General features: G+C 48.6%; 2 protein-coding genes across 7 annotated transcripts; both read right to left on the reverse strand.

Moving 5' to 3' along the window:
- Nucleotides 1-5,164: 5,164 nt before the first annotated feature.
- Nucleotides 5,165-63,808, reverse strand: C1QB (complement C1q B chain). The gene is made up of 4 exons (XM_077260509.1): nucleotides 63,679-63,808; nucleotides 61,812-61,871; nucleotides 6,840-7,010; nucleotides 5,165-6,770 (listed from the first exon to the last, which is right to left on the reverse strand). Exons 1-4 carry the CDS (start codon nucleotides 63,797-63,799, stop codon nucleotides 6,181-6,183), a joined length of 942 nt encoding a protein of 313 aa, XP_077116624.1. The 5' UTR covers nucleotides 63,800-63,808; the 3' UTR covers nucleotides 5,165-6,180.
- Nucleotides 63,809-87,759: 23,951 nt separating this feature from the next.
- Nucleotides 87,760-143,100, reverse strand: C1QC (complement C1q C chain). 6 transcript variants are annotated; one of them, XM_077260513.1, is made up of 4 exons: nucleotides 138,652-138,672; nucleotides 138,057-138,130; nucleotides 101,783-101,951; nucleotides 87,760-90,517 (listed from the first exon to the last, which is right to left on the reverse strand). In XM_077260513.1, exons 3-4 carry the CDS (start codon nucleotides 101,937-101,939, stop codon nucleotides 89,961-89,963), a joined length of 714 nt encoding a protein of 237 aa, XP_077116628.1. In that variant the 5' UTR covers nucleotides 101,940-101,951; nucleotides 138,057-138,130; nucleotides 138,652-138,672; the 3' UTR covers nucleotides 87,760-89,960. The 6 variants fall into 6 exon arrangements, with proteins under 6 accessions (XP_077116628.1, XP_077116627.1, XP_077116625.1 ...); XM_077260512.1 differs by lacking the exons at nucleotides 138,057-138,130; nucleotides 138,652-138,672 and adding exons at nucleotides 133,419-133,471; nucleotides 133,555-133,675; XM_077260510.1 differs by lacking the exons at nucleotides 138,057-138,130; nucleotides 138,652-138,672 and adding an exon at nucleotides 142,767-143,100.
- Nucleotides 143,101-144,179: the final 1,079 nt, after the last annotated feature.

Below are 144,179 nucleotides of genomic sequence, written 5' to 3' on the forward strand. Positions count from 1 at the left end.
TCACATAAGCATCAGTTGAGTGCTAGGTTTTTTCTTTATTTGGAGGGGTTATGGTCCTGAGGATCGATCTTGGGTCCTGGCACGATCTGTCCATGCTGATCGACTGGTCCGGGCATTTCATGCACGTTATCCTGGGAAACCTGGGGGTCCGGTGGCCCCCCCTTGAGGAGGGTACTGTCATGATCCAGTCCGGAGTTTAGTCCTGTCTGCTCATTCTCTGAGTGGATCATGTCTAGGGTTAACTTTGTTCTGCTTCATTTTGGTCTCAGGTTTGCTATTTAGCTCCCAGGTATCCTGAGGGTGGTGTCAGCTATAGCTCTGTCTTTGGCGTGTGTACCTGACTCTGGAAGCTCTTAATTTGTCCTGTTGTGAACCCTGACTTTTCCTGTGTATGTTATCTCCCCCTGCCTGCCCTTTCCCAGTGTCTCTTTGTTTGTCTGTAGATCTGCTTGACTCCCTGTTACTGACCTCCTGGCTTGGCGTTTTGACTCTGTTTCAGCTTGTCCCTATTGTACCGTATTTTGCCCGTCCTAGTTTACTGATCCCTCGCTATGTCTTGACTATTCATTCTGTCTAATCATTTTGTACTGTAGTGCTATCTTGTGTTCTGACTTGGCTATCCTGACCTCACTCTCTCTCGCCACTAGGTGGCGTTTGTTCAGCTGCTCTGTGAGTGCAGTCTCGCTTCTCTACCAAGCTCCCCCTGGTGGAGGTTGCGCTGTACTGCACTGCAGCTGCATGACACATAGGAGGAAAGATGGGATAGAGGAAGAAATAAGGATGGGGCAGAGGAAGAAGGAAGGGGCCACAGGAGGAACTATGGGGGACAGAGGAAGAAAGATGGGATAGAGGAAGAAATAAAGATGGGGCAGAGGAGTAAGAAAAAAAGGACAAGGGGCAGAGGAAGAAGGACGGGGCCACAGGAGGAACTATGGGGGACAGAGGAAGAAAGATGGGATAGAGGAAGAAATAAAGATGGGGCAGAGGAGTAAGAAAAAAAGGACAGGGGGCAGAGGAAGAAGGATGGGGCCACAGGAGGAAGTAACGATAGGCTAGAGGAGTAAGAAAGAGAGGACAGAGGAAGGACGGGGCCACAGGAGGAACTATGGGGGACAGAGGAAGAAAGATGGGATAGGGGAGAAAATAAGGACGAGGCAGAGTAGTAAGAAAGAAAGGACAGAGGAAGAAGGAAGGGGCCACAGGAGGAAGTAAGGATGGGCTAGAGGAGTAAGAGAGGACAGAGGAAGAAGGATGGGGCCACAGGAGGAACTATGGGGGACAGAGAAAGAAAGATGGGATAGGGGAGGAAATAAGGACGGGCAGAGGAGTAAGAAAGAAAGGACAGAGGAAGAAGGAAGGGGCCACAGGAGGAAGTAAGGATGGGCTAGAGGAGTAAGAGAGGACAGAGGAAGAAGGACAGGGCCACAGGAGGAACTATGGGGACATAGGAGGAAAGATGGGATGGGGAGGAAATAAGGACAGGGCAGAGGAGCAAGAAAGAAAGGACAGGGGACAGAGGAAGAAGGAAGGGGCCACAGGGGGAAGTAAAGATTGGCTAGAGGAGTAAGAAAGAGGACAGAGGAAGAAGAACGCGGCCACAGGAGGAACTATGGGGACATAGGAGGAAAGATTGGATGGGGAGGAAATAAGGACGGGGCAGAGGAGTAAGAAAGAAAGGACAGGGGACAGAGGAAGAAGGATGGGGCCACAGGAGGAAGTAACAATAGGCTAGAGGAGTAAGAAAGAGAGGACAGAGGAAGGACGGGGCCACAGGAGGAACTATGGGGGACAGAGGAAGAAAGATGGGATAGGGGAGGAAATAAGGACAAGGCAGAGTAGTAAGAAAGAAAGGACAGGGGACAGAGGAAGAAGGAAGGGGCCACAGGAGGAAGTAAGGATGGGCTAGAAGAGTAAGAGAGGACAGAGGAAGAAGGATGGGGCCACAGGAGGAACTATGGGAACATAGGAGGAAAGATGGGATGGGGAGGAAATAAGGACGGGGCAGAGTAGTAAGAAAGAAAGAAAGGACAGGGGACAGAGGAAGAAGGAAGGGGCCACAGGAGGAACTATGGGGACATAGGAGGAAAGATGGGATGGGGAGGAAATAAGGACAGGGCAGAGGAGTAAGAAAGAAAGGACAGGGGACAGAGGAAGAAGGGGCCATAGGAGGAAGTAAGGATGGGCTAGAGGAGTAAGATAGGACAGAGGAAGAAGGACGGGGCCACAGGAGGAACTATGGGGACATAGGAGGAAAGATGGGATGGGGAGGAAATAAGGACAGGGCAGAGAAGTAAGAAAGAAAGGACAGAGGAAGAAGGAAGGGGCCACAGGAGGAAGTAAAGATTGGCTAGAGGAGTAAGAAAGAGAAGACAGAGGAAGAAGAACGGGGCCACAGGAGGAACTATGGCGGACAGAGGAAGAAAGATGGGATAGGGGAGGAAATAAGGACAGGGCAGAGGAGTAAGAAAGAAAGGACAGGGGAAAGAGGAAGTAGGAAGGGGCCACAGGAGGAAGTAAGGATGGGCTAGAGGAGTAAGAGAGGACAGAGGAAGAAGGACGGGGCCACAGGAGGAACTATGGGGACATAGGAGGAAAGATGGGATGGGGAGGAAGTAAGGACAGGGCAGAGGAGTAAGAAAGAAAGGACAGGGGACAGAGGAAGAAGGAAGGGGCCACAGGAGGAAGCAATGATGGGCTAGAGGAGTAAGAAAGGGAGGACACAGTAAGAAGGACGGGGCCACAGGAGGAGCTATGGGGGACAGAGGAAGAAAGATGGGATGGGGAGGAAGTAAGGACAGGGCAGAGGAGTAAGAAAGGAAGGACAGGGGACAGAGGAAGAAGGAAGGGGCCACAGGAGGAAGTAATGATGAGCTAGAGGAGTAAGAGGATAGAGGAAGAAGGACGGGACCACAGGAGGAACTATGGGAACATAGGAGGAAAGATGAGATAGGGAGGAAATAAGGACGGGCAGAGGAGTAAGAAAGAAAGGACAGGGGGCAGAGGAAGAAGGATGGGGCCACAGGAGGAAGTAAAGATTGGCTAGAGGAGTAAGAAAGAGAGGACAGAGGAAGAACGATGGGGCCACAGAAGGAACTATGGGGGACAGAGGAAGAAAGATGGGATAGGGGAGGAAATAAGGACGGGGCAGAGGAGTAAGAAAGAAAGGACAGGGGACAGAGGAAGAAGGAAGGGGCCACAGGAGGAAGTAAGGATGTGCTTGAGGAGTAAGAGAGGACAGAGGAAGAAGGATGGGGCCACAGGAGGAACTATGGGGATATAGGAGGAAAGATGGGATGGGGAGGAAATAAGGACAGGGCAGAGGAGTAAGAAAGAAAGGACAGGGGACAGAGGAAGAAGGAAGGGGCCACGGGAGGAACGATGGTGGACAGAGGAGGAGGCAAAGGAGGAAGGAAAGATGGGGCAAAAGTAGAAGGACAGGGCCACTTGAGGAAGTAAGGATGGGATAGAGGAGTAATAATGAAAGGACAGAGGCAGAGGAAGAATGGCAGGGCCAGAGGGGGGACTATGGGAGGCCAAGGAGGAAAGATTGGGTAGATAAGGAAGGATAGGAGGCAAAGGAAGAAGGAAGGACGGGGGCAGAGGAGGAAGGACAGGGCCACAGGAGGAAGTAAGGATGCAATAGAGTAGTAAGAAAGAAAGGACAGGGGCAGATGTAGACTGGTGCCACCGGACACGGGGCCACAAAAGAAAGCATGGGGCCACAGGAGGAAGTAAGGATGGGTTGCAGCAAAGAGAGAAAGTATTGGGGACAGAGAAGGAAAGACGGGGTAGAGGAGGAAGAAAGGATGGAGAAAAGAGGTAGAAGGAAGGATGGAGAACAGGGGGAGAAGGAAGAAAGGGCGGGCAGAGAAAGAAGGATGGACGAGGGGCAGAAGGAGAATGAAGGACGGGCAGAGCATTAAGGATTTGGGAAGGAACGGAGGAGGAAAAATAGATGATGGGCACAGGAGGCAGGAAGAATGGGGCAGAGGAGTAAGGAGGAATGGGGTGGAGGAAGCACAGACAGCGCAGACTATGAAAATGGGGGACAAAGGAAGAAAGATGGGAAGGAAGGACAGGAGGTAGAAGGAAAGAAGGGGCATAATAGAAGGAAAGGAAAGATGTCAGATGACTAAGGTTGGGAGGCGGGGCAGAGGAGGAACGATGGATGGGTGGCAGAGGTGACAAGAAGGACGGGGCAGAACAGGAAGGATCCTTTCGTTCTTCCCTTTGGGCCACATTTAGTGATATTGGCTGGGATATCACAGACATATGATACGTTTGTGTAACACCGCTGACTGTGCTCACTGGATGTCCTGTTCTTTGTAGGCATTTCCCTGGATGACGCCCGTCTTCCCTGTCGTGTGCTACTTTCAGTCCTTGCACTAGTGATGTGCTGATCACTCATCATGGCTGCTGGCTGCATACTGAGGGTATAGGACGCTTCATGTATAGACATGGACATCACCGACACACTGTTTTGTCCACTGGTCAGGGATGCATCAGCTGCATGGTAGCGGTAACCCCCATTATTATTTACAGGGGTGCAGATTGTGGCACCATTGTTTTAGAGGAACGCAGTACACGACGGTATTATTATAATTCACTGTGTGGGTGCAGTATATTGCAGGCAGCAGCTCAGTAAGTAAATGTGGTCACTGAATGGTGGTACCTATAGGGGCAATACAAGGCAAGTAGGCACAGCGCCCTTTTAGCCACCACATTCTCCCAGGACCATCATACAGCTCACCGTAGGCAGAAGCTTCAGACTACATTTACACACAGTTTTCTTGCATCCTGTTTGCAGGTGTCTTTAACTCTGTCCCGATGTTATATTTTAGACCACAGATAATTAGGAGAAACATAATAAACATTTGGTGTGAATGAGTTGGGAACCACACAGACCGACACTGGGCATCTCTCCGGCTCAGGCCACAGTCATGTCCAGCACGTTATCACTGGTATCATGGATGGCCGTCTTGCACAAACCGCACGTACAGGTATACGCTGCGGAAAAAGAGCTCATAAGCCGAAATGCGTAAAACTATACTTCCTCTACAACACAAAGAGCAAGTTCGGCCACTGCACACACACACTGCGGCCACTGCACACTCACACTGCGGCCACTGCACACTCACACTGCGGCCGCACGGGAACTAAAAACTTTTACGCTGCAGACAGAATTTATTTACTATATCACGCTGAGACATCTGGATCATTGTCCATGCAAAACACATTATACCCCCAATATATAATCCAGGGGGGGCATCATACAGACAGGACAGGGCTCATGAGATGGGTGGAGCATGAACACTTGATGATGGGGTCATACTGGGAGAACGGGGCACACGTGTGTAGTCAGTGCTTGTATGTGGCCGGAGCGTGGGGCTCATGTGATGGGTGGAGCACAGACACTGGATGATGGGGTCATACAGAGAGGATGGGGCACATGTGTGTAGTCCAGTGTCTTGTATATGGCCGGAGCGTGGGGCTCATGTGATGGGTGGAGCACGGACACTGGATGATGGGGGGTCATACAGAGAGGATGGGGCACATGTGTGTAGTCCAGTGCTTGTATATGACCGGAGCGTGGGGCTCATGTGATGGGTGGAGCACGGACACTGGATGATGGGGTCATACAGAGAGGATGGGGCACATGTGTGTAGTCCAGTGTCTTGTATATGGCCGGAGCGTGGGGCTCATGTGATGGGTGGAGCACGGACACTGGATGATGGGGGATCATACAGAGAGGATGGGGCACATGTGTGTAGTCCAGTGCTTGTATATGACCGGAGCGTGGGGCTCATGTGATGGGTGGAGCACGGACACTGGATGATGGGGTCATACAGAAATGATGGGGCACATGTGCCTTGTCCAGTGCTTGTATGTGGCTGGAGCGTGGGGCTCGTGATGGGTGGAGCACGGACACTGGATGATGGGGTCATACAGAGAGGATGGTGCACATGTGTGTAGTCCAGTGTCTTGTATATGGCCGAAGCATGGGGCTCATGTGATGGGTGGAGCATGGACACTGGAGCCTTGGAGGGAAGAGGAGGAGTAAGCTGTAAATGGAAAAAGTATAAAGGTAGGCACTAGCATTTCGGGATCACTTGACACTAGCAATATAGATTGCTTCATGCTTTTGCAGTGGAGAATCAGCAGACTTCCTCCTTGTCAATCTTAGGACTCTGGGAACAGCAGAAAGCCGGAGAATATAGTATCTGCCCCTTCGGTACCCAGCAGGTGGTTCTTCTCAGTGGGCTCCAGCCAGACAGACTCATCCTTGCTGACCTTCAGAACAACGCCACCAGTGGTGGTCTGGAAGACGTTGAGGACCTGATCACAGAAGAGGACCACCTTTTCCTTGTCACTGGCATTATTGTTGGGGTTGAATCGGCCTTTGACAATGTGGATGCAGAGGTGTCCCCTCGACGAGGCGTGGTATGTGAAGTAGTACAGGCCGGGGTACTTACAGGTGAACTTTCCAGTGCGGATATCAAACTGATTACTTATGTTGATGATCTCTTTATCAAAGCGAATGGGCTGATCCTTTCGCGGATACCCTGTGGTGGTTTTCTTCACTGAGAAAGCAGACTGCACCTCTGTCTTGTAGTCTCCAGATTCTCCTTTAAAGCCTTTTAGACCTCTGGGTCCTGGATGACCTGGAGGACCTGTTGGCCCTTTTGGCCCCACTTTTCCGGGGTTTCCGGGCTGACCTCGGTCTCCTCTGTATTCTTCTTCTTTCCAATCAATGAAAGTTCCAGGAGGTCCTGATGCAGAGGAGACATTAGATCAGGAGCGGATGTCACCCCAGATTCCCGCCTTTACCACTGACTTACCCTGGTCTCCCTTCTCCCCATTGCCTCCGTCCTTCCCATCTGCACCAGGCGCTCCTGGGATTCCTGGTAGCCCTGGCATTCGAGCTTGGCAGCTCTGTGACTGACATAAAGAGGGGGACAGGAGGTTGATACAGAAGAAGACAAGCACAGCTCTGGGGAACATTCTGCCACCTGGAAGAATAAACGCCACAGATTAGCATAAGACCAGTGTGATAGCAAAGCCTATACCATGTGCACAATTATCAGTCTACAAGGACTGTGCAGTGTATGTACCCCATGTGAAGAGTTATCAGGCAGTGTGGGCTGTACAGTATGTACTGCGTGTGTGTGTGTGTGTATGTATATATATATATATATATATATATATATATAATTGTCTAAGGCGTACTTCCGTCTGTTTGTCACGGAAGTCCCGCATCGCTGATTGGTCGCGGCCGGCCGCGACCAATCAGCGACGGGCACAGTCCGGTCGCAAATTCGCCCTTCCCTACTCCCCTCCAGTCAGTGCCCCCTCCCTTCTCCCCTCCAGTCACTGCCAGTGTGTCGCCCCATCCCGGACCAACTTTTTACTATTGATGCTGCCTATGCAGCATAAATAGTAAAAATATATAATGTTAAAAATAATAAAAAAATGTTAAATAAAATCGTGCTATTCTCACCTTCCGGCATCCACCGAAGCTGTCCTGCTCTTCGCGATGCGGTCGGCAGCTTCCGTTCCCAGTGATGCATTGCAAAATTACCCAGATGACTTAGTGGTCACGTGGGCTGTGCTATATACTACGTGGCTGTGCTATATACTACGTGGCTGTCTGTGTTATATACTACGTGGCTGTGCTATATACTACATGGCTGTCTGTTATATACTACATGGCTGCTATATACTATGTGGCTGTGCTATATACTACATAGCTGTCTGTGTTGTATACTACATGCCTATGCTATATACGTGGGCTGTGTTATATACTATGTGGCTGTGCTATATACTACGTGGCTGCTATAAACGACATGGTTGTGCTATATACTACGTGGGCTGTTTTATATACTACGTGACTGCTATATACTACGTGGCTGCTATATACTATGTGGGCTGTGTTACATACTACGTAGCTGTGCTATATACTACGTGGGCTGTGTTATATACTACGTGGGCTTTGCTATATACTACGTGGCTGTGTTATATACTTCATGGGCTGTGCTATATACTACATGGGCTGTGTTATATACCATGTGGGCTGTGCTATATACTATGTGGCTGTGCTATATACTACGTGGCTGTGCTATATACTACGTGCCTGTGTTACATACTACGTGGCTGTGCTATATACTATGTGGCTGTCTGTGTTATATACTACGTGGGCTGTGCTATATACTACGTGACTGTGCTATATACTATGTGGCTGTGCTATATACCTATATACTACGTGGCTGCTATATACTACGTGGTTGTGCTATATATTACGCGCCTGTGTTATATACTACGTGGGCTGTGCTGTATACTACGTGGCTGTGTTATATACTTCGTAGGCTGTGCTATATACTATGTGGGCTGTGTTATATACTACGTTGGCTGTGCTATATACTACGTGCCTGTGTTATATACTAAGTGGGCTGTGCTATATAGTACTTGGACTGTGTTATATACTATGTGGCTGCTATATACTACGTGTCTGTGCTATGTATTACGTGGGCTGTGTTATATACTACGTGGCTGTGCTATACTACGTGGCTGTGCTATGTATTACGTGGGCTGTGTTATATACTATGTGGCTGTGCTATATATTACGTGGCTGTGCTATATACTATGTGGCTGTACTATATCCTGCGCCCCAAACCCCCGACATCCTGCGACCCCCAACCCCCGACATCCTGCGACCAATCAGTGACAGACACAGTCCAGCCGCAAATTGACGTGGGATTTGAACCACGCTTCGCTGATTGGTCGCACCCGGCTGGCCGCGACCAATCAGTGATATTGGCACGGGATTTAAACACCGCTTCAGTGATTGGTCTTGCCTGGCTGGCCATGACCAATCAGTGACAGGCGCAGTCCGGCCGTGAATTGGTGCAGGATTTGAACCACGCTTCGCTGATCGGCCAGCCTTGCGCGACCAATCAGCGATATGGGCGCGAAATTTAACCTCCACTCACAGCGCGACGAACATTCATACATACATATTCTAGAATACCCGATGTGTTAGAATCGGGCCACCATCTACTATATATATATATATATATATATATATATATATATATATATATATACATACATACATACATACATACATACATACATACATACATACATACATACATACATATATACATATATGTATACACTGCTCAAAAAAATAAAGGGAACACTAAAATCCCAAATCCTAGATATCGCTGAATGAAATATTCCAGTTGTAAATCTTTATTCATTACATAGTGGAATGTGTTGAGAACATTAAAACCTAAAAATGATCAATGTAAATCACAACTAATATCCCACGGAGGTCTGGAGTTGGGATAAGGAAAATGAAGTTACAGGCTGATCCAACTTCAGTGGAAATGCCTCAAGACAAGGAAATGATGCTCAGTAGCGTGAGTGGCCTCCACGTGCCTGTATGACCTCCCTACAATGCCTGCTCATGCTCCTGATGAGGCGGCGGATGGTCTCCTGAGGGATATCCTCCCAGACCTAGACTAAAGCATCCGCCAACTCCTGGACAGTCTGTGGTGCAACGTGATGTTGGTGGATGGTGCGAGACATGATGTCCTAGAGGTGTTGAATCGGATTCAGGTCTGGGGAACGGGTGGGCCAGTCCATAGCTTCAATGCCTTCATCTTGCAGGAACTGCTGACACACTCCAGCCACATGAGGTCTGGCATTGTCCTGCATTAGGAGGAACCCAGGGCCAACCGCACAAGCATATTGTCTCACAAGGGGTCTGAGGATCTCATCTTGGTACCTAATGGCAGTCAGGCTACCTCTGGCAAGTACATGGAGGGCTGTGCGGCCCTCCAAAGAAATGCCATCCCACACCATTACTGACCCACTGCCAAATCAGTCATGCTGAAGGATGTTGCAGGCAGCAGATTGCTCCCCACGGCGTCTCTAGACTCTGTCATGTCTGTCACATGCTCAGTGTGAACCTGCTTTTATCTGTGAATAGCACATGGCGCCAGTGGCGAATTTGCCAATCCTGGTGTTCTGTGGCAAATGCCAAGCATCCTGTAAAAAATGAAGACAGGCGGGCACCACTACATGGGATCTCCCATCACATGCCACAAATGTATATAAGTCAAGAAACAAAGAGAAAAGGAGGCATGTACAAATTGGGGATCACCACATCCAAAATCATACAAATATAATACATTTTATTAAATATAGCAAGCACAAAACACTGCACAAAACTTTAAAAGCACATAAAAAACCACCGAAAAACATGGTAAATACAAAGACCCATAATAGGGTCTATAACCCCGGTTCAAAACACATCCCCATATATAAATAACGTATTCAACACCTAGTATAGTGCACTGAATATAAGTATACTATGCAGTCCCAGAGGCTAAGATAATACAGGCGTAAACTTACATATAAACAAGGAGTACCCCGTCCAGTGCAAGACTGAGCCCCGATCCCTACAAAATGTCAAGGGATTCTAGGGACAAGCAAAAAGGGGGGTAGAGAACCAGGGCATAAAACCACCCAACGCGTGTCGCCAGAAAGATCTGGCTTCCTCAGGGGCATTGAATGCAGAGAGGTGCCCGTGTTATAAATACCTGTTAATTGTAAAAAGGCTAGAAACAGCTGGTACCTAGTATCCAGGATGTACAGCATGGCACCGGTACTGAGTGAGGAAAACCGGAAGTGGCAGAGGACCCCGGCGTCTGCGCAGTATAGCAAAATTGCTAAGGTGAGAAGTTCCCTGATTGTGGGCCGCCCACAGCTGCGCATGCGCCAATCGGCGATAGAGAATGTCGGCGTCTGCGCAGTGCAGCAAAGCTGCGAAAGAGGGGAGAAGATTCTCCTATTGCGGATTGCTGGCAAGTGCGCGTGCGCCGATCGGCGCCTGCGCACTGTATGCCAGAAGACATAATAAGTCCGCATATGGACTCTCGGACGAGAGTATTGAAAGGAAAAAGACCCCTAATGGATACAAAGGATCCGGAGTGAAGCAATTATATATAGTGCACAAGGGGCACAGGGCAAGGACAAGTCTGCCCATGAAAACAAAAAAGGAAAGTCACTTGTGGGATAAAAAGGTTTTTTATGTGTATATATATGTGTATATATATATATACATATATATATACTCTAGATGATGGCTCTGAGAGGTATATGCAGAAAGTACACCAGTGATGCATAACAATAAATGAACAAGAATAAACAAATAAACAAAAATAATAAATAAAAATAAAAGTAACAATAAGAATAAATAAATAAAAAATAATATCTACAAAATAATAAGTATACGCAAAAATAAAGATAAGAATAAATATAAATGAATGGAAAAGATGTACAAATAAAAATAAATATAAATAAAAATAAATATGAAAATAAAAATAAAGAAAAATAAATAAAGAATATAATAAATAATAATGAATATGAAATAAAAATACAAATACAAAAATATATAAATACTGTCTAAAGAAAAAATGATGATGATAATAATAAGAACACAACCAAAAAACTAAGACTGTTTGTAGTATCCCGAAAATAAGAGTTCCTCATTGAGTCCATGTGGGGCGAGGCTTTGAAGATTATGGATCCATCTTGATTCACATCGCAGTAATTTTCTAACTCTATCTCCACCTCTGATGTTAAGTGGAACCAACTCTAGTCCCAAAACCTTTAGGCTCTTGGTACGGCCAAGATGGATATCCAAAAAATGTGTCGCTACTGATTAAATATTCTTGCCTTTCTCTCGATCCTTGTGAGCCATGGCAATATTTGATAGGTGCTGTTGAATCCTCCTTCTTAATTCTTGGGTTGTTTGTCCCACGTAGACTTTGGGACAGTCGCATATTAAGGCATAGACCAATGAGCGGCTTTTACAGTTGAAAAAAGACCTCCTGGGTTTGATCTGGAAAGGAGAAATAGATAATGACAGACCATCCCGGGCTACGGTGTACTGGCAAACATTACAGCCTCCACATGGGTAGGTGCCAAAAGTCCTAATACCCCTGTTGAGTCTGATGGTAGGACGGACAAAGTGACTATGGCATAGCAAGTCCTTCAAATTACTGGCCCTCCTGGCTATCAATTTAGGTGTTTCTGAGATATGAGGCTTTAGCTTGGGTTCACTAAGTAGGATTCCCCAGCTATGATCCAGCATTTTGTAGATGTCCCCCCACTGATTGTTAAATGTAGTAACAATACCCATGGGCCTAGAGGACTCACGTGCTTGTCTTTGAAATAATCCCATCCGTTCACTATTTTTCGCTCTCTGGTAAGCCGAGGAAATAAGTCTTAGGGTATCCCCGATGTTTAAAACGATTGGTCAATTTCCGAGCCTCCACATCAAAGTCGGTCCTCTCACTGCAATTTCTCCTTACTCGAAGAAATTGACCAGTTGGTATACCGTTCTTTAAGGACCTAGGGTGGAAACTAGAGTAATGCAGCAGGCTATTTGTCGCTGTCGGTTTGCGATGGAGGGTGGTAACAATATACGAACCATCAAGGGTAAGCTTCAAATCAAGGAAATCCACTGACGTCCGTGAGAGATGTGAAGTGAGCCGGATGTTGAAAGGGTTATTATTGAGTTCAGTGAGAAAAAGATGGTATTCCTTCTCCGTACCTGTCCAAAAAATTATAACATCATCAATTAAGCGGAGCCATTTCTGGCAAAATTTCTTGTACGCTCCATGTTCAAAGACCACCGACTCCTCCCACCACCCCAAAAAGAGATTTGCGTAGGATGGTGCGCATCGTGCCCCCATGGCCGTGCCTTTTACTTGTCTATAGAATATTCCATCAAAGACAAAGTAGTTTTTGTCAAGGACAAAAAACAAGAGGTCTAAGATAAACTGGTCATGTTTTCTGTCCCCTGTACTACTGTGTTCCAAAAAGAATGAAACAGCTCTTAGGCCTGTATCATGGTCGATACTTGTGTACAGGGACTCGACATCCAGTGTAATTAGGAGAGTGCCAGGTGGTAAAGCAAACTCCCGAAGAAGCTGGATCAAGTGTGTCGAATCCCTGATAAATGATTTTAGTGACATTGCCATAGGCTGTAGGAAAAAGTCCAAATACATACATGGTTTCTCAAACAGACCACTTATGCCGGACACGATTGGCCTACCTGGAGGGTTTTCCAACGACTTGTGCACCTTGGGGAGCAAATAAAACGTTGTGTCTGTCTGTGTCACCAAACCTTTAGTCAAGTTTGTCTCTTTACTCGACCTTTCTCTCCAGGGTCGCCACCCACGGTTGGTGCGGTCATTAGTCCCACTTACAGTCGAGACTAGCAACTGACCAGAGTCTGACCCTCCATCACTACGTCTACTACTGTTCATGCTCCTTAGCTTTGTACAGTGAGTAGAACTGCCACTTTCAGATATTCGACCACTTTGTCTCCCTGAACATCCTTGGTGGTCAGCCATTCCATTCTTTGGAGGGTCCCTTTTGTTTCCTTTTCCTTGGGAAGAAGGCGGCCGCCACCTTAGGTTCTGCAGCTGTTTATTGACCTGCCGTCTGTACAGTCTTAGGTGCTCTACTTCTCTCAGGTATGCCATGCGATACCTCAGGAGCATCCGGATATTCCCTAGACTCTCCTTGGACCCGACAACCAGGAATGACACCATCCCATCTTCACCCACCTGGGCCTCGTCATCAGCCGGAATCCTTAGTCTCTTCACACCGGATTTATCCACCATCTCCTGCATCACTTTCCCAAATCTACCAATGAGCTTCGCTACCAGAGCTCTGGGCACTTGGACTGTGTCCTCTACCAAGCCCAGACGACTTTGAGCTTTCCTGGCTTGCTCCAAACAACGAGTGGCCTCATTATTCCTCAACAGGATCATCTGTTTCGTGCGGAGGCACTGTAGGTGCATGTCCCTCAGGACAGCCACCCTCTTCACTGTGACTTCCTTAGTAGACAGTACCACCAACTGTTTCGTCTCCAGTGCCCACTACACGCTTCTACTGCCTTTTTAAAGGCCTCATGCACACCCTCACTGGTACATGCATCTTGCGCCTCTTTGGGTACATCTATCACGCACTTGAAGAGCGGAGTCTCACTTTCTTCAGGAACGGACGGCTCCTGCTTTGCCATGGACCTTTCCATCAAGACACCTGTCACAACCGCGTGACTATCTTGTTCCGCTTTTAGCGCCAACTCCTCTTCAGCTTTACCCTCTTCCAGACCCCTGGTCAAGATGGGCATTAGCAGCTTCACCTCGTTACCACTCTGGTACTGGCACGGGAAGTCTGCGACCACCACCTCTTTCTCTTGTAGAGGGCCTTTTAGTGCTTCTCTGAGTACTACAATGTCTTCCTTTAGGGTCTCATACATACTTTGCCATGTGAACAGGTGACCTCTGAGCTCAGAGACTTCCTTCTTCAGCTCATCCAGCCTGTGCTCAGCCGCTTGTCTCAGGACCCTTTCTCGTTCAACATGGTCTTTCACTGACTCTTTAATCAATTCTATCTCGCTTCTCCCATCCTCTGGATTGGTGGAACATCCATCACTTGAGGAGGTACTTACTTCAGGCACCACTTCTTTGGTGGCCTCCTCCACTTCTGCACCCTCTGACTCTGCACTGTCAGGGTCGGCCCTCTCTTGGGTCTCAGCGGTGACATCATTAGGTTCGTTCCTTTTCCCTGGGACTTCAGAGTACTTCATACACCCCAGGTCCTCGGCATCTTCCGTCAATTCTTCACACGGAACAACTGGTTCAGCCCCTTCGCCTCTCTTACGTCTCCGGCGACGGGAGGAAGACTTGCCATTTGTACCTGAGTCAACCTTATTGCACTCTTTCCCACTGGCATCACCGTCTGAATGGGAGTCACCACCAACCGTCACCAGAGGTCCTGGACCCCGTCCTCCACCCGTCACCAGAGGTCCTGGACCCCGTCCTCCACCCGTCACCACAGGTCCTGGACCCCGTCCTCCACCCGTCACCACAGGTCCTGGACCCCGTCCTCCACCCATCATCACAGGTCCTGGACCCCGTCCTCCACCTGTCACCATGGCACATGCGCTTGTTACCGACCATGACTTGTCACAGTCACCCCCAGAGTCTGTGTCACACTCCACAGTACGATGACCCCGCAAGTCACTGTCTGGGTGTCAGCTCCACTTGTTTTATCCACCGGACTCCTACCAGTCTCCTACCAGTCGTATTGTGGCACACTTCAGGTGACGTCAGGTCACTTAGTTGGGCAGTCACAACTTTTCCCTTGGTCAGGCCTACCTTAGGACTGTCAACTCTAGGGGGCGCCTTCTCAACATTACTACCTCCCATCCACATTATATCCACAAACACTTCACCCTTTTCCCACAGTGCTTCCAAATCTTGTCCTATTACCATAGGACACGGCAAGTTCGGGACTACAGCCACCTCATGGTATGTGGAAACCTCCGCTGCGACAATGTAGATAGTGGCTACCTGGAGATATTTAGTGTCCCCAGGTGACACAGAATTTCCTGGAAGGGTTCTCAGCAAAGACGCTTCTCTCCCCGGGTCTATCAACGCCCGCACACACTCTCCATCCAGCCAAAAAGAACACAGTCGTGACTCCTCACTGACTGCCGCCCCTTTTTTGGCTCCACGCCCTTTTCGGACAAGTGCTCTGCTTTTTGACACCACCCCTGTTCAGGATTCCGCCCCCCTTCGGGATTCCACCCCTTTTTGGGCCATTACCCCTGTTCGGGTTACCGCCCCTTTCTGGGACTCCGCCCCCTTTTGGGCAACCATCTCCATTTGGGGTCACCGCTCACTATTAGGGACACTCCCCTGTTGTGAAATTGGATTCTGGGCTCCCCCGGTGGCCACTTGTGGAATTGAACTTGTGTGCATCATCCCCTCTGTTCACCTGCTCCTATCAGGATGTGGGAGTCGCTATATAACCTTGCTCCTCTGTCAGTTTCTTGCCGGTCAACAATGTAATCAGAAGCCTTCTGTGCTTGTTCCTGCTACTAGACAACTCCCAGCTAAGTTGGACTTTTGTCCTTGTGTGTTTTTGCATTTTGTTCCTGTTCACAGCTGCTGTTTCGTTACTGTGTCTGGAAAGCTCTTGTGATCGGAAATTGCCACTCTGGTGTTATGAGTTAATGCTAGAGTCTTAAAGGAATTTCTGGATGGTGTTTTGATAGGGTTTTCTGCTGACCATGAAAGTGTCCTTTCTGTCTTCCTGCTATCTAGAAAGCGGACCTCGATTTTGCTAAACCTATTTTCATACTACGTTTGTCATTTCATCTAAAATCACCGCCAATATATGTGGGGGCCTCTGTCTGCCTTTTGGGAAAATTTCTCTAGAGGTGAGCCAGGACTGTCTTTTCCTCTGCTAGGATTAGGTAGTTCTCCGGCTGGCGCTGGGCATCTAGGGTTAAAAAACGTAGGCATGCTACCCGGCCACTTCTAGTTGTGCGGCAGGTTTAGTTCATGGTCAGTATAGTTTCCATCTTCCAAGAGCTAGTTCTCATATATGCTGGGCTATGTTCTCTCGCCATTGAGAATCATGACAGTTTGACCGGCCAGAAAAAAGGGTTAAATTTCTGGCTGAGAAAGGAGAGAAAAAAGAAGTCTGCTACAATTTTTTTTTTTTTTCCCTCTAGTTCTGAGTGTGCTCTTAATTGAATCACTTGCTAGTCTGCCTATACTGCAGCCTTCCTCTCTTTCTCTCCTTCTAATCCTTGAATGGCTCTGTGTTCACCTGTTTCAAATGGATCTTCAGAGTGTAGCTACAGGTTTGAATAATCTCGCCACAAAGGTACAAAATTTGCAAGATTTTGTTGTTCATGCACCTATGTCTGAGCCTAGAATTCCTTTGCCTGAATTCTTCTCGGGGAATAGATCTCACTTTCAAAATTTTAAAAATAATTGCAAATTGTTTTTGTCCCTGAAGTCTCGCTCTGCCGGAGACCCTGCACAGCAGGTCAGGATTGTAATTTCCTTGCTCCGGGGCGACCCTCAAGACTGGGCTTTTGCATTGGCACCAGGGGATCCTGCGTTGCTCAATGTGGATGCGTTTTTTCTGGCCTTGGGGTTGCTTTATGAGGAACCTCATTTAGAGCTTCAGGCGGAAAAGGCCTTGATGTCCTTGTCTCAGGGGCAAGATGAAGCTGAAATATACTGCCAAAAATTCCGCAAATGGTCTGTGCTTACTCAGTGGAATGAGTGCGCCCTGGCGGCGATTTTCAGAGAAGGTCTCTCTGATGCCATTAAGGATGTTATGGTGGGGTTCCCTGTGCCTGCGAGTCTGAATGAGTCCATGACGATGGCTATTCAGATCGATAGGCGTCTGCGGGAGCGCAAACCTGTGCACCATTTGGCGGTGTCTACTGAGAAAACGCCAGAAAATATGCAATGTGATAGAATTCTGTCCAGAAGCGAGCGGCAGAATTTTAGACGAAAAAATGGGTTGTGCTTCTATTGTGGTGATTCAACTCATGTTATATCAGCATGCTTTAAGCGTACTAAGAAGCCTGACAAGTCTGTTTCAATTAGCACTTTACAGTCTAAGTTTATTCTATCTGTGACCCTGATTTGTTCTTTGTCATCTATTACCGCGGACGCCTATGTCGACTCTGGCGCTGCTTTGAGTCTTATGGATTGGTCCTTTGCCAAACGCTGTGGGTATGATTTGGAGCCATTGGAGGCTCCGATACCTCTGAAAGGGATTGACTCCACCCCATTGGCTAGTAATAAACCACAATACTGGACACAAGTGACTATGCGTGTTAATCCGGATCACCAGGAGGTTATTCGCTTTCTGGTGCTGTATAATCTACATGATGTTTTGGTGCTGGGATTGCCATGGCTGCAATCTCATAACCCAGTCCTCGACTGGAGAGCTATGTCTGTGTTAAGCTGGGGATGTAAAGGAACTCATGGGGACGTACCTTTGGTTTCCATTTCATCATCTATTCCCTCTGAGATTCCTGAATTCTTGTCTGACTTTCGTGACGTTTTTGAAGAACCCAAGGTTGGTTCACTACCTCCGCACCGGGAGTGCGATTGTGCCATAGACTTGATTCCGGGTAGTAAATACCCTAAGGGTCGTTTATTTAATCTGTCTGTGCCTGAACACGCTGCTATGCGAGAATATATAAAGGAGTCCTTGGAAAAGGGACATATTCGTCCTTCGTCATCTCCCTTAGGAGCCGGTTTTTTCTTTGTGTCTAAGAAAGACGGCTCTTTGAGGCCGTGTATTGATTATCGACTTTTGAATAAAATCACGGTTAAATATCAATATCCGTTACCACTGCTTACTGATTTGTTTGCTCGTATAAAGGGGGCCAAGTGGTTCTCTAAGATTGATCTCCGTGGGGCGTATAATTTGGTGCGAATCAAGCAGGGGGATGAGTGGAAAACCGCATTTAATACGCCCGAGGGCCATTTTGAGTATTTGGTGATGCCTTTTGGTCTTTCAAATGCCCCTTCAGTCTTCCAGTCCTTTATGCATGACATTTTCCGCGATTATTTGGATAAATTTATGATTGTGTATCTGGATGATATTCTGATTTTTTCGGATGACTGGGACTCTCATGTCCAGCAGGTCAGGAGGGTTTTTCAGGTTTTGCGGTCTAATTCCTTGTGTGTGAAGGGTTCTAAGTGTGTTTTTGGGGTTCAAAAGATTTCTTTCTTGGGATACATTTTTTCCCCCTCTTCCATCGAGATGGATCCTGTCAAGGTTCAGGCTATTGGTGATTGGACGCAACCCTCTTCTCTTAAGAGTCTTCAGAAATTTTTGGGCTTTGCTAACTTTTATCGTCGATTTATTGCTGGTTTTTCTGATGTTGTAAAACCATTGACTGATTTGACTAAGAAGGGTGCTGATGTTGCTGATTGGTCCCCTGATGCTGTGGAGGCCTTTCGGGAGCTCAAGCGCCGCTTTTCTTCCGCCCCAGTGTTGCGTCAGCCTGATGTTGCTCTTCCTTTTCAGGTTGAGGTCGACGCTTCTGAAATCGGAGCTGGGGCGGTGTTGTCGCAGAGAAGTTCCGACTGCTCCGTGATGAGACCTTGTGCTTTTTTTTCCCGTAAATTTTCGCCCGCCGAGCGGAATTATGATATTGGGAATCGGGAGCTTTTGGCCATGAAGTGGGCTTTTGAGGAGTGGCGTCACTGGCTTGAGGGGGCCAGACATCAGGTGGTGGTATTGACTGACCACAAAAATTGAATTTACCTTGAGTCTGCCAGGCGCCTGAATCCTAGACAGGCGCGCTGGTCGTTGTTTTTCTCTCGGTTTAATTTTGTGGTGTCATACCTACCGGGTTCTAAGAATGTTAAGGCGGATGCCCTTTCTAGGAGTTTTGAGCCTGACTCCCCTGGTAATTCTGAGCCCACAGGTATCCTTAAAGATGGAGTGATATTGTCTGCCGTTTCTCCAGACCTGCGGCGGGCCTTGCAGGAGTTTCAGGCGGATAGACCTGATCGTTGCCCACCTGGTAGACTGTTTGTTCCTGATGATTGGACCAGTAGAGTCATCTCTGAGGTTCATTCTTCTGCGTTGGCAGGTCATCCTGGAATCTTTGGTACCAGGGATTTGGTGGCAAGGTCCTTCTGGTGGCCTTCCCTGTCACGAGATGTGCGAGGCTTTGTGCAGTCTTGTGACGTTTGTGCTCGGGCCAAGCCTTGTTGTTCTCGGGCTAGTGGATTGTTGTTGCCCTTGCCTATCCCGAAGAGGCCTTGGACGCACATCTCGATGGATTTTATTTCGGATCTGCCTGTTTCTCAGAAGATGTCTGTCATCTGGGTGGTGTGTGACCGTTTCTCTAAGATGGTCCATCTGGTTCCCTTGCCTAAGTTGCCTTCTTCTTCCGAGTTGGTTCCTCTGTTTTTTCAAAATGTTGTTCGTTTGCATGGTATTCCTGAGAATATCGTTTCTGACAGAGGGACCCAATTCGTGTCTAGATTTTGGCGGGCATTCTGTGCTAGGATGGGCATAGATTTGTCTTTTTCGTCTGCTTTCCATCCTCAGACTAATGGCCAGACCGAGCGGACTAATCAGACCTTGGAGACATATTTGAGGTGTTTTGTGTCTGCGGATCAGGATGATTGGGTTGCTTTTTTGCCTTTGGCGGAGTTCGCCCTCAATAATCGGGCCAGCTCTGCCACCTTGGTGTCCCCGTTTTTCTGTAATTTGGGGTTTCATCCTCGATTTTCCTCCGGTCAAGTGGAATCTTCGGATTGTCCTGGAGTGGATGCTGTGGTGGAGAGGTTGCATCAGATTTGGGGGCAGGTGGTGGACAATTTGAAGTTGTCCCAGGAGAAGACTCAGCTTTTTGCCAACCGCCGTCGTCGTGTTGGTCCTCGGCTTTGTGTTGGGGACTTGGTGTGGTTGTCTTCTCGTTTTGTCCCTATGAGGGTTTCTTCTCCTAAGTTTAAACCTCGGTTCATCGGCCCGTACAAGATATTGGAGATTCTTAACCCTGTGTCCTTCCGTTTGGACCTCCCTGCATCCTTTTCGATTCATAATGTTTTTCATCGGTCATTGTTGCGCAGGTATGAGGTACCGGTTGTGCCTTCCGTTGAGCCTCCTGCTCCGGTGTTGGTTGAGGGTGAGTTGGAGTACGTTGTGGAAAAGATCTTAGACTCTCGTGTTTCCAGACGGAGACTCCAGTATCTGGTCAAATGGAAGGGATACGGTCAGGAGGATAATTCTTGGGTCACTGCCTCTGATGTTCATGCCTCCGATCTTGTCCGTGCCTTTCATAGGGCTCATCCTGATCGCCCTGGTGGTTCTGGTGAGGGTTCGGTGCCCCCTCCTTGAGGGGGGGGTACTGTTGTGAAATTGGATTCTGGGCTCCCCCGGTGGCCACTTGTGGAATTGAACTTGTGTGCATCATCCCCTCTGTTCACCTGCTCCTATCAGGATGTGGGAGTCGCTATATAACCTTGCTCCTCTGTCAGTTTCTTGCCGGTCAACAATGTAATCAGAAGCCTTCTGTGCTTGTTCCTGCTACTAGACAACTCCCAGCTAAGTTGGACTTTTGTCCTTGTGTGTTTTTGCATTTTGTTCCTGTTCACAGCTGCTGTTTCGTTACTGTGTCTGGAAAGCTCTTGTGATCGGAAATTGCCACTCTGGTGTTATGAGTTAATGCTAGAGTCTTAAAGGAATTTCTGGATGGTGTTTTGATAGGGTTTTCTGCTGACCATGAAAGTGTCCTTTCTGTCTTCCTGCTATCTAGAAAGCGGACCTCGATTTTGCTAAACCTATTTTCATACTACGTTTGTCATTTCATCTAAAATCACCGCCAATATATGTGGGGGCCTCTGTCTGCCTTTTGGGAAAATTTCTCTAGAGGTGAGCCAGGACTGTCTTTTCCTCTGCTAGGATTAGGTAGTTCTCCGGCTGGCGCTGGGCATCTAGGGTTAAAAAACGTAGGCATGCTACCCGGCCACTTCTAGTTGTGCGGCAGGTTTAGTTCATGGTCAGTATAGTTTCCATCTTCCAAGAGCTAGTTCTCATATATGCTGGGCTATGTTCTCTCGCCATTGAGAATCATGACACTCCCCACCCTGGGATACACCCCGTGGACTTCCCCACGGCACTCAGGCCCCAGTTCGCACAGTACACCTCTTTGTCTCTGGGCTTGTACTGGCCCTTTAAGAGTTAGCACAACTTGGAGGAAAAGGGAGAGAAAAAAAAATTAATTATTTTTTTTTTTCTTCTTTTATATGTCACTACACCAGCTCCTGCTGGTACTGCCACAGCTCCCGCTGCAGTCACATACAACCAGCACCTCCGGCTGCCAACCACAAGCCACTGCAGCTCAGTCTGCTGTGGAACCTCTTGCTGGAACTTGCAGCTACGCCTCACAAGGCTCTACCACCGACTTCGTGGACCCGCCAATCCACAGGACGCCGCTTGTCCCCTTCGTAACCCCGCCGAGTTACAGCCAGACGCTTGTCAGCTTCGTAACCCCGCCGAGTTACAGCCAGACGCAATCTTCGTGGCTCCGCCGAGCCACAGCAATTAACTCCCACGTGTGCGTGCTGGATCGGTGCCCGCATTCTCCACCAAATGTAAGACTATTCCTACTGAGTGTGTTGGGGGACACTCGCTTGGCCGCGATATTCAGCACACGGGCACGGGTTTTTAAAACAAAACAGTCCATACGGTTTATTATGCCTCATAAACCATACCATGAGCAGTCCATTTACATACTGAACCCGGACATCACTTCAAGTTTCAGGCCCTTATTCTGTGGCAACTAAACACGCTGGTCCTCATTGACCAGTTGCCGTGGGATACCACACAGTTCATGTTACAAGCACCGACAGTTTATGGAGGTACCTTATGGGAGCTCCTGCTCCTTCTGCTGACTCCTTGTCAGACCTCTCTCCTGGGGAAACTGCCTTACGGGGTTCACCAACTTGCCTGGCCGGCACACCTCAGTCAGTCCAGAGCCACCGAAGGCCGGTAGCTTCCCCAACACCGATCATCCAGGTCCACAGTCTCTCAGGTGCTCCAAGAAGACTCCACTCACAGGAGCTTCTAACACAGACTGTCCAGGACCATGATCACACTGTGGTCTTCAGAACGTCCATCCCACCTGGGACCGTCCAACCACAGAGGCATGTGGCCTGTCTGGGTGCTATTCAGGACTTAGTCCAACACCACAGGCCACCAGGTCCAAACCATGTGCTTTCCAGGAAGCCTCCTCCCAGGTCTTCCAACACAGGCTTCCAGGACCTTGCACTTGGACCTAACAGATCCAAACACTGGAACCACACAGGAACCACGTGACCCACACCCTGGCCACATTATGTACCCGTAAGCACACCCACAGTAATGGATCACCTGGGCTGGTCACGTGATCCTGACATCACTGCAGGTCGATTCTTACGGCCTCAATACGACTCCGTGCACATACCGGGGAGACCATGCAGCGCCCCCTACCTGTTACAGGGGTCACTGCATCACATTATATATATGCAGTATATATACTGCATGATCCCCACACAGCCTCCTTATATATACTGCATGATCCCCACACAACCTCCCTATATATACTGCATGAGCACCACACAGCCTCCCTATATATACACTGTATGAGCTCCACACAGCCTCCCTATATATACTGCACGAGCTCCACACAGCCTCCCCCATATGCAGCAAGAGCCCCACACAGCCTCCCTCATATGCAGCATGAGCCCCACACAGCCTCCCTATATTTACTGCATGATCCCCACACAGCCTCTCTATATACACTGCATGAGCCCCACACAGCCTCCCTATATATACTGCATGAGCACCACACAGCCTCCCTATATATACACTGTATGAGCTCCACACAGCCTCCCTATTTATATACTGCATGAGCCCCACACAGCCTCCCCCATATGCAGCAAGAGCCCCACACAGCCTCCCTCATATGCAGCACGAGCCCCACACAGCCTCCCTATATTTACTGCATGATCCCCACACAGCCTCTCTATATACACTGCATGAGCCCCACACAGCCTCCCCCATATGCAGCAAGAGCCCCACACAGCCTCCCTCATATGCAGCATGAGCCCCACACAGCCTCCCTATATTTACTGCATGATCCCCACACAGCCTCTCTATATACACTGCATGAGCCCCACACAGCCTCCCTCATATACTGCATGAGCCCCACACAGCCTCCCCCATATGTAGCATGAGCCCCACACAGCCTCCCTATATACTGCATGAGCCCCACACAGCTTCATATATACACTGCATGAGCCCCACACAGCCTCCCTATATATACTGCATGAGCCCCACACAGCCTCCCTATATATACTGCATGAGCCCCACACCGCCTCTCTATATACACTACATGAGCCCCACACAGCCTCCCTATATATACTGCATGAGCACCACACAGCCTCCCTATATATATACTGTATGAGCTCCACACAGCCTCCCTATATATACTGCATGAGCCCCACACAGCCTCCCCCATATGCAGCAAGAGCCCCACACAGCCTCCCCCATATGCGGCATGAGCCCCACACAGCCTCCCTCATATGCAGCATAAGCCCCACACAGCCTCCCCAATATACACTGCATGAGCCCCACACAGCCTCCCTCATATACTGCATGAGCCCCACACAGCCTCCCCCATATACTGCATGAGCCCCACACAGCCTCCCCCATATGCAGCATGAGCCCCACACAGCCTCCCCATATACAGCATGAGCCCCACACAGCCTTCCCATATACTGCATGAGCCCCACACAGCCTTCCCATATACTGCATGAGTCCCACACAGCCTCCCTATATACCCTGCATGAGCCCCACACATCCTTTCCATATACTGCTTGAGCCTCCACACAGCCTCCCCATATACTACATGAGCTCCACACAGCCTCCCCATATACTGCATGAGCCCCGACACAGCCTCCCTATATACACTGCATGTCGCCACATAGCCTCCCCATGTGCCGCATGTCACACCCATATGATGCACCATATCGCCCCATGTGTGCAGCACCATGTCGCCCCATGTGTGCAGCACCATGTCGCCCCATGTGTGCAGCATCATGTCGCCCCATGTGTGCAGCACCATGTCCCCCTTGTGTGCAGCACCATGTCACACCCCCATATCCTTCCCATGCCCCCCCAAACAGCCCATACACTTGAGAAAAAAGACACCATATACTCACCCCGGTCCCGTTCCCTGGCGCTCTGCTTCTCTCCCTGCCTCCACTCGCTGATTGGTGGAGGAAGCTGCCGAAGGCCCCTCCTGCACCAAAGGAGTCAGCAGCGGGTGCAGCTCAGAGCCGCACATGGAGACAGTGAGCGGGCAGGCACTGTGCGGTGCGTGGACCTCTGAATTCAAGCCCCACGGCTGTCTCTGTCCGTGGGATGGACTGAGACAGCCAGAGGGCTTGATGTGGCCCATGGGCTGCACTTCGCCCAAACCGGATCTATACACTGACACTGTATACTATGTACAGAGCTCCTGTGCATAATGTCACTGGTGATCACTGTATTATCTATACTCTGACACTGTATGCTATGTACAGAGGTCCTGTTTATAATGTCACTGGTGATCACTGTATTACCGGTACACTGTATACTGAGTTCCTGTGTATAATATCACTGGTGATCACTGTTTTACCTGTACACTATATGCTATATACAGAGCTCCTGTGTATAATGTCACTAGTGATCACTGTTTTACCTGTTCACTGACACTATATGTAGAGCTCATGTGTATAACTTTACCAGTGATCACTGTATTACTTGTGCACAATACACTATAAACAGAGCTCCTGTGTATAATGGCACTGGTGATCCCTGTTGTTATGATTTTCCCAATGGCAGGGAAATCAAAATAACAACGGACTAGCTCTCGGGTGATGGGAACTAAAGTGACCGTGACCTGAACCTGACACGACACTGGAAGTAGCCGGGGAGTGTTTCCTACGATGCCCTAGACACCACGCGCCAGCCGGAGATCTAACTACCCCTATCAGAGGAATATACAGGCCTGCCTTACCTCCAGAGATGAACCCCAAAAGGAGATAGCAGCCCCCCACAGATATTGACAGTGAGTCAAGAGGAAAAGACATACGTAGGATGAACAGCAGATTTAGCACAGTGAGGTCCGCTTACTAGATAGCAGAAGTACAGGAAAGAGTCACTTCACGGTCAACTTCAAAACACTACTCAAAAACACCATCCTGAAATTACTTTAAAACTCCAGTGACAACTCATGCCACTGGAGTGGCAATTCCAGTCCACGAGAGCTTCCAGCTACAGAGAGTCACATTGCAAATAGCTGGACAAAAATAGAATAAACTAGAAACAAAATTCAACTTAGCTGAACAGGATCTTGAGGCAGGAGAATGCAACAGAATGCTACTGATACATTGTTGGCCGGCATCAGACCAGCAGCCAAGCAGCCTTAAATAGGAAACTCCCCTAATGGGTGTCAACAGGTGATCAAGGATAGAAAAAGGCAAATAAGTGGCACTACCATAAAACACCACCGGGGGAGCCCACAAACAGAATTCACAACAGTACCCCCCCCTTAAGGAGGGGGCACCGAACCCTCACCAGAACCACCAGGGCGATCTGGATGAGCACTATGAAATGCACGAACCAAATCAGGAGCATGAACATCAGATGCTGTCACCCAAGAATTATCCTCCTGACCATAGCCTTTCCACTTAACCAGATACTGAAGTTTCCGTCTGGAAACACGGGAGTCCAAGATCTTTTCCACCACATACTCCAACTCACCCTCAACCAGCACAGGAGCAGGAGGATCAGCAGACGGAACAACCGGCACCTCATACCTCCGCAACAATGACCGATGAAAAACATTATGAATAGTAAAAGATGCTGGGAGGTCCAAACGAAAGGACACAGGATTGAGAACCTCCAGAATCCTATAAGGGCCGATAAACCGAGGCTTAAACTTAGGAGACGAGACCTTCATAGGAACAAATCGAGAAGACAACCAAACCAGGTCCCCAACACAAAGACGAGGACCGACACGCCGATGACGATTAGTGAACTGTTGAGTCTTCTCCTGGGACAACTTCAGATTGTCCACAACCTGTCCCCAAATCTGATGCATTCTATCAACCACAGCATCTACTCCAGGACAATCCGAAGACTCCAATTGACCGGACGAAAAGCGAGGGTGAAACCCTGAATTACAAAAAAATGGAGAAACCAAAGTGGCAGAACTGGCCCGATTGTTAAGGGCAAACTCTGCCAATGGCAAAAAATCAAGCCAATCGTCCTGATCAGCGGACACAAAACACCTCAAGTAAGTCTCCAAGGTCTGATTAGTACGCTCAGTCTGGCCATTAGTCTGAGGATGGAATGCAGACGAAAAAGACAAGTCGATGCCCATCCTGGCACAGAACGCCCGCCAAAATCTAGACACAAACTGAGTACCCCTGTCAGACACTATATTCTCAGGAATACCATGCAAACGCACAACATTCTGAAAAAATAGAGGGACCAGCTCAGAGGAGGAGGGCAATTTGGGCAAAGGTACCAAGTGAACCATCTTGGAAAAACGGTCACACACCACCCAGATGACGGACATCCTACGAGAAACAGGAAGGTCAGAAATAAAGTCCATAGAGATGTGCGTCCAAGGCCTCTTAGGAATAGGCAAGGGCAACAACAACCCGCTGGCCCGGGAACAGCAGGGCTTAGCCCGAGCACAAACATCACAAGACTGCACAAAAATACGTACATCTCGAGACAAGGAAGGCCACCAGAAGGACCTAGACACCAGATCCCTGGTGCCAAAAATTCCAGGATGACCTGCCAACGCGGAAGAGTGAACCTCCGAAATAACTCTACTGGTCCAGTCATCAGGGACAAACAATCTACCAGGCGGACAGCGATCAGGCCTATCCACCTGAAACTCCTGCAAAGAGCGCCGCAGGTCTGGGGAGACAGCTGACAATATCACCCCATCCTTCAGGATGCCAGTAGGTTCGGAATCACCAGGCGAGTCAGGCTCAAAACTCCTAGAGAGGGCATCCGCCCTCACATTCTTAGACCCAGGCAGATATGAAACCACAAAGTTAAATCGAGAGAAAAACAACGACCAGCGCGCCTGTCTAGGATTCAGACGCCTGGCTGACTCAAGATAAATTAGATTTTTGTGGTCAGTCAAGACCACCACCTGGTGTCTAGCACCCTCAAGCCAATGACGCCACTCCTCAAATGCCCACTTCATGGCCAAGAGCTCCCGATTTCCAACATCATAATTTCGCTCAGCGGGCGAAAACTTTCGAGAGAAAAACGCACATGGTCTCATCACTGAGCAGTCAGGACCTTTCTGCGACAAAACTGCACCTGCTCCGATCTCGGAAGCATCTACTTCAACCTGGAACGGGAGCGAAACATCAGGCTGGCGCAACACAGGAGCAGAAGAAAAGCGGCGCTTAAGCTCCCGAAAGGCCTCCACAGCCGCAGAGGACCAATTAGCAACATCAGCACCCTTCTTGGTCAAATCAGTCAAAGGTTTAGCAATGGCAGAAAAACCCGCTATGAATCGGCGATAGAAATGAGCAAATCCCAAGAATTTCTGAAGACTCTTTAGAGAAGTAGGTTGTACCCAATCACAAATAGCCTGAACCTTAACAGGGTCCATCTCCATAGATGAAGGGGAAAAAATATATCCCAAAAAGGAAATTCTCTGAACCCCAAAAATACACTTTGAGCCCTTCACAAATAGAGAATTAGCTCGCAAAACCTGAAAAACTCTCCTGACCTGTTGAACATGAGATTCCCAGTCCTCTGAAAAAATCAAAATATCATCCAAATACACAATCATAAATTTATCCAGATATTCACGGAAAATATCGTGCATAAAGGACTGAAAAACGGAAGGGGCATTCGCGAGACCGAAAGGCATTACCAAATACTCAAAATGGCCTTCAGGCGTATTAAATGCGGTCTTCCACTCATCCCCCTGCTTAATCCGCACCAAATTATACGCACCACGTAGATCGATCTTAGTGAACCACTTCGCCCCCTTTATGCGAGCAAAAAGATCAGTCAGTAAAGGTAACGGATACTGGTATTTAACTGTAATCTTATTCAGAAGTCGATAGTCGATACAAGGTCTCAATGAACCATCCTTTTTACCCACAAAGAAAAACCCTGCCCCCAGTGGAGACAAAGAGGGGCGAATATGACCCTTTTCCAAAGATTCTCTGATATACTCCCGCATAGCAGTATGTTCAGGTACAGACAAATTAAACAAGCGACCCTTAGGAAATTTACTACCGGGAATCAACTCAATAGCGCAGTCACACTCTCTGTGAGGAGGGAGAGAATCAGTTTTAGGCTCCTGAAAGACATCATAAAAATCTGACAGAAATGCTGGGATCTCAGAGGGAGTAGATGAAGAAATGGGAACCAAAGGTGCATCCCCATGAATCCCCTGACATCCCCAGCTCAGCACAGACATTGATCTCCAGTCCAAGACTGGATTATGAATTTGTAACCATGGTAATCCAAGTACTAATACGTCATGTAGATTATATAACACAAGGAAACGAATAATCTCCTGATGGTCTGGGGACAGATGCATAGTCACTTGTGTCCAATATTGTGGTTTATTGCTAGCCAAAGGTGTAGAATCAATACCCTTTAAGGGAATAGAAACCTCCAGAGGCTCTAAATCAAACCCACAACGCTTGGCAAAGGACCAATCCATGAGACTCAGAGCGGCGCCAGAATCCACATAAGCATCCACAGTAACAGATGATAAAGTACAAATCAATGTCACGGACAAAAGAAATTTAGACTGCAAGGTACCCATAGAAAAAGATTTATCAACCTTTTTATCAACCTTCTTTATGCGTTTAGAGCATGCTGATATAACATGAGCTGGATCTCCACAATAGAAGCACAACCCATTTTTGCGCCTGTAATTCTGTCGTTCGCCTCTAGACAATACACTATCGCATTGCATATGCTCTGGTGCCTTTTCAGAGGTCACCGCCAAATGATGCACAGGTTTTTGCTCAGAAGATACCGCCATATGGTGCACAGGTTTTTGCTCAGAAGATACCGCCATATGGTGCACAGGTTTTTGCTCAAAAGATACCGCCATATGGTGCACAGATTTTTGCTCAGAAGATACCGCCATATGGTGCACAGATTTGCGCTCCCGTAAACGCCGATCAATCTGGATAGCCAATTTCATGGCATCATTCAGACCTGTAGGCACAGGGAACCCCACCATGACATCCTTCACGGCATCAGAGAGACCTTCTCTGAAATTAGCTGCTAGAGCGCACTCATTCCATTTAGTAAGCACCGACCATTTACGAAATTTTTGGCAGTATATCTCAGCTTCATCTTGCCCTTGAGAAAGAGCTATCAAGGCTTTCTCAGCCAAAATCTCTAAATTAGGTTCTTCATAAAGCAACCCCAAAGCCAGAAAAAACGCATCTACATTTAATAACGCAGGATCCCCTGGCGACAATGCAAATGCCCAACTTTGTGGGTCACCCCGCAATAGAGAAATAACAATTTTAACCTGTTGCGCAGGATCACCAGCAGAGTGAGATTTCAGAGACAAAAACAATTTACAATTCTCTCTGAAATTCAAAAAACGGGATCTGTCTCCGGTAAAAAATTCAGGCATAGGGATCTTAGGTTCAGACATTGGAGCACGTATAACAAAATCTTGTAAGTTCTGGACCTTTGTAGCCAGGTTATTCAGACCTGCAACCAAACTCTGTGGATCCATGATTCAAACAGGTGTAACCAAAGCCATTCAGAGATTAAGAGGAGAGGAAAAAAAAAAAGGCTGAAGACTGCAGTTTAAGCAAGGAGTACAAATAAGCACTAAGGTGCACTTTCCAAACACAGAAGGAAAAAAAATCTTTTCATATCCTTTCCTGCTTTAGTGCATAGTTTTAACACATGTGGGCCGGCCAAACTGTTATGATTTTCCCAATGGCAGGGAAATCAAAATAACAACGGACTAGCTCTCGGGTGATGGGAACTAAAGTGACCGTGACCTGAACCTGACACGACACTGGAAGTAGCCGGGGAGTGTTTCCTACGATGCCCTAGACACCACGCGCCAGCCGGAGATCTAACTACCCCTATCAGAGGAATATACAGGCCTGCCTTACCTCCAGAGATGAACCCCAAAAGGAGATAGCAGCCCCCCACAGATATTGACGGTGAGTCAAGAGGAAAAGACATACGTAGGATGAACAGCAGATTTAGCACAGTGAGGTCCGCTTACTAGATAGCAGAAGTACAGGAAAGAGTCACTTCACGGTCAACTTCAAAACACTACTCAAAAACACCATCCTGAAATTACTTTAAAACTCCAGTGACAACTCATGCCACTGGAGTGGCAATTCCAGTCCACGAGAGCTTCCAGCTACAGAGAGTCACATTGCAAATAGCTGGACAAAAATAGAATAAACTAGAAACAAAATTCAACTTAGCTGAACAGGATCTTGAGGCAGGAGAATGCAACAGAATGCTACTGATACATTGTTGGCCGGCATCAGACCAGCAGCCAAGCAGCCTTAAATAGGAAACTCCCCTAATGGGTGTCAACAGGTGATCAAGGATAGAAAAAGGCAAATAAGTGGCACTACCATAAAACACCACCGGGGGAGCCCACAAACAGAATTCACAACACCCTGTATTACCTGTACACTATATACAGAGCTCCTGTGTATAAAGTCACTGGTGCTCATTGTATTACCTGTACACTGACACTGTATACTATGTACAGGACTCCTGTGTTACAATGTCACTGGTGATCACTGTATTACCTGAACACTATATACAGAGTTCCTGTGTATAATATCACTGGTGATCTCTGTTTAACCTGTACACCATATGCTATATACAGAGCTCCTGTGTATAATTTCACAAGTGATCACTGTATTACTTGTACACAATACCATATATACAGAGCTTGTCACGATAATGTAAAATGCCATGTCTGAGAGATTTTTGCGCGTGTGACCATGGTCCTAGGCAGTCGACCTCCCTTCTTTCTCCCCCCACTGCATTCACTGGTATAGATACACTATGCAACTTGAGATTAGTATGTGAGCAGGGTGTGGCTTTTAAACTGCAGATGACCAACCCTGTAGGGCCACTCATTCCCTCCTCCAGTTGGGCTTGGAATGCCTTTGTCTCCAGACTCTAAAAAAGTAAAAAAGTAAATAAGTAATATGCAGATCAGTGCATATCATTACTCAGCCCCTTAGTGATGACACAAGCACAGAAGTATATGTTACTACACTTAGCCCAGCCTTTATTCTGGCCTGGGACCTTAATGCACGAAGACCATTTGTCATGCATTGTGATGTCTGGATCATCAACCAGCATGGTTAGCCCGCAATGACTTAAGCAAAATGTGAGTGTTACCTTCTATTTTAATCCTTATTTTATTTGTAGTTGCAATGTACATATGATCGTCGCCTTTCTAATATCTTTTTATACTTTGTAAACACTGCCAAATTTTTCATGGAGTAAAATATTTCATTGCTAGCTTGTCTCTTCTGCTCTATACGACTATGCGTCCTCTGAAGTGAATAGAGCTACTGATTTGGGTTGGCGCCAGACCCGTTAATCGGAGCTGGTGGCAGAATACTTTATCTGTGCGATTGGGAATCTTTGCAGCGATGGCGGCGTTGATAATTATTGTTCCCGCCTGAGTAGTTATATTGCCCTCGCTACAGTGTGCCCAATAGCCAGTACACAGCAGGCATCCTTTCTGGCGACTAATTACCCTAGGTGCAGTACCTAGTCTGACCTGAGGGTAAGGGGGGGCGCCAGAGAGCTGCAAGTTCCAAACCGGAACTGGGAAGTGGGATATAGATAAATCCCCTTCAGAAGGAACCAGGGGCAACCAAACAACCCCGGTTCGTGACAAATTGGTGTGAGTAGTGGGGAAGATAAAGATATCCTCCCCGGGATCCCTGACACATTGGGGGGATCCGTGACATAGCGTTGGCAGCACGGTGTGAACCATGACATATTTGTGGCAGAGCGGTGGGATAATAGAGCATTAGTAATCTGATTTGAGCAATCATTCCTCTCACTAAAAACTTGCACAGTTCTTGCGAGGAAACTGCGAAAATAAGTTTGGAGAGCAAGCTCAGTGTTTATTAGTCCTGAGACGATACCGTGTGTACTTGCGATTACCCCCTCCCTTTCTCTTCATTTTTCTATCCTATCTTTTATTTGGATGTTGGCTGCAAAAGGAGAAGCCTGGTACACCCAGCAGAAGGACATTCTTGTTGGAGTTTGCATGTACCATGGCCTGGAACCCCAGGGCAAATCCAAGGCTCAAATGGTCACTAAACTGGTGCAATTTAAAGCAGACCAAGCCTGGCCTCAGAGCCCAGAGGCTGCAGAAGCCAGCACAAGCAAAAATGGTGCTGCAGCAGAGGTCCAACCACTGAATGCCAGCCATACTAGCAACCAGGTAGGATTGGACCCCCACCTGCAGGCGGCCTTGAAACAACTCCCGGCCAACGACCATCATGAACGTCTGCAGCTGATCCAGCCATACCATGAAAAAGCGGAAACGCGGGAGGCAGAGAGAGCCCAAAGGGCTGAGCAGGAGACCCAAGCCCGGAGGGACCATGGACTGCGGCTGGCCCAACTGAGAGCCGTACCATCCACCATGCAGAGCAGTGAGTCAAGCAACACTCAATTACCCAAACCCCAGCCAGAGCACTTTCCTGTGATGGAAAAGGACGGGGACTTAGACACTTTCCTGCGGGCCTTTGAGAAAGCCTGCAGACAGTACCGACTGCCTGGGAACGAATGGGCCTGATACCTGACCCCAGGGCTAAAAGGCAAAGCTCTGGAGGAGTTTGCTGCTCTCCCTTAAGAACAAGATGGTGACTATGAGGCCATCAAGCAGGCTCTGATAACCAAGTACCAGCTTACACCTGAGGTTTACCATAGAAAGTTCCGGAACCTCCAACGTGGCCCACGCGACAGTTATGGCGATGTTGCGCATGGATTCGGGACCCACTTTGACCAGTGGACCCAAGGACTGTCAGTGACCACCTTTGCACAGCTGTTAGACCTGTTGATCAAAGACCAGTTCTTGCATCTTCACCCAGCTGAGGTGCGACAGTTCGTGATGGATAGAGAGCCCAAAGATGTGATTAAAGTAGCGCAGATTGCCGATGCCTTTGAGGCCCACCGTAGATCGGAAGTGCGGAAGCCAGTCACAGCCAGCTGGAGAGGGGGTAAGCCTGCAACCAACACCAGTGCCCCTGCCAGCCAACTCACCAGAGGCCCTGTCCTCTTTGCCAACAGCACCAGACCTACCACGACCTTCGCCATTGTTTTTCCTGCAAACGGACTGGTCATTTCAGGGCCAGCTGTCCGGAGAAGCAGAAGAACCCCCCAGCCAAGGCCCCAGGGCCTAATGCAGCAGTTCTTTTAGTGGGTAGGGCAGGTGGGAGGGTGTGTAACAACGTGCAGTACGTCACCGTGGGGGGCCATGTCGCTACAGGCCTCAAGGACACCGGGGCTGAACGGACCCTTATCTGACCCAAACGGGCGGCCCCTGAAGAGATCATTCCGAGGAAAACCCTAACGGTCACCGGGATTTGGGGCATCAGCTGTTCCTTGCCAATGGCCCGGGTTTATATAGATTGGGGCGCCAGGAGCGGGGTGAAGGAAATGGGGCTGTACGATAACTTGCCCACTGATGTTTTATTAGGGACTGATTTGGGGAGGATGGTTGCACACTATGTCCCTGACTTCTCTCCCTGATCGAATGCTGATAATGATGGGATATTGCATCTGTTACCTGACACTGCTTCCCCAGGTAATGATGTATTGGATAATGATTTTTCAGCCGAGAGTAATATTGATGATGCTAATGATGAACATAGGCATGTTTTACCTGATAACCATTTGCTCCCTAGGGATGTTGTTGAAAATGATGTAAATGTGCCAACTGAAACTGATAACCATTTTTCCACAAAGGTTGATGTGTCCACAGGTGCTGGAGTGCTCAGCCACGTCACTCCGCTGGGTGGGATGGCTGAGGAACCCTTAACAGGAGCAAGCGTCGGTGCTCAAGAAAATGGGGAGGTGCATGGGAATCGTGAGGAAGGTGATGCCATGCAATTGACCAGTACCTCCGAGGAAGGTAACTGGCCCATAAGTAGCACTGCTCCTGGAATGTTGGGGGTGGATGGGGAGGTAGTACCCATAGCAGCGCCAGCTGATTGGGTCTGTGGAAATCCCCGTGGAGACAGCCTACGTAGCTGCTGTCACCCGCAGTCAGAGTGCCCGGAACGCAGATAACGGTCTGCCTTCTGGACCCTCCTCAGTCACAGGCGTGACTGAACCAGAGATGGACCCAGAGCAGGTCCCAGAGGGTTCCTGTGGGGAAAGGACCCTGACGTCGCTTCTGGCTTCACCTAGCCAGGAGTTCCAGGCTGTTCTGTGCTCAGATGCGAGCCTAGAGAATTTGAGACAACTTGCCGAGACGCCCACCTCCGTGACTGATAAGGAGAGGGTGTTCTGGGAATGAGGGAGGTTGTACCGGGAGACAGTGCCCGGAAAATCGCAAATGGAGTGGTTAAGGGAAAGACAGCTGGTCGTCCCGTACCAATTCAGGGGTGAGTTGTTTCGGATTCACCATGAGATCCCGCTCGCTAGACACTTGGGGATCAGCAAAACTAAGGCCCGGCTGTCTCAACACTTCTATTGGCCCAAGATGGGGACAGAGGTGTCAAACTACTGCCGCTCCTGCATCACCTGCCAAAAAGCGGGGAAGGCGGGGCCTGCTCTTAAGGCTCCCCTGATCCCTTTGCCAGTGATAGAGGAGCCTTTCCAGAGGATCGCGGTGGACATTGTGGGCCCGCTGCCCATCCCCAGCAGCTCTGGAAAGCAATACATCCTCACTGTGGTAGACTACGCTACCCGGTAGCCAGAGGCAGTGGCTCTGTCCACAACTAGGGCAGATAAGGTGGCGGATGCACTGTTGGCTATCTTTTCACAGGTAGGATTTCCCAGGGAGATGCTTAGGCTACGTTCACATTTGCGTTGTGCGGTGCAGCGTCGGCGACGCAACGCACAACGCAAATGTAAACGCATTCACAACGCAGCGTTTTGTGATGCACTTTTGCATTGTTTTTGGCGCAGAAAAAACTGCATCATGCAGCGTCCTCTGCGCCCTGACGTATGCACCACAGTGACGCATGAATCACAAAACGCAAGTGCAACGCATGTCCATGCGCCCCCCATGTTAAATATAGGGGCGCATGATGCATGCGTTGCCGCGGCTGCGCCTGACGCAACGCTACTGTGAATGTAGCCTTACCGATCAAGGTACCCAATTCATGTCTCGTCTAATGGGGGCTCTCTGTAAGAGAATGTAGGTGAAGCGTCTGGTATCGAGTGCGTATCACCCACAGACCAATGGTTTGTGTGAGCACTTCAATGGTACCCTCAAACAGATGATATGCATGCTGGTTGAGACCCAAAGACGCGATTGGGGGCGGTACCTCCCACACCTGCTATTCGCTTACCGAGAGGTTCAGCAAGCCTCGACGGGGTTCTCCCCCTTCGATCTCCTGTACGGCAGGTGAGTTTAGGGACCCATTGGGTTGGTAAGGGAATCCTGGGAAGAGGAGCCGAACCCTTGTGAAGTGTCCATAGTGGAGTATATCATGCACTTCTGTGACAAAATGCAGACCTTGACGCAGTTGGTGCATGACAACATGACGCAGGCTCAGCGTGACCAGAAGCACTGGTATGACCAGAACGCCCGGGAGCGGACCTACCACGTGGGTCAAAAGGTGTGAATGCTGGTCCCCGTACCAAAGGATAAGTCCACCAACAGCTTAGCCCAGTCACCTACGTGGCCACGCTTGGCCACACACGGGGTAGGCGAAAGGCCTTTCACGTCAACATGATGAAGGCTCATAACGAACGTGAACCTTACGTTCTACTGGTCTGCAGCCTGCCTGAAGACGGGGAAGAAGACCCCCTCCTGAACATGCTGGCCAAAGCCGGTGGGTCCATTGAGGACGTGGAGGTAAGCGCCTTGCTAACCGAACCCCAGCGGTTGCAGTTGCGGACCAAGCTGGAACTCTTCCGTGCCGTGTTCTCCAACCGACCTGGAAGGACTGAGTTAGCGGTCCACGAGGTGGACATCGGGAATCATGCCCCACTACGGCAAACACCCTATCGGATCTCCGACGAGGTACAGCAGGATAAGCGCCAGGAGATCAATGAGATGTTACTGCTGGGGGTCATTCATCAGTCAAAGAGCACATGGGCCTCACCTGTAGTTCTCGTGCCAAATAAGGATCAGATCACACGGTTTTGCATGGACTACAGGGGGCTCAACGCGATCACAGCCTCTGCACCCAATGCCGCACATCGAGAAGCTGCTTGAGCGGTTAGCTGGTGCAGAATATCTGACCATAATGGATCTGAGTCGAGGATACTGGCAGATTCCACTGAGCCCCGAGGCGCAGGAGAAGTCCGCCTTTATCACACCCTTCAGACTGTACGAGTCCACGGTCATGCCCTTCGGCATAAAGAATGCTCCTGCCACTTTCCAGCGGATGGTCAACCACCTGCTTCAGGGACTGGAGAAGTACGCGGTGGCGTACTTGGATAATATTGCCATCTTCAGTTCCTCCTTGGGTGAACAACTGCAGCATCTTGAGTAAGTGCTCAGGCGAAATCACCGAGTCGGTCTGACTATCAAGCCTGGAAAGTGCCAGATGGGAATGAGTGAGGTCCACTACCTTGGGCACCGGGTAGGCAGGGGCTCCATAAAGCCAGAGCCTGGGAAAGTGGACCGTGTCCTGGCCCACCCCATGACCAAGAAACAGGTGATGTCCTTCCTGGGCACTAAAGGGTACTAAAAGCGCTTTGTACAGCACTATAGTAGCCTGACAAAACCCTTGACGGACATCACCAGGAAGAAGCTACCCCCACATAGTCAACTGGACCGACAGCTGTGAGGGGGCCTTCCAGGCATTGAAAACATCACTGTGCAATGCCCCCTGTGTTGAAAGCAGTCAACAGCAGTCCACTGTTCTTGGTGCAGACTGACACCAGCTAGTTTGGCCTCGTTGCTGTGCTCAGCCAGGTTGACTCCGGGGACCAAGAGCACCCCGTGTTTTACCTGAGCTGGAAGCTTCTGCCGAGGGAAGTGGCCTATTCCACCATCGAGAAGGAATGCCTGCTATTGTCTGGGCCCTGCAACGCTTGCAGCCCTACTTGTACGGTCGCACCTTCCCTGTGGTGACCGACCACAACCCTCTGCGCTGGCTACACGCCATGTGTGGAACCAACGGAAAGTTGCTAGGCTGGAGCCTTGCCCTGTAGTAGTACGACTTTACAATTGAACATAAAACGGGCAGGGAACATGGCAATGCAGATGGGTTGTCCCGCCAGGGTGAACCTGCTGTGGTGCACATGGAGGAGTACCAATACCAAGAGGTTCTGCCTCTACAGTGCAGTCCAAAAGGGGGAGGTGTCACGATAATGTAAAATACCATGGTCTGAGGGATTTTTGCACATATGACCATGGTCCTAGACACACACTGCAGCTTCGACCCCCCCCTTCTCTTCCAAGCCCACTGCATTCGCTGGTATAGACACAAAGCCCTATGGCAAAGACACTGTGTAACTTGAAACTCCAGTGTGGGGCTCAGACCCCCTCCTCCTTCTCAAAGCCAGGAATGTGTTTACGAATCCTTTGTCTAAACCCATGTGCTTGCTGTATGTGGGGGAGATATTAAAGAAGCCGTATTGCGACGCCAGTGTATGATAGACATGTGACAGTTACATATTTGGAACGGGCTTTGACAGAGCTTCGCTACAGCCCCTTTTGCTAAATTCTAGCACCAAAAGAAGCCGAGAAATGGATTTCACCTAAACAGAATGGAATAGCTAGCCCGTGTTTGGAATCATTAGAAAGCCAATTTCAAGATAAGATGAGTGATGTGTGTGCTGTTATTCTGTTAGGTTCTCAAGCCCTGTTATGAGTATTATAAGTTTTCTTACCAAAATGTGCACCCTGGCAGCTAAGGGAGGGTGCCGGTAAACCAGCCCCTTTAGTGATGTCACACCCAGAAGTATAAGTTACTGCACTCAGCCCAGCCTTCATTCTTGCCTGGGACGCTGCTGCAACAAGACACTCTGTAATGCATTGTGATGTCTGGCTCCTCCCACCTGCATGGTTAGCCTGGAATGATCTAAGCAACATGTGAATGTTCATTTCTGTTTTAATCCTTTTTTATTTGTAGTTGCAGTGTACATACGAATTGTCTCCTTTATAATATTTTTTTATACCTTGTAAACACTGCCTGATTTTTTTTATGGAGTAAAATATATAATTGCTAGCTTGTCTGTCTCTGCTCTATAATGAACTTTGTGTCCTGTGAGTTGAATTACGCTACTGATTTGGGTTGGCTCCGGACCCGTTAACCTTTGGTGCAATCAGAGCTGGTGGCAGCATACTTGGTTCTGTGCATTTGGGAATCTGTGTAGCGACGGTGGCGTTATTTACCCTAGGTGCAGTACCTAATCTGACCTGAGGGTAAGGAGGGCGCCAGAGAGCTGCAAGTTCCAAACCAGAACTGGAAAGTGGGAAATGGATAAATCCCCTTCAGAAGGAACCAGGGGGCAACCAAACAAACCCAGTTCGTGGCAAATTGTTGTGAGTAGTGGGGACGATAAAGATATCCTCCCCGGGATCCCTGACATACTGCTGGGATCCGTGACCTAGTGTTGGCAGCACGGTGTGAACCGTGACAGAAGGCATTTAAGCTATGGAATGGCCTGCCCCATTCCCCAGACCTGAATCTGATTGAACACATCTGGGACATCATGTCGCGCACCATCCACGAACATCACGGTGCACCACAGACTGTACAGGAGTTGGTGGATGCTTTAGTCCATGTCTGGGTGGAGATCCTTCAGGAGACCATCCACCGCCTCATCAGGAGCATGCCCAGGCATTGTAGGGAGGTAATACAGGCAAATGGAAGCCACACACACTACTGTGCATCATTTCCTTGTCTTGAGGCATTTCCACTGAAGTTGGATCTGCCTGTAACTTCATTTTCCACTTTAGTTTTGAGCATCATTCCAGCTCCAGACCTCCATGGGATATTAGTTGTGATTTACATTGATAATTTTTAGGTTTTATTGTTATCAGTAGCGTTGAGCATTCCGATACCGCAAGTATCGGGTATCGGCCGATATTTGCTGTATCGGAATTCCGATACCGAGATCCGATACTTTTGTGATATCGGGAATCGGTATCGGGATCGATATTAATGTGTAAAATAAAGAATAAAAAAAAAAAATATTGATATACTCACCTCTCCGACGCAGCCTGGACCTTACCGATGTAACCGGCAGCTTCCGTTCCTAAGAATGAGCGCTTGAAAGACCTTAGATGACGTCGCGGCCTGTGATTGGTCGCGTGAGCGGTCACGTGACCGCCGCGCGACCAATCACAAGCCGCGACGTCATCTAAGGTCTTTCAAGCGCTCATTCTTAGGAACGGAAGCTGCCGGTTACATCGGTAAGGTCCAGGCTGTGTCGGAGAGGTGAGTATATCAATATTTTTTATTTTTATTCTTTATTTTACACATTAATATGGATCCCAGGGCCTGAAGGAGAGTTTCCTCTCCTTCCGGCCCTGGGAACCATACAGGATACCTTCCGATACTTGGTGTCGCATTGACTTCTATTGGTATCGGGTATTGGTATCGGCGATATCCGATACTTTTCGGGTATCGGCCGATACTATCCGATACCGATACTTTCAAGTATCGGATGGTATCGCTCAACACTAGTTATCAGCACATTCCACTATGTAATGAATAAAGACTTACAACTGGAATATTTTATCCAGTGATATCTAGGATGTGGGATTTTAGTGTTCCCTTTATTTTTTTGAGCAGTGTATATAGAGCTCCTGTGTAAGAAACCGGTGAGCACTGTGTTACCTGTTCACTGTACACTATATACAGAGCTCCTGTGTATCATGCCACTGATGATCACTGTATTACCTGTACACTGACAGTATATACAGAACTCCTGTATATAATGTCGCTGGTGATCACTGTATTTACTGCACACTATATGCTATATACAGAGCTCCTGTGTATAATTTCACCACTGATAACTGTATTACCTGTACACTTTACACTATATACAGCACTCCTTTGTATATTGTCATTGGTGATCACTGTATTATCTATTCACTGACACTGTATACAATGTACAGAGCTGCTGTGCATAATGTCACTGGTGATCACTGTATTACCTGTCCACTATATTTAGAGCTCCTTTGTATAGTGTCACTGGTGATCACGGTTTTACCTGTACACTATACACTGTATACAGAGGTTTTGTGTATAATGTCACTTGTAATCACTGTTTTAGCTTTATACTATACACTATATACCGAGCTCTCATGTATAATGTCACTGGAGATCGCTGTATTACCTATACACTGAGACTATACACAGTATAGAGCTCCTGTGTATAATGTCTCTGGTGATCACTGTATTATCTGTACACTGACACTATATACAGAGTTCCTGTGTATAATATCACTGGTGATCACTGTTTTACCTGTACACTATATGCTATATACAGAGCTCCTTTGTTTAATGTCACTGGTGATCACTGTTTTACCTGTACACTATATGCTATATACAGGAGCTCTGTAGATAGCATAATGTCACTAGTGATCACTGTATTGCCTGTACTCTATACACTATATAGAAAGCTCCTGGGCATAATGTCAAGGGTGATCACTGTATTACCTGTACACTGACACTATATAACGAGCTCCTGTGTATAATTTCACCAGTGATCACTGTATTACTTGTACACAATACACTATATACATAGCTCCTGTGTATAATGTCACTGGTGATTGCTGTATTACCTGTACAATATATACGGAACTCTTGTGCATAATGTCACTGGTGATCACTGTATTATCTATACACTGACAACGTATACTATGTACAGAGCTCCTGTGGATAATTTCACTGGTGATCACTATATTACCTGTATACTATATACAGAGCTCCTGTGTATAATTTCACCAGTGATCACTGTATTACTTGTACACAGTACACTATAAACAGAGCTCCTGTGTATAATGTCAATGGTGATCACTGTATTACCTGTACACTGACACTATATACAGAGCTCCTGTGTATAATGTCACCGGTGATCACTGTATTATCTGTACACTGACACTATGTACCGAGCTCCTGTGTATAATGTCACTGGTGATCACTGTATTACCTGTACACTGACACTGTATACTATGTACCGAGCTCCTATGTTGTAATGTCACTGGTGATCACTGTATTACCTGTTTACTATATACAGAGTTCCTGTGTATAATATTACTGGTGATCACTGTATTACCTGTAACTGTACACTATATGCTATATACAGAGCTCCTGTGTACAATTTCACCAGTGATCACTGTATTACTCGTACACAATACACTATATACAGAGCTCCTGTGTATAATGTCACTGGTGATCACTGTATTACCTGTACACTGACACTCACGATAATATAAAAAATGCCATGGTCTGAGTGATTTTTCAGAAGGTGCCATGGTTCCAGACACACGCTTCGATTTCACTCCCCCTCCCTCCCCCCTGCTATACAGCTGTATTGTGAGACCAGCGTGCCAGCAACCTTCACTGAGTAGTTTTATGGCTTTAAACTGAAAGTACAAGCAGAAGTACATGGAAGATAAAACAAGGTTTCTTTGTCCTTGCAAACGTAAATATCATAGCACCGATTAATGGTAGAAGTGGGACAAATACATTTTTGACCTGTGCCTCGGTAGAACTATCACCCAGTGAGTTTTCTATGTTCCAGAACCAGCACTATTGAAAAATGGAATACTACGTAACTGGTTCACCCAGCTACCCCATGTCTATACTTAAACGAATCCATATGTCACGCTGAGCATAACGACACAGGTGTCGTATTTCTATGAGGTTCATACGCCAAGATATGTGGGATGATGTTTTTTCATATACTCAAGAAAGAGGAGTGCATTCCATAGCTCTGCCCACCCCATAAGGTCATCCAGGGGGGGGAGACCCTTAGTTTTGGGCAAAGGTATAAAACTTAGAGGCCTAGAAAAGGGCGATCTTTTGCAGGAGGATTCAGCTACGATAGGCTGTGCAATCTGACCTGAAGATTTTGGGGAAGGTCCCCTCCCCCGCCACCACATGGCGTACCATTGATATGAAAGAACCATAAGTCGATTTTCTTCTGTTAATCCCGTTTTATTTGTAATTGTTTGTACATACGATACTTGTCTACTTTTATAATATCTTTTTTTATACTTTTGTTAACACTGCCAACCTTTTGGAGTTAAATATATAAAATTACTAGCTTCGTTTCTCCTTGCTCTATAATGTACCGTCACGTCTTCTGAAGTGAATTACGCTACTAATTGGGTTGGCTCCGGACCCATTATTAATTAACAAATAGGAGCTGGTGGCAGCTGATTTGTCCTGCACATTTGGGAAACCTGGTAGCTACGAATGGCGTTGATAATTATTGTTCCCGCCTGAGTGGGAGTAGTTATATCGCCCTCGCTGCAGTGTGCCCATTAGCCAGTACAAAGTAAGGCAGCCTTTCTGGCGACTAATAATCCTAAGTGCAGTACCCTGTCTGACCTGAGGGTAAGGGGGGCGCCAGAGAGCTGCAAGTTCCAAACCAGAACTGGGAAGTGGGATATAGATAAATCCCCTTCAGAAAAGAACTGGGCAACCAAACAACCCCAGTTCATGGCGTATTCGTGTGAGCAGTGAGGATGATAAAGATATCCTCCCTGGGATCCGTGACAGACACTATATACAGAGCTCCTGTGTATAATGTCACTGGTGATCACTGTATTACCTGTACACTGACACTGTATACTATGTACAGAGCTCCCCTGCATAATGTCACTGGTGATCACTATGTTATCTATTCACTGTATACTATGTACAGATGTCCTATGTATAATGTCACTGGTGATCACTGTATTACCTGTTTACTATATACAGAGTTCCTGTGTATAATGTCACTGGTGATCAATGTATGGCCTGTACACTACATATAGAGCTCCTGTGTACAATGTCACTGGTGATCTCTGTATTACTTGTACGTTATATACAGAGCTCCTGTGTATAATGTCACCGGTGATCACTGTATTACCTGTACACCTGACACTATATACAGAGCTCCTGTGTATCGTGTCACTGATGATCCCTGTATTACCTGTACACTGACACTATATACAGAGCTTCTATGTATAAAGTCACTGGTTATCACTGTATTATTACCTGTATTCTATTTATTGAGCTCTTGTGTATAATGTCACTGGTGATCACTGTATTTACTGTACACTATATGCTAGATGCAGAGCTCCTGTGTAAAATTTCACCACTGATCACTGTATTACCTGTACACTATACACTATATACAGAGCTCCTGTGTATAATGTCATTGGTGATCACTGTATTATCTATTCACTGACACTGTATACAATGTAAAGAGCTGCTGTGGATAATGTCACTGGTGATCACTGTATTGCCTGTCCACTATAATTATAGAGCTCCTGTGTATAATATCACTGGTGATCACGGTTTTACCTATACACTATATACAGAGCTCTCATGTATAATGTCACTGGAGATTGCTGTATTACCTGTACACTGAGACTATATAGAGAGCTTCTGTGTATAATGTCACTAGTGTTCACTATATTACCTGTACACTAACACTATATACAGAGCTCCTGTGTGTAATATCACTTGTGATCACTGTATTACCTGTACACTATACACTGTATACAGACCTCCTGTGTATAATGTCACTGGTGATCACTGTATTACCTGTACACTGTCACTATATACTGTTATGATCCCAGTGGTAGAGGACCTCTGATATTCCAGCAAGATAGCAAAAACATAAATACTGCTCTAGGGAGGTGGAAACTGGGCTAACCGCATACCTGATCCTAACACACACAACTAGAAGCAGCCAGTGAACGTGCCTACGTTGGTTCTAGACGTCTCGAGCCAGCCGGAGAACTGACTACCCCTAGAGGGAAAATAAGACCTCACTTGCCTCCAGAGAAATTGAACCCCAAAGATATAGAAAGCCCCCAACAAATAATAACGGTGAGGCAAGAGGAAAACACAAACGTAGAGATGAACTAGATTCAGCAAAGTGAGGCCCACTAGTCTAGATAGACAGAAAATAGATAGTGGACTATGTGGTCAGCAGAAAACCCTACAAAAACATCCACGCTGAACATTCAAGAACCCCCACACCGACTGACGGTGCGGAGGGAGAATATCAGCCCCCTAGAGCTTCCAGCGAGCCAGAAAATCAAATATTAAGCAAGCTGGACAAAGACACTGAAAAATGCAAGCGATCCAAATTATACAAAACGGACTTAGCTTTTCTTGCATGAGACAGACTGAAAGGAATCCGGAGGAGACCATATAGGTCTGGATACAACGATGCCAGGCAAGAGACTGAGTCCGGAGGAGACTTAAATAGGGAACACCCGCTGCTTAACGACACAGCTGGAGCTCAGGCCTGCAACAAGACATGCCTAACACAATACCGTTAGTGACCACCAGAGGGAGCCCAGAAACACAGTTCACAACAGTACCCCCCCCTTGAGGAGGGGTCACCGAACCCTCACCAAGACCCCCAGGGCGATCAGGATGAGCAGCGTGAAAGGCATGAACCAAATCAGCCGCATGAACATCAGAGGCGACAACCCAGGAATTATCCTCCTGACCATAGCTTTTCCACTTAACTAAATACTGGAGTTTCCGTCTAGAGATACGAGAATCCAGAATCTTCTCCACCACGTACTCCAACTCGCCCTCAACCAAAACCGGGGCAGGAGGCTCAACAGCAGGAACCATAGGCACCACGTACCGCCGCAACAAGGACCTATGGAACACATTATGAATAGCAAATGACGCTGGAAGGTCCAAGCGAAAAGACACCGGGTTAAGGATTTCCAAAATCTTATAAGGACCGATAAAGCGAGGCTTGAACTTAGGAGAGGAGACTTTCAAAGGAACATGCCGAGAAGACAACCAAACCAAATCCCCAACACGAAGTCGGGGACCCACACCGCGGCGGCGGTTGGCAAAACGCTGGGCCTTGTCTTGTGACAATTTCAAATTGTCCACCACATGGTTCCAAATCCGCTGCAACCTATCCACCACAGAATCAACCCCAGGACAGTCAGAAGGTTCAACCTGGCCCGAGGAGAAACGAGGATGAAAACCAGAGTTGCAGAAAAAGGGTGAAACCAAAGTGGCAGAACTAGCCCGATTATTAAGGGCAAACTCGGCCAGTGGCAAAAAGGTAACCCAGTCGTCCTGATCAGCAGAAACAAAACATCTCAAATAAGTCTCCAACGTCTGATTAGTTCGCTCGGTCTGGCCATTAGTCTGAGGATGAAAAGCCGACGAAAAAGACAAATCAATACCCATCTTAGCACAAAAGGATCGCCAGAATCTGGACACAAACTGGGATCCTCTGTCAGACACAATATTCTCAGGGATGCCGTGCAAACGAACCACATTCTGAAAGAACAAAGGAACCAAATCAGAGGAGGAAGGCAACTTAGGCAAGGGCACCAAATGGACCATTTTAGAAAAACGATCGCACACCACCCAGATGACAGACATCTTCCGAGATACCGGAAGATCCGAAATGAAATCCATGGAAATGTGCGTCCAAGGCCTCTTCGGGATAGGCAAGGGCAAAAGCAACCCGCTGGCACGAGAACAGCAAGGCTTAGCCCGAGCACAAATCCCACAGGACTGCACAAAAGAACGCACATCCCGCGACAAGGAAGGCCACCAAAAGGACCTAGCCACCAAATCTCTGGTACCGAAAATCCCAGGATGTCCCGCCAACACTGAAGAATGAACCTCAGAAATAACTCTGCTGGTCCATCTGTCAGGGACAAACAGTCTCTCTGGTGGGCAACGATCAGGCCTATCAGCCTGAAATTTCTGCAGCACTCGTCGCAAATCTGGGGAAATGGCAGACAAAATCACTCCCTCTCTGAGAATACCAGCCGGCTCCGAGACTCCCGGAGAGTCAGGCACAAAACTCCTAGAAAGTGCATCAGCCTTCACGTTCTTCGAACCAGACAGGTACGAGACCACAAAGTCAAAACGGGAGAAAAACAACGACCAACGAGCCTGTCTAGGATTCAGGCGCTTGGCAGACTCGAGGTAAATCAGATTTTTATGATCAGTCAAGACCACCACACGATGTCTAGCTCCCTCGAGCCAATGTCGCCACTCCTCAAATGCCCACTTCATAGCCAACAACTCCCGATTACCAACATCATAGTTCCGCTCAGCAGGCGAAAATGTTCTTGAAAAGAAGGCGCATGGCTTCATCACGGAGCCATCAGAACTTTTTTGCGACAAAACAGCCCCTGCACCAATCTCAGAAGCATCAACTTCAACCTGGAAGGGAAGAGAGACATCCGGCTGGCACAAGACTGGCGCTGAAGTAAACCGACGCTTCAGCTCCCGAAAGGCCTCCACGGCCGCAGGAGACCAATTAGCAACATCAGAACCCTTCTTGGTCATATCCGTCAAAGGTTTAACCACGCTGGAAAAATTAGCGATAAAACGACAGTAAAAATTAGCAAAGCCCAAGAACTTCTGCAGGCTCTTAACAGACGTGGGCTGAGTCCAGTCATGAATGACACGAAGCTTGACTGGGTCCATCTCCACAGTAGAAGGGGAAAAAATAAAACCCAGAAAAGAAACCTTCTGTACCCCAAAGATACATTTTGAGCCCTTCACAAATAGAGCATTCTCCCGCAGAACCTGAAACACCATCCTGACCTGGTTCACATGGGACTCCCAATCATCAGAAAAAACCAAAATATCATCCAGATAAATAATCATAAATTTATTCAGATATTTCCGGAAGATGTCATGCATGAAGGACTGAAACACAGAAGGGGCATTCGATAATCCAAAAGGCATCACCAGGTACTCAAAATGACCCTCGGGCGTATTAAATGCCGTTTTCCATTCATCTCCCTGCTTTATGCGCACAAGGTTATACGCACCACGAAGATCTATCTTGGTGAACCAACTGGATCCCTTAATCCGAGCAAACAAATCAGACAACAATGGCAAAGGATACTGAAATTTAACCGTGATCTTATTCAGAAGACGATAATCTATACAAGGTCTCAAAGACCCGTCTTTCTTGCCCACAAAAAAGAATCCTGCACCAAGAGGAGAAGAGGATGGGCGAATATGTCCCTTCTCCAAAGACTCCTTTATATAACTCCGCATCGCGGCATGCTCTGGCACAGATAAATTAAAGAGTCGTTCTTTAGGAAACTTACTATCAGGAATCAAATCTATAGCACAATCACAGTCCCTATGAGGAGGAAGGGCACTGGACCTGGCCTCATTAAATACATCCTGAAAGTCTGACAAAAACTCAGGGATCTCAGAAGGAGTAGAAGAAGCAATAGACACCAATGGAGAATCGCCATGAATCCCCTGACACCCCCAACTAGACACAGTCATAGCTTTCCAATCTAAAACTGGATTATGGTCCTGTAACCATGGCAGACCCAAAACGACAACATCATGCATTTTATGCAGTACCAGAAAACGAATCACCTCCTGATGTACAGGAGTCATGCACATGGTCACTTGCGTCCAATACTGAGGTTTATTCTCTGCCAATGGCGTAGAATCAATTCCTCTAAGAGGAATAGGATTTTCCAAAGGCTCCAGGACAAAACCGCAGCGCTTGGCAAACGACAAATCCATCAGACTTAAAGCAGCACCAGAATCCACAAAAGCCATAACTGAGTAAGAAGATAATGAACAAATTAAAGTCACAGACAAAATAAACTTAGGCTGAAAAGTACCAATGGCGACAGGATTAACAATTTTTTTTAAGCGTTTAGAGCATGCTGAGATAACATGTGTTGAATCACCACAGTAGATACACAACCCATTTTGACGTCTATGATTTTGTCGCTCGGCTCTGGTCAAAATTCTGTCACATTGCATAGAATCAGGTGACCGTTCAGACAGCACCGCCAAAGGATTAACAGATTTGCGCTCCCGCAAACGTCGATCAATTTGAATGGCCAGAGCCATTGAATCATTCAGACCTGTAGGGATAGGAAACCCCACCATCACATCTTTAATGGCTTCAGAAAGACCATTTCTGAAATTTGCGGCCAGTGCACACTCATTCCATTGAGTAAGCACGGACCATTTCCGAAATTTTTGACAATATACCTCAGCTTCGTCCTGACCCTGAGAGATAGCCAGCAACATCTTTTCAGCCTGATTTTCAAGATTAGGCTCCTCATAAAGCAAACCAAGTGCCAGGAAAAACGTATCAACATTCACCAATGCAGGATCTCCTGGCGCCAGGGAGAAGGCCCAATCTTGAGGGTCGCCGCGCAAGAAGGAAATAACAATCTTAACTTGCTGAGCGGAATCACCAGAGGAACGAGGTTTCAGAGACAGAAACAATTTGCAATTATTCCTAAAATTCAGGAACTTAGATCTATCTCCAAAAAACGGCTCCGGAATAGGTATTTTTGGTTCAGACATAGGGCTATGGATAACAAAATCCTGAATGCTTTGCACCCTAGCAGCAAGCTGATCCACACTAGAAGTCAGAGTCTGGACATTCATATCTGCAGCAGAGTTCCAGCCACTCAGAGAAAAAGGGGATGGAAGAAGCTAGGCAAACTGCAGCAACAAAAAAAAAACAACAAAAAACTCAGCACTTCTTTTTAATCCCGCTTCTGCGATGCAATAAACATTTTCTTTCGGCCTGGCATACTGTTATGATCCCAGTGGTAGAGGACCTCTGATATTCCGGCAAGATAGCAAAAACATAAATACTGCTCTAGGGAGGTGGAAACTGGGCTAACCGCATACCTGATCGTAACACACACAACTAGAAGCAGCCAGTGAACGTGCCTACGTTGGTTCTAGACGTCTCGAGCCAGCCGGAGAACTGACTACCCCTAGAGGGAAAATAAGACCTCACTTGCCTCCAGAGAAATTGAACCCCAAAGATATAGAAAGCCCCCAACAGATAATAACGGTGAGGCAAGAGGAAAACACAAACGTAGAGATGAACTAGATTCAGCAAAGTGAGGCCCACTAGTCTAGATAGACAGAAAATAGATAGTGGACTATGCGGTCAGCAGAAAACCCTACAAAAACATCCACGCTGAACATTCAAGAACCCCCCACACCGACTGACGGTGCGGAGGGAGAATATCAGCCCCCTAGAGCTTCCAGCGAGCCAGAAAATCAAATATTAAGCAAGCTGGACAAAGACACTGAAAAATGCAAACGATCCAAATTATACAAAACGGACTTAGCTTTTCTTGCATGAGACAGACTGAAAGGAATCCGGAGGAGACCATATAGGTCTGGATACAACGATGCCAGGCAAGAGACTGAGTCCGGAGGAGACTTAAATAGGGAACACCCGCTGCTTAACGACACAGCTGGAGCTCAGGCCTGCAACAAGACATGCCTAACACAATACCGTTAGTGACCACCAGAGGGAGCCCAGAAACACAGTTCACAACAATATACAGAGTTCCTGTGTATAATATCACTGATGATCACTGTTTTACCTGTACACTATATGCTATATACAGAGCTCCTTTGTTTAATGTCACTGATGATCACTGTATTACCTGTACTCTATACACTATATACAGAGCTCCTGTGTATAATGTCACTGGTCATCACTGTTTTACCTGTACACTATATGCTATATACAGAGCTCCTGTATATAATGTCACTAGTGATCATTGTATTGCCTGTACACTATACACTATATAGAGAGCTCCTGGGCATAATGTCACTGATGATCTTTTCACCAGTGATCACTGTATTACTTGTACACAATACACTATATTCAGAGCTCCTGAGTATAATGTCACTGGTGATTTCTGTATTACCTGTACACTGACACTATACACTATATACAGAACTCTTGAGCATAATGTCACTGGTGATCACTGTATTATCTATACACTGACACTGTGTACTGTACTATGTACAGAGCTCTTGTGTATAATGTCACTGGTGATCACTGTATTTTCTGTACACTATTCACTATGTGCAAAGCTGCTGTGTGTAATGCCACTGATGACCACTGTATTACCTGTACACTGACACTGTATACTATGTACAGAGGTCCTGTGTATAATGTCACTGGTGATCACTGTATTACCTGTATACTATATACAGAGCTCCTGTGTATTATGTCACTGGTGATCACTGTATGACCTGTACACTATATATAGAGCTCCTGTGCACAATGTCACACATGTAGAACACATACACACCAGGTACACAGTAGATACACATGCACAGCACACACACTAGATACACCCCACATACACACCCTTCACACACTAGACACATATGCACAGCACACACCACATGCACACTAGGTACACACTAAACACACATGCACAGCACACAAATATCACATACACACCAGTCACACAATATACACACATGTGCAGCACATACACACCTGTCACACACTAGACACATGCACAGCACACACACCACTCACACTAGACACATGCACAGCATACACACCACATACACATCAGGTCCACACTAGATACACATGCGCAGCACACATACTAGATGCAAACCTCATACACACCCATCACACGCTAGACACACATGCATAGCATACACACACCACATACACACCAGTCACACATGCACAGCACACACCGGGTACACTAGACACACATACACAGGACACACAATAATCACACACTAATTAAACACCTGGCACACACTAGACACCAAATGTATGCCACATACACACCAGTCAACAATATGCGCCACATACACCCCAGTCACACAATATACGCCACACACACCAGCCACATACTAGACACATGTGCACAGCATACACTAGACACAAGTCGCAAATTAGATAAATGCAACATACACATTACTTACACACCAGTCACTTACTAGACACACACTAGACACACAGTTCACACAGTTCACACACACAAGATACACATGCACAGCACACACTAGACACACATATCATACACTTCTTAGACACACATGCACAGTACACACAGTGTCTAGTGTGTGCTGTGCATGTGTGTCTAGTTTGGGTGTCTAGTGTATGTGTAGTGTGTGTCTTGCACACATGCACAGCACACAAACTTCACACACACATTAGATACACATGCCCAGCATGCACTACACACACATAGCATACACTTCACATACACACTACACACATTAGGAACACATGCACATCACAACATGCACAGTGCACACAGTTGCGTATCTAGGGGGAGGCAGCCGGGGCATGTGCCCCGGGCGCAGCTGGCAGGGGGGCGCAGTCGGGCCGCCTAAAGCGGCGGTCCGCAGTGTCTCCCCCCGGCGGCTGCATTCTGCCGCCCCCCGCACTGGGAGTCAGCTGTTCTCTGTGCCGACTGTCAAGCTGACAGCCGGGACAGAGAAGCTGCGGCGCACCGGCTCCCAGTGTTCAATTGTACTGCATCTGAGATGCGAGTACAATTGAAGCTCTGACTGCTGGGTCAGAGCGACGCCAGCAGCGTGATCAGGTCATGTGATCACGCTGCTGACGTCACTCACCTGCGCGGCAGAGCAGACTCAGAGGCAGAGCAGGAGAGATACAGATCGGTGGTAAGTGCTCCTGTGGAGCTGAAGACACCAAAGGTGCGGGGGGGGGGGGGGGATTTAATGTGAGTGGGAATGGGGGGGATATATTGTGGGGGGATTTTATGTGAGTGGGGATGGGGGGGATATATTGGGGGAGGATTTAATGTGAGTGGGGATGGGGGGGATATATTGTGGGGGGATTTAATGTGAGGGGATGGGGGGATATATTGTGGGGGGGATTTAATGTGAGTGGGGTGGGGGGAATTTAATGTGAGTGGGGATGGTGGGATATATTATTGGATGGGGGATTTTTAATATGGGGGGATTTATTGTGGGGGGGAGATTTAATGTGAGTGGGGATTTATTGTGGGGGGGAGATTTAATGTGAGTAGGGAGGGGGGATTTATTGTGTGTGGGGAGAATTGGAGTGGAGATGGGGGATTGAATGTGTGGGGGGAGATTTGTCATGGGGATGGGGGGATTTAATGTGTGGGGGAGATCTGAGGACACAAAATGAAGAGCAAAGGGGGAGATGGGGGGCACGTATGAGAAAACAGTATAGGGGAATGGGGGGCATGCAGACAATATGGTGAGGGGCAATTTTTTATTCAGGAGCATTATAATGACACTTGTATCTTTAAGGGCATCATGTGGAGATTTTCTGCAAAAGAGCGGAGAAGATGGAAGTCTGCAGAGACGGCCGTGGATGAGAAAACTCATCATGGGGTCTGGACAAGATGAAGAAATGAAGGAGAACGGCTCCAGAGACGACGTCATCTATAAGGTACCTGGATGTAAATGTTATTTGTGATACTAACTAACTCTCATATTTTTATTTAAGTTAGGAGCATTAAAGGGGATGTCCAGGTTTGTGATGAGTCTGCAGTCATTCTTTGTGATTGCAGACTTCTGAATTCTCACAGTGCGCCCTGCACGCTGTTAGGATTCTCTTGTGCTGGGGATTTACATTCATGCGGTCACATGCTGACTAGACATATGTGGCCGCCGTCAATGAAAATGAACTGAGTGAGGCCGGGCACGTCTGGTCGGAATGTGGTCAGAAGTATACAAATCACATGCTTGTGCTGACATGACTGTCCACTGGCAAGGGAGAATCCTAAAAGTGTGCAGTGCATTAGTTGTGAGAATTCAGAAGCTGCGATGTCAGGATTCAGCTCTGCAGGTTCCGGCAGTCGTCACATGGACACTTCACTCATATGCGACTTTCATACTTGTGGTCCTGTGACAACGAGCTTCTCTTCTGCTTCTCTCAATTTTTCACTGAACATTGAGAGCATTAGGGAGAGGAGCTCGTGGGTACATGACTGAGTGTGCAAATCGCATATGTCCTTGGTGGAGGGGGGTGCACCAAACTGAATTCTTGGCCTGGGTGCCAGAGACATACCTCCCAACCGTCCCGGATCCCGCGGGACTGTCCTGATTTTGACAGTCAGCCCCGGGATCCCGGGAGGGACATTAGTTGTCCCGCACTGGTTGGGAGGTGTACATATCACCCAGTCCCTGAGCCCCTGCACCCGCCCGCAGAGAACTGCAGCATATTGGCTGCTCTGTGCGCATAGGCTCAGGACCTGTGATGAAGTCACAGGATGGGAGGAGTCAGGGGGTCACATGATCGGGAGGACCTCCGTGTACAGGACTCTGCTGGTTGTCATGACGCTGGAAGGTAAGCATATGTGTGAGGTCAGGAGGTGTTTACAGTGTGGATGTAGCAGAGCCGTGTGTGTACAAGGTGTGTGGATCGGAGCAGCGTGTGCAATGTGTATGGAGCGGAGCCGTGTGTGTGTACGAGGTGTACGGAGAAGAGCTGTGTGTGTATGAGGTGTACGGAGCGGAGCCACATGTGCAAGGTGTATGGAGCAGAGCCGTGTGTGTACGAGGTGTACGGAGCGGAGCCATGTGTGTACGAGGTGTACGGAGCTGAGCCGTGTGTGTACGAGGTGTACGGAGCGGAGCCATGTGTGTACGAGGTGTACGGAGCTGAGCCGTGTGTGTACGGAGTGGAGCCATGTGTGTACGAGATGTATGGAGAGGAGCCGTGTGTGTATGAGGTGTACGGAGCGGAGCCGTGTGTGTATGAGGTGTACGGAGCGGAGCCATGTGTGTGCAAGGTATATGGAGCAGAGCAGCGTGTGCAATGTGTACGGAGCGGAGCCGTGTGTGTACGAGGTGTACGGAGCGGAGCCGCATGTGCAAGGTGTATGGAGCGCAGTCATGTGTGTACGACGTGTATGGAGCGGAGCCGTGTGTGTACGAGGTGTACGGAGTGGAGCCGTGTGTGTACGAGGTGTACGGAGTGGAGCCGTGTGTGTACGAGGTGTACGGAGTGGAGCCGTGTGTGTACGAGGTGTACGGAGTGGAGCCGTGTGTGAACGAGGTGTACGGAGTGGAGCCGTGTGTGAACGAGGTGTACGGAGTGGAGCCGTGTGTGAACGAGGTGTACGGAGAGGAGCCGTGTGTGTACGAGGTGTACGGAGTGGAGCCGTGTGTGTACGAGGTGTACGGAGTGGAGCCGTGTGTGAACGAGGTGTACGGAGTGGAGCCGTGTGTGAACGAGGTGTACGGAGCTGAGCCGTGTGTGTACGGAGTGGAGCCATGTGTGTACGAGATGTATGGAGAGGAGCCGTGTGTGTATGAGGTGTACGGAGCGGAGCCGTGTGTGTGCAAGGTATATGGAGCAGAGCAGCGTGTGCAATGTGTACGGAGCGGAGCCGTGTGTGTACGAGGTGTACGGAGCGGAGCCGCATGTGCAAGGTGTATGGAGCGCAGTCATGTGTGTACGACGTGTATGGAGCAGAGCCATGTGTGTACGAGGTGTATGGAGCGGAGCCGTGTGTGTACGAGGTGTACGGAGTGGAGCCGTGTGTGTACGAGGTGTACGGAGTGGAGCCGTGTGTACGAGGTGTACGGAGAGGAGCCGTGTGTGAACGAGGTGTACGGAGAGGAGCCGTGTGTGTACGAGGTGTATGGAGTGGAGCCGTGTGTACGAGGTGTACGGAGTGGAGCCATGTGTGAACGAGGTGTACGGAGTGGAGCCGTGTGTGTACGAGATGTATGGAGAGGAGCCGTGTGTGTATGAGGTGTACGAAGCGGAGACGTGTGTGTACGAGGTGTATGGAGCGGAGCCGTGTGTGTACGAGGTGTACGGAGTGGAGCCGTGTGTGTACGAGATGTATGGAGAGGAGCCGTGTGTGTATGAGGTGTACGAAGCGGAGACGTGTGTGTACGAGGTGTATGGAGCGGAGCCGTGTGTGTACGAGGTGTACGGAGTGGAGCCGTGTGTGTACGAGATGTATGGAGAGGAGCCGTGTGTGTATGAGGTGTACGAAGCGGAGACGTGTGTGTACGAGGTGTATGGAGTGGAGCCGTGTGTGTACGAGGTGTACGGAGTGGAGCCGTGTGTGAACGAGGTGTACGGCGTGGAGCCGTGTGTACGAGGTGTACGGAGTGGAGCCGTGTGTGAACGAGGTGTACGGAGTGGAGCCGTGTGTGTACGAGATGTATGGGGAGGAGCCGTGTGTGTATGAGGTGTACGGAGCGGAGCCGTGTGTGTACGAGGTGTACGGAGCGGACTCTGGCTGTCAGATCGGAGCAGATATTGCTCCTCGCTCTGACACTGACTGGCACAGGAGACACGGAGGTCTTTATCAGTGGCGTATCACAGCTGCAGCGACATGAGCAGTCAGCGGCACAGCTGGATGACACCATTCAGCGCCGTGGGAGTGGAAGCTGCCGGCTGCTGCGAGGGAGCACGGTGAAAGGTGTCTGTGTGTAGTGATGGAGAAGGCAATGATGGGGGTGGCGTAACCATGTGTGGCCATTATACTGCACCCAGCATTGTGTGGGGCCATTATACTGTACCCAGCATTATGTGTGGCCATTATACTATACCCAGCATCGTGTGGGGCCATTATACTGTACAGAGCATCATGTGGCACCATTATACTGTATGGACCATCACGTGGGGCAAGTATACTGTACGCAGCATCATGTGGGGCCATTATACAGTATGGAGCGTCGTGTGGCCAATGGCCATTGTACAGTATGGAGCGTCGTGTGTGGCCATTGTACAGTATGGAGCGTCGTGTGCGGCCATTGTACAGTATGGAGCGTCGTGTGTGGCCATTGTACAGTATGGAGCGTCGTGTGTGGCCATTGTACAGTATGGAGCGTCGTGTGTGGCCATTGTACAGTATGGAGCGTCGTGTGTGGCCATTGTACAGTATGGAGCGTCGTGTGTGGCCATTGTACAGTATGGAGCGTCGTGTGGCCATTGTACAGTATGGAGCGTCGTGTGTGGCCATTGTACAGTATGGAGCGTCGTGTGTGGCCATTGTACAGTATGGAGCGTCGTTTGTGGCCATTGTACAGTATGGAGCGTCGTGTGTGGCCATTGTACAGTATGGAGCGTCGTGTGTGGCTATTGTACAGTATGGAGCGTCGTGTGGCTATTGTACAGTATGGAGCGTCGTGTGTGGCCATTGTACAGTATGGAGCGTCGTGTGTGGCCATTGTACAGTATGGAGCGTCGTGTGTGGCCATTGTACAGTATGGAGCGTCGTGTGTGGCCATTGTACACTATGGAGCGTCGTGTGTGGCCATTGTACAGTATGGAGCATCATGTGTGGCCATTGTACAGTATGGAGCGTCGTTTGTGGCCATTGTACAGTATGGAGCGTCGTGTGTGGCCATTGTACAGTATGGAGCGTCGTGTGTGGCCATTGTACAGTATGGAGCGTCGTGCGTGGCCATTGTACAGTATGGAGCGTCGTGCGTGGCCATTGTACAGTATGGAGCGTCGTGCGTGGCCATTGTACAGTATGGAGCGTCGTGTGTGGCCATTGTACAGTATGGAGCGTCGTGTGTGGCCATTGTACAGTATGGAGCGTCGTGCGTGGCCATTGTACAGTATGGAGCGTCGTGCGTGGCCATTGTACAGTATGGAGCGTCGTGTGTGGCCATTGTACAGTATGGAGCGTCGTGTGTGGCCATATTTTTTTGTTCATAATTATTGTTAACGAAACATTGTGATCAGAAGTGCTAAATGGGTGTGGTTGGGGCGTGGCTAGTTGTGAAATGGGTGTGGCCTAAAATTTGCAGCGGCGCGCTAAGCGCGCCGCTGACTTTGTCCCTCTTTCCCTTCCTTGAAAGTTGGGAGGTATGCCAGAGACCCTAGATACACCTCTGAGCACACACACTAGATACACATGCACAGCACACACACTCACTAAACACATGCACTGCACACACATACATTAGACACATGCATAGCACACACTACACACATATACACTAGACACACACTTCTCACACAGTAGACAGACATGTACAACACACACTTATACACATGCAGATCACAGCAGACACTACACACACATAAGACACACTTGCACACCACACACTAGACACACATGCACAGCTCACACCACACACATGCACAGCAAACACGCTAGACAATAATTCACAGCACAAACACTACACACGCACACTGGACACACATACCATACACTTCACATACACATTAGACACACGCACAGCACACACTACACATACAATAGACACACACTTCACACTCACATACACACATATGCACATGCTCAGCATACACACACAATACATAATACACACACACCAGACACACATTCACAGCAAACACAATTCATACACACTGAACACCCATGCACAGCAGAAGCTTTTCTCAGTGCTAGTGCTCCCCTACTAAGCCCTCTCTTTTCCCCATTAAGCTAGGCATAATCATGGTGGGTTCATTCCCAACATTTCTGTGTTCTTCCCTCCATGGTTTCCTATCAGTGCCCGTTGTGCTTCCGAGGCCACATATAGAAAGTCTACTGACCTGACTCCTCAAGCCTGGCATAGTTGTCGCTGGCTTTGATTATGTGCTGCGCTGGAGTCAGACACTGCTGATTTATGATGGGCAGCATGCTCTTCATGAAACAGGAGCATCTCCCTGGTGGCATGCCTCTGCGCTGCGCCAGGAACCTCACTGGTGGCGTACCTCTCCACTCTGCGCCAGGAACCTCACTGGTGGCGTGCCGCTGCGCCAGGAACCTCACTGGTGGCGTACCTCTCCACTCTGCACCAGGAACCTCACTGGTGGCGTGCCTCTCCACTCTGCACCAGGAACCTCACTGGTGGCGTGCCTCTCCACTCTGCGCCAGGAACCTCACTGGTGGCGTGCCTCTGCGCTGTGCCAGGAACCTCACTGGTGGCGTACCTCTCCACTCTGCGCCAGGAACCTCACTGGTGGCGTGCCTCTCCACTCTGCGCCAGGAACCTCACTGGTGGCGTACCTCTCCACTCTGCACCAGGAACCTCACTGGTGGCGTGCCTCTCTGCGCTGCCCCAGGAACCTCACTGGTGGCGTACCTCTCCACTCTGCGCCAGGAACCTCACTGGTGGTGTGCCTCTCTGTGCTGCGCCAGGAACCTCACTGGTGGCGTGCCTCTGCGCTGCGCCAGGAACCTCACTGGTGGCGTGCCTCTCTGTGCTGCGCCAGAAAACTCACTGGTGGCGTGCCTCTGCGCTGCGCCAGGAACCTCACTGGTGGTGTACCTCTCCACTCTGCGCCAGGAACCTCACTGGTGGCGTGCCTCTGCGCTGCACCAGGAACCTCACTGGTGGCGTACCTCTCCACTCTGCGCCAGGAACCTCACTGGTGGCGTGCCTCTGTGCTGCACCAGGAACCTCACTGGTGGCGTAGCTTTCCACTCTGCGCCAGGAGCCTCAATGGTGGCGTGCCTCTCTGCGCTGCGCCAGGAACCTCACTGGTGGCGTACCTCTCCACTCTGCGCCAGGAACCTCACTGGTGGCGTGCCTCTGCACTGCGCCAGGAACCTCACTGGCGGCGTGCCTCTCTGTGCTGCGCCAGGAACCTCACTGGTGGCGTGCCTCTCTGCGCTGCACTAGGAACCTCACTGGTGGCGTGCCTCTCTGTGCTGCACCAGGAACCTTACTGGTGGCATGCCCCTCCACGCTGCGCCAGGAACCTCACTGGTGGCGTGCCTCTCTGCGCTGCACTAGGAACCTCACTGGTGGCATGCCCCTCCATGCTGCGCCAGGAACCTCACTGATGGATGCCCCTCCATGCTGCTCCAGGAACCTCACTGGTGGCATGCCTCTCTGCACTGCACTAGGAACCTCACTGGTGGCATGCCCCTCCACGCTGCACCAGGAACCTCACTGGTGGCGTGCCCCTCCACGCTGCGCCAGGAACCTCACTGGTGGCGTGCCTCTCTGCGCTGCACTAGGAACCTCACTGGTGGCGTGCCTCTCTGCGCTGCACCAAGAACCTCCCTGGTGGCGTGCCGCTTCATGCTGTGCCAGGAACCTCCCTGGTGGCGTTTCTCTTTGCGCTGTACCAAAAACCTCACTGGTGGCGTGCCTCTGCGCTGCGCCAGGAGCCTCACTGGTGGCGTACCTCTCTGCACTGCACCAAAAAACTCACTGGTGGCATGCCCCTCCATGCTGCGCCAGGAACCTCACTGGTGGCGTGCCTCTCTGCGCTGCACTAGGAACCTCACTGGTGGCGTGCCTCTCTGCGCTGCACCAAGAACCTCCCTGGTGGCGTGCCCCTTCATGCTGCGCCAGGAACCTTCCTGGTGGCATTTCTCTCTGCGCTGTACCAAAAACCTCACTGGTGGCGTGCCTCTGCGCTGCGCCAGGAGCCTCACTGGTGGCGTACCTCTCCACTCTGCGCCAGGAACCTCACTGGTGGCGTGCCTCTGCGCTGCACCAGGAACCTCACTGGTGGCGTAGCTTTCCACTCTGCGCCAGGAGCCTCAATGGTGGCGTGCCTCTCTGCGCTGCGCCAGGAACCTCACTGGTGGCGTACCTCTCCACTCTGCGCCAGGAACCTCACTGGTGGCGTGCCTCTGCACTGCGCCAGGAACTTCACTGGTGGCGTGCCTCTCTGTGCTGCGCCAGGAACCTCACTGGTGGCGTGCCTCTCTGCGCTGCACTAGGAACCTCACTGGTGGCGTGCCTCTCTGCGCTGCACCAGGAACCTTACTGGTGGCATGCCCCTCCACGCTGCGCCAGGAACCTCACTGGTGGCGTGCCTCTCTGCGCTGCACTAGGAACCTCACTGGTGGCATGCCCCTCCATGCTGCGCCAGGAACCTCACTGATGGATGCCCCTCGATGCTGCTCCAGGAACCTCACTGGTGGCATGCCTCTCTGCACTGCACTAGGAACCTCACTGGTGGCATGCCCCTCCACGCTGCGCCAGGAACCTCACTGGTGGCGTGCCCCTCCACGCTGCGCCAGGAACCTCACTGGTGGCGTGCCTCTCTGCGCTGCACTAGGAACCTCACTGGTGGCGTGCCTCTCTGCGCTGCACCAAGAACCTCCCTGGTGGCGTGCCGCTTCATGCTGCGCCAGGAACCTCCCTGGTGGCGTTTCTCTTTGCGCTGTACCAAAAACCTCACTGGAGGCGTGCCTCTGCGCTGCGCCAGGAGCCTCACTGGTGGCGTATCTCTCTGCACTGCACCAAAAAACTCACTGGTGGCATGCCCCTCCATGCTGCGCCAGGAACCTCACTGGTGGCGTGCCCCTCCACGCTGCGCCAGGAACCTCACTGGTGGCGTGCCTCTGCGCTGCACTAGGAACCTCACTGGTGGCGTGCCTCTCTGCGCTGCACCAAGAACCTCCCTGGTGGCGTGCCCCTTCATGCTGCGCCAGGAACCTTTCTGGTGGCATTTCTCTCTGCGCTGTACCAAAAACCTCACTGGTGGCGTGCCTCTGCGCTGCGCCAGGAGCCTCACTGGTGGCGTACCTCTCTGCACTGCACCAAAAACCTCACTGGTGGCATGCCCCTCCACGCTGCGCCTGGAACCTCACTGGTGGCGTGCCCCTCCACGCTGCGCCAGGAACCTCACTGGTGGCGTGCCTCTCTGCGCACTAGGAACCTCACTGGTGGCGTGCCTCTCTGTGCTGCACCAAGAACCTCCCTGGTGGCGTGCCCCTTCATGCTGCGCCAGGAACCTCCCTGGTGGCGTTTTTCTCTGCGCTGTACCAAAAACCTCACTGGTGGCGTGCCTCTGCGCTGCGCCAGGAGCCTCACTGGTGGCGTACCTCTCTGCACTGCACCAAAAAACCTCACTGGTGGCGTGCCCCTTCATGCTGCGCCAGGAACCTCCCTGGTGGCATGCCTCTCTTCATAGCTCCAGGAACCTCACTGTAGCCAGTTGCCGAGCTTTCTGGGGTATGGACAGTTACATCTAAGCATTAAATGAGCTGTGGCGCCTCTGTCTTGCCCCTGTCATGAAACCACCAAAGATTGCATGATTTTGGCACAACACTGAGTTGTGACTTTTCAAAGCTTTTATGATAGAATTCTGGAGTGAAAGATTTGATGAATTGGATCCATTTGTTTTTATGATGCCTTTTACCTCCCCGATACCGCTAATCAGCTGCACCCTAATATAGAGGAACAAGAAGGGGGGCTGACGGTATCAGCAGGGATCCCGGGGGTCTCAGCCCCCCACAAGCCCTTCTGATGGTGTGGACTAGGGACCCATAGAGAAGTAGACCTTACCTTGTCGTCTGGACCTTATGGTGAGCTTCGGAGAAGTTGTGCATCTGGATGAACAGGAACCTGACAACATACAGAAAGTAGAAGTGTCAGTGGAGTCAAGGACAGGGCGCTCTGGACTTCCTCATGAATGTGATCTTCGCTTCCTCTTCACCCGCAGCCAAGGAAAAGGAAGATGAATCAGATCTGGAGAGTTCTAGAATTCTAGCCTTCTCTCTTCCCCTCTGAAGAGGCAATTTGCATATGTAGGCTCTATATTATGCAAATTAGATTTGGCAAATCAACATTTCAGATGCAGCGAGAATAATCCCGGCAAGCAGTATACTGTCTCAGCAGTGGGGTGCAGCACCTCGATGGGTGGTGTCATTCATTTTGAGGGCGGTGTCATTCATCTTGAAGGTGATGACATTCATTTCCAGGACGGTGTTTGACATCTCAGGGTTTGTGTCATTCATTTCAGGGGTGGTGTTTGACATCTCGATGGGGTGTCATTCATCTTGCCATGGTGTAATTAATCTCAGATGTGGTGTCTGTCATCTCAAGGGGTGTATCATTCATCTCGGGGGTGTCATACATCTCAGGGGTTTGTCATTCATCTCAGGAGGGTGTCATTCATCTTGAGGGTGGTGTCATTCATCTTGAAGGTGGTGTCCATCATCTTGAGGGAGGTGTCATTCATCATGGGGATGGTGTCTTTCATCTCGATGGTGGTGTTATTCATATCAGAGCGGCATCATTCATCTCAACTAAGAAAGGGTGACTAAGAATAGACAGCAATATGTGAGAGGGCAACTAAGAACAGTAAGAAATAGGTGAGAGAGCAACTAAGAACAGTCAGTAAGAGGTGAGAGGGCGAATAAGCATTCAGCAAGAGGTGAGAGGGCGACTAAGAACAGTCAGCAAGAGGTGAAAGGGTGACTACGAACAGTCAGCAAGAGGTGAGAGGGTGACTAAGAACAGTCAGCAAGATGTGAGCGGGCGACTAAGAACAGTCAGCAAGAGGTGAGAGGGCAACTAAGAACAGTAAGAAAGAGGCGAGAGAGCGACTAAGAACAGTCAGTAAGAGGTGAGAGGGAGAATAAGCAGTCAGCAAGAGGTGAGAGGGTGACTAAGAACAGTCAGCAAGAGGTGAGAGGGTGACTAAGAACAGTGAAAAATAGGTGTTACAGAACTGCAACACAGAACTAGGATAGAAGGGGGAAAACTGACCCTTCACTATGACTAGGCTGATACCCTACGATGGAGTGGGCGACCCATTCCTTGCGAATAGACCCACCGATGATCCTAGGTTAATCTCAGCAATGACCTATAGATAGGGGGAGGGAGGTCCCTGAAAGATCTAAGGACTGGGTATAAAAACAGGTCACCTACTAATAGAAAACACAGAGAAGGCTGCAGAAACCAACTGAAAACAGAAACTAAAGATAGCAGAACCAGAGATCTCAGAACTGCACAATATCAAACACAGAAAGCTATCAAAGCACCTAGCCAGGACTCTAGCGGATTAACACTGTTGTCCAGCAAGGAATGGGAGGCAGGTGCTGGGTAATAAAGGGTGATGCAATCACCTGACCTAAGACAACCCAGCACCAGAGGAAAAAGACCAGCAGCCAGAAAACCACAACAAGATGGCGGAAGGTCAAAAAACAAAACAGATTCTAACAGTACCTCCCCTTTTACGAGGCGGATCCTCTTGGCCGAGCCTTATTTGGAAATGTCCTGTGAAAAGCCTTAATCAGCCTTGAGGCCGAGACGTCCTCAGCTTTCATCCAGGAATTATCCTCGGGACCGAAACCCTTCCAGGACACGAGATACTGCAACCTTCCTCTGTGCCACCTGGAATCTAAAATGCGTGAAATCTCAAACTCACCATCCTCATCAACTGGAGAAACAGTCGGCATCGCCTCCTTATCTGGTGTGTCAACTTTCTTCAGTAAGGATACATGAAAAACTGAATTAATTCTCCAGGACGAGGGGATGTCTAATCTCATCGCTGCCGAGTTGACAACCTGAACCACTTTGAAGGGTTCTACAAACTTAGGCCCCAGTTTTTTAGAAGGGATCTTCAAACGCAGATTCCTAGAGGACAACCAGACCATGTCCCCAACTGCAAACAACGCCTCCCTTCTTTTCTTGTCAAAATATTTCTTTCACCTCCTATTTGCCTCTTTCAGATTATGGCGTACTTTGGTCCAAACCCAGTCCAAATTTCCAGAAAAACTCTCCTCCTCAGGCACCGCTGCCCCAATCTTTGAAAATGGATCGAAAGATGGATGCCTCCCTGTACAGCAAAAAAAGGAGAACACCCAGCCAAGGAAGACGTATGATTAATAAGAGCAAACTCAGCTAGTGATAGATATTCTGACCACATCTCCTGATTGTCTGCTACAAAACATCTCAAAAACTGCTCGACGTCCTGGTTCTTCCTTTCAGTCTGTCCATTGGACTCCGGATGATAACCTGATGAAAACGACAAATGAACCTTTAATCTGTCACAAAAAGCATGCCAAAAGCGAGCCACAAATTGTGGACCTCTATCAGAAACAATGTCCGTGGGAACCCCATGGAGCCTGACAATCTCTTTCACAAATGCCTGAGCTAGAGTCTTGGCGCAGGGTAATTTATTGAACGGGACCAGATGACACATCTTACTAAACCGGTCCACAACAACCCAGATGACAGAAAAACCCTCAGAGACCGGCAGATCGGTGATAAAATCCATAGCAAGATGTGACCATGGCAAACTAGGAACCTCCAAAGGGCACAGCAACCCTGCAGCTGGGGCATGTGATGCCTTCGACCTAGTGCACACAGTACACTGACACACCCACTTGATGATTTCTCTTTGCCACCCTGGCCACCAGAAACTTCAACCGATCGACTTTCTAGTTTCCGAAATCCCTGGATGACCCGCCAACCGAGACTCATGACATTCAGTAAACAAAGCTCTCCGCAATGCTCTAGGCACAAATAATTTACTATACGGAGTGTTAGTTGGTGCAGCATTCTGGGCCTCTAGGATGCTACTCTCCAACTCAGAACCCAATGCTGCCACCACCACCCCTCTCTGCAAAATACATTCCTCCTTCTCAGTATTAACTGTTAGAGAGAAACTATGAGACAAAGCATCCACCTGAAGAAGACGGCGTATGCCGTTGACACGCGTTGTGGTTCAACCCAAACTGGTGTCTGTGTCCTCTATCCTGCGCTCCTGTGACCGGTTTTCCTTTTTCAAAGCATCCACTTTAACATTCTTCGTCCCAGGAGTATATGTTACGGAGAAATAAACCGGGCAAAAAACAGTGCCCACCTAGCTTGACGAGCATTCAAATGTTTAGCAGCATCCAGATATATCAGATTCTTATCATCAGTAAAAACTTGTATTGGATGTCTAGCCCCCTCAAAATAATGTCGCCAATGCTTAAACATGAGTTTAATAGCCAGCAACTCTCTGTTCCCAACATCGTAGTTGAGCTCAGTCTCCGAATTTTTTTTAGAAAAGCACAGGGATGCACCCCATCCTCTCCCTCTTGGGACAGACCTGCCCCCACCCCTACTGAAGAGGCATCAACCTCTACCAGAAATGGCTTGGTCTCATCTGTCTGGATCAAAACAGGAGCAGAGCTAAACCTCTCCTTGAGATGCTCAAAGGCCTTAACAGCCTCAAAGGACCATTGGACAGTATTAGAACCCTTCTTGGTGAGATCAGTTATAGGTTTAGCAATCACAGAAAAATTCTTTATGAATTTTCTGTAATAATTAGCAAACCCTAAAAATCTCTGAACCGACTTCAAACATTCAGGCCTAGACCACTCCAATACCGCCTGAACTTTCACCGGGTCCATCTCAAACCCATCACTGGAGACAAGGTACCCCAAAAAAACTCATTTTCTGTACCGCAAACTCGCACTTCTCCAATTTAGCAAAAAGTTAGTTCAAAATCTGTAGAACTTCGCGGACTCTCTGCCAATGTGACTCCAAATTGGACGAGTAGATCAACATATCATCCAAATAAACAATAACACTCATAATAATAATCTTTATTTATATAGCGCCAACATATTCCGCAGCGCTATACAGTTTAACAGCTGTAAGCTGTCAACAACCTCAGAATGTCATTAATGACATTTTGAAAAAACAGGCGCATTAGTAAGGCCAAAAGGCATCACCAGACACTCAAAATGACATTCCGGGGTATTAAAGGCTATCTTTCATTCATCGCCCTCCTTCACCCGCAGTAAATTATATGCCCCACGGAGGTCAATCTTGGAGAATCACTTCGCTCTGGTTAGTTGGTTAAGCAAATCCGGAATCAGCGGCAACAGGTAAGGATTGCGCACGGTGATCTTATTAATCTCCCGAAAATCCAGACACGGCCAAAGGCCCCCATCCTTCTTTTTGACAAAAAAAGAATCCTACAGCCACAGGGGACTTAGAGGGTCTTATATGACCTGCAGCTAAACTAGTCTGTAGGTATTCCTTTAAGGCCTCCCTCTTGGGAATCGTCAGATTAAATAAATGACTCTTAGGAAGTGCGGCACCTGGGACGAACTCAATAGCGCAGTCGTAATCTCTATGGGGTTGTAGAGCTTGTGACTCAACCTCCAAAAATACCCTAGACGACCAGTCCAGCAAAGGATTGTGCATTTTTAACCAAGGTAAACCCAGGACGACTGGGCAAGGTAATTTAGCAAGAACAAACAAGTCTATACCCTCCTGATGTTCCATATTCACAATAAGTGGGAACCCGGTAACCTTTCGCGAAATACACCCATGTTCCAGAGGAGCGTTATCAATAGCCACAACAGGAATAGATGACAATGGTTCAGAATCAAACTTATATTTATCTAGTTATTGTTGATGAATCAAATTAAGTGCAGAACCACAATCCACCATTACCAAAACAGTCAACAGTCAACAAGAAGTGAGAAGGCAACTAAGAAAAGGTGAGAGAGCGACTAAGAAAAGTCAGCAAGAGGTGAGAGGGCGACAAAGAAAAATCAGCAAGATGTGAGAAGGCTAAAAAGAACAGTCAACAAGAGATCAGAGGGGAACTAAGAACAGTCAGGAAGAGGTCAGAGGGTGACTAAGAACCTTCTGCAAGAGGTCAGAGGGTAACTAAGAAAAGTCATCAGGAGGTGAAAAGGTGGCTACGAACAGTCAGCAAATGGCGAGAGTACAACTAAGAACAGTCAGCAAGAGGTGAGTGCGTGACAGAAAAGTCAGCAAAAGGTGAGAAGGCAACAAAAAATAGTCAGCAAGAGGTGAGGATGACTAAGAACAGTGAGCAAGAAATCAGAGAATGATAAAAGTGAGTCAGCAAAAGGTCAGAGGGTGACTAAGAACAGTCAGGATGAGGTCAGAGTGCGATCATTAGCAGTCAGCAAGAGGTCAGAGAATGACGAAGGAGAATCAGCAAGAAGAGAGAGACCAGCTAAGAACAGTCAGCAAGAGGGCGACTGAAAACTCAGCAAGAGATCAGAGGTTGACTATGAACAGTCAACAAGAGGTCAGAGGGCAAGTAAGAACAGTCCACAAGAAGTCAGGGGGCAACTAAGAACAGTCAGGAAGAGCAAAGAGGGCGACCAAGAACAGTCAGCAGGAGGTCAGTGGTTGACTAACAACAGTCAGCAATAGTGGGAGGGCAACTAGGAACAATCAGGAACAATTCAGAGGGTAACTAAGAACAGTCAGCAAGAGATGAGAGTGTGACTAAGAACAGTCAGCAAATGGTGAGAAGACAACTATGACCAGTTATCAAGAGATCATAGGGTGACTAAGAAGAGTCAGAGGTGAGGAGATGACTAAGAACAGTCAGCAAGAGTTTAGAGGGTGACTAAGAACAGTCAGCAAGAAGTGAGAGGGCAACTGTCATGATTCTCAATGGCGAGAGAACATAGCCCAGCATATATGAGAACTAGCTCTTGGAAGATGGAAACTATACTGACCATGAACTAAACCTGCCGCACAACTAGAAGTGGCCGGGTAGCATGCCTACGTTTTTTATTCCTAGATGCCCAGCGCCAGCCGGAGAACTACCTAATCCTAGCAGAGGAAAAGACAGTCCTGGCTCACCTCTAGAGAAATTTTCCCAAAAGGCAGACAGAGGCCCCCACATATATTGGCAGTGATTTTAGATGAAATGACAAACGTAGTATGAAAATAGGTTTAGCAAAATCGAGGTCCGCTTACTAGATAGCATGAAGACAGAAAGGGCACTTTCATGGTCAGCAGAAAACCCTATCAAAACACCATCCAGAAATTACTTTAAGACTCTAGCATTAACTCATAACACCAGAGTGGCAATTTCCGCTCACAAGAGCTTTCCAGACACAGTAACGAAACAGCAGCTGTGAACAGGAACAAAATGCAAAAACACACAAGGACAAAAGTCCAACTTAGCTAGGAGTTGTCTAGTAGCAGGAACATGCACAGAAGGCTTCTGATTACATTGTTGACCGGCATGAAACTGACAGAGGAGCAAGGTTATATAGCGACTCCCACATCCTGATAGGAGCAGGTGAACAGAGGGGATGATGCACACAAGTACAATTCCACAAGTGGCCACCGGGGGAGCCCAGAATCCAATTTCACAACAGTACCCCCCCCTCAAGGAGGGGGCACCGAACCCTCACCAGAACCACCAGGGCGATCAGGATGAGCCCTATGAAAGGCACGGACAAGATCGGAGGCATGAACATCAGAGGCAGTGACCCAAGAATTATCCTCCTGACCGTATCCCTTCCATTTGACCAGATACTGGAGTTTCCGTCTGGAAACACGAGAGTCTAAGATCTTTTCCACAACGTACTCCAACTCACCCTCAACCAACACCGGAGCAGGAGGCTCAACGGAAGGCACAGCCGGTACCTCATACCTGCGCAACAATGACCGATGAAAAACATTATGAATCGAAAAGGATGCAGGGAGGTCCAAACGGAAGGACACAGGGTTAAGAATCTCCAATATCTTGTACGGGCCGATGAACCGAGGCTTAAACTTAGGAGAAGAAACCCTCATAGGGACAAAACGAGAAGACAACCACACCAAGTCCCCAACACAAAGCCGAGGACCAACACGACGACGTCGGTTGGCAAAAAGCTGAGTCTTCTCCTGGGACAACTTCAAATTGTCCACCACCTGCCCCCAAATCTGATGCAACCTCTCCACCACAGCATCCACTCCAGGACAATCCGAAGATTCCACTTGACCGGAGGAAAATCGAGGATGAAACCCCGAATTACAGAAAAACGGGGACACCAAGGTGGCAGAGCTGGCCCGATTATTGAGGGCGAACTCCGCCAAAGGCAAAAAAGCAACCCAATCATCCTGATCCGCAGACACAAAACACCTCAAATATGTCTCCAAGGTCTGATTAGTCCGCTCGGTCTGGCCATTAGTCTGAGGATGGAAAGCAGACGAAAAAGACAAATCTATGCCCATCCTAGCACAGAATGCCCGCCAAAATCTAGACACGAATTGGGTCCCTCTGTCAGAAACGATATTCTCCGGAATACCATGCAAACGAACAACATTTTGAAAAAACAGAGGAACCAACTCGGAAGAAGAAGGCAACTTAGGCAAGGGAACCAGATGGACCATCTTAGAGAAACGGTCACACACCACCCAGATGACAGACATCTTCTGAGAAACAGGCAGATCCGAAATAAAATCCATCGAGATGTGCGTCCAAGGCCTCTTCGGGATAGGCAATGGTAACAACAATCCACTAGCCCGAGAACAACAAGGCTTGGCCCGAGCACAAACGTCACAAGACTGCACAAAGCCTCGCACATCTCGTGACAGGGAAGGCCACCAGAAGGACCTTGCCACCAAATCCCTGGTACCAAAGATTCCAGGATGACCTGCCAACGCAGAAGAATGAACCTCAGAGATGACTCTACTGGTCCAATCATCAGGAACAAACAGTCTACCAGGTGGGCAACGATCAGGTCTATCCGCCTGAAACTCCTGCAAGGCCCGCCGCAGGTCTGGAGAAACGGCAGACAATATCACTCCATCTTTAAGGATACCTGTGGGCTCAGAATTACCAGGGGAGTCAGGCTCAAAACTCCTAGAAAGGGCATCCGCCTTAACATTCTTAGAACCCGGTAGGTAAGACACCACAAAATTAAACCGAGAGAAAAACAACGACCAGCGCGCCTGTCTAGGATTCAGGCGCCTGGCAGACTCAAGGTAAATTAAATTTTTGTGGTCAGTCAATACCACCACCTGATGTCTGGCCCCCTCAAGCCAGTGACGCCACTCCTCAAAAGCCCACTTCATGGCCAAAAGCTCCCGATTCCCAATATCATAATTCCGCTCGGCGGGCGAAAATTTACGGGAAAAAAAAGGCACAAGGTCTCATCACGGAGCAGTCGGAACTTCTCTGCGACAACACCGCCCCAGCTCCGATTTCAGAAGCGTCGACCTCAACCTGAAAAGGAAGAGCAACATCAGGCTGACGCAACACTGGGGCGGAAGAAAAGCGGCGCTTGAGCTCCCGAAAGGCCTCCACAGCATCAGGGGACCAATCAGCAACATCAGCACCCTTCTTAGTCAAATCAGTCAATGGTTTTACAACATCAGAAAAACCAGCAATAAATCGACGATAAAAGTTAGCAAAGCCCAAAAATTTCTGAAGACTCTTAAGAGAAGAGGGTTGCGTCCAATCACCAATAGCCTGAACCTTGACAGGATCCATCTCGATGGAAGAGGGGGAAAAAATGTATCCCAAGAAGGAAATCTTTTGAACCCCAAAAACACACTTAGAACCCTTCACACACAAGGAATTAGACCGCAAAACCTGAAAAACCCTCCTGACCTGCTGGACATGAGAGTCCCAGTCATCCGAAAAAATCAGAATATCATCCAGATACACAATCATAAATTTATCCAAATAATCGCGGAAAATGTCATGCATAAAGGACTGGAAGACTGAAGGGGCATTTGAAAGACCAAAAGGCATCACCAAATACTCAAAATGGCCCTCGGGCGTATTAAATGCGGTTTTCCACTCATCCCCCTGCTTGATTCGCACCAAATTATACGCCCCACGGAGATCAATCTTAGAGAACCACTTGGCCCCCTTTATACGAGCAAACAAATCAGTAAGCAGTGGTAACGGATATTGATATTTAACCGTGATTTTATTCAAAAGTCGATAATCAATACACGGCCTCAAAGAGCCGTCTTTCTTAGACACAAAGAAAAAACCGGCTCCTAAGGGAGATGACGAAGGACGAATATGTCCCTTTTCCAAGGACTCCTTTATATATTCTCGCATAGCCGCGTGTTCAGGCACAGACAGATTAAATAAACGACCCTTAGGGTATTTACTACCCGGGATCAAGTCTATGGCACAATCGCACTCCCGGTGCGGAGGTAGTGAACCAACCTTGGGTTCTTCAAAAACGTCACGAAAGTCAGACAAGAATTCAGGAATCTCAGAGGGAATAGATGATGAAATGGAAACCAAAGGTACGTCCCCATGAGTTCCTTTACATCCCCAGCTTAACACAGACATAGCTCTCCAGTCGAGGACTGGGTTATGAGATTGCAGCCATGGCAATCCCAGCACCAAAACATCATGTAGATTATACAGCACCAGAAAGCGAATAACCTCCTGGTGATCCGGATTAACACGCATAGTCACTTGTGTCCAGTATTGTGGTTTATTACTAGCCAATGGGGTGGAGTCAATCCCTTTCAGAGGTATCGGAGCCTCCAATGGCTCCAAATCATACCCACAGCGTTTGGCAAAGGACCAATCCATAAGACTCAAAGCAGCGCCAGAGTCGACATAGGCGTCCGCGGTAATAGATGACAAAGAACAAATCAGGGTCACAGATAGAATAAACTTAGACTGTAAAGTGCTAATTGAAACAGACTTGTCAGGCTTCTTAGTACGCTTAAAGCATGCTGATATAACATGAGTTGAATCACCACAATAGAAGCACAACCCATTTTTTCGTCTAAAATTCTGCCGCTCGCTTCTGGACAGAATTCTATCACATTGCATATTTTCTGGCGTTTTCTCAGTAGACACCGCCAAATGGTGCACAGGTTTGCGCTCCCGCAGACGCCTATCGATCTGAATAGCCATCGTCATGGACTCATTCAGACTCGCAGGCACAGGGAACCCCACCATAACATCCTTAATGGCATCAGAGAGACCTTCTCTGAAAATCGCCGCCAGGGCGCACTCATTCCACTGAGTAAGCACAGACCATTTGCGGAATTTTTGGCAGTATATTTCAGCTTCATCTTGCCCCTGAGACAAGGACATCAAGGCCTTTTCCGCCTGAAGCTCTAAATGAGGTTCCTCATAAAGCAACCCCAAGGCCAGAAAAAACGCATCCACATTGAGCAACGCAGGATCCCCTGGTGCCAATGCAAAAGCCCAGTCCTGAGGGTCGCCCCGGAGCAAGGAAATTACAATCCTGACCTGCTGTGCAGGGTCTCCGGCAGAGCGAGACTTCAGGGACAAAAACAATTTGCAATTATTTTTAAAATTTTGAAAGTGAGATCTATTCCCCGAGAAGAATTCAGGCAAAGGAATTCTAGGCTCAGACATAGGTGCATGAACAACAAAATCTTGCAAATTTTGTACCTTTGTGGCGAGATTATTCAAACCTGTAGCTACACTCTGAAGATCCATTTGAAACAGGTGAACACAGAGCCATTCAAGGATTAGAAGGAGAGAAAGAGAGGAAGGCTGCAGTATAGGCAGACTAGCAAGTGATTCAATTAAGAGCACACTCAGAACTAGAGGGAAAAAAAAAAAAAAAAAAAAAAAAATAGTAGCAGACTTCTTTTTTCTCTCCTTTCTCAGCCAGTAATTTAACCCTTTTTTGGGCCGGTCAAACTGTCATGATTCTCAATGGCGAGAGAACATAGCCCAGCATATATGAGAACTAGCTCTTGGAAGATGGAAACTATACTGACCATGAACTAAACCTGCCGCACAACTAGAAGTGGCCGGGTAGCATGCCTACGTTTTTTATTCCTAGATGCCCAGCGCCAGCCGGAGAACTACCTAATCCTAGCAGAGGAAAAGACAGTCCTGGCTCACCTCTAGAGAAATTTTCCCAAAAGGCAGACAGAGGCCCCCACATATATTGGCAGTGATTTTAGATGAAATGACAAACGTAGTATGAAAATAGGTTTAGCAAAATCGAGGTCCGCTTACTAGATAGCATGAAGACAGAAAGGGCACTTTCATGGTCAGCAGAAAACCCTATCAAAACACCATCCAGAAATTACTTTAAGACTCTAGCATTAACTCATAACACCAGAGTGGCAATTTCCGCTCACAAGAGCTTTCCAGACACAGTAACGAAACAGCAGCTGTGAACAGGAACAAAATGCAAAAACACACAAGGACAAAAGTCCAACTTAGCTAGGAGTTGTCTAGTAGCAGGAACATGCACAGAAGGCTTCTGATTACATTGTTGACCGGCATGAAACTGACAGAGGAGCAAGGTTATATAGCGACTCCCACATCCTGATAGGAGCAGGTGAACAGAGGGGATGATGCACACAAGTACAATTCCACAAGTGGCCACCGGGGGAGCCCAGAATCCAATTTCACAACAGGCAACTAATACCAGTCATTAGGAGGTCAGAGGGTGACTAAGAACAGTCAGGAAATCTTTCCCTGACCCTAATTCTAGCGGCGCCCTATCTGGCCCTGTTCCCCGGATTACTTCTGATGGTGAAGACGCTGGGGTCCCGTACCTTGCCTTACCTCCTGAATCTGCCCTCAGTCTATACCCTCCCCCCACCCAGGGAAGAGGGAAGTAGTGATATACCATAATACACCAACCAGACTATCAAGGTAATATGAACAGGGGTAACGAAAAATACCAATCATACAAATATACTCACACCTATAACAGAGAAATGCATCGGGGAGTGGAAGATAGGGTAAAACCAAAGTAGGAGAAGGAGGGGATTAGCACACACCCAAAACCTAGCAACAGTCACTAATAGATCCGTCAAACACCTTCTCAAACAGCAATCACAAACCATCATCTCCTAGCCATGCAGCAAGCTACTCTGACAATGAGTGCTAGCCAGGGTCCAGGTTATGTAGGAGATGGGACTGGCTAACCGTGCACAACTGGGAGCCTTAATGCAGGAAAACTTCCAGGAGCTCTCAGCAGAGCAGATTAAACTGCTAAAACAAACCTGCACCGTTTAATAAGAAGGTGAAGTGCTTCTAATCAGTGCAGGAGTAGAAATCAGATGCTGTGGTCTTCTGGCTCCTCTCTGTTGCAGTAAAGCCGTGACACTACCTCCCCTTCTGCGAGGGACATCCGAAACCTCAGAACCGGGATAATCAGGGTATGCCACGTGAAAAGACCAGATTAACATGGCCACGTGGATGTCATATGATGGTACCCACATCCTCTTCAGGACTGTATCCTTTCCAATGTACCAGATACTGAAGCGACTGAAGACATATTATTATTATTTATTATTATAGCGCCATTTATTCCATGGCGCTTCATATGTACATGAACTAAGCCAGAATCAATGTTCTTAGCTATTTGAAATTCCAAATTTCCATCCACAATGACATGAGATGGTGGTAGCGATGATGGTACAGAGGATACAACGTATTTTTTGAGTAGAGATCAATGAAAAACATTATGGATCCTAAAGGTGGGCGGCATAGCAAGGCGAAATGCGATGGGATTGACGACGGCCACAATCTTAGGGTACTGTCACACAGTGGCACTTTTGTCGCTACGACGGTACGATCCGTGACGTTCCAGCGATATCCATACGATATCGCAGTGTCTGACACGCTACTGCGATCAGGGACCCCGCTGAGAATCGTACGTCGTAGCAGATCGTTTGGAACGTTATTTCGTCGCTGGATCTCCCGCTGTCATCGCTGGATCGTTGTGTGTGACAGCGATCCAGCGATGCGTTCGCTTGTAACCAGGGTAAACATCGGGTTACTAAGCGCAGGGCCGCGCTTAGTAACCCGATGTTTACCCTGGTTACCAGCGTAAAAGTAAAAAAAAAAAAAAACGTACATACTCACATTCCGGTGTCCTTCAGGTCCCTTGCAGTCTGCTTCCCGCTCTGACTGACTCCCGGACGGAAAGTAAGAGCAGATCACAGCGGTGACGTCACGACTGTGATCTGCTTTCACTTTACGGCGGCACTCAGTCAGAGCGGGAAGCAGACTGCAAGGGACCTGAAGGACACCGGAATGTGAGTATGTACGGTTTTTTTTTTTTTTACTTTTACGCTGGTAACCAGGGTAAACATCGGGTTACTAAGCGCGGCCCTGCGCTTAGTAACCTGATGTTTACCCTGGTTACCCGGGACCTCGGCATCGTTGGTCGCTGGAGAGCGGTCTGTGTGACATCTCTCCAGCGACCACACAACGACTTTCCAACGATCACGGCCAGGTCGTATCGCTGGTCGTGATCGTTGGAAAGTTGCAGAGTGTGACAGTACCCTTATAAGGACCGATTAATCTGGGACCCAGTTTCCAAGATGGAACCTTCAACTCATGGGTAGGTCAGTGATAAAATCGACCGATAAACGAGTTCAAGGTCTGCTGGGAGTCAACAATGGTTGGAGAGAACCAGACGGATGAGTATAAGAGGTTTTAGAACGCGCACAGACACTGCAGGTGGCTGCATACTTCTGGACATCCTAATGTACCCCTAACCACCAAAAACGCAGAGTATGAAAATCCATGGCGGGTTTATTACCTTGATGTCCTGCCAAGACCGAATCATGATGTTCACTAAGAACTCTCAGACGGAGATTCATAGGTACAAACAGTTCACCTAACAGACAGGCAGCAGGGGCGTCCCCCTGAGCCTCAACAAACTCTCAAAATCGGAGCATAGAGACACCATAACCACCCCTTTTTGTAGCATAGGAACCAGTTCACAATTATCTCTGTCCCAGGAAAACGAGATGAGGCATCTGACTTAATGTTCTTGTTCCCTGGCCTATATGTGACAAAAAAGTAAACCTGATGAAGAACAATGCCTATCTTGATTGTCGAGGCGTTACACATTTTCAAGACTTGAGATATACTAGATTGTTATGATCCATGATCATCCTAAACGGATGAACTGCCCCCTTCAAAACATGACACCACGCTTCAAAAGACCACTTGATTGCCATGAGTTATCTGTTACCAATGTCATAATTCTACAATAAAAGGCTGAGTGACGTCAGGCTGTGTAAGAATCGGTGCAGATGTAAAACACTCCTTCAAGGTATCGTATGCATCCCTGGCCGGACTGGACCATTTGGAAATGTCTGTCCCGTTCCTATTCATATCTGTCAGATGCTTGGCCACTAAGTTATTGATGAACCTATTATAGTAGTTGGCAAAACTCAAAAATCTTTGTAATGCCTTCAAATCATCAGGACGATCCCATTCCAGTACCGCCCGGACTTTTGCTGGATCCATGTGAAAACCGGTGGATGATAAAACATATCCTAGAAAAGGGATCTCCTCAATCGAGAACTTATATTTCTCTGTTTTGACAAATAATTTATTGTCTCTGAGTATCTGTAAGACCTACCTGACATTTACCTGATGTGACTCAAGGTCAAGTGAATAAATTAATATGTCATCAAGATAGATTACAACAAATCTGCCTACCAGGTGACTAAAGATGTCCTGAAAGACGACAGGAGCATTAGTCAACCCAAATAGCGTGACAAGGTTCCCATAGTGTCCCTCAGGTGTATTGAAAGCTGTTTTTCACTCATCCCCCTCTTTAATATGAGTGAGATTATGTGCCCCCTGAGATCCAGTTTAGAAAAACATTTTGCTCCTACAATTTGATTAAAGGGGTCCAGGATGAGAGGGAGCTGATACTAATCCCAGACCGTGATCTGATTGAGTTCACGGAAACTTAGGCAGGGTCGTAACCCACGATATTTCTTATTTACAAATAAAAACCCTGCAGTAATGAAGAAGGAGGATGGTCCAACATGACCCTTTGCCAATCTTTCCACGATATAGTCCCTCAAGGCCTGCCTCTCTGGACCAGAGATATTATATAGTCTGTTCTTTAGCAGTTTGGCCCCATAGACCAGATTAAAGGTAAAATAATGACAATGGTGAGGGAGTTCTTGGCACCTCTGCTCTAAGAACATATCCCCAAAGTCAGACAGGTATTTTGGCACAGATTTGGTATCCACCCTTGCAAGCCGGGTGCCCAAGCAGCGTCCTTGACTATACTCACTCCACTTTACCACTTTTTGATTCTGCCAGTCTATAACCGGATTGTTCAGTCAAGGAAGTCCCAGTACCACAGGTGAGGGCAGACCTTCTAGCACATAGCAGTCATTATCCTCTGAGTGCATGGCCCCACCTGAAGATATAACCCTCGAACGGCTTGAGTAAAATACCCCTGTCTCAAAGGATGTGGAGTCAATGGCGATTATCGGAATTGATCTAGACAGTGTATGTGGGGTGAGGCCTTGGATGTGGAAGAACCTAGCATCAATCTAGTTAAACCCTGCCCCACTGTCCAGAAAGGCAGAAATAAACAACTTTATTTTTGCCCAGATCGATCTCAGATGGTAGTTGTGATGAATGCTCCTCCCAATGCGATCTATGCTTCTCCTGTGTGATGGATGCTTCCCCTGATGTGATGGATGCTTCCCCTGATGTGATGGATGCTTCCCCCAATGTGATGGATGCTGCCCCCAATGTGATCTATGCTGCCCCCGATGTGATGGATGCTGCCCCCTGTGTGATGGATGCTCCCCGTTTAATGGATGCTGCCCCCTGTGTGATGGATGCTCCCCCCTGTGTGATGGATGCTGCCCCCGATGTGATGGATGCTGCCCCTATTGTGATGAGTGCTCCTCCCGATGTGATCTATGCTCCACCCTATGTGATGTATGCTCCCCCCATGTGATGGATGCTGCTCCCGATGTGATGGGTGCTCCTCCCAATGTGATCTGTGCTTCCCCTGATTTGATGTATATTCCCCCTGTGTGATGGATGCTCCCCCCATGTGATGGTTGCTGCTCCCGATGTGATGGATGCTCCTCCCAATGTGGTCTATGCTGCCCCCGATTTGATGGATGCTGCCCCCGATGTGATGAATGCTGCCCCCGATGTGATGTATGTGTAGCGCCCCCACTGCCGCAGGGCCGAGGGGTACCCGGTACCGGGCCTCTGAGTCTCTGCTCTGGGGTTGTCACGGTGGCTAGGCCCGGTCCGTGACCCTGCTGAGGGGCGTACAGTGAATGATAGATGTGGATGGTAATGGTGGTGCGGTGCAGTAAATAACGAGGACACCAGGTTGCAGTCTCTTTACCTCTTTACTGAAGATCTCTGGGTCCTCAATCCGGAATACGGTTAACCAGGCTGCGCAAGTCCGGCCGGTCCAATGGCACTTCCAGAGTTCTCTTTGCAGGTGGAAATCTGTGCCTTCCTGCTAGCGCTATGTGTTGTGATCCTTCCCTGCTGTGCTTACGGAAAGTCCCCACAACTGTTGTGTCTGTTTCTTAAGTTCCCTCACAACTCGATTAGATGATGTCCTGCTAATCTTCCGTCCCTCCCTGATGTTACGGTTAGGACAGCACCCATATGACGGGTAGGCTCGGAGCTCTTCCGGGACCCTAGAGTCGCCCCTCTCCACAAGTTGCCCCCTATGTCTTCGTAGGTGATTTAGGTAAGACAGCCCGCCTATGACTGACTGTCCTGCCGTTGGTTTGAAGTATTGCTTGAAGCTAGATGTATGAATACTTCCTCGGCGTTCCGGCCGCCGGTTGTGCGCCTCAGTAGGATGTTGCCTCGGTCTCACAGCACGACTCCTACTGGTATTCTCCCTGTTGCTTTGATCTTGTTTCTCACTCAGCACAATCTATCTCGCTTCTAATCCTTCCTTGGGCACCGCCGCTATGCTGAGCAGGCACGGTCCCGTGACGTTCTCTCAAGTTGCCAGGCCTCTGTCAGGATCCCACCCCCGACAGGGGCCCTACCGAATCTTCCCCCACAACACCCTCTGCCACAAGGTGTTGCCTGGTTCCAACCCAGTCAGCTTTCTTCCTAACTTCCTGCCTGACCTCCAGTTTTACCAGTATGTGAGGAGTGGCCTAATGAATAGAACCCTTAGCTCCCCCTGGAGGCCCGGCTATGAAATGTATTGGTGTCTGTGATACCTGGTCAGATGAACTCCTTCAGTGCCATCAGATGTACCATAGCTCCCCTTAGTGGCGGAGCCACAGTACTGCAACGACCAGGACTCTGGGGCGCTGCACTCCCCCCCGGTTAAATCCAGTACTCCTGGACTGGGAAGAAAACAACAATACAGGTTAGCAAAAAGACATACAATTTTGAAAATGCAATAACAATAAGTAAGCTTGAACAGAGCTTCCCTTTATGGGAGGTGAGGACACTTGAACGTTACAAACATGGTTAAACATTATAAATTACAGGCTATAAATAACTCCTGTTACCCAACCGGGTATTCTACTCAGTGCAAACTTTGGAATAACAAGTTGACATTGCCTTTAAGGACGTATACTCCCTATCCACTAAAGGCTTTACTTATAAAACATTATAATATTAATTAACTCTTTCTCTTTCATTCTCCTTCGTTAAATCTGCAGGACCGCCTGTCCTAACTGCTCCAGGCCTACTGCCTCTCCTTTCTTTACAGGACCGCCCCTTTCAGCCCGGGCCTTCTGCCTTTTCAACTACTATACACAGTATAGAACATAACATTTACTTTCAGTTTGAAATCACTGAGCCATCCCTACATGGCTCCTAAGAGGACTCACTGACTAACCCCGTACGGGTTCACTTTCTGTCCTCATTTCTCTATCAACATTATCAAACATTTCTTACAATCAACTAGTTGGATACATATAACTTTTACATGTAAGCATCATCATCACTTTCTTTTTGTCAAGGCATTATTGCTATCTATCTGTCTTAAAGCAATACCATTCTTTAAGTGCAACAAGTGAACATCCCCTTTAAGAGAGGACCAAGTCTTTATGAGGTAGCACATCTTCTCAAACTACCAGTCCACACTCAGCAAAGGCTCCGGTGCGGTATCTTCGCAAAGAGTCCTTCTTTAAGTAAAACCAGTAGGGAGCACCTTTAAGAAGGTGCAAACTATTTACAAGCAGTTTGTATCATGCACTGTTCATGATTGCGGCAGTTCTTGATAACAAAGAAGAAAATAGAAAATAACCAAAAAGCAGTAAGGATCCCGGGTCAACAAAGGGATCCCTTTAAGAATAACCCTAAACGGGTTTTAGCAGCAACATGGTGAAAACAGTTAACTTATTTACAGTCATTAAAACTTATTCACTACTCAGTTTCTGGCAGCCCCCACCGAGGCTTTACCTGGCAGGTGGCCTTCTGCGGCCCGGAGAGGCTGAACTCCAAGTCCACTCCCGCTGCCAGGTGTACCCCGTGGGTTTGGGTCTTCTGCACGATCAGGTCGTGCGCTGCAATGAGGGTCTGTGTGGGTCGATGGATGATGCTGGCAGCAGCGGCGGCGGCAGCAGCGGCTTCAGCGGCGAGCTCCTCCCCCTCAGTGCGGGATACCGCCAGAACGGCGGTGCAGCGCTGCATATCCCGGGCCCACCAGCTGCTCCCCTTTAGGTGCCGGCGGAATGTGACCACATCCCCCGCCTTCAGGAAGGACTTGGCGCCGTCTCCGCACAGGCAGAGTTCCACTTCATCCCGGGTGATGCGGACTCTCAGGGCTGTCCCGATCTCCTGCACAAAGCCCTTTCCCGTCTGGGGCAGGTAAACAATCACGACGCCCCACTTCGGCAGGGAGCCCTCCAGCAGCTCACCTCGCGCCACCCGCTCCACTTCCCGCTGGAACTCTGCAACCAGGTGATTCCTGTACTCTCCCCAAGGGAAGGGCCCCATGTCTGGCCCCCCCGGTTCTTTGGGAGCAGGCGGCAGGAATGCTGAAACGCCAATGGCCGCAGCGGCGACCGGGTCTGGTGCAGAGGTGAGGCGGTCTCCCTGGGGGTCGCGGCACTCAGTACCCCTACCTGGGGTGACTCCTCCAGCGTCACTCTTTTCCCTTGGGGGAGGCACACGGGCTGGGGACTGCGCAGGCAAAGGGTGCCCCATCGACAGCTCCCACGGATCCAGATCCTCCAGCGGGGGCATATCCGAATAATCCTCCGGTGACGGGGGTCGATGCGGGGCCATCCTTTTCTGCAGGCCTTCTCCAGTCTCCAGCCCCACCTCATTTGAGTCATAGTTTCGTTTCTTCGGTCTCCGCCCGCCATAGAAGATCAAGAGGCGGATCTCCCCTGTTGACGGGCCCGCCCTTAGGATGCAACAATATTTAGACTGGGCGGCCATTGTCCTTCGCGCTCTTCAGCTTGTCTACGCCTATTCCACGCCCCTCTTCTTCTCCTGCGCTCTCCTCAGCGCTGTAATGGCGGCGGTTTTTGGCGGTAAATGGCGCAGCACGGTCTTTGCAATAAATCACAGTCCAAATATAATAAATCACAGTTCCAAGGCACACATGACCTGATTCCTCAGGCTTAAGTAGATCCTGTTCGTGACGCCAAGTTGTAGCGCCCCCACTGCCGCAGGGCCGAGGGGTACCCGGTACCGGGCCTCTGAGTCTCTGCTCTGGGGTTGTCACGGTGGCTAGGCCCGGTCCGTGACCCTGCTGAGGGGCGTACAGTGAATGATGGATGTGGATGGTGGTGGTGGTGCGGTGCAGTAAATAACGAGGACACCAGGTTGCAGTCTCTTTACCTCTTTACTGAAGATCTCTGGGTCCTCAATCCGGAATACGGTTAACCAGGCTGCGCAAGTCCGGCCGGTCCAATGGCACCTCCAGAGTTCTCTTTGCAGGTGGAAATCTGTGCCTTCCTGCTAGCGCTATGTGTTGTGATCCTTCCCTGCTGTGCTTACGGAAAGTCCCCACAACTGTTGTGTCTGTTTCTTAAGTTCCCTCACAACTCGATTAGATGATGTCCTGCTAATCTTCCGTCCCTCCCTGATGTTACGGTTAGGACGGCACCCGTATGACGGGTAGGCTCGGAGCTCTTCCGGGACCCTAGAGTCACCCCTCTCCACAAGTTGCCCCCTATGTCTTCGTAGGTGATTTAGGTGGGACAGCCCGCCTATGACTGACTGTCCTGCCTTTGGTTTGAAGTATTGCTTGAAGCTAGATGTATGAATACTTCCTCGGCGTTCTTGAGCGCCTCAGTAGGATGTTGCCTCGGTCTCACAGGACGACTCCTACTGGTATTCTCCCTGTTGATTTGATCTCGTTTCTCACTCAGCACAATCTATCTCGCTTCTAATCCTTCCTTGGGCACTGCTGCTATGCTGAGCAGGCACGGTCCCGTGATGTTCTCTCAAGTTGCCAGGCCTCTGTCAGGATCCCACCCCCGACAGGGGCCCTACCGAATCTTCCCCACAACACCCTCTGCCACAAGGTGTTGCCTGGTTCCAACCCAGTCAGCTTTCTTCTTAACTTCCTGCCTGACCCCCAGTTTTACCAGTATGTGAGGAGTGGCCTAATGAATAGAACCCTTAGCTCCCCCTGGAGGCCCGGCTGTGAAATGTATTGGTGTCTGTGATACCTGGTCAGATGAACTCCTTCAGTGCCATCAGACGTACCATAGCTCCCCTTAGTGGCGGAGCCACAGTACTGCAACGACCAGGACTCTGGGGCGCTGCATATGCTCCTCCCGATGTGATCTATGCTGCCCCCAATGTGATATATGCTCCCCTCCTGTGTGAAGGATACTGCCCCCAATGTGATGGATGCTCCCCCCGATGAGATGATTTCTCCCCCTGTTTGATGGATGCTGCCCCCGATGTGATGGATGCTGCCCCAGATGTGATGGATACTGCTCCTGATGTGATGGATGCTGCCCCCGATGTGATGGATGCTCCACCACCACCCCCCAAAACCCGATGTGATGGATTCACCCCCTGGTCGGGTCCTTTGCTGCAATCTCCACTGTGCTAAGAAGTGAATGGTGGCTGGGAGATCGTAGCCTGTGGTGTATCTAATCCTCTCCTGTGTGATACTGACTGCTGAACCGTGTATCTAATCCTCTCCTGTGTGATACTCACTGCTGAGCCATGAATCTAATCCTTTCTTGTGTGATACTGTCTGCTGAGCCATGTATCTAATTCTCTCCTGTGTGATAGTCTGCTGAGCCGTGTATCTAATCCTCTCCTGTGTGATACTGGCTGCTGAGCTGTGTATCGAATCCTCTCCTGTGTGATACTGACTGCTGAGCCGTGTATCTAATCCTCTCCTGTGTGATACTGGCTGCTGAGCCGTGTATCTAATCCTCTCCTGTGTGATACTGACTGCTGAGCCACGTATCTAATCCTATCCTGTGTGATACTGACTGCTGAGCCACGTGTCTAATCCTCTCCTGTGTGAAAATGTCTGCTGAGCTGTATCTAATCCTCTCCTGTGTGATACTGACTGCTGAGCCATGTATCTAATCCTCTCCAGTGTGATACTGACTGCTGAGCCGTGTATCTAAACCTATTCTGTGTGATACTGACTGCTGAGCCGTGTATCTAATCCTCTCCTGTGAGATACTGTCTGCTGAACTGTGTATCTAATCCTCTCCTGTGTGATACTGTCTGCTGAACCATGTATCTAATCCTCTCCTGTGTGATACTGTCTGCTGAACCATGTATCTAATCCTGTCCTGTGTGATACTGACTGCTGAGCCGTGTATCTAAACCTCTACGGTGTGATACTGTCTGCTGAGCCGTGTATCTAATCCTATCCTGTGTGATACTGTCTGCTGAACTGTGTATCTAATCCTCTCCTGTGAGATACTGTCTGCTGAGCCGTGTATCTAATCCTATCCTGTGTGATACTCACTGCTGAGCCATGTATCTAATCCTTTCCTGTGTGATACTGTCTGCTGAGCCATGTATGTAATTCTCTCCTGTGTGATAGTCTGCTGAGCCGTGTATCTAATCCTCTCCTGTGTGATACTGGCTGCTGAGCTGTGTATCGAATCCTCTCCTGTGTGATACTGACTGCTGAGCCGTGTATCTAATCCTCTCCTGTGTGATACTGGCTGCTGAGCCGTGTATCTAATCCTCTCCTGTGTGATACTGACTGCTGAGCCACGCATCTAATCCTATCCTGTGTGATACTGACTGCTGAACCACGTGTCTAATCTTCTCCTGTGTGAAAATGTCTGCTGAGCTGTATCTAATCCTCTCCTGTGTGATACTGACTGCTGAGCCATGTATCTAATCCTCTCCAGTGTGATACTGACTGCTGAGCCGTGTATCTAATCCTATTCTGTGTGATACTGACTGCTGAGCCGTGTATCTAATCCTCTCCTGTGTGATACTGATTGCTGAGCCGTGTATCTAATCCTCTCCCGTGTGATACTGTCTGCTGAGCCATGTATCTAATCCTCTCCTGTGTGATACTGACTGCTGAGCCATGTATCTAATCATATCCTGTGTGATACTGACTGCTGAGCCGTGTATCTAATCCTCTCCTGTGTGATACTGTCTGCTGAGCTGTGTATCTAATCCTCTTCTGTGTGATACTGACTGCTGAGCCGTGTATCTAATCCTCTCCTGTGTGATACTGTCTGCTGAACCGTATATCTAATCCTCTCCTGTGTGATACTGACTGCTGAGCTCTGTATCTAATCCTCTCCTGTGATACTGTTCCTGTGTGATACTGACTGCTGAGCCGTGTATCTAATCCTCTCCTGTGTGATACTGTCTGCTGAACCATGTATCTAATCCCCTCCTGTGTGATACTGACTACTGAGCCGTGTATCTAATCCTCTCCTGTGTGATACTGTCTGCTGAACCATGTATCTAATCCTCTCCTGTGTGATACTGACTGTTGAGCCATGTATCTAATCCTCTCCTGTGTGATACTGACTGCTGAGCCGTGTATCTAATCCTCTCCTGTGTGATGCTGACTGCTGAGCCGTGTATCTAATCCTCTCCTGTGTGATACTGACTGCTGAGCCGTGTATCTAAACCTCTCCTGTGTGGTACTGTCTGCTGAACTGTGTATCTAATCCTCTCCTGTGAGATACTGTCTGCTGAACCATGTATCTAATCCTCTCCTGTGTGATACTGTCTACTGAACCATGTATCTAATCCTATCCTGTGTGATACTGTCTGCTGAGCCGTGTATCTAATCCTCTCCTGTGAGATACTGTCTGCTGAACTGTGTATCTAATCCTCTCCTGTGTGATACTGTCTGCTGAACCATGTATCTAATCCTGTCCTGTGTGATACTGACTGCTGAGCTGTGTATCTAAACCTCTACGGTGTGATACTGTCTGCTGAGCCGTGTATCTAATCCTATCCTGTGTGATACTGTCTGCTGAACTGTGTATCTAATCCTCTCCTGTGAGATACTGTCTGCTGAACCGTGTATCTAATCCTATCCTGTGTGATACTGACTGCTGAGCTGTGTATCTAATCCTATCCTGTGTGATACTGACTGCTGAGCTGTGTATCTAATCCTATCCTGTGTGATACTGACTGCTGAGCTGTGTATCTAATGCTATCCTGTGTGATACTGACTGCTGAACCGTGTATCTAATCCTCTCCTGTGTGATACTGTCTGCTGAGCCATGTATCTAATCATCGCCTGTGTGATACTGTCTGCTGAGCCATGTATCTAATCCTCTCCTGTGTGATACTGACTGCTGAGCCGTGTATCTAATCATCGCCTGTGTGATACTGACTGCTGAGCCGTGTATCTAATCCTCTCCTGTGTGATACTGACTGCTGAACCATGTATCTAATCCCCTCCTGTGTGATACTGACTACTGAGCCGTGTATCTAATCCTCTCCTGTGTGATACTGTCTGCTGAACCATGTATCTAATCCTCTCCTGTGTGATACTGACTGTTGAGCCATGTATCTAATCCTCTCCTGTGTGATACTGACTGCTGAGCCGTGTATCTAATCCTCTCCTGTGTGATACTGACTGTTGAGCCGTGTATCTAATCCTCTCCTGTGTGATACTGACTGCTGAGCCGTGTATCTAAACCTCTCCTGTGTGGTACTGTCTGCTGAGCCGTGTATCTAATCCTATCCTGTGTGATACTGTCTGCTGAACTGTGTATCTAATCCTCTCCTGTGAGATACTGTCTGCTGAACCATGTATCTAATCCTCTCCTGTGAGATACTGTCTGCTGAACTGTGTATCTAATCCTCTCCTGTGTGATACTGTCTGCTGAACCGTGTATCTAATCCTCTCCTGTGAGCTACTGTCTGCTGAACTGTGTATCTAATCCTCTCCTGTGTGATACTGTCTGCTGAACCATGTATCTAATCCTCTCCTGTGTGATACTGTCTGCTGAACCATGTATCTAATCCTGTCCTGTGTGATACTGACTGCTGAGCTGTGTATCTAAACCTCTACGGTGTGATACTGTCTGCTGAGCCGTGTATCTAATCCTATCCTGTGTGATACTGTCTGCTGAACTGTGTATCTAATCCTCTCCTGTGAGATACTGTCTGCTGAACCGTGTATCTAATCCTATCCTGTGTGATACTGACTGCTGAACCGTGTATCTAATCCTCTCCTGTGTGATACTGTCTGCTGAGCCATGTATCTAATCATCGCCTGTGTGATACTGTCTGCTGAGCCATGTATCTAATCCTCTCCTGTGTGATACTGACTGCTGAGCCGTGTATCTAATCATCGCCTGTGTGATACTGACTGCTGAGCCGTGTATCTAATCCTCTCCTGTGTGATACTGACTGCTGAGCTGTGTATCTAATCCTCTCCTGTGTGATACTGTCTGCTGAACCGTGTATCTAATCCCCTCCTGTGTGATACTGACTACTGAGCCGTGTATCTAATCCTCTCCTGTGTGATACTGTCTGCTGAACCATGTATCTAATCCTCTCCTGTGTGATACTGACTGTTGAGCCATGTATCTAATCCTCTCGTGTGATACTGTCTGCTGAACCATGTATCTAATCCTCTCCTGTGTGATACTGTCTGCTGAACCATGTATCTAATCCTGTCCTGTGTGATACTGACTGCTGAGTTGTGTATCTAAACCTCTACGGTGTGATACTGTCTGCTGAGCCGTGTATCTAATCCTATCCTGTGTGATACTGTCTGCTGAACTGTGTATCTAATCCTCTCCTGTGAGATACTGTCTGCTGAACCGTGTATCTAATCCTATCCGGTGTGATACTGACTGCTGAGCCGTGTATCTAATCCTATCCTGTGTGATACTGACCGCTGAGCCGCTGAGCCGTGTATCTAATCCTCTCCTGTGTGATACTGACTGCTGAGCCGTGTATCTAATCCTCTCCTGTGTGATACTGACTGCTGAGCCGTGTATCTAATCCTCTCCTGTGTGATACTGTCTGCTGAGCCGTGTATCTAATCCTCTCCTGTGTGATACTGTCTGCTGAGCCGTGTATCTAATCATCGCCTGTGTGGTACGGTCTGCTGAGCTCTGCATCTACTCCCATCATGTGTGAGTAAATTCTGGTTCTTCCATTAATGGAATGGTCTTTTTTGGGGTCTGGTTAATCTTTTGGAGTCCTCATGGCCGTCACCTTGAGTGTTTGCTTCTTTTATGCTAATTATGCAAATTGTCTCTTCAGAGAGGAAGAGAACTAGAACTCTAGTGCCACCTATTGGAAGTAGCAATCCTACAAGTGAATGTTGACCCTACCCCGAAACACAGTGTCTGCTTTGACTATTCTCCTAAGTCATGTGACAAGGCTCGTTAAAGGGTCAACATTGACTTGTAGGATTGCAACCTTCCAATAGGTGGCACTAGAGTTCTAGTTCTCTTCCTCTCTGAAGAGACAATTTGCATAATTAGCATATTTCCCAGAGGAGCATTGCGGCTTTAAGTCTCCTCATCTCGGCATGCTTAGCATGTCGATCTCCGCAAGGAGAAATGATACTTCTTAGATAACCTTCTTTCATGAGACTCACAATTGTGAATTGATGTTTTAATTAAGATAACCTTCTGCAATCAGGAGGCAGAAAAGATGGAACCAATCAGTGATCAGGAACCACAGGAGAGCTGCGCAGAGGACGTTACAATCTATAGCAGACGGCAAGAAAAAAAGCTGCAAACACTTTGCTGATTCCAGTAAACATTGCCGGCAGCATGGCCACCCCAGAAAGTGAGGAGTCTGGAGGAGGACAGGAGGAGGTGGAGGAGGAGGAAGAAAATGACATGTCTGGAGGGCAGGAGAAGAGGACAGAGTGAAAAGAAGGAGAAGGAATAGGACAGAGAAGACAGGAGGAGATGGAAGGAGGACAAAGAAGACAAAGAGGAGGAGGAAAATGACTAAGATGTCTGGAGGAGAAGAGGACAGAGTGGTCTGGAGAAATGGGAAGGAAGACAGAGCAGACAGGATAAGGAGGAGGAGGAAATGGACAGATTGGTCTGGAGGAGGAGGAAGACAGGGAGGTCTAGAGGAGGAGGAAAGGGGATAGCGGGGACAGAAGGAGGAGGAGGAATAGGACAGAAGTCTGGAGGAGGTGGAAGGAGGACAAAAAGGACAAGAGGAGGAAAAGGACAAGGATGTCTGGAGGAGTAATAAGGACAGAGAGGTCTGGAGAACTGGAAGGAGGATAGAGCAGACAGGATGATGAATAGGAAGAAATGGACAGAGGTCTGGAGGAAGAATACAGAGAAGTCTGGAGGAGGTGGAAGGAGGACAGAGAGAACTAGAGGGAGGAGGACAAAAAGGACAGGAAGAGGAAAGGGACAGAGAGTCTGGAGGAGGTGGAAGGAGGAAGAAGGGCAAATAGAACAGGAGGAGGAAATGGACAAAGGTGTCTGGAGGAGGAGTAAGAGCACAGAGGTCTGGAGAAATGGGAAGAAGGACAGAGAGGACAGGGTGAGGAGGAAGTGGAGAGAGTGATCTGGAGAAGGGGGAAGGAGGGCAGAGAGGACAGGAAGAGGAGTAAAATGACAGAGGGCTGGAGGAGGAGGATTGAGATCTGGAGGAGGATGGCAGAGAGGACATTAGGAGGAAGACGAAAAGGACGGAGAGGTCTGGAAGAGGAGGAAGAAGACCGAGAAGACAGGAGGTGGAAAACGGAGGACAGAGAGGACAGGGAAGTCTGGAAGAGGGCAGAGCCATCCAGATAGGTCAAAAAGATCAGCTTCTTCCACCACCTCATAAACATGTGTGCTTGGCTGGTTGGGGTGTATATGTTTAAAGAACATTTGTTATTAGGCTCGTCCTTCTTGAGCCGTAAACTGTATATGGACACGCAGGTCATAGTTAGCTGAATGCCATGATACCTTGATATCTACAATCTGATATCTTATTCCAGTGAAATCCACATATTCTTAATATGTAAATGAGTTAAGATCTATGGGTGGGGCATAGATCTCCCTAAGACTACCCCTCCACAGCTTATTTTTAATGACATTAGGTGTTACCAGTGTGATGAGTGATGACCGCTCTCTGTGTGTGATTATGAGAGCAAACTGTCAGTCATTGCACGTCTCACATTGGCAACGCCCCCTGACATTTACAATAAGCTCTGGAGGAGGAGTATCAGGGAGATCTGTGTCCTGCCCATCAATCTTAACAGCTAATTTACATATTAATAAAATGTGGATTTCTCTGGAATAAGAAATCGGATTGCAGACATCAATGTATTATTTTGTTCTGCTTCCTATGACCTATATACCCAAATAGAAGGCTTAGGAGGGACCATCCTACTGGCACACATAGAAGACTCAGGAGGAACCATCCTACTGGCCCACATAGAAGGCTCAGGAGGGACATCCTACTGGCCCACATAGAAGGCTCAGGAGGGACATCCTACTGGCCCACATAGAAGGCTCAGGGGGACCATCCTACTGGCCCACATAGAAGGCTCAGGGGGGACCATCCTACTGGCCCACATAGAAGGTTCAGAGGGGACCATCCTGCTGGCCCACATAGAAGGCTCAGGAGGGACCATCCTACGAGCCAACATAGAAGGCTCAGGAGGGACCATCCTACTGGCAGATTCCCTTTAAGGGTGAGTCACGGAAATTACAGATGGCTGAACGCCCATGGCAATCGTTTGTGTATGGTCAGATTTATCCTCCAGCTCAGCTAAATTGCACATTACTGTGTAGGACACAAGACGGTGGAGGTGGTGAAGGACTTGCTCAGATCAAATTCTAATCTGGAAATACAAGGAACCCGGAGAAGACGCTGTCGTTATCCTCGATTCCTATCATACCATTGTAGTCATTGGCAGACAGCCACACCTCTTGGCTCCTTTTCAGCTGGACCAGCACACCCCCTGATGTGACCTGCAGAGCGTTGGACATATGGTCACAGAAACTGACCTTTCGCTCATTGTCTGCATATAGAGAGACACAAAGGTTGGAGGAATGTGAAGCATGATACACAAAGTAATAAAGTCCAGGGATCCGACACACAAAAGCCCCTGAAGTGGCATTATAGTCCTGGTGGTCATTGGTGATGATTCTGTTGAATTTGATGGGAGTGTTCTTTGCAGGGTGTATTTCTGTTGCTCTCGCCATTGTGAAAGCTGATTGATATTGTTGCTTGTGGTTGCCCGAAATTCCTTTGTCCCCATGGAGGCCTTGCTCGCCTTTGTCCCCAGGAGGACCAGGTGGTCCCTTTGGTCCATTTTTTCCCATTGGACCTGGGAGCCCCTTAATCCCTTTTTCACCTTTGAGATTGACCATGTTAGAGCTGGCTGGAATACCTGTGATGACAAGAAGACATCAGAGTGCATAATGTAACATGGTTCAAATATAAACCAGAGCAAAAACATAAGCATCAAAGACATGCAAAGGAACAAATTACTAATAGAAACATAGTAATGGAGTCAAGAAAAAATAGGTCTCTGAGCACTGAACCAGGAAGAACACTGACATACTGTATGAAACAAGGAGGAGGAAAGGACGGAGTCCTATAAGTCAAACTGGCAGAAAACCAGGAGACAGTGATTTGAAAACCAAGGAGCGAAGAACCAAAAGAATAGTGACCTGGAAACAATGGAGGAAAGTCAGCAGAGGACAGTGTGAACTGTAAGCCAAAGGAACGGAGAATCAAGAATGGACCGTGACCTGTAAAGCAAAGACGAGAACCAGAAGAAGACATTGACCGGTCAGCCAAGGAGAGGAGAACCAGAAGAAGATATTAACTGGTCAGTCATGGAGAGGAGAATCAGAAGAATATATTGACTTGGAAACAATAAACGAAAGTCAGCAGAGGGCAGTGTGAACTGTAAGCCAAAGGAACGGAGAATCAAGAATGGACAGTGACCTCTAAAGCAAAGAGGAGAACCAGAAGAAGACATTGACCGGTCAGCCAAGGAGAGGAGAGCCAGAAGAAGATATTAGCTAGTCAGTCAAGGAGAGGAGAACCAGAAGAAGACATTGATTGACCTGGAAACAATAAATGAAAATCAGCAGAGGACAGTGTGAACTATAAATCAAATGAACAGCTAACCTGGAATGGACAGTGACTAGTGATGTGCGAATACATTCAGCACTATTCATTACTTGCACGAATAGTACGGTATTCGGGCTATTCCTTACTTGGCAAGTATGTTGCTATTGGCCTCGGAATATTTGAGTGACCCGCCCAGCATGTTTAGCACTTTATTTGCAGCCAATGAACATGCTGGGCTGGCTTGCTAATCACAGTAATGCCGGTGCCATCTTTGGTGTGGCATTACTATGAATGGCTGGCCTTCCAGCATCATAAGGACTATTTAAATGCTACTGGTGCCATATTGCACACTTTGCAGCCAGAAACAGCATAGTGAAAGTGTAGTGTGAGCATAGGGAGAGTGAAAGGAGCGTTGGGACAGTGATAAAAAGTTATAGTGCACGTTATTTATTCCAAAAAGCTCTTTTAAGAGCTGAAGACTGTCAAGATTAGTTGTTTTTTGTTTGTTAGGTGGGGATTTAGCAGTGAGACATTTAATAGGAGGGAGGGTGGGTGAAAGGCATGCACCTGGGTGTTCTCATCATTTCAATTACATTCTGCAGATCTCTATTTTCCACTTAATATACCTACTATTTGTTTACCAGTTGTGCAACTGGCACAATCCGGGTACAGATTATCGTACATGACATAGCAGGGGCAATAATCTTCATTACTCAGCATTTGGAGTGCATCAGCAAGACGATCTCCAAAAAAATAGTCACTCATTGCTTGATGTAGTGAATTTGCACATAAGACCTTTGTAAGGGTACTTGTGAAAAATAAAGCATTCAAGATGAGAAAGGGTGACGTTAAGGTACATGGATGTGGTGGTGACTGTATCTCTTTCTAGGTTCCTGTCAAAATTTGATCAGCGTACTACACCACTAATGAACCCAGACAAGTGCGAGGATGTTGTGGGTTGGATAGCAGACAAAGGCTCCAGTGTGTTGACAAGCAGCACCATGAAGTCTTCCACATGGTCAAGTCTCAGTAGCCAAGAGGCTGGGCCTCTGAGTCCTCAACCTGGTCCTCCACCCTCCCACTGTAAAGAGTCCCAGGACACATATAACCACAATGCTGGCCATTCTGAGGAACTGTTTATGTTCCCTTGTAATTTGTCAGGCCTTTCAACATGCACCATTAAAAAAAGGTCACGAGGTGGTGGAGTGCAGTGATGCCCAAACATTTGAGTACTTATAGCCAGAAGAAAGCCACGTTGGGAAAGATAAATTCATGGCTGAAGAGGTGGAGGATAATTATGACGCATAGTTGCCATCAAGTCAGCCTCGAATCGCAGCTCAAAGGGAGGATCAGATTGAGGAATTGGAACCCGACGTGGTTGGTGATGAGGCCACTGATCCAACCTGGCATGGTGGCACACCTAGCGAGCAGTGCAGAGAAAGATGGATCCGTAGCAAGAAAACAGACAAGAAGAGGTAGTGGTTTGACCAGAGGGAAAACTCGGTCAACTGTTCCACAGAGCCCACTTGGCAAGATAACAGGCAAAGGGTGTGTTGTTCCCCTGTATGGCAGTTTTTTTTCTGAAAGTCCTTCAGATAAAACAACTGTAATTTGCAGCATCTGCCAAACCAAGCTAAGAAGAGAGCACTGCCAACCTGAGCACCACCATTATGCAAAAGCATATAGTAACCAAGCACCCCAGTAGGTGGACAGAACACCTGGGTACCAAATCTGTGTCTGAGGGTGAAACCACTGCCCCTTCCCAATCTGCTGACCATGAAGCAGGTGCTGATGCCTCCTGCCCACAACCTGCGGTTGCACAGACACATCAGTCAGCAACCACGTCAAGTTCATTGTCCCAGCGTAACGTTCCGTTGTCCCTACCCTAGGCATTTACTAGAAATAAGAAATATCCAGCCACCCACCCACCCACAGGTCCAAATGCTAAACACCCATATTGCCAGATTGCTAGCCCAGGAAATGTTGCCGTTTCGACTTGTGGGAATTCAATCTTTCTACGTCCTCTTGGTGGTGGCAGCCCCATGGTACTAGATGCTTGCCGCCACTATTTTTCCCAGTGTTCCTTCCCATCGTTACATAAACACATGTTACACAATATCAGCCATGATCTGGCCAACGCAGTCACAGTCACAGTCACGTGGACAAGTTCTTGTGGACAGGGGCGATAAATTTCCCTGATGGCACACTGGGTTAACCTGGTGGAGTCTGGCACAGAGTCAGAGGCTGGGACATCACACATCTTACCCACACCAATAATGGCGGGCCCAACTTCCATCAGGGGTTCAGTCTCCTCGTATTCCACTTTCTGTCTCTCCTCCTCCTCAGCGGAAATAACCTCCCCATAACTCCCCAGCTGAGGGGTCTGCAGCACTGCCTTGGTGAAGTGGCAGCACGCTCTGCTGAAGCTTATCTGTTTAGGTGATAAAGCTCACAACGCAACCGAGGTGTTGAAAGAGATAAAAGAACAGACCGATCAGTGGCTCTCTCCGCTGACCCTCCAACTAGGTCTGCTTGTGTGCGATAATGGGCGTAACTTGGTGGCAGCTTTAACCTTCCTCTAGTGTTAGCTTTCTGTTACTCTTTCTTATGTTAACGGGTCGGTTTTGACCCGTGTCTTAAATCACCCCTAGGATACCCTAAAAACAGTTATTTATGATCCAATTTGTTTCTTACCTCTTAGTTACCTTGTTAGGGTTTCTCATCCATGGAAGGATTGATTTTAATATTTTTGTTGTGGCCTCCTGGGCCTTTCATTTGAGAGCATAATGCATTGACTAAGATCGGGTACGATCGAAACGTGTCGCATGTACTCTGTACTTGGACTTTTGCGCTAAGGCAAGGACTGTTTGTACTACACCAATTTTTAATGGAGAAATAAAGCATTTGAATTTTATGGAGCTGGAACGCCTTCCTTACTTCGTTATGTATATCCATCTTAGTCCAAGATGATGTTCCGTGCACCTGCCTGGATTGGTGAGCTGGCTGTGGCTTCTTATAGCCTTTTCTTTTTGCACATTTGCATTTGAGAGCATACCCTTCATTTTCAATATAAAAATATTGTCAAATGAACCTCAAGAGAATAATATAAACTTTAAAAAGTTTGTTATATTACCTATTACTGAAGGGTTTTAGAACACATTTCTTAAATGTAAAAAAAATATACATATATATATTTTATATTATTCACTCTAGTAACATCTATGGTGTTAGGGGTCAATTTTGACCCATATCTAACTACTTTATGAAAAAGGCAAAAAACAGATTTTTTTTTTTTTTATAGAACTTTAATACAAAAAAAAGATGAAAATTATATTAACATTAATAGCAATAATAATAAAAAGTAGCTTTTCTAGGTCAAACAAAAAAACAACAATCAATCAAGCAAATCAAATCAACAGAAATCAAGTACTAGTTTTTAGACGCATTAGTATTTAGATGCATGTGTGGCAAAAAGTGACACTTTTTGTGTGTTCTTTGCAGAGGTATTTTTTTGCAGGCGAAGCACGATGTTTGTCTTTCTGTCCTTATTGCTAGGGCAGACCTGACACCTCTTTCTTTTAGAATCAGGTGGTCTCACTGGGGTTGTGGCTGTTGTGGTTGATGTTGAGGCAGGCCTGGTTAAGGAGGATGCTGGTGATGATGCTCTTTGTGTTGCTGTGTGTGTGGTCGAAGCACTTGTTGAGCTCTGGAGTTGTCGGACCAAGGCTGCAGCGGCTGGGTCTTGGGGCACTCGTTCCCTTTGGTCAATGTGCGCCTTGACAAGGGATCTTCCTAGTTCCTCAAGAAACATCCTCCGCTTGTTTTTTTTCTTTGAATTCCATCCTTGGTGAATGTGGGTCCACAACACAAATGAATTGCATGCTGACACATCAAGGATGTTGTAAAATACAACCATTGGCCATCTCCTAGTCATTCGCTGGCAAGTGTAGGTGGCAGTCAGCTTGTCCAGGTTGTCTACTCCTCCTTTGTTTTTGTTATAGTCCAGGATGATTCTGGGCTTTTTTCACTTCCTGATGACACAGCTGCATCTTTGTGAAGTGTGGACATCAGTACCACATTCAGTCATTTTTTGGGGCAGTATGAAACAGCAGTGGTGGTGTCTGTAAAAACAAACTTTGAGGAGAGTGGAGCCCTGTCCTTCATCTGCAACAATTCAGCCGGCAGCTCAGGTTTGTTTTTTTTCACTGTGCCCACCATGGTGATTTTCCTCCTTAGAAGTTCTTGTCCAAGGTCATAGCTGGTAAAAAAAATTGTCACAAGTAATGTTGTGACCCTGCAGTCCAGTAGTCATATCGAGGACTACACGTTTTCCTTGGCTTTTTTCAGGGATGCCGCTTGCAGACTTGCCTCTGTAAATCTGTAGATTCCATGCATAGCTAGTTTTTGCATCACAGGCTGCCCAGATTTGTATGCCATATTTGCCTGGCTTACTTGGCATGTATTGCCGGAAGGGGCATTTTCCGCGGAAAGGGAGAAAACGTTCGTCTACTGTCACCTCTGGCCCTGGGTTGAACATCAGTGGAAGGAGCTGCACCCATTTCTCCCAAACACCCCTGATGGGAGCAAGTTTGTCAGATTTTATTCTGGTGTCTCTGTTGTCAAATCTGAGGACTCTTGATATCATTTGAAACTTTTGAAGTGACATTGTTGCCCGGAAAATATTGCTGCCTGTCGATGCGTCCCAGAGACTCAGTGGCCTCATTGCAGGATTTCTACACTCCAGCAAGGAGAAGAACACCAATGTAGGCATCCAGGACATCATCATGAAGGTCATTCCACATGTCGCCGTGGAATTTTTTTCCTTCAAGGTTTGTCATAGCAATAATGACTTTTTTTTTATTGACAATGGCATAAACAGATCAAAACGTCTTGATGTCACTTACTCTTGTCACAGCAAACCTTGTGATCCCAGGGGTCATTTTTATGACATTTGCAGCATCTGCCCTGCCATGTACATCTGGAGGTACTGAGCTCCAACTGATCTTGCCACTTTTGGATTTGAATCTTTCAGCGGGAGCAGCTTCAGCACCAGTGACCTCCTCATCAGACTGATCAGAACTATCTGTGTCTTCCGGTTGATACTCCACATCATCTTCCTCCTCAGAAACCTGTTCATCTGTATCAGTTTGCTGCTGTGTGTCCTCTGATTCATTATCATCTAAGACATAATCCAGAATTTGGATTACATCAAATCTTCTCCTCATTGTTGCATGTGTAAACTGGAGATGTATACTCTGCAAAGTACCAACTCTAAGCTGATTTGGCCATACATGCCTGGACATGTCCCTAACTCAAGTTGTTGGAGGTAGAGCTGGCTGTGAGCTGTTGGTTTATATTGTGTTTATGAGTTCAGTTTTGGGACTTATTATTGTTTTTTTACTCTTATATTAGACCTGGGTCGAAATTGACCCCAACAACACAAATGTTATAATTTTAATAAGAGCATTTTACAATTTAGTAAAATAGTTTTATTTTATTGTATTTTGTTTAAAAATAAGTTCCTGAAAAAGTCAAAACGTCTTGATGCAATAAACAAATGTATGTAGAATTTGTATGCATGGGTCGGTCACGACCCTAACACTAGAGAAAGTTAAACATCATCAAGCTGGTAAACACGTTCCATGCATGGCCCATGTGTTGGACTTGGTTGTACAGCAGTTTTTAAAAACATACCCTGACTTGCCTGACCTACTTGCCAAGGTACGCCGTGTCTGCACACATTTCCAAAAGTCATCTCAGGCTTTCGCCAGTCTAGCTTCGCTGCAGCATCGCTTTTATTTGCCTCCTCACCGAGTGATTTGTGACCTGCCACACGCTGGAATTTGGCCTTCCATATGTTGGCAAGGCTTAGTGAGCAGCAGACAGCAGTGTCTGAATTCCAGCTTCTCAATGCTGGTCAAAGTAACACTCAGCCCCCACCGATAAGAACTCCCAAGTGGGTATGGATCGCTGACCTATGTGAGGTTCTTCAAAAGTTTGAGTACTGCACCAAGATGGTGAGCGATGATGACGCTACTATGAGCGTAACCATCTCACTGCTTTGTCTATTAAAATGTTTGCTGCAGAATCTGAAGGAGGAAGCTTTGAATGCCAAGCAGGTGGCTATGGAGCAAGATTGTACAGTGGCTGATACCACACTGCCCAGCCTCACACAGTATTCTCAGGCCACATTGAGTGATGATGAGGAACAGGAGAAGGAGGAGAAACAGGATTTTTTGCTCTGTGCTACAGAGGTGACTCAATCCCAGCTTCATGCCTGTCCAGCATGGATGGCCTGAAGAGGGGGAGGAGGAGGCAATGTGTAGTGAGGAGAAGAGGATGGTTTGTGTTCTTCCTGGTGAGGACACTGAACATTTGACTCTTTGTAGTCTGCCACATGGCACAGTACATGTCCAGATGCCTTTCCCAAGACCTCGAGTGAAAAACATTTTGTCCACCATGAAATACTGGCCGTGCACCTTTCTTGACCCACCATACAAGGAAAAATTTGCTTCTCTAAAGTCGGAGGCAGACGTTCCATTTTCAGTGCATGCATGCCAGAGGGCCGCAGTGGAAGATTTGCTCAAAAGATTACCCTCAGACAACGCTGATGACAGGGGTACCAGCTCTTTTCGCCCACAAGGATTACAAGGGAGGGCCACAAACACCAGGTTCTACTCAGGGGGGGGAAATGTACACAAACTTTGGCCATTTTCATGAGACGTCCCTTCAGCAAGGGTTACCTGTGGGTGTAACTATGACGAGGAGGGAGAAGTTGGCCAAGATGCTGAAGGACTACTTAAGTGACCATACCAGCGACCTTCCTGATTCTTCAGTGCTCTTTAACTATTGGTTGTCCATGCTGCACACTTGGCCTGACCTGTCCTTGTTGTAGTAATTATAGGGGATAACTCAGGAGACTTTTTGTGTGGAACAAGACTACAGGACACAGTTTTATAAGTGGTAAAGTCTATATTATCACACGGTGATTCAAACAGGTGCAGAGAGAAACTCAAGTCCACAACACTTGGTGCAAATAATAAAAACAGCTTAGCAGTCTATAGGAAACTTCAGAGGAAAATGCAATCAAGCAGAAAGTCTATGAAGCACAGTTATTCTTGAGGATACTTGACACAAATAAATCCTTGTCTTAGTCCATGCACAGATAGATATGCTTATAAGGCAGTTCAAATCATATCTTAGCTCAACCAGGGAGGCCTGGTTAATAGTCTCAGGTTATTGCAAAGCAGAAACAGCTTACATGTCCAGCAAACGCAGATGGAACTAAACACGAACAGCAGATGAAGGAGGATTACTGGAAACTTGTGTATGCAGCAGGAACTCAGAGCTGAGTAGCAGGATCACCACACAGGTTCACAGGAGCAGATGTATAGCCAGGGAGTAATCAGAGGTCAGGAGCTGGATGCAAGGCAGAATACTCTAGCACAGACTGAACGCTGGGGTGGAGTTTTATAGCAGGAAGACACAGTGCACATGAGACTAAAGACGCCATCTTGGAAAAGGGCAGTAATGCACAAAAGGTAAAAAATGTTCAGAGTCCTGACACTTGTACACCTTGGAGGTGCTTCCATGCCCTGCCACGAGTGTGTTGTCTGAGCGGGTTTTTAGTTCGGCAGATGCAATCATAACGGATAGGCGCACACAGCTGTCAACGGAAAATGCAGACAGGCTGACTCTTCTAAAATTGAACAAGGGCTGGATTTCCTCCGACTTTGTAAGCCCTACAGATGACAGCAATGTCATGTAAATGCAGCCCAAATGTTTATTTGTGGAAGTTGTCTTAACGTCCATCCGTTACCATCCAAAACCATTTTGTTCAAGAAATCACCTCCTCCTCCTGCAATATGTAGTTTGTGTTCATCTATGTACTGTATACCCTACTTGGGTACTGATTTGTACTTTTTGAAAACTTTGCACATTATGCAATGGTGAAACTTGTACTCTCTATCTCTACCTCTTGTAATAATTGCTAAGTGTGTTCTGAGGTCCCCATCACAGCGTCTTTCAGAATGTATGATACAGACCCTTTGAGGTAATGAACATGCTCTATATATTTGCTGTTCGTTCGAAAATCTTACTCACACATCCCTTTATAAAGGGAAATTCGACATAACACCTCTGTTAGCATACGCCATATACTCCTCATATACGCAGCACCCCAGTAGGTGGGCGGAACACCTGGGTACAAAATCTGTGTGACGGTGAATCCACTGGCCCTTACCCTGTGTTACAGTCTTCCCAATCTGCTGTCCAGGAAGGAGGTGCTGAGGCCTCCTGTCCACAACCTGCAGTTGCAGACACAATAGTCAGCAACCACATCCAGATTGGCGTTGTCCCAGCGCAGCGTTCAGTTGTCCCTTGTCACCATATATGTCCTCTGTTCACAAATTGTTAGATAGGGCATACATATTCGTTGGCAATTTACATTGTCTGGTGCTGGAAAAAGACCATTGTTGACTTTTCCAGGCTCCTAAATGAGACTTTTGTCTCTTTATTAAACTCTTGCTTTCCTTACATTTTGTAAATCTGGGTCCTTACAAAAAAATGCTGGTGGGGTATTGGCCAGTTTCTGTACATTTTAAGCACGTCTAAGAGACAGGGATAATATGCTCCACAGATCTATTCAGGCCGCAGCCTTACACATATTGGAACATGGTCATTGCCACGCTAAGGCCTTTACCTGAGCTCTGTAGCACTGCCTGTCACCTGAGTAATACACTCCACAGACCTCATCATTCTTTGGGACATATCCTGTAATTACTCTATTATTGCTCAAAACCATGCAATAGAGACATTCTGCCTGGTTGGGAAGTTTCCAGAAGAAGTGCGTAGGCTTGGGCAGATTGGTCAATGGCACTCCTGGCTCTTTCCCTTGAGGAGGCTGCTTCCAAGTAAAATGAGGCTTGTGCATGCTCCTGACATGGGTTTCAGGCCTGACAGACTGACCACAATGCAGGCCCTCGCTCGTTATACTGTATTCAGAATTTAATTCTAATGCATTTGGCGTCTGGTAGAATCCAATCTCCTGAAATTGATCATACAGACCCCCAACTCCTGTATTATAGTCACCTTACAGCGGCTTCACCCGCTATGACAGTGGCTCCATTGGGATCTGGTGGCCAAAATGAACTGTGGACCTTACAAAACTCAGGTTTCATGGCACCTGGTGGCCCTCTGAAAATGTGAAGCGAGGGCCACATAATCAATGGCAGTGGACATGGTGGTGGTGGCAGGCGAAGCCCAAAATTCACATGGGCATGTTTTATCTGGCATTGTAAAGTGATGGGGAACATGTATTCCATTATCTGGCTAACTATTTAACATGAGGGAGGGACCTCCCAAGTGTAGGAGTGAGAGCCCTCACAAATGTAAAAGGAAAAAATAAAGCCAAAACACTCCGTGTGAACATATGCTAAAGGGGAGGTATCTGTTTTTTATTTTGTGTTATATACATGTAATTATGAAGGAAATAATGTTTCTCAGCATTTTTCCCTTTAAAAAAAGTTTAGGTTTGGTTTGGTAGGTCTTCTTAAAAATCCGTAAAACCGGTTCAATAATCTGATATTATTCCTAGATACCGTATGAGAGTCAGAAAAGCATGCAGGCATCTTCTCCATGCTGTTCCCATTAGTTTTAGCTCTTTCCCATGCATTTTAGATTTTATCTCTGGCCCCCAGACCTGTTTGTTGGATCCAGCAGAAAAAATTTCGGATTTCCCATTGACTTGTATTGGATTCGTTATTGGGTATGAATACATGGATATTAGAAATTATTTGTGCCGATTTCCCCAAATCCGAATATCTTATTATTCAATCATCACTAACAGTGACCTGTAAACCAAGAAAATGAACCAGCAGAGGGCATTGACCTGTAAGGCGAGGAGGACCAGAACAGCAAATTGACCTATAAGACGTAGAAAAGAACCAGAAGTGGACATTGAACTGTAAGCTAAGGAGAAGAGAACCAGAAGAGGATAGGGATATGTAAATCAGGAAGAAGGACGGCAGAACTAAAAGAGGACAGTGACCTCTAAATCAAGCAAAAGAAAACCAGCAGAGGACAGTGACTTGTAAACCATGGAGTTGGGCTAGAAGAAGACAAACCAACGGGAGAAGAAACAGGAGAGGGAAGTGACCTGTAAACAATGAAAGAAAACCAGCTGAGGACAGTGTTAACTGCAAGCCAAAGGAGAGGAGAACCTAAACAGAACAAGGATCTGTAAATCAAGGAAGACAACAGGAGAGCCAGGAGATAACAATTCCCTGTAAACCAAGGGGGAGGAGTATCAGGTGATGATAGTAACCTGTAAGTCAACGATAGAAGAAGCAGAGGATAGTGCCCTGTAAACAAAGTTGGAGGACCAGGAGGAGACATGGATCTCTAGTCCATGGCTAGTTCACAATGATTTAGTCACAGGGAGTTGAGACCTTTATCTTTCCATGGATTGTGAATATGAAAGGACATCTTTTCAGTAGATAGCACACATAGCCCTTGACCCCACATGAGATTTCAGGGGAATATTAAGGAATAATCAGCTGGGAAAGTAATTTACCTTTCTCTCCTTGGGCTCCTTTCTGCCCATCTCTTCCATCTCTGCCTGGGATTCCTGGTATTCCTGGCATACCTGGCATCGCTATGAAGCATGGAGAGTCAGAACTTTCCACCAACGTGAACAGCATCAGGACAAGGACACCAGTTTCAATCAACATAATTGATGTTCTCTACAAGAATAGACAATGAGACTCTTGTGACGATAATGTATAATATGATTTTTAGTTTTCCCTGTTAGCACACATGCTGTGGGCTCTGACCCCCCTTCTCTCTGTGCTTCTGCTCGCTGAGATGTGTGTGTGGAACCCAAATCCCTCATTCCCTCCCACCACAAAAATGTTTACGACCTCTGTAGCTGCAATAGACAATTCTCCCATCTAGTACCAGCTGACACTGGTCTAGTCTCTCTAAAAAGACATGAAGTTCTTTGTTCTATTATAGTAAGATATTGAGCCACCGATTTGGGCTAGAAAACTATGGAGTGCATATTGCGAATTTCCATCGGTAGATCTGTCAATCACAGTAAGCACTAGCAGCTAAACATGAGTGCGGATTTCTCCTGAACCGTGTGGACCAAATAGTCCGAGAGCAGTATCATTAGAAAGCAAATTTTAATACAAGATGAATGATGTGTGTGCCGTTACTCTGCTAGGTTGACCAGGGAAGATATGATAATAATAAGTTAGGCTGGCAGATCTGTAACTTTGAGGAAAAGGGGAGGGTGGTAACTCAGCCCCTTTTGTGATGTCACAAGCCTACAAGTATAAGTTACTACCAGTGAGCCCAGCCTTCAGTCTTGCCTGAGGAGCTGTTACAGCAGGTCTTGTCTGATGAACTGGGACATTTGGCTCTGCCTGCCAGCCTGGTTAGCCTGAAATGACTTAAGTAAAATGTGAGTTTTATTTTTCTTTAATCCCTGTTTATTTTATAATTGCTGTACATACTTTAAATTGTCTCTTATTGTAACATCTTTCTATATCTTTTATAAACACTGCCTAATCTTTTGGAGTAAACTATAAAATTTACTAGTTTCGTCTTCTCCATGCTCTGTGCGAATTTTCACATACCTGAAGTAATTGCGCTACTAATTTGGGTTGGCTCGAACCCCTCTCTGTGAGAAATCTGAGCTGGTGGCAGCAAAGTGAGTTCTGGGCTAGGTGGGTGCCGCTGGCAGCGACAGAACGTGGTTTTATAAGCTATTGTCTGGCTGCGGCCTGAGCATTTATAATTCTCTTGCTGCAGCATGCCTGCTAGCCAGTCGACAGTGAAGCAGCCCATCCGGAGACTATCCCAGGTGTAGTTCCTTGACTGATCTGAGAGTAAGGGGGCGCCGGAGAGCTGCAAGTTCCGAAGCGGAACTGAAAAGCAGGATATACACAAATCCCTGCAGTTCGTGATATTGTAGCAGCAGTGGGATAACTAAAATAAGCCCCTGGGGTAAATTGATAGGTCAATAGCCTTGTTTGTGTTTTCATCACATTGTAACAGTGGACGGATAATTAAGATAACCCCCTGCACATGTGATAGCCGTGTGCTGGCCAATGGTCACCCACGATCAATAACCCATTGGTGTCGGCACTGTGGGAATCGTGACAACTCTCATAAGGAAAATTATGGAACCAATTCATTTACTCCCCATAATACTCCCTTATCTCAGCAGTGGGCAGTCGCATTATATGATGATAGTTTCCTTTACCATTCACCATTACATTTGGTGCAGCCAATAGATTTGAGTGCAGTCACTGGAGAAAAGTGCAGTCACTGAAGTAAGGAGCAGTCACAAAAGAAAGAGCAGTCATAGGAGAAAGGTGCAGTAACACTAGAGGAAGGTTCAGTCGAAGGAGGAAGGTGCAGTAACTACAGGAAGGTGCAGTCGAACTAGGAAGGTGCAGTCACTACAGGAAAGTGCAGACACTACAGAAAAGTGGAGACACTACAGGAAAGTGGAGTCACTACAGGAAGGTGCAGTCATTACAGGAAGGTGTAGTCACTACAGAAAAGTGGAGTCACTACAGGAAAGTGCAGTCATCACAGGAAGGTGCAGTCACTACAGGAAGGTGCAGTTGAAGGAGGAAGGTGCAGTCACTACAGGAAAGTGCAGTCACTACAGGAAAGTGCAGTCATTACAGGAAGGTGCAGCAATTTAAGGAAGGTGCAGTCACTACAGGAAGGTGCAGTCACTACAGGAAAGTGCAGTCACTACAGGAAAGTGCAGTCACTACAGGAAGGTGCAGCAATTTAAGGAAGGTGCAGTCACTACAGGAAGGTGCAGCCATTACAGAAAGTTGCAGTCAATACAGGAAGGTGCAGTCACTACAGGAAAGTGCAGTCACTACAGGAAAGTGCAGTCACTACAGGAAGGTGCACTCAGTACAGGAAGGTGCTGTCGAAGGAGGAAGGTGCAATCACTAGAGGAAGGTGCAGTCACTACAGGAAAGTGCAGTCATTACAGGAAGGTGCAGTCACTACAGGAAGGTGCAGTCACTACAGGAAGGTGCAGTCACTACAGGAAGGTGCAGCCATTACATGAAGGTGCAGTCACTACAAGGAAGGTGCAGTCACTACAGGAAGGTGCAGTCACTACAGGAAGGTGCAGTCACTACAGGAAGGTGCAGTCACCACAGGAAAGTGCAGTAATTACAGGAAGGTGCAGTCATTACAGGAAGGTGCAGTCACTACAGGAAGGTGCAGTCACTACATGAAGGTGCAGTCACTACAGGAAGGTGCAGTAATTACAGGAAGGTGCAGTCACTGCAGGAAGGTGCAGTCACTACAGGAAGGTGCAGCCATTACAGGAAGGTGCAGTCACTACAGGAAGGTGCAGTCACCACAGGAAAGTGCAGTCATTGCAAGAAGGTGCAGCCATTACATGAAGGTGCAGTCACTACAGGAAGGTGCAGTCACTACAGGAAAGTGCAGTCATTACAGGAAGGTGCAGTAACTACAGGAAGGTGCAGGCACTACAGGAAGTGCAGTCACTACAGGAAAGTGCAGCCATTATAGGGAGGTGAAGTCGCTACAGGAAGTGCAGTCACAACAGGAAGTGCAGTCACAACAGGAAGTGCAGTCATTACAGGAAAGTGCAGTCACTACAGGAAGTGCAGTCACTACAGGAAAGTGCAGCCATAACAGGAAGGTGAAGTCACTACAGGAAGTGCAGTCACTACAAGAAGTGCAGTCATTACAGGAAGGTGCAGTCACTACAGGAAGGTGCAGCAATTTAAGGAAGGTGCAGTCACTACAGGAAGGTGCAGTCACTACAGGAAGGTGCAGTCACTACAGGAAGGTGCAGTCGAAGGAGGGAGGTGCAGTCACTACAGGAAAGTGCAGTAACTACAGGAAAGTGCAGTCAGTACAGGAAGGTGCAGTCACTACAGGAAGGTGCAGTCGAAGGAGGAAGTTGCAGTCACTACAGGAAGGTGCAGTCACTACAGTAAAGTGCAGTCATTACAGGAAGGTGCAGTCACTACAGGAAGGTGCAGTCGAAGGAGGAAGGTGCAGTCACTACAGGAAAGTGCAGTCACTACAGGAAAGTGCAGTCACTACAGGAAGGTGCAGTAATTACAGGAAGGTGCAGTCGCTACAGGAAGGTGCAGTCACTACAGGAAGGTGAAGTAATTACAGGAAGGTGCAGTCACTACAGGAAGGTGCAGTCACTGCTGGAAGGTGCAGCCACTACAGGAAGGTGCAGTCACTACAGGAAGGTGCAGTCACTACAGGAAAGTGCAGTCACTACAGGAAGGTGCAGTAATTACAGGAAGGTGCAGTCACTACAGGAAGGTGCAGTCACTACAGGAAGGTGCAGTCACTACAGGAAGGTGCAGTAATTACAGGAAGGTGCAGTCACTGCTGGAAGGTGCAGCCACTACAGGAAGGTGCAGTCACTATAGGAAGGTGCAGTCACTACAGGAAAGTGCAGTCACTACAGGAATTTCAGTCACTACAGGAAGGTGCAGTAATTACAGGAAGGTGCAGTCACTACAGAAAGGTGCAGCAATTACAGGAAGGTGCAGTCACTACAGGAAGGTGCAGCCATTACAGGAAGGTGCAGTCACTACAGGAAGGTGCAGTCACTACAGGAAAGTGCAGTCATTACAGGAAGGTGCAGTAACTACAGGAAGGTTCAGGCACTACAGGAAGTGCAGTCACTACATGAAAGTGCAGCCATTATAGGGAGGTGAAGTCGCTACAGGAAGTGCAGTCACTACAGGGAGTGCAGTCATTACAGGAAGGTGCAGTCACTACAGGAAGTGCAGTTGCAGCGCCCCAGAGTCCTGGTCGTTGCAGTACTGTTGCTCCGCCGCTGAGGGGGGCTATGGTACGTCTGATGGCACTGAAGGAGTTCATCTGACCAGGTATCACAGACACCAATACATTTCACAGTCTGGCCTCCAGTGGGAGCTAAGGGTTCTATTTATTAGGCCACTCCTCACAGTCTGGTAAAACTGGGGGTTAGCCAGGAAGTTAGAGAGAAAGCTGGCTGGGTTGGAACCAGGCAACACCTTGTGGCAGAGGGTGTTGTAGGGGAAGATTCAGAGGGGTCCCTGTCAGGGGTGGGATCCTGGCAGAGGCCTAGCGAACAGAGAGAACGTTACGGGACCGCGCCTGCACAATATAGCGGTGGTACCCCAAGAAAGGATAAGAAGCGAGATTTATTGTGCTGAGAGAGAAACGAGATCAACGCAACAAGGAGAATACCAGTAGGAGTCGTGCTGTAAGACGAGGCAACATCCTATTGAGGCGCATAACCGGTAGCCGGAACGCCGAGGAAGTATAGTGCTCCAAGCCAAACTTCAAACCCACGGCAGGACAGTCAGTTACAGGCGGGCTGTCTCACCCAGACCCAGGAAGACACAGGGGGGTAACAACAGGAGTGGGGCGACGCAAGAGTCCCGGAAGAGCTCCGAGCCTCCCGTCATACGGGTGCGTCCTAACCGTAAGATCAGGGGGACGTAGAGGGAGAACATCAGAATCGAGTTGTGAGGGAACACGAGAAACAGACACAACAGTTGTGGGGTACTATCCCGTAAGCACAGCAGGGGAGGACCACAACACAAGCGCAGGAAGATAGGCACAGATTTCCACCTGCAAAGGGAACTGTTGTGAAATTGGATTCTGGGCTCCCCCGGTGGCCACTTGTGGAATTGTACTTGTGTGCATCATCCCCTCTGTTCACCTGCTCCTATCAGGATGTGGGAGTCGCTATATAACCTTGCTCCTCTGTCAGTTTCATGCCGGTCAACAATGTAATCAGAAGCCTTCTGTGCATGTTCCTGCTACTAGACAACTCCTAGCTAAGTTGGACTTTTGTCCTTGTGTGTTTTTTCATTTTGTTCCTGTTCACAGCTGCTGTTTCGTTACTGTGTCTGGAAAGCTCTTGTGAGCGGAAATTGCCACTCTGGTGTTATGAGTTAATGCTAGAGTCTTAAAGTAATTTCTGGATGGTGTTTTGATAGGGTTTTCTGCTGACCATGAAAGTGCCCTTTCTGTCTTCATGCTATCTAGTAAGCGGACCTCGATTTTGCTAAACCTATTTTCATACTACGTTTGTCATTTCATCTAAAATCACCGCCAATATATGTGGGGGCCTCTGTCTGCCTTTTGGGAAAATTTCTCTAGAGGTGAGCCAGGACTGTCTTTTCCTCTGCTAGGATTAGGTAGTTCTCCGGCTGGCGCTGGGCATCTAGGGATAAAAAACGTAGGCATGCTACCCGGCCACTTCTAGTTGTGCGGCAGGTTTAGTTCATGGTCAGTATAGTTTCCATCTTCCAAGAGCTAGTTCTCATATATGCTGGGCTATGTTCTCTCGCCATTGAGAATTCTGACAGTTTGACCGGCCCAAAAAAGGGTTAAATTACTGGCTGAGAAAGGAGAGAAAAAAGAAGTCTGCTACAATTTTTTTTTTTCCTCTAGTTCTGAGTGTGCTCTTAATTGAATCACTTGCTAGTTTGCCTATGCTGCAGCCTTCCTCTCTTTCTCTCCTTCTAATCCTTGAATGGCTCTGTGTTCACCTGTTTCAAATGGATCTTCAGAGTGTAGCTACAGGTTTGAATAATCTCGCCACAAAGGTACAAAATTTGCAAGATTTTGTTGTTCATGCACCTATGTCTGAGCCTAGAATTCCTTTGCCTGAATTCTTCTCGGGGAATAGATCTCACTTTCAAAATTTTAAAAATAATTGCAAATTGTTTTTGTCCCTGAAGTCTCGCTCTGCCGGAGACCCTGCACAGCAGGTCAGGATTGTAATTTCCTTGCTCCGGGGCGACCCTCAGGACTGGGCTTTTGCATTGGCACCAGGGGATCCTGCGTTGCTCAATGTGGATGCGTTTTTTCTGGCCTTGGGGTTGCTTTATGAGGAACCTCATTTAGAGCTTCAGGCGGAAAAGGCCTTGATGTCCTTGTCTCAGGGGCAAGATGAAGCTGAAATATACTGCCAAAAATTCCGCAAATGGTCTGTGCTTACTCAGTGGAATGAGTGCGCCCTGGCGGCGATTTTCAGAGAAGGTCTCTCTGATGCCATTAAGGATGTTATGGTGGGGTTCCCTGTGCCTGCGAGTCTGAATGAGTCCATGACGATGGCTATTCAGATCGATAGGCGTCTGCGGGAGCGCAAACCTGTGCACCATTTGGCGGTGTCTACTGAGAAAACGCCAGAAAATATGCAATGTGATAGAATTCTGTCCAGAAGCGAGCGGCAGAATTTTAGACGAAAAAATGGGTTGTGCTTCTATTGTGGTGATTCAACTCATGTTATATCAGCATGCTTTAAGCGTACTAAGAAGCCTGACAAGTCTGTTTCAATTAGCACTTTACAGTCTAAGTTTATTCTATCTGTGACCCTGATTTGTTCTTTGTCATCTATTACCGCGGACGCCTATGTCGACTCTGGCGCTGCTTTGAGTCTTATGGATTGGTCCTTTGCCAAACGCTGTGGGTATGATTTGGAGCCATTGGAGGCTCCGATACCTCTGAAAGGGATTGACTCCACCCCATTGGCTAGTAATAAACCACAACACTGGACACAAGTGACTATGCGTGTTAATCCGGATCACCAGGAGGTTATTCGCTTTCTGGTGCTGTATAATCTACATGATGTTTTGGTGCTGGGATTGCCATGGCTGCAATCTCATAACCCAGTCCTCGACTGGAGAGCTATGTCTGTGTTAAGCTGGGGATGTAAAGGAACTCATGGGGACGTACCTTTGGTTTCCATTTCATCATCTATTCCCTCTGAGATTCCTGAATTCTTGTCTGACTTTCGTGACGTTTTTGAAGAACCCAAGGTTGGTTCACTACCTCCGCACCGGGAGTGCGATTGTGCCATAGACTTGATCCCGGGTAGTAAATACCCTAAGGGTCGTTTATTTAATCTGTCTGTGCCTGAACACGTGGCTATGCGAGAATATATAAAGGAGTCCTTGGAAAAGGGACATATTCGTCCTTCGTCATCTCCCTTAGGAGCCGGTTTTTTCTTTGTGTCTAAGAAAGACGGCTCTTTGAGGCCGTGTATTGATTATCGACTTTTGAATAAAATCACGGTTAAATATCAATATCCGTTACCACTGCTTACTGATTTGTTTGCTCGTATAAAGGGGGCCAAGTGGTTCTCTAAGATTGATCTCCGTGGGGCGTATAATTTGGTGCGAATCAAGCAGGGGGATGAGTGGAAAACCGCATTTAATACGCCCGAGGGCCATTTTGAGTATTTGGTGATGCCTTTTGGTCTTTCAAATGCCCCTTCAGTCTTCCAGTCCTTTATGCATGACATTTTCCGCGATTATTTGGATAAATTTATGATTGTGTATCTGGATGATATTCTGATTTTTTCGGATGACTGGGACTCTCATGTCCAGCAGGTCAGGAGGGTTTTTCAGGTTTTGCGGTCTAATTCCTTGTGTGTGAAGGGTTCTAAGTGTGTTTTTGGGGTTCAAAAGATTTCCTTCTTGGGATACATTTTTTCCCCCTCTTCCATCGAGATGGATCCTGTCAAGGTTCAGGCTATTGGTGATTGGACGCAACCCTCTTCTCTTAAGAGTCTTCAGAAATTTTTGGGCTTTGCTAACTTTTATCGTCGATTTATTGCTGGTTTTTCTGATGTTGTAAAACCATTGACTGATTTGACTAAGAAGGGTGCTGATGTTGCTGATTGGTCCCCTGATGCTGTGGAGGCCTTTCGGGAGCTCAAGCGCTGCTTTTCTTCCGCCCCAGTGTTGCGTCAGCCTGATGTTGCTCTTCCTTTTCAGGTTGAGGTCGACGCTTCTGAAATCGGAGCTGGGGCGGTGTTGTCGCAGAGAAGTTCCGACTGCTCCGTGATGAGACCTTGTGCCTTTTTTTCCCGTAAATTTTCACCCGCCGAGCGGAATTATGATATTGGGAATCGGGAGCTTTTGGCCATGAAGTGGGCTTTTGAGGAGTGGCGTCACTGGCTTGAGGGGGCCAGACATCAGGTGGTGGTATTGACTGACCACAAAAATTTAATTTACCTTGAGTCTGCCAGGCGCCTGAATCCTAGACAGGCGCGCTGGTCGTTGTTTTTCTCTCGGTTTAATTTTGTGGTGTCTTACCTACCGGGTTCTAAGAATGTTAAGGCGGATGCCCTTTCTAGGAGTTTTGAGCCTGACTCCCCTGGTAATTCTGAGCCCACAGGTATCCTTAAAGATGGAGTGATATTGTCTGCCGTTTCTCCAGACCTGCGGTGGGCCTTGCAGGATTTTCAGGCGGATAGACCTGATCGTTGCCCACCTGGTAGACTGTTTGTTCCTGATGATTGGACCAGTAGAGTCATCTCTGAGGTTCATTCTTCTGCGTTGGCAGGTCATCCTGGAATCTTTGGTACCAGGGATTTGGTGGCAAGGTCCTTCTGGTGGCCTTCCCTGTCATGAGATGTGCGAGGCTTTGTGCAGTCTTGTGACGTTTGTGCTCGGGCCAAGCCTTGTTGTTCTCGGGCTAGTGGATTGTTGTTACCCTTGCCTATCCCGAAGAGGCCTTGGACGCACATCTCGATGGATTTTATTTCGGATCTGCCTGTTTCTCAGAAGATGTCTGTCATCTGGGTGGTGTGTGACCGTTTCTCTAAGATGGTCCATCTGGTTCCCTTGCCTAAGTTGCCTTCTTCTTCCGAGTTGGTTCCTCTGTTTTTTCAAAATGTTGTTCGTTTGCATGGTATTCCGGAGAATATCGTTTCTGACAGAGGGACCCAATTCGTGTCTAGATTTTGGCGGGCATTCTGTGCTAGGATGGGCATAGATTTGTCTTTTTCGTCTGCTTTCCATCCTCAGACTAATGGCCAGACCGAGCGGACTAATCAGACCTTGGAGACATATTTGAGGTGTTTTGTGTCTGCGGATCAGGATGATTGGGTTGCTTTTTTGCCTTTGGCGGAGTTCGCCCTCAATAATCGGGCCAGCTCTGCCACCTTGGTGTCCCCGTTTTTCTGTAATTCGGGGTTTCATCCTCGATTTTCCTCCGGTCAAGTGGAATCTTCGGATTGTCCTGGAGTGGATGCTGTGGTGGAGAGGTTGCATCAGATTTGGGGGCAGGTGGTGGACAATTTGAAGTTGTCCCAGGAGAAGACTCAGCTTTTTGCCAACCGCCGTCGTCGTGTTGGTCCTCGGCTTTGTGTTGGGGACTTGGTGTGGTTGTCTTCTCGTTTTGTCCCTATGAGGGTTTCTTCTCCTAAGTTTAAGCCTCGGTTCATCGGCCCGTACAAGATATTGGAGATTCTTAACCCTGTGTCCTTCCGTTTGGACCTCCCTGCATCCTTTTCGATTCATAATGTTTTTCATCGGTCATTGTTGCGCAGGTATGAGGTACCGGCTGTGCCTTCCGTTGAGCCTCCTGCTCCGGTGTTGGTTGAGGGTGAGTTGGAGTACGTTGTGGAAAAGATCTTAGACTCTCGTGTTTCCAGACGGAAACTCCAGTATCTGGTCAAATGGAAGGGATACGGTCAGGAGGATAATTCTTGGGTCACTGCCTCTGATGTTCATGCCTCCGATCTTGTCCGTGCCTTTCATAGGGCTCATCCTGATCGCCCTGGTGGTTCTGGTGAGGGTTCGGTGCCCCCTCCTTGAGGGGGGGTACTGTTGTGAAATTGGATTCTGGGCTCCCCCGGTGGCCACTTGTGGAATTGTACTTGTGTGCATCATCCCCTCTGTTCACCTGCTCCTATCAGGATGTGGGAGTCGCTATATAACCTTGCTCCTCTGTCAGTTTCATGCCGGTCAACAATGTAATCAGAAGCCTTCTGTGCATGTTCCTGCTACTAGACAACTCCTAGCTAAGTTGGACTTTTGTCCTTGTGTGTTTTTTCATTTTGTTCCTGTTCACAGCTGCTGTTTCGTTACTGTGTCTGGAAAGCTCTTGTGAGCGGAAATTGCCACTCTGGTGTTATGAGTTAATGCTAGAGTCTTAAAGTAATTTCTGGATGGTGTTTTGATAGGGTTTTCTGCTGACCATGAAAGTGCCCTTTCTGTCTTCATGCTATCTAGTAAGCGGACCTCGATTTTGCTAAACCTATTTTCATACTACGTTTGTCATTTCATCTAAAATCACCGCCAATATATGTGGGGGCCTCTGTCTGCCTTTTGGGAAAATTTCTCTAGCGGTGAGCCAGGACTGTCTTTTCCTCTGCTAGGATTAGGTAGTTCTCCGGCTGGCGCTGGGCATCTAGGGATAAAAAACGTAGGCATGCTACCCGGCCACTTCTAGTTGTGCGGCAGGTTTAGTTCATGGTCAGTATAGTTTCCATCTTCCAAGAGCTAGTTCTCATATATGCTGGGCTATGTTCTCTCGCCATTGAGAATTCTGACAGGGAACTCTAGAGGTGCCATCGGACCGGCTGGACTTGCGCAGCCCTGTTAACCGTATTCCGGATTGAGGACTCAGAAGCCTTCAGTAAAGACGTAAAGAGACTGCAACCTGGTGTCTTCGTTATTTACTGCACCGCACTAACACCAACATCCACATCTATTATTGTACGCCCCTCAGCAGGGTCACGGACCGGGTCTAGCCACCGTGACAACCCCAGAGCAGAGACTCAGAGGCCCGGTACCGGGTACCCCTCGGCCCTGCGGCAGTGGGGGCGCTACACAGTCACTACAGGAAAGTGCAGCCATAACAAGAAGGTGAAGTCGCTACAGGAAGTGCAGTCACTACAGGAAGTTCAGTCATTACAGGAAGGTGCAGTCACTACAGGAAGGTGCAGGCACTACAGGAAGTGCAGTCACTACAGGAAAGTGCAGCCATTACAGGAAGTGCAGTCACTACAGGAAGTGCAGTCATTACAGGAAGGTGCAGTCACTACAGGAAGTGCAGTCACAACAGGAAAGTGCAGCCATTACAGGAAGGTGAAGTCGCTACAGGAAGGTGCAGTCACTACAGGAAGTGCAGTCACTACAGGAAGTGAAGTCATTACAGGAAAGTGCAGTTACTACTGGAAAGTGCAGTCACTACAGGAAGTACAGTCATTACAGGAAAGTGCAGTTACTACTGGAAAGTGCAGTCATTAAAGGAAGGTGCAGTCACTACAGGGAGGTGCGGTCATTACAGGAAAGTGCAGTCACTACAGGAAAGTGCAGCCATAACAGGAAGGTGAAGTCGCTACAGGAAGTGCAGTCATTACAGGAAGGTGCAGTCACTACAGGAAAGTGCAGTCACTACAGGAAAGTGCAGTCACTACAGAAAGGTGCAGCAATTTAAGGAAGGTGCAGTCGCTACAGGAAGGTGCAGCCATTACAGGAAGGTGCAGTCACTACAAGAAGGTGCAGTCGAAGGAGGAAGGTGCAGTCACTACAGAAAAGTGCAGTCACTACAGGAAAGTGCAGTCACTACAGGAAAGTGCAGTCACTACAGGAAGGTGCAGTCACTACAGGAAGGTGTAGTCAAAGGAGGAAGTTGCAGTCACTACAGGAAGGTGCAGTCACTACAGGAAAGTGCAGTCATTACAGGAAGGTGCAGTCACTACAGGAAAGTGCAGTCACTACAGGAAAGTGCAGTCACTGCAGGAAGGTTCAGTAATTACAGGAAGGTGCAGTCACTACAGGAAGGTGCAGTCACTACAGGAAGGTGCAGTCACTAGAGGAAGGTGCAGTAATTACAGGAAGGTGCAGTCACTACAGGAAGGTGCAGTCACTACAGGAAGATGCAGTCACTACAGGAAGGTGCAGCCATTACAGGAAGGTGCAGCCATTACAGGAAAGTGCAGTCTCTACAGGAAGGTGCAGTCACTACAGGAAAGTGCAGTCATTACAGGAAGGTGCAGTAACTACAGGAAGGTTCAGGCACTACAGGAAGTGCAGTCACTACAGGAAAGTGCAGCCATTATAGGGAGGTGAAGTCGCTACAGGAAGTGAAGTCGCTACAGGAAGTGCAGTCACTACAGGAAGTGCAGTCATTACAGGAAGGTGCAGTCACTACAGGAAGTGCAGTCACTACAGGAAGTGCAGTCACTACAGGAAAGTGCAGCCATTACAGGAAGTGCAGTCACTACAGGAAGTGCAGTCATTACAGGAAGGTGCAGTCACTACAGGAAGTGCAGTCACTACAGGAAAGTGCAGCCATTACAGGAAGGTGAAGTCTACAGGGAGTGCAGTCACTACAGGAAGTGCAGCCATTACAGGAAAGTGCAGTTACTACTGGAAAGTGCAGTCATTAAAGGAAGGTGCAGTCACTGCAGGGAGGTGCAGTCACTGCGGGAAAGTGCAGCCATTACAGGAAGGTGCAGTCACTACAGGAAGGTGCAGTCACTACAGAAAGGTGCAGTCATTACAGGAAAGTGCAGTCACTACAGGAAGGTGCAGTCACTACAGGAAGTGCAGTCACTACAGGAAGTGCAGTCACTACAGGAAAGTGCAGTCACTACAGGAAGGTGCAGTAATTTAAGGAAAGTGCAGTCACTACAGGAAAGTGCAGTCACTACAGGAAGGTGCAGCAATTTAAGGAAGGTGCAGCCATTACAGGAAGGTGCAGTCACTACAGGAAGGTGCAGTCGAAGGAGGAAGGTGCAGTCACTACAGAAAAGTGCAGTCACTACAGGAAAGTGCAGTCACTACAGGAAAGTGCAGTCACTACAGGAACATGCAGTCACTACAGGAAGGTGTAGTCGAAGGAGGAAGTTGCAGTCACTACAATAAGGTGCAGTCACTACAGGAAAGTGCAGTCATTACAGGAAGGTGCAGTCACTACAGGAAAGTGCAGTCACTACAGGAAAGTGCAGTCACTGCAGTAAAGTGCAGTCACTACAGGAAGGTGCAGTAATTACAGGAAGGTGCAGTCACTACAGGAAGGTGCAGTCACTACAGGAAGGTGCAGTAATTACAGGAAGGTGCAGTCAATACAGGAAGGTGCAGTCACTACAGGAAGGTGCAGCCACTACAGGAAGGTGCAGTCACTACAGGAAGGTGCAGTAATTACAGGAAGGTGCAGCCATTACAGGAAGGTGCAGCCATTACAGGAAGGTGCAGTCACTACAGGAAAGTGCAGTCACTACAGGAAAGTGCAGTCACTACAGGAAAGTGCAGTCACTACAGAAAGGTGCAGCAATTACAGGAAGGTGCAGTCACTACAGGAAGGTGCAGCCATTACAGGAAGGTGCAGTCACTACAGGAAGGTGCAGTCACTACAGGAAGGTGCAGTCACCACAGGAAAGTGCAGTCACTGCAAGAAGGTGCAGGCATTACAGGAAGGTGCAGTCACTACAGGAAGTGCAGCAACTACAGGAAAGTGCAGCCATTACATGAAGGTGCAGTCACTACAGGAAGTTGCAGTCACTACAGGAAAGTGCATTCATTACTGGAAGGTGCAGTAACTACAGGAAGGTGCAGGCACTACAGGAAGTGCAGTCACTACAGGAAAGTGCAGCCATTATAGGGAGGTGAAGTCGCTACAGGAAGTGCAGTCATTACAGGAAGGTGCAGTCACTACAGGAAGTGCAGTCACTACAGGAAAGTGCAGCCATAACAGGAAGATGAAGTCGCTACAGGGAGTGCAGTCACTACAGGAAGTGCAGTCATTACAGGAAGGTGCAGTCACTACAGGAAGGTGCAGTCACTACAGGAAAGTGCAGCCATTATAGGGAGGTGAAGTTGCTACAGGAAGTGCAGTCACTACAGGAAGTGCAGTCATTACAGGAACGTGCAGTTACTACAGGAAAGTGCAGCTATTACAGGAAGGTGAAGTCGCTACAGGAAGTGCAGTCACTACAGGAAGTGCAGTAATTACAGGTAGGTGCAGTCACTACAGGAAGTGCAGTCATTGCAGGAAAGTGCAGTTACTACTGGAAAGTGCAGTCATTGAAGGTGCAGTCACTGCAGGGAGGCGCAGTCACTACAGGAAAGTGCAGTCACTACAGGAAGGTGCAGTCACTACAGGGAGGTGCAGTCACTACAGTAAAGTGCAGTCACCACAGGAAAGTGCAGTCACTACAGGAAGGTGCAGTCATTACAGGAAGGTGCAGTCACTACAGGAAGTGCAGTCACTACAGGAAAGAGCAGTCACTACAGGAAAGTGCAGTCACAACAGGAAAGTGCAGTCATTACAGGAAGGTGCAGTCACTACAGGAAGTGCAGTCACTACAGGAAAGTGCAGCCACTACAGGAAAGTGCAGTCACTACAGAAAAATGTAGCCACTACAGGAAACTGCAGTCACCACAGGAAAGTGCAGTCATTACAGGAAGGTGCAGTCACTACAGGAAGTGCAGTCACTACAGGAAAATGCAGCCATTACAGGAAGGTGAAGTCGCTATAGGAAGTGCAGTCACTACAGGAAGTGCAGTCATTACAGGAAGGTGCAGTCATTACAGGAAGTGCAGTCATTACAGGAAGGTGCAGTCACTACAGGAAGTGCAGTCATTACAGGAAGGTGCAGTCACTACAGGAAGTGCAGTCATTACAGGAAGGTGCAGTCACTACTGGAAGTGCAGTCATTACAGGAAGGTGCAGTCACTACTGGAAGTGCAGTCATTATAGGAAGGTGCAGTCACTACAGTAAAGTGCAGTCACCACAGGAAAGTGCAATCACTACAGGAATTGCAGTCACTACAGAAAAGTGCAGCCATTACAGGAAAGTGCAGCCACTACAGGAAGGTGCAGTCACTACAGTAAAGTGCAGTCACCACAGGAAAGTGCAGTCATTACAGGAAGATGCAGTCATTACAGGAAGGTGCAGTCACTACAGGAAGTGCAGTAACTACAGGAAAGTGCAGCCATTACATTACATGAAGGTGCAGTCACTTCAGGAAAGTGCAGTTGCAGCGCCCCAGAGTCCTGGTCGTTGCAGTAACGTCGCTCTGCCGCTAAGGGGAGTGATGTTGCATCTGATTGCACTAAAGGAGTTCACCTGATCAGGTAACACTCACACTACACTTCACACTCCGGCCACCAGGGGGAGTGGTTCTATTTAGTAGGCCACTCCTCACACTCTGGTAAAACTGGGGGTTGGACAACAAGACAGGGAGAAGTAACTGGGAAGTGCGAGAGAGAGGACCTGTCAGGGATGGGATCCTGGCAGACTCCTAAGAGAACAACGCAACAAGTGAGCAAAGGGAATACAGTAAGGAGACAATAGGACCAGAAGGAGTCGTGCTGAAAGATCGAGGCAACATCCTTCTGAGGCGCAAACAGTCGGTGGCCGGAACGCCGAGAAAGTAAGAGACTTTAAGCAATACTTCAAACCACGGCAGGATAGCCAATTATAGGTTGGCTGTCTCACTTAAACACCTAAGCAGACAACGGAGGCAGCTGTGGGAGAGGGGCGACTCTAGAGTCCCGGAAGAACTCCAGGCCTACCCCGTCATACGGGTGCGTCCTAGCCATATCATCTGGGGGACGGAGAGAATGAACATCAGAGACAGACAGAATAAGTTGTGAGGACTATCCCGGGGTGCTCAGCAAGGAAGGACTACAACACACAGGCGCTAGAAGGTAGACACTGATTCCCACCTGAAAAGGGAACTCCGGATGTGCCGTTGGACCGGACGGTCTCAGCCAGCCCTGTTAACAGTGCTCTGGATTGGGTACCTCCAGACCTTCAGTAAAAAGGTAAAGAGACTGCAACCTGGTGTCCCTGTTATTTACTGTGACCTGCACCGCACCACTACAACATCATCACCACCCACACCTTTCATTGGGCACCCCTCAGCAGGGTCACGGACCGGGTCTAGCCACCGTGACAACCCCAGAGCAGAGACTCAGAGGCCCGGTACCGGGTACCCCTCGGCCCTGCGGCAGTGGGGGCGCTGCAAACTTGGCGTCACGAACAGGATCTACTTAAGCCTGAAGAATCAGGTCATGTGTGCCTTGGAACTGTGATTTATTATACTTGGACTGTGACTTATTGCAAAGACTGTGTATTGCCACTTGCCGCCAAAACCAGCCGCCATTACAGCGCTGAGGAGAGTGCAGGAGAAGAAGAGGGGCGTGGAAGTGGGTGGAACCAGTCAAAAAGAAGCGCGGAACGAGAAAGCGCGGTAAAGTGCCAGCCCCGGAAGAGGAACTCCGACCCCCAGCAGGTTAGTGGGAGGAAGGGACAGCCATGTCCGAGTCGGGAGGAGCGGAGGCGGCGGTCGCAGCCGTGGACGCAGGGGCAGCTCCGGCCCCCGCAGCGGACAAAGCCACGGCCCTAATACCACCACTGGTGGCCGCAGAACCCGCTGCCCCCCTCAGCCAGTTGGACGCTGCCGCTACCACAAAGGCCATAATGCCCTTCTCTATGCCGTACCTGCCCGGAGCGGCCTGGCTCCCACGATACTCCGGGGAGTCGCATACATTCACTGACTTTAAAGAAGGGATCAGCAGCCTGCTCGAGTTCTATCACCTGACAGAGCCTCAGAAGGTTCATATGATAATCGGCCAACTCTTTGGGGCGGCTCTGAGAGAAGTGAAGTCCTGGCCCGCAGCGGATAAGGGAACGGCACAGCAGGTTTTTGCAAAGCTTAAAGCCACCTTCGATACCCGTACTGCTACAGAAATTAAATTGACTTTCTATGGATGCAAACAGAGGCCGCAGAATAGCTTACGGGACAATGCCCTGAATCTCCAGGAGGCGCTGCGGTCCATTAAGCAGAGTGACCCCGGCAGCATGCAAGATGAGGATAAACTCCTGAAAGAGCGGTTCATTGAGGGGCTCCTGTGCAGCCACCAAAGGGGCCAATTACACGTCCTGGCCATGCAGAATCCAGACTTGACTTTTGCGCAATCCAAGGATAAAGCTATCCAGGCGCTGCAGGAGCGACAACCCAGCCACGCAATACCCCCCAGGCGTCCCGCTCTCACGTACCACCAGGAGGTGGCGTCGGATACCCCAGTCACCGCCGAGGCCGATGCCCAGAGCCTAGAGGACGACTCCCCTGCAGGACTCCGCCTTCAGATGCAGGAGCTGACCAAGAGCGTTGCTGCCCTGGCCCGGACGGTGCAGTCCCTACAGGAGGCCCCCAAGGAGAAGATCCAGCTGGCCTCCAGACCAGAGGATGTCCCTTGGATACGACGGAGGAGGACTCCGCCGACCAGAGGCCGGGACAACGATCGCTTCCATCAGGACGGATGACCCATCTGCCGCCGCTGTCATCAGGTGGGCCACCTTGCAAGGTACTGTCCTTTAAACGAGCAACCCCTGGGGCAAAGGGCCAACCCCCAGGAGTAGGACGATCAGGCCCGCAACATTGGAGAGCCAAATACGTTGGAGGGCGACCAGTCCTTCCTGTAGTGGTTGGCGGTATCCCCATGAATGCTTTGCTGGACACTGGTTCTCAGGTGACGACTATGCCTTACGTGCTTTATAAACGGTATTGGGAGGACACCGATATTACTCGTGGCCCCGATGACGATTTCACCATAATAGCCAGTAATGGTCAGCCATTGCCACAAGTGGGGTATAAAGAGGCCACCATCAAAGTGGGGCGGGTGGAATTGAAAGCCCAGGGGATTGTAATTGTTGATATTGACCGTCGAGAATGTAATCCCATGATGACTATCGGTACTAATGTTATAGAAAATTGTCTTGCAGAAGTTATTGTTCTGTTGCAACAGGTAGCAGAAACCGCTGGCCACAGTGAACAACGCGCCCTGCAAAAAGAAATCAGAGCTCTGATGCAAAGACAGCAGGTAGAACTGACTAGTGGTGAGATTGGTCGTGTCACTGTGAGTGATTCAAACCCCATCGCGATACCCCCCAGGAGTGAGATGTTAATATGGTGTCGGGCAGCCATAGGCCTCAGGGGAAAGGACTACCAGGCCCTGGTAGAACCCGTCTATTCAGACAATAGACCTACGCTCCTAACAGCCAGGGGGGTGGTCGACGTCCGCCAGGGGAGGGTGCCAGTACGTGTCCTTAATTGCGGGGAGGAAGAGGTCCATCTCACCAAGTATGCCACGCTCGCCAAACTGTTCATCGTCAATAATAGTGTGATACAGACACCTGGACCCTTGGCCCCATCTAATCTGGCGGGGGACAACGGTTCTGCAGGGCCCTCGAAAGATTGGTGTCGGGAATTGCATGTGGGCACTGACTCCACCCCATCCCATCAGAAACAGGGGGCCTACAGGGTGGTTCACGAGTACGAGCGGGTATTTAGCAAACACCCCTTAGATTTTGGACAGGTGAAAGGGATCCAACACCATATCCCCACGGGAGATCACCGGCCCATAAAAGAGAGATACCGCCCTGTACCCCCAGCTCATTACCAGTGCGCTTAGGACATGTTGCGAGAAATGAAGGAGGCTGGGGTGGTGAGAGACAGTTGTAGCCCCTGAGCAGCTCCGTTAGTCCTTGTTAAAAAGAAAGATGGCACAATGAGGATGTGCGTTGATTACAGGCAGTTGAATCGCATTACACATAAGGACGCATACCCACTGCCCAGGATAGAGGAGTCTCTGGCTGCCCTAAAGTCTGCTAACTATTTCTCTACCTTAGATCTCACCAGTGGGTATTGGCAGCTTCCCGTGGCGGAGGCGGACAAAGAGAAGACGGCCTTCACGACACCGATGGGTCTCTGCGAGTTAAACTACATGCCCTTCGGATTGTGCAATGTCCCGGGGACGTTCCAGAGAATGATGGAGTGCTGTCTGGGGCACAAGAACTTTGAGACCGTACTGCTGTATTTGGATGATGTCATTGTCTTCTCTAAGACCTACGAAGACCATCTGAAACACCTGGCTGAGGTGTTTGAAGCCCTGTCCAACTTTGGCTTAAAGGTGAAACCATCCAAATGTCATCTGCTGAAACCCAAAGTGCAGTACCTGGGCCATGTGGTGAGTGCTGAAGGAGTGGCCCCAGACCCCGACAAGGTCACGGTGATCCAGGACTGGCCAAAGCCCAGCAACCTCCACGAAGTCCGGCAGTTCCTCGGGCTGGTAGGCTATTACCGGAGGTTCAGTAAGGACTTCACCAAGAAGGCAGCGCCCTTGCAAGGCCTGTTGGTGGGCCAATCAAAGAAGACCAAGGGGAAGAACACCCCATTTGATTGGAACGAGGGGCTGGAAGGATCCTTCACTTGCTTGAAGTCGGCACTGACGGGAGAAGAGGTACTGGCCTACCCTGAATATGACCAACCGTTTGTGCTGTACACGGACGCCAGCAATGTAGGATTGGGAGCCGTGCTGTCCCAGGTCCAGAAAGGCAAGGAAAGGGTAATCGCTTACGCCAGCAGGAAACTTCGCCCCACAGAAAGGAACCCTGACAACTACAGCTCCTTTAAGCTGGAATTCCTTGCCATCGTCTGGGCAGTGACAGAGAGGTTCAAACACTACCTGGCCTCAGCGAAATTCACCGTCTTCACGGATAACAATCCGCTAACGCATCTGGATACCGCCAAACTCGGGGCCTTGGAACAGCGGTGGATGGCCCGGCTGTCCAACTACGACTTCACCATCAAGTACCGGGCAGGACGCAAGAATGCAAATGCCGATGCCTTGTCTCGAATGCCAAATTTGCCAGAAATGGGGGAAGACCCGGAGGCACTTGAAGAGGTGGAGCTGCCTGCATTCCATCGCCCCAAGGCCACTCAGAACTCCCATCACGTGAGGAACAGGCACAAGAACCAACCGGATGCCACGCTGAATCCCCTGCCCCATCACGGATGGGCGGAAACTCAGGATGGTGACCCCGCGGTCCGTCGGGTGAAAGAGCTCTTGACGCAGGCAGGGCTGCATCCCGTCCCAGATGATCTACAGGAGACCCAACAGCTGTGGAAGGGGAGAAGCAAACTGTTTATCCATGATGGCAAGCTGTGCCGGAGAAGCATCGACCCACGTACTCATGAATTGGTATGGCAGATAGTGTTGCCAAGGCGAGATGCGCCCATGGTTCTAGGAGCCTACCACGATGGAACCGGACACTTCGGGTGGAGGAAGCTGGAGAGGCTACTCCGAGGGAGGTTCTATTGGATTGGCATGAAGAGAGCCATTGAGAAGTGGTGTCGGGAGTGCGGTCCATGTAGCCTACGCAGGAGGGACTGTGGCAGCCAGCGGGCTCCCTTGCAGCCTATCATCACCAGGCGGCCGCTCGAACTGGTCGCGCTGGATCATGTGAAGCTGACACCTAGCCGGTCAGGCTATATTTACGCTCTTACCATCGTAGATCACTACTCCAGATTTTTGGTGGTTGTGCCTGTCAAGGATCTAACGGCCAGGACTGCCGCCAAGGCCTTCCAGCAGTACTTTTGTAGGCCCCATGGCTACCTGGAGAAGGTACTGACCGATCAGGGACCAGCATTCGAAGCAGAAGTGTTCCAAGAGTTCTGCCAACTGTACAGGTGTAAGAAGATCAGAACCACACCGTACAATCCTCAAACCAATGGGATGTGCGAAAAGATGAACCAAGTGGTGATCGACTTATTGAAGACCTTGCCCATAGAGGAACGGAACCTGTGGCCGACAAAGTTGCCTGACTTGGTGGATATATACAATCACATCCCAGTAAATTCTACCAACTGCACTCCAGCGTACCTGATGCAAGGAAGGTCTAGCCAGTTACACGTTGATCTGGACATGGGGGTCCTAGTCCCCGAAGATACCCCGCCGGATGCAGATTGGGAAGCAGAAAGGCAGTGAAGGTACCACAAAGTACAGGAGTGCGTGGGAAGAAGTCTCACCCAGGCTAGGCAGAAACAAGAAAGGGACTACAACCAGCACGCTCCTGCGATTCCCCTGTCACCTGGTGAGCAAGTACTCAAACGAAAGAGGAGACTACACAAGCTCGATGACCAATGGGAAGCGGAACCATATACCATCCTGCCATCCGATTTCGACAACACGAAGGTCTGTCTCATCAGCAAGGACAGAGGGGAGACCTCGACGGTGATATCCAGGGACCACCTTAAAGCCTGCCCTGATAAGCTGAGAGCGAAGGAAATGGATCCAGGAACCTCCCCACCTGTAGAAAAGGAGAAGATGATCCACACTGTCCTTGGTGACTTTCCCCAGTCCTGGACTCAGATAAATCAGGCCATCGTGGTACCTGTTCTAACGTTCCACCAGCCGGACCCACCAGAAACAATGGTGGTACCAGATCATCCGGTCCCGGAACCTCAACAAGCCCTACCTGAAGATGCTGTGCCGACCGTTGAAATGGCAAATCCTCCCTCTGCTATCGGCGAGCCTGCCGTACCCACTGTTGGTAGAAGCAGCCCTGAGAGCTCTAGCCTGCCAGTGCTACCCAGACTCACTAGAAGTGTAGCTAGAAGGCAGTGCACTACACCAGCAGTAGCAAGCATAGTGGGCCCTGTTAGGCCAGTAGCAACCCCTGGCTTGCGAAGGTCTACTCGCAGCACTCAGAATCAAACTCCCCTTCGCTACAAAACTTGGAGGTATTAGTGAGGGCTGCTATTTAGTTAACAATTGTTTGTGTGCATATCTTTTGTTACAGGTTTTAAAATGGACAACGGAGTAATGGACAGTGAATTACTCTAAAAACTTCTAAAAGGGGACCCCTTTGTTTACCCGGGGTCCCCGCTGTTTCAACCACTGAACTGAGAGTCATAAACTGTGCATGACCTAACCTTTGCAACATTCAAGAGTCCTCACCTCCCATAAAGGGAAGCACTGTTATGTTTAATTGTTTATGATGTTTCAAAATGTTGTGTGTTTTCTGTTAACATGTATTGTTGTTCTTATTTTCCCAGTCCGGGAGTACTGGATTTAACCGGGGGGGAGTGCAGCGCCCCAGAGTCCTGGTCGTTGTAGTAACGTCGCTCTGCCGCTAAGGGGAGTGATGTTGCGTCTGATTGCACTAAAGGAGTTCACCTGATCAGGTAACACTCACACTACACTTCACACTCCGGCCACCAGGGGGAGTGGTTCTATTTAGTAGGCCACTCCTCACACTCTGGTAAAACTGGGGGTTGGACAACAAGACAGGGAGAAGTAACTGGGAAGTGCGAGAGAGAGGACCTGTCAGGGATGGGATCCTGGCAGACTCCTAAGAGAACAACGCAACAAGTGAGCAAAGGGAATACAGTAAGGAGACAATAGGACCAGAAGGAGTCGTGCTGAAAGATCGAGGCAACATCCTTCTGAGGCGCAAACAGTCGGTGGCCGGAACGCCGAGAAAGTAAGAGACTTTAAGCAATACTTCAAACCACGGCAGGATAGCCAATTATAGGTTGGCTGTCTCACTTAAACACCTAAGCAGACATCGGAGGCAGCTGTGGGAGAGGGGCGACTCTAGAGTCCCGGAAGAACTCCAGGCCTACCCCGTCATACGGGTGCGTCCCAGCCATATCATCTGGGGGACGGAGAGAATGAACATCAGAGACAGACAGAATAAGTTGTGAGGACTATCCCGGGGTGCTCAGCAAGGAAGGACTACAACACACAGGCGCTAGAAGGTAGACACTGATTCCCACCTGAAAAGGGAACTCCGGATGTGCCGTTGGACCGGACGGTCTCAGCCAGCCCTGTTAACAGTGCTCTGGATTGGGTACCTCCAGACCTTCAGTAAAAAGGTAAAGAGACTGCAACCTGGTGTCCCTGTTATTTACTGTGACCTGCACCGCACCACTACAACATCATCACCACCCACACCTTTCATTGGGCGCCCCTCAGCAGGGTCACGGACCGGGTCTAGCCACCGTGACAACCCCAGAGCAGAGACTCAGAGGCCCGGTACCGGGTACCCCTCGGCCCTGCGGCAGTGGGGGCGCTGCACAGTCATTACAGGAAGGTGCAGTCAATGGAGAAAAGTTCAGTCAAAGGAGGAAGGTGCAGTCACTACAGCAAAGTGCAGTCACCACAGGAAAGTGCAGTCATTGCAAGAAGGTGCAGTCATTATAGGAAGGTGCAGTCACTACAGGAAGTGCAGTAACTACAGGAAAGTGCAGCCATTACATGAAGGTGCAGTCACTACAGGAAAGTGCAGCCATTACAGGAAGGTGAAGTCACTACAGGAAAGTGCAGTCATTACAGGAAAGTGCAGTCACTACAGGAAAGTGCAGTCACCACAGGAAAGTGCAGCCAGTACAGGAAGATGCAGTCATTACAGGAAGGCGCAGTCACTACAGCAAAATGCAGTCACCACAGGAAAGTGCAGTCATTGCAAGAAGGTGCAGTCATTACAGGAAGGTGCAGTCACGACAGGAAGTGCAGTAGCTACAAGAAAGTGCAGCCATTACATGAAGGTGCAGTCACTACAGGAAAGTGTAGTCATTACAGGAAGGTGCAGTCACTGGAGAAAAGTTCAGTCAAAGGAGGAAGGTGCAGTCCCTACAGGAAGGTGCAATCACTATAGAAAAGTGCAGCCATTACAGGAAGGTACAGTCACTACAGGAAAGTGCAGTCACTACAGGAAGGTGCAGTCACTACAGGAAAGTGCAGTCATTACAGGAAGGTGCAGTCATTACAGGAAAGTGCAGTCATTACAGGAAGGTGCAGTCCAGAAGCGTAGCTAGGGTTTCAACTTAGGGGGGGCGAAACATCTGAGTGGGCCCCTAACCAGCTAACCCTGATTACAGCTACGGTTGCGCACTCTAATTGTGAATATAGGGGAACCTCAGAATATGACCCTACTGTTATTGAAAATAAATCTATATACAAAAACGAACATTGACGTTACCGCCATATTGGACCATATGCACAATAATAATGTCCCCTAAGTTCCCCCATGTACTGCTCCATTATACACAGTATCGTGAGCTTAAAGCTTCCCTATACACAGTATAAGGCCCCACAGCTCCCCTATACACAGTATGATGATTCTATAACTCCCCAATACACCGTATGATGTTCCCACTGCTCCCCTCTACACAGTATGATCCCATTGCTCCCCTATAGATTGTATGAGCCCAATGCTCCCCTATACACAATATAATGCTGACAGAACTCCACTATAGAAAGTATAATGCCCCCCAGAGCCCCCTATATACAGTGTAATGGGCCAACAGCTCCCATATGCACAATATGCCTTCACAGTTCCCTATATACAGTATGATGGGTCCACAGCTCCCTTATACACAGTATGATGGGCCCGCAGCTCCCTTATACACAGTATGATGGGCCCGCAGCTCCCTTATACACAGTATGATGGGCCCGCAGCTCCCTTATACACAGTATGATGGGCCCGCAGCTCCCTTATACATAGTATGATGAGCCCGCAGCTCCCTTATACACAGTATGATGGGCCCGCAGCTCCCTTATACATAGTATGATTGGCCCGCAGCTCCTGTATACACAGTATGATGGGCCTGCAGCTCCCTTATACACAGTATGATGGGCCCGCATCTCCCGTATACACAGTATGATGGACCCCCAGCTCCCTTATACACAGTATGATGGGCCCGCAGCTCCCGTATACACAGTATGATGGACTCACAGCTTCCTTATACACAGTATGATGGGTCCGCAGCTCCCGTATACACAGTATGATGGACCCGCAGCTCCCGTATACACAGTATGATGGGTCCGCAGCTCCCTTATACACAGTATGATGGGCCCGCAGCTCCCGTATACACAGTATGATGGGCCCGCAGCTTCCTTATACACAGTATGATGGGCTCGCAGCTCCCGTATACACAGTATGATGGACCCGCAGATCCCTTATACACAGTATGATGGGCTCGCAGCTCCCGTATACACAGTATGATGGGCCCACAGCTCCCTTATACACAGTATGATGGACTCACAGCTTCCTTATACAAAGTATGATGGGCCCGCAGCTCCCGTATACACAGTATGATGGACCCGCAGCTCCCGTATACAGTATGATGGACCCCCAGCTCCCTTATACATAGTATGATTGGCCCGCAGCTCCCGTATACACAGTATGATGGGCCCGCAGCTTCCTTATACACAGTATGATGGGCTCGCAGCTCCCGTATACACAGTATGATGGACCCGCAGATCCCGTATACACAGTATGATGGGCCCACAGCTCCCATATACACAGTATGATGGACTCACAGCTTCCTTATACACAGTATGATGGGCTCGCAGCTCCCGTATACACAGTATGATGGACCCGCAGCTCCCTTATACACAGTATGATGGGCCCGCAGCTCCCGTATACACAGTATGATGGGCCCGCAGCTCCCGTATACACAGTATGATGGGCCCGCAGCTGCCTTATACACAGTATGATGGGCCCGCAGCTGCCTTATACACAGTATGATGGGCCCACAGCTCCCATATACACAGTATGATGGACTCACAGCTCCCTGTAATGATTTGGATGCCCCGGTCATTTACTCGTCCTCCGGCGTATTCACTATTTTGTGGCACTGCTGCAGTGCCGCGGCTCAAACTTGTGAGCGCAGCTTCTGACTGGCCAGAAGTGAGAAGTTATGTCACAAGCGCTCAATGTAAGACTATGAGGCTATGTGCACTTGTTGCGGATTTACCGCGGATTTCCTGCGTTTTTGTGCTGATTTCACCTGCATTTTACTACCTGCAGAATCCTATACAGGAGCAGATGCAAAACGCTGCAGAATCCGCACAAAATTGACATGCTGCGGAAAATAACGCAGCGTTTCCCTTCAGTATTTTCTGCACCACGGGCACTGCGGATTTGGTTTTCCATAGGTTTACATGGTACTGTTTTTGTGCTGATTTCACCTGCGTTTTACTACCTGCAGAATCCTATACAGGAGCAGATGCAAAACGCTGCAGAATCCGCACAAAATTGACATGCTGCGGAAAATAACGCAGCGTTTCCGTGCAGTATTTTCTGCACCATGGGCACTGCGGATTTGGTTTTCCATAGGTTTACATGGTACTGTAAACCAGATGGAAAACTGATGCGAATCCGCAGCGGCCAATCCGCACCGTGTGCACATAGCCTGAGAGTGAGAAAGAGGCCAGGACGAGGCTCCCACAGACTCACACTGATTAGTGACCTCTGCGCTGCTCCATGAAACACTGGAGCCTCGGACAGGCCACAAACTGCAGGAGATGGAGCTGAGCGGAGACAAAAACAGATGAAAACGCCAGAAGGTGAGTACCAGACAGGGGACGGGGAATTACAGCACCACCCCAGCAGTGAAATAAATAATAATGCTGGAGTGGTGCTGTAAATGTGATGCAGCTCCTGGTTACTGTATGCGGCTCCTTATACTAATATAAAAGACCCAGGTGGTACGTACCAAAAGCTCCCTACCCCCCATCTCCAGTCTCCCCAGACAGCAAATATTACATGTGATGGAGCACATATAATATCATAACTAAACATTATAATATTCAGCCCCCAGTGCCCTGTCCCCCCTCCCCCACTTCAGCCCCAATGCATACCTCCCAACCGTCCCGGATCCCGTGGGACTGTCCTGATTTTGACGGTCAGCCCCGGGCGGGACACTAATGTCCCGCACTACGTGCCTAGGGCGGGGACAATGCAGGGGGCGGCACCTGAGTAGCTTAGGTTTGTGGCTGTTTTTTTTTTCTTATACATGCTGGGTCTCCTCCCGACCGATCCCGCCCCCCCCCCCCCCGCCCCCTGTGTGTGCGGCGCTGCCACGCTGAGGCAGAGAGCCAGCAGCGATCAAGATGAGAGGTCAGCGACTCACTTCCTCCTGTGTGTGCACGGAGCTCCGGCTTCTCCTGCTCTTAGCTGCTATCCCGGCAGAGAAGGAGAGACGGGGGAGGTGCCGGGACAGTGCAGAGCTGTGAGCAGCCGGAGAAACTGAAGAGCTGCACATGGACAGATCAGCCGCCCCTGCAACACAGAGGAGATTGTGTGTGTGTGTGATGTGTGTGTGTGATGTGTGTGTGTGTGTGTGAGATGTGTGTGTGTGTCTGATACTGCATGTGTGTGTCATTGTGTGTGTGTGATGCTGCATTTGTGTGTGTGTCATGTGTGTATGAGGTATCTGGTGTGTGTGATGGCTGGGTGTGTGTGTGATGGCTGGGTGTCTGTGTGTGATGGCTGGGAGTGTGTGTGTGATGGCTGTGTGTGTGTGTGTGTGTGTGATGGCTGTGTGTGTGTGTGTGATGGCTGGGTGTGTGTGTGATGGCTGCGTGTGTGTGATGGCTGCGTGTGTGTGTGTGATGGCTGCGTGTGTGTGATGGCTGCGTGTGTGTGTGTGATGGCTGCGTGTGTGTGTGTGATGGCTGGGTGTGTGTGTGTGTGTGTGATGGCTGCGTGTGTGTGTGTGATGGCTGCGTGTGTGTGTGTGATGGCTGCGTGTGTGTGTGTGATGGCTGCGTGTGTGTGTGTGATGGCTGCGTGTGTGTGTGATGGCTGCGTGTGTGTGTGTGATAGCTGCGTGTGTGTGTGTGATGGCTGGGTGTGTGTGTGTGTGTGTGATGGCTGCGTGTGTGTGTGTGTGTGATGGCTGTGTGTGTGTGTGTGATGGCTGCGTGTGTGTGTGTGATGGCTGGGTGTGTGTGTGTGTGATGGCTGCGTGTGTGTGTGATGGCTGCGTGTGTGTGATGGCTGCGTGTGTGTGTGTGATGGTTGCGTGTGTGTGTGATGGCTGTGTGTGTGTGTGTGATGGCTGCGTATCTGATGCATTTGTGTCAAAGCTGCATGTGTTTGTGAGCTGCGTTTGTGATGCTGCGTGTGTATGTGTGATACTGTGTGTGTGATGCTGCATGTGTGTGAGCTGCGTGCGTGTGTGAGCTGTGTGTGTGCTGCGTGTGTGTGAGCTGTGTGCGTGTGCATGTGTGTGAGCGTGTGTGTGAGCTGCGTGCCTGTATGTCATTATACAGTATGGAGAACTGTGGCCATTATACAGTATGGAGCATCATGTGCGGTCATTATACAGTATGAAGCATCATGTGCAGCCAGCATACAGTATGGAGCATCATGTGTGGTCATCATACAGTATGGAGCATCATGTGCGGTCATTATACAGTATGGAGCATCATGTGCAGTCATTATACAGTATGGAGCATCATGTGCGGCCATTATACGGTATGCATGCCGTCATTATACAGTATGGAGCGTCATGTGTGTTCATTATACAGTATGGAGCGTCATGTGTGGCCATTATACAGTATGGAGCATCATGTGCAGTCAATATACAATATGGAGCATCATGTGCGGTCATTATACAGTATGGAGCATCATGTGTGGCCATTATACAGTATGGAGCGTCATGTGTGGCCATTATACAGTATGGGGCATCATGTGTGGTCATTATACGGTATGGAGCATCATGTGCAGTCATTATACAGTATGGAGCATCATGTGCGGCCATTATACGGTATGCATGCCATCATTATACAGTATGGAGCATCATGTGTGGCCATTATACAGTATGGGGCATCATGTGTGGTCATTATACGGTATGGAGCATCATGTGCAGTCATTATACAGTATGGAGCATCATGTGCGGCCATTATACGGTATGCATGCCGTCATTATACAGTATGGAGCATCATGTGCGGCCATTATACAGTATGGAGCATCATGTGCGGCCATTATACGGTATGCATGCCGTCGTTATACAGTATGGAGCGTCATGTGTGTTCATTATACAGTATGGAGCATCATGTGCGGTCATTATACAATATGGAGCATCATGTGCGGTCATTATACAGTATGGAGCATCATGTGTGGCCATTATACAGTATGGAGCATCATGTGTGGCCATTATACAGTATGGAGCATCATGTGCAGTCAGGGCCGTATTTAGAGTTTCTGCTGCCCTAGGCACTTTTCGTGCTGCCTCCCCCATTGGCGAGTATGACTAATGCAGACTCTATCGGCAGTGACTTAGGCTACTTTCACATCAGCGATTTTTGACATTTGCGGCAGATCCGGCAGTTTTTCCGCATCCGTAACGGATCACTTATGGCAACACTGTGTTCGGCCTCATTCATTCCCTATGGGACTTGCGGCACTTGCGGTTTTGCTGCGATCCGGCAAATGCGGTACTTGCAGCAACAGGAAAAAAAATGATGCTAGCAGTGTTTTTTTTTTGTCTCGCCTCAAGTGCCGCACATGTCCACAAGTCCCATAGGGAATGAATGAGGCCGAACGCAGAGTTGCCGGCCCGTAAGTGATATGTTACGCGACAGATGCGGAAAAACTGCAGTGTCTGCCGCGAACGGAGAAAATCGCTGATGTGAAAGTAGCCTTAGCAAACCTTTCCATTAGTTGTCATGTGAGAATCTGGTGGATCTCATACACAGTACATAGTCAGTTGATTCTGCCACGGTTGCACGGTTTGGCTGACAGATTTTTAAGGGCAACCTGTCAGTCGATTCATACTACCAAAACCACGGGCAGCATCAGTCAGACTGCAAACAGGGACGTTTATCTCTGCAATGCTCGGACGTTTCAGAGAGAATAGTGTGAAGAGCTGGATGGGTAATTTAGTGAGAGAACGGACTAATCTGTTGCTATCGTCTGTGGGCTTCTCACTCCATGTCTCTAGATCAGGGGTGGGCAATTTATTTCCCCGAGGGGCCAGATGAAAGACCATGACTGTTGTGGTGCATGAAATAGCATGAAAATAATTCTACTCAATATTAATTAGTATTAATTGTATCACTTAATATTGAGAATTAAGTATGCTGACACCCGCTATATATCTTTAAACCCCCCACAGCCCCTTATATACAGCATGAGCCCCACACAGCCTCCCCATATACAGCATGAGACCCACATAACCTCCCCATATACAGCATGAGACCAGCCTCTCATCTCCTCAGCAGCCTCCCCTCTCCAGCCTCTCATCCCCTCTCCTCAGCAGCCTCCCCTCACCAGCCTCTCATCTCCTCCCCTCAGCAGCCTCCCCTCACCAGCCTCTCATCCCCTCTCCTCAGCAGCCTCCCCACACCAGCCTCTCATCTCCTCTCCTTTCCAGCCTCTCATCTCCTCTCCTTACCAGCCTCTCATCTCCTCTCCTTACCAGCCTCTCCTCAACAGCCTCTCCTCTCCTTAGCAGCCTCCCAACACCAGCCTCTCATCTCCTCTCCAGCCTCTCATCTCCTCTCCTCTCCAGCCTCTCATCTCCTCTCCTTTCCAGCCTCTCATCTCCTCTCCTTTCCAGCCTCTCATCTCCTCTCCTTTCCAGCCTCTCAACTCCTCTCCTTTCCAGCCTCTCAACTCCTCTCCAGCCTCTCATCTCCTCTCCAGCCTCTCATCTCCTCTCCAGCCTCTCATCTCCTCTCCAGCCTCTCATCTCATCTCCTCTCCAGCCTCTCATCTCATCTCCTCTCCAGCCTCTCATCTCATCTCCTCTCCAGCCTCTCATCTCCTCTCCTTTCCAGCCTCTCATCTCCTCTCCTTTCCAGCCTCTCATCTCCTCTCCTTACCAGCCTCTCATCTCCTCTCCAGCCTCTCATCTCCTCTCCAGCCTCTCATCTCCTCTCCTTTCCAGCCTCTCATCTCCTCTCCTTTCCAGCCTCTCATCTCCTCTCCTTTCCAGCCTCTCATCTCCTCCCCTCAGAAGCCTCCCCACACCAGCCTCTCATCTCCTCTCCTTTCCAGCCTCTCATCTCCTCAGCAGCCTCTCATCTCCTCTCCAGCCTCTCATCTCCTCTCCAGCCTCTCATCTCCTCTCCTTTCCAGCCTCTCATCTCCTCTCCTCTCCAGCCTCTCATCTCCTCTCCAGCCTCTCATCTCCTCTCCAGCCTCTCATCTCCTCTCCAGCCTCTCATCTCCTCTCCAGCCTCTCATCTCCTCTCCAGCCTCTCATCTCCTCTCCTTTCCAGCCTCTCATCTCCTCTCCTTTCCAGCCTCATCTCCTCCCCTCAGAAGCCTCCCCACACCAGCCTCTCATCTCCTCTCCTTTCCAGCCTCTCATCTCCTCAGCAGCCTCTCATCTCCTCTCCAGCCTCTCATCTCCTCTCCAGCCTCTCATCTCCTCTCCAGCCTCTCATCTCCTCTCCAGCCTCTCATCTCCTCTCCTTTCCAGCCTCTCATCTCCTCAGCAGCCTCCCCCACCAGCCTCTCATCTCTCCTTACCAGCCTCTCATCTCCTCCCCTTACCAGCCTCCCCTCTCCTCACTCACATCAGCAGACTCCCGTCTCCTCTCTCACCTCACTCCTCTCTGCAGCTTCCTGAGTCCTCACACACTGCCCGCCTCCTCCCCCTGCTCACCGCCGACTTCAGTATCGTCTCCCACAAACATGTCCGTCCTGCTTCTCTACAAAAAAGCAAAATGTCTTCCGGCTTGAAACGTGTAAATCACCACAATCTGTGTCTCCCCTGTATGTGCATGCTGAGACTTATAGTGCCACAGCAGCTGAGACAGGACAGAAGGGCTCTTACCTGCAGACAGCAGCCATGGACCTTAGCAGGGTCCCCCCTCTGACAGGCAACATCTGAGGGGGCAGACAAGCACAGAGGTGAGACCCCCAATATCCCCAGACCCCCCTGATGCTCCCTGTACAAACCCCCCAGTCACCTTCTCACCACATGGGGGACAGTACTGGCAGAGCACAAGAAGTGCAGCACTGAAACACTTCCCCCGCAGATGACACAGAAAGGTTCCTTGTTACCGAGGAGACAGGAAATCCTCGGGCTGACAGCAGTTAACTCCTTACTGTCTGTGCCGTCACCTGCGGAGTATTCCTGAGGGCTCTCACACCTCCAGTCTGCTCCAGTGCTCCTGCATAAGAGCGCGCAGCGTGTCACATGACCCGCGTCAGGACCGTGATACACTTGGGCCTGCTGCTTAAAGGTACAGCACCCATTTCTGCCCCATACAGTAGTCAGGGCTGTAATGCCCTGATGGCGGCCCTGCGCCCGAGACCCCCTCCCCCCGCAGCAGCCAAGACTGAGGTGGGTGGGTGGGGCCAGGGGTGAACCTAGCCTCTATGCTGCCTGAGGCGAACTGCAAAATGGCGCCCCCCCCCCCATAGTAAAATCAGTATAAATAAATCTGGTTTACTCTTTACTTACATTCAATTTACATTACATTTACTCTTTACATGCATTCAGTAGTTTGAAGTCACATAGAGTGCAGAAATATGTCTACAGCCCTGAACACCCCTTTAATTGCTACGTACTGTAGATCTGTATCCAGATGTACGATAAATAATAATGATTGCAGGGGCCTTCACCATTTGACCCCCACTAATCACAGGCTGCAGTGGTCGTACTATTATGTACAGCAAATGACTGTGAGGTCAGTGATTGGCTGCAGCGGTCATGTAAATAATGCACAAGTCGACATCACTTTTGGTACCAGAGGGGAACACCGACACGAATGAGAATCACTAAATAATGTAATAGGGGGTTTTTAATTTTATTTTTTAAGACCATCCCTTACTCTTTTGAAAATTTGGCAAAATAAGAGAAAATTAAAGCCCACAACTGTCAGGTGACTGGCACAGGCCCCCCTTCAGAGAAACGTCTAAGGCTATGTGCACACATTGCGGATCCGCCGCTGTGGGTCCGCAGCGGTTTCCCATGCGTTTACAGTACAATGTAAACCTATGGAAAACGGAATCCGCAGTGCACATGCTGCGGAAAAATCGTGCGGAAACGCTGCGGTTTACATTCCGCAGCGTGTCAATTCTTTGTGCGGTTTCTGCAGCGGTTTACACCTGCTCCATAATGGGAATATTCAGGTGTAAAACCGCAGGTGAAATTCGCACAAAATCCGCAAAAAAAAAAAAAAACACAGTAAACCCGTGGTAAAACGCAGTGCCTTTTACCTGCGGATTTCTGAAATCCTCTGCGGAAAAATCCGCAGCCCTCAAAAATACATGTGCACATAGCCTCACAGTCACCTGACCGCTGCAGTTAATCACAGGTTCTATCTGTTCTGTGACATCCAGATGGTGCAGTCATCACTTCCAGAACCGCTGTCGACCACCAGAGAGGTCTGTGGCTGAATTCCCGGGGGTGACAGGAGGGCAATATCTCTCTGTGTAGGATTTATTTTAAATAAACTAGTATGTATATACTGTATATTTCCCCATCTCAGACAACCCCTTTAATGCCAGGCAGGATACAATACAAACATAACACATCCTCTTCTATTTACCTTCATGGTCACACAGTCTCCTGCTGCCTGCGGCTCCTGTGCTTACCTGGTGTATACCAAAGAGGGCACACAGCAGGCAGCCAGGGGGGACTGGTACCATTGTCATATTAAGGAAGCAATTTATGACGTGGGATTTACCCTGCTGGCATCACTGCTATATTCTAGTGACAGTGACAAGCGCATAATACCAGGGGCATAGGAGAATAGATGGGGGCACGAGAGAACAGAGGGGGGGCACGAGAGAATTACAGTGACGGTTGCGCACTCTAATTGTGAATATAGGGGAACCTCAGAATATGACCTCGCTGTTATTGAAAATAAACCTATATACAAAAACGAACACTGATTTTACCGCCATATTGTGACAATATGCAACTCTGGTGGTCGCAATACTCTGAGTGCCCCTATAACAATACAATAATGCTGAAGTGCCCACTTTACATTTAATAATGTCCCCTAAGTCCCTCATGTACTGCTCCATTATACACAGTATGGTGAGCTCAAAGCTTCCATATACACTGTATAAGGCCCCCACAGCTCCCCTATACACAGTATGATGGGCCCACAGCTCCTCTATACACAGTATGATGGGCCCACAGCTCCCTTATACACAGTATGAGCCCACAGCTCCCTTATCACAGTATGATGAGCCCACAGCTCCCTTATACACAGTATGAGCCCGCAGCTCCCTTATACACAGTATGAGCCCGCAGCTCCCTTATCACAGTATGATGAGCCCACAGCTCCCTTACCACAGTATGATGGGCCCGCAGCTTCCTTATACACAGTATGATGGGCCCACAGCTCCCTTATACACAGTATGATGGGCCCGCAGCTCTCTTATACCCAGTATGATGGGCCCGCAGCTCCCTTATACACAGTATGATGGGCCCGCAGCTCCCTTATACACAGTATGATGGGCCCGCAGCTCCCTTATACACAGTATGAGCCCACAGCTCCCTTATCACAGTATGATGAGCTCACAGCTCCCTTATCACAGTATGATGGGCCCGCAGCTCCCTTATACACAGTATGAGCCCGCAGCTCTCTTATACACAGTATGAGCCCGCAGCTCCCTTATACACAGTATGAGCCCGCAGCTCCCTTATACACAGTATGAGCCCGCAGCTCCCTTATCACAGTATGATGAGCCCACAGCTTCCTTATACACAGTATGATGGGCCCACAGCTCCCTTATACACAGTATGATGGGCCCACAGCTCTCTTATACACAGTATGATGGGCCCGCAGCTCCCTTATACACAGTATGATGGGCCCGCAGCTCCCTTATACACAGTATGATGGGCCCGCAGCTCCCTTATACACAGTATGAGCCCGCAGCTCCCTTATCACAGTATGATGAGCCCACAGCTTCCTTATACACAGTATGATGGGCCCACAGCTCCCTTATACACAGTATGATGGGCCCACAGCTCTCTTATACACAGTATGATGGGCCCGCAGCTCCCTTATACACAGTATGATGGGCCCGCAGCTCCCTTATACACAGTATGATGGGCCCGCAGCTCCCTTATCACAGTATGATGGGCCCGCAGCTCCCTTATACACAGTATGAGCCCGCAGCTCCCTTATACACAGTATGAGCCCGCAGCTCCCTTATACACAGTATGAGCCCGCAGCTCCCTTATACACAGTATGAGCCCGCAGCTCCCTTATCACAGTATGATGAGCCCACAGCTTCCTTATACACAGTATGATGGGCCCACAGCTCCCTTATACACAGTATGATGGGCCCACAGCTCTCTTATACACAGTATGATGGGCCCGCAGCTCCCTTATACACAGTATGATGGGCCCGCAGCTCCCTTATACACAGTATGATGGGCCCGCAGCTCCCTTATCACAGTATGATGGGCCCGCAGCTCCCTTATACACAGTATGATGGGCCCGCAGCTCCCTTATACACAGTATGATGGGCCCGCAGCTCCCTTATACACAGTATGATGGGCCCGCAGCTCCCTTATACACAGTATGATGGGCCCGCAGCTCCCTTATACACAGTATGATGGGCCCGCAGCTCCCTTATACACAGTATGATGGGCCCGCAGCTCCCTTATACACAGTATGAGCCCACAGCTCCCTTATCACAGTATGATGAGCTCACAGCTCCCTTATCACAGTATGATGAGCTCACAGCTCCCTTACCACAGTATGATGGGCCCGCAGCTTCCTTATACACAGTATGATGGGCCCACAGCTCCCTGTCATGATTTGGCAGTCTGCAGTCACATAAAGTGACTGCAGACATTTATTCCAAACCTTTATCAACTTTATAGTATTAAATTGCTTATTATTAAATTATTAAAGCACCACTCTAGCAGGGTTTTTTTTCCACCGCTGGAGTGGTGCTTTAAGCGCAGGTCCCCATTCCCAGTCATTTACTCATCCTCCGGTGTATTCACTATTTTGTGGCACGCTCAAACTTGTGAGTGCAGCTTCTGACTGGCCAGAAGTGAGAAGCTATGTCACAAGCGCTCAATGTAAGACTATGAGGCTATGTGCACACGTTGCGGATTCGTATGCACATTTTTCCCGTACAGTTTTTGCAAAATCCACAGGTAAAATGTGCTGCGTTTTACATGCGTATTTACCGCGGATTTCCTGCTTTTTTGTGAGGATTTTGCCTGCGTTTTTACACCTGCGGATTCCTATACAGGAGCAGGTGTAAAATGCTGCGGAATCCGCACAAAGAATTGACATGCTGCGGAAAATACAAAGCAGCGTTTCCGTGTGGTATTTTCAACACCATGCGCACTGCGGATTTGGTTTTCCATAGGTTTACATGGTACTGTACACCGCATGGAAAACTGCTACGAATCCGCAGCCAAATCCGCACCGTGTGCACATAGCCTGAGAGTGAGAAAGAGGCCAGAACGAGGCTCCCACAGACTTACATTGATTAGTGACCTCTGCGCCGCTTCATGAAACACTGGAGCCTCGGACAGGCCACAAACTGCAGGAGACGGAGCTGAGGGGAGACAAAAACAGATGAAAACGCCGGAAGGTGAGTATCAGACAGGGAGCAGGGGACGCGGATTTTCAGCACCGCTCCAGTAATGAAATAAATAATAATGCCGGAGTGGTGCTGTAAATGTGATGCAGCTCTTGGTTACTGTATGCGGCTCCTTATACTAATACTCATAAAGACCCAGGTGGCACGTATCAAAAGCCCCCTGCCCCCCCATCTCCAGCCTCCCCACACAGCAAATATCACATGATGGAGCACATATAATATCATAACAAAACATTATAATATTCAGCCCCAATACCCCCATCTCACATCCACCCCTCGGTGCCCTGTCCCACTTCACCCACTTTCAGCGCCCACAACACCCCCATAGTCTCACATTCACCCCCCAGTGCCCTGTCTCCCTCCCCCACAATACCCCCATGGTCTCACATCCACCCCCTCATTACCCTGTCCCCCCTCACCCACTTTCAGCCCCCACAATACCCCCATGGTCTCACATTCACATCACAGTGACATACCTGAATTTAATAAGCCTAAAATGTTCCATCCCCAGCACTTACTAAGGCTACGTTCACATTTGCGGTCAGCGCCGCAGCGTCGGGCGCCGCAGCGGCGCCGCATGCGTCATGCGCCCCTATATTTAACATGGGGGCGCATGGACATGCGTTGTGCTGCGTTTTGCGCCGCATGGCCGCAAGCGTTGGACGCAAGAAACGCTTCAAGTTGCATTTTCTTTGCGTCCAACTTTCGGCCAAAAAGGACGCATGCGGCGCAAAACGCAGCGTTTTAGCGTGCGTTTTGCCGCGTTTTTGTTTGCGTTGTGCGCTGCGGCGCCGACGCTGCGGCGCACAACGCAAATGTGAACGTAGCCTAATAAAGTTTGCAGGCAGGACCAGGAAGTGTCTTGGTGAAATGCAACATGTGGGCACTAGGACCCAGCGTGCCTGAGCCAATCCCAGCGTGCACAGAGAGAAGAACTGCAGCCGGGGAAAAGCTTCATGATCAGGTCAGAAGGGGCGAAACCATTCACTGCAGGAGGGAGACTGCAGCCGGCCACTGTGCTAGCAGCCTGCAGTCTCCGTCAGATGGGAGCAGAGCAGACATCATACTGCTCTGCTCCTATGCGGTGTTCTGTATGTCACAGAAGTGGCCCTGGCTCCCGGTGGGCCCCTTCATGTGACAGGGCCCGGGCGATGGCCCCCTCCAGTCGCTACGCTACTGTGTAGCAGGCAAGCAGCCACAGTCCCCGCCCACAGGCTGTGCTTAGTTCGTTCAAGTAGCTCGTCTCCCTGGCTGCCTGGGCATGCTTATGGCTACTGCTAGTACCCGGCACATCTGATCTGACTGCAGGGGGCGGCGCTGTGCTGCCACCCCCTGTTTTGAGGGACTGGATGCCGCTAGAGGTGAAGTGCTCAACTCACCTCATTATAGCGGCGCCCCTGGGGTGGGGCGACCCCGGACTTTCAAAAAAAAAAAAAAAATATTTTATTTTTCTTAAACTTGCTCAGGTGCCGCCCCCTGCATTGTCCCCGCCCTAGGCACGTGCCCTCGAGTGCCTAGTGGCAAATACGGCCCTGTGTGCAGTCATTATACAATATGGAGCATCATGTGCAGCCAGTATACAGTATGGAGCATCATGTGCGGTCATTATACAATATGGAGCATCATGTGCGGTCATTATACAGTATGGAGCATCATGTGCGGCCATTATACAGTATGGAGCATCATGTGCAGTCAATATACAATATGGAGCATCATGTGCAGCCAGTATACAGTATGGAGCATCATGTGCGGTCATTATACAGTATGGAGCATCAAGTGCGGTCATTATACAGTATGGAGCATCATGTGTGGCCATTATACAGTATGGAGCGTCATGTGTGGCCATTATACAGTATGGGGCATCATGTGTGGTCATTATACGGTATGGAGCATCATGTGCAGTCATTATACAGTATGGAGCATCATGTGCGGCCATTATACGGTATGCATGCCGTCATTATACAGTATGGAGCATCATGTGTGGCCATTATACAGTATGGGGCATCATGTGTGGTCATTATACGGTATGGAGCATCATGTGCAGTCATTATACAGTATGGAGCATCATGTGCGGCCATTATACGGTATGCATGCCGTCATTATACAGTATGGAGCATCATGTGCGGCCATTATACAGTATGGAGCATCATGTGCAGTCATTATACAGTATGGAGCATCATGTGCGGCCATTATACGGTATGCATGCCGTCATTATACAGTATGGAGCGTCATGTGTGTTCATTATACAGTATGGAGCATCATGTGCGGTCATTATACAATATGGAGCATCATGTGCGGTCATTATACAGTATGGAGCATCATGTGTGGCCATTATACAGTATGGAGCATCATGTGTGGCCATTATACAGTATGGAGCATCATGTGCAGTCATTATACAATATGGAGCATCATGTGCAGCCAGTATACAGTATGGAGCATCATGTGCGGTCATTATACAATATGGAGCATCATGTGCGGTCATTATACAGTATGGAGCATCATGTGTGGCCATTATACAGTATGGAGCATCATGTGTGGCCATTATACAGTATGGAGCATCATGTGCAGCCAGTATACAGTATGGAGCATCATGTGCGGTCATTATACAATATGGAGCATCATGTGTGGCCATTATACAGTATGGAGCGTCATGTGTGGCCATTATACGGTATGCATGCCGTCATTATACAGTATGGAGCATCATGTGCGGCCATTATACAGTATGGAGCATCATGTGCAGTCATTATACAGTATGGAGCATCATGTGCGGCCATTATACGGTATGCATGCCGTCATTATACAGTATGGAGCGTCATGTGTGTTCATTATACAGTATGGAGCATCATGTGCGGTCATTATACAATATGGAGCATCATGTGCGGTCATTATACAGTATGGAGCATCATGTGTGGCCATTATACAGTATGGAGCATCATGTGTGGCCATTATACAGTATGGAGCATCATGTGCAGTCATTATACAATATGGAGCATCATGTGCAGCCAGTATACAGTATGGAGCATCATGTGCGGTCATTATACAATATGGAGCATCATGTGCGGTCATTATACAGTATGGAGCATCATGTGTGGCCATTATACAGTATGGAGCATCATGTGTGGCCATTATACAGTATGGAGCATCATGTGCAGCCAGTATACAGTATGGAGCATCATGTGCGGTCATTATACAATATGGAGCATCATGTGTGGCCATTATACAGTATGGAGCGTCATGTGTGGCCATTATACAGTATGGAGCATCATGTGTGGCCATTATACAGTATGGAGCATCATGTGTGGCCATTATACAGTATGGGGCATCATGTGTGGTCATTATACGGTATGGAGCACTGTGTGGCCATATTTTTTTGTTTGGAACTATTGTATATGAAACAGTGTGATCAGCAGTGCTAAATGGGTGTGGTTGGGACGTGGATATGGGTGTGACTAATTATGAATTATGTGGTCAGAGGCGTGGCCTAAAATTTGCCGCGACGCGCTTCGCGCGCCGCAAACTTTGTCCCTCTTTCCCATCTTCAAAAGTTGGGAGGTATGCCCAATGCCATCATCTCACATCCACCCCCTCAGTGCCCTGTCCCACCTCACCCACCTTCTGCCCTCACAACACCCAAATGGTCTCACATTCACCCCCAGTACCCTTTCCCCCCTCACTCACTTTCAGCCCCCACAATACCCCAACGGTCTCACAGTGACATACCTGAATTTAATAAACCTAATAAGTTCCATCCCCAGCACTTACTGATAAAGTTTGCACTGCAGGCAGGACCAGGAAGTGTGAGTGAAATGCAAGGTGGGCACTAGGACCCAGCGTGCCTGAGCCAATCCCAGCGTGCACACTGCACAGAGTGAAGAAAACTGCAGCCAGAAAAGCTTCATGATCAGGTCAGAGGGGGAAACCATTCACTGCAGGAGGGAGACTGCAGCCGCCACTGTGCTAGCAGCGTGCAGAGTCTCAGTCAGACGGGAGCAGACATTATACTGCTCTGCTCCTATGCGGTGTTCTGCCTCCTCACAGAAGTGGCCCTGGCTCCCAGTGGGCCCCTTCATGTGACAGGGCCCGGGGCGATGGCCCCCTCTGCCCCCCCCAGTAGCTACGCTACTGGTGCAGTCACTACAGGAAGGTGCAGTCACTACAGGGAAGTGCAGTCACTACAGGGAAGTGCAGTCACTACAGGGAAGTGCAGTCACTACAGGAAGGTGCAGTCACTACAGGGAAGTGCAGTCACTACAGGAAGGTGCAGTCACTACAGGGAAGTGCAGTCACTACAGGAAGGTGCAATCACTACAGGAAGGTGCAGTCACTGGAGGAAGGTGCAGTCACTACAGGAAGGTGCAGTCACTACAGGGAGGTGCAGTAAGTACAGGAAGGTGCAGTCACACTACAGGAAGGTGCAGTCACTGCAGGAAGATGTACTCACTTCAGGAAGATGCAGTCACTGGAGGAAGGTGCAGTGAATGGAGAAACGTCCAGTCTTTGGGGTGATGGTGCAGGTTGTCTACTCCCCCTCTATGTGTGCATGCTACATCACAATCCTCATCCCCATAGGCCACATCATTTGTGCACTGACCTCTGTCTCTGGACACCTTTGTAGAATTCTCTGTCCTCGGTGACTGGTAATCTCTGCCTCAGAAGAAAGTGGTGTATTTCACATCTACTTTCCTCCTCCATTGCTGGTGCTGACACTAGGATTTTCTCTTCTGCTTTTTCCATCTGTGACTGGAACCACAAGTTCCATTTCTTGTAAGAGAAATGAGAAATATGCTGAACATGAAGAATGTCCACTTCCAGAAAGCTCGATGGAGAAGCTGGCAGACACTGTGTCCACAATGCTATAGCATTCTCCTGGTGTCCTGCAGACATGGACATTAGCAGACATCATGGTATCTGGGCCTACATGGCAGGGCCACTATTGCCCTTCTCCAGGCATCTCTAATCTTTCTTAGAGTCTTTGGCTTCTGATCTTTCTGAGTCGATGCAGAAAACAATGCTGGTATCCAACATGCTTACTTCAGTGTGTGACAGGTGAAAGGAGGAATGCAGAGCAGGTAGAGCCAAAGAGTGAGGAAGAAAAAACGTTGCCCTCACCCATTGCTAAAACCATCTTTTATTAGTTTCCGGACAGAAGATACAGAAGGAAAAAGCGACGTCTGTCCTGCTATACCGCGCCTCGTGCAGACACCGCATGTGGCTGTGATTATCGGACCGTGGAAGACACACGTCTAAGCGGCTTCCTTACGTCAGATCTTCTCTCGTCAGTTGTGTGGAGCGGCAGTGTTCTCTGTTGTTACCACATGTTATGTAAAAACTTCAGAACTCATTCTGTCGAGCCGGGGGCGAACTCTGACAGCTTGGGGCCCCGGTGGAAGAAATGTATCTGGGCCCCCTTCCTCCTAGAATCAAATCTACTGATATATAATATAGATATACTGTATATACAGCCACACACACACATACATATATATCTTACATAGTCTTCATTTTTATGTATATTGCCATCCCTTATTACACAGTGCCCTCTCTTGTTATATACAGCACTGTCCTTTATATATCGCATTATTTACAGCATCCCCTGTCTTCATACATAGTCCTGTCTTGTTAGATGTATAATGCAATGGCGGATGATGGAGCATGGGAAAGCTTCTTTTCTAATGGTGGAGCTGATGGACTGTTCATCTGGTCACCGGCTTATCCATCAGCAGTCATTTTATATCTAACAAGAGAGGGGACTATGTAATAAAAGAGGACACTGAAAAGCAAAAATAACAAGAATAAACTATGTAAGAGACAGCACTGTACATAACAGCAGAGGAAGCTATATAATAAGGGACAGCACCATATATAACTAGAGAGGAAACTGCATAATAAGGGATTATGCTGTACATAATGAAAGAGGAAACTATGTAACTAAGGGCAGTGTTATACATAATAAGTGAGTACACTATACACTAAGGGACTTGTTATGATCCCAAGTGGCGGAGGA

The sequence above is a fragment of the Ranitomeya variabilis genome, chromosome 4 (genome assembly GCF_051348905.1).
Source record: "Ranitomeya variabilis isolate aRanVar5 chromosome 4, aRanVar5.hap1, whole genome shotgun sequence".
Taxonomy (NCBI): domain Eukaryota; kingdom Metazoa; phylum Chordata; class Amphibia; order Anura; family Dendrobatidae; genus Ranitomeya; species Ranitomeya variabilis.

Excerpts from the sequence above, each read along its gene's own strand:
- C1QC (XM_077260510.1), bottom strand. The coding sequence starts at position 101,939 with ATGTTGATTGAAACTGGTGTCCTTGTCCTGATGCTGTTCACGTTGGTG. Across the intron at positions 90,518-101,782 it reads AGGAGCCCAAGGAGAGAAAG|GTATTCCAGCCAGCTCTAAC; the intron begins GTAAATTACTTT and ends TTGTCATCACAG.
- C1QB (XM_077260509.1), bottom strand. The coding sequence starts at position 63,799 with ATGAGATTAGACATCCCCTCGTCCTGGAGAATTAATTCAGTTTTTCAT. Across the intron at positions 7,011-61,811 it reads CATAAGGTCCAGACGACAAG|GTGGCAGAATGTTCCCCAGA; the intron begins GTAAGGTCTACT and ends TTATTCTTCCAG. Across the intron at positions 6,771-6,839 it reads TGGGGAGAAGGGAGACCAGG|GACCTCCTGGAACTTTCATT; the intron begins GTAAGTCAGTGG and ends CCTCTGCATCAG.